At 42.3% G+C, this 132,976-nt stretch overlaps 1 protein-coding gene across 3 annotated transcripts; it reads left to right on the forward strand.

Annotated features, from left to right (window-relative positions):
- The first annotated feature begins 2,279 nt into the window (after nt 1–2,279).
- LOC139399914 (transmembrane protein 163a) lies at nt 2,280–98,701 on the forward strand. Of its 3 annotated transcripts, none has more exons than XM_071145043.1 (8): nt 2,280–2,540; nt 26,918–27,037; nt 77,131–77,174; nt 77,867–77,958; nt 78,860–78,956; nt 89,471–89,582; nt 90,572–90,713; nt 92,305–98,701. In XM_071145043.1, exons 1-8 carry the CDS (start codon nt 2,354–2,356, stop codon nt 92,363–92,365), a joined length of 855 nt encoding a protein of 284 aa, XP_071001144.1. In that variant the 5' UTR covers nt 2,280–2,353; the 3' UTR covers nt 92,366–98,701. The 3 variants fall into 3 exon arrangements, with proteins under 3 accessions (XP_071001144.1, XP_071001152.1, XP_071001159.1); XM_071145051.1 differs by having other exon boundaries at nt 2,280–2,537; XM_071145058.1 differs by lacking the exon at nt 92,305–98,701 and having other exon boundaries at nt 90,572–90,717.
- Nucleotides 98,702–132,976: the final 34,275 nt, after the last annotated feature.

Consider the following 132,976-nt stretch of genomic DNA (forward strand, 5'->3'; position numbering starts at 1 on the left):
CTAGGTTAGCTAATGTTAGCTTGGTATATTATAGCCACGTCAATGTTAGACAACAATACAAACCTAGTACACATACACCAAAGACACAGCTCACAGTGAATGGCAAAATCTTTTGCCTAACTTAAATTCCTTACCATCATCTCTGCTAACCAAGATCATGAAGAAGACTCACTGAAAGTTTGAAACACAGCATAACAAATCTGCCCAATTAGCTTATTCGCTTGAAATATGCCCACTTCGGTTGCTCAGCCCACTTCTGTTGACACATCACTTTCAGAGACACTCCACCCATAACTCAGAAAATGCGTCAATAAAATTCAGCCATAGACCAAGTAATGTGCCAAATTTACTGTTTACTGGATGTACACTGCAATGTATACTACAATAAATGAATGTACACTACAATACCAAAAGTATGTGGACACCTGCTCATCGAACATTTCATTCCAAAATCATGGGAATTAATTTGGAAATGTTAATTGCTGCTAAAACTGCCTCCACTCTTCTGGGAACTCTTTCCACTAGATGCTGGAACAATGCTGCAGGGACTTGCTTCCATTCACCCACAAGAGCATTAGTGAGGTTGGGCACTAATGTTGGGCGATTAGGCCTGGCTCGCAGTTGGCGTTCCAATTCATCCCAATGGTGTTTGTTGGGGTTGAGGTCAGGGCTCTGTGCAGGCCAGTCAAGTTCTTCCACAATGACCTCGACAAACCATTTCTGTATGGACCTCGCTTTATGCACGGGGGCATTGTCATGCTGAAACAGGAAAGGGCCTTCCCCAAACTGTTGCCAGAATTGTATAGAATGTCATGCTGTAGCGTTAAGATTTCACTTCACTGGAACTAAGGGGCCTAGCCCGAACCATGAAAAACAGCCCCAGACCATTATTCTTGCCAACTTTACAGTTGGCACTATGCATCTCCTGGCATCCGCCAAACCCAGATTTGTCCGTCAGACTGCCAGATGGTGAAGCGTGATTCATTACTCCAGAGAATGCGTTTCCACTGCTCCAGAGTCTAATGGTGCCGAGTTTTACACCACTCCAGCCGACGCTTGGCATCGTGCATGGTGATTTTAGGCTTGTGTGAGGCTGCTCGGCTATGGAATCCCATTTCATGAAGGTCCCGATGAACAGTTCTTGTGCTGAAGTTGTTTTCAGAGGCAGTTTGGAACTATATTGTGAGTGTTGCAACTGAGGATAGACAATTTTTACGTGCTACGCACTTTAGCACTCTGCAGTCCAGTTCTGTGATCTTCACTGCTTAGCCATTGCTGCTCTTAGTTGTTTCCACTTCAAAATAACAGCACTTACAGTTGACCGGGGCAGCTCTATCAGGGCAGTAATTTGACGAACTGACTTGTTGGAAAGGTGGCATCCTAAGACAGTGGCACATTGAAAGTCCCTGAGCTCTTCAGTAAGGCCATTCTACTGCCAATGTTTGTCTATAGAGATTGCCTAGTGTGGCTGAAAAAGTTGAATCCACTAATTTGAAGGGGAGTCCACATACTACTGTATATATTGTGTACATTGCAAAACTGAAAACTATGTTTTGGTTGGTAATGTGAACCATAGATTATCATATAATACACACATACTTTATGTTTATAACTGTTTATTATAATAAAACAACAGGTGCATCCGGCGTTCTGTTTTCTGCTATGTACAGTTTGCGCCACCTTGTGGACTCATGCTTTCAAATTGCTGAAAAACCCCACTATTGATTGAGTTGCATTCACTCATACCATTCAATCCATTACTGAAATTTAATCTATTACTTGTAAAACCAGATCAACTGTAGGCAACGTTGAAAAGTAACCTATTAAAATAATTAATATCAAACTAGAAAATATATTTACAAACCCCAGGTAGCCTATCGATAACACTAAAGGCTATTATTTTCCAGGAAGAAATGAGAGAAATAGTGTATGGAATCCAAACCCAGTGATACTGTATATTGACAGTTGTTTTTTGAGCGGGGTTCTTGCATTTTGCGCATGGTTGCGTGCATGGATTTAGAGGGAGGGGTGAAAAAGTTGCTGTCTCAATCGACAATTGAGCATCACATGACAGTCTTATGTCTAGCAAATGCATGTGCTGATAATCAGATCTCTCCTACACAAGTGAAACAAAACCTTAATTTAGGAATCTGCTCACGTCAGTTGAGAGGGAGGGGTTTTGGGTCTGTTGCTGCTGATGCTGTGGTGTGGATATTGCGTTTATCTTTCTTCTAGTCATCGCCGCCTTCACTTCGTGCTTGTCAACACCGGCGGCATTCGCGCCCTAGATGGCTGCACTTGGCAGTCCTTTGTGAGATTATTTTCCCGAGGATTTTTGACCTATAAGTAAACCATGACTGACCCAACGACACAAGATTCCTTCCCCGTCCCGGATCCCACAATCGTGGATCCTTCAGCTGTAAGAAACGGCGGATGCGCTCCGGAGGCGAACCTATCCAAAAGACCGAGTCAGGGCGATCCTTTCAGTATGGACCAGGACCAAGAGATGAAAATCACGGACAGTGTTGAGGGACAAGGTAGTAAGTAATGCAGGGATTACAAACTTTATTGTTGTAAAAGTAAATCCTCACTTCGATGTGATTGGCACTTCTGGACTTTACTTATAGGCCTACCATCTAGAAACTGTTTTTTAAAATATATAAATTATGAATTTGGTAAATTGTTAATGTGTTTTTCTAATAATTTACAACGTGCATAATAGACTATCAAATACATGGCAATATATCACACATTTCTTTGAGAGACAAATAATAGTCAATAATTTTTCTTGTCATTATATTTATCAAGGTGTTAATTGAGTGTGACATCTATTTTTTTCTGGATGAGTCACATAAACCCGTATGTGAATGTGTATAGGTTATCAAACAATACACAAATGAATGTACATTCTGAGCCCTAACTCAGTCTGTAACATATATATATATATATATATTAACAGAGATAATAAGATACAGTTTACAAAACAGTCCTGCAAGAGAGTAGAGAGTCTTTGGGGATGCAGTGGTTATGAAAATTCACTCAATATTCAGAAGTTTTGTCACTCACTCACTCACTCACTCACTCACTCACTCACTCACTCACTCACTCACTCACTCACACACACACAGGTTAGCACATACTCTTGTTTTAAGTCCCGTTTGAAATAATTGGTTAGCACATACTCTTGTTTTAAGTCCCTGTTTGAAAGAATTGTGTTCACAACCACAAAATGTGCTATTGTCCTCAGAAAGGTGGTGAGTACATCATTAATCTTTACTTTATGGTCACATGCAACATAGTCATACATGATTACTATAGCTTATTTGAACTCAATAACTGACAAAAATTCTATACATACCTATGTTATATACACTTATAAAACTGTTTGTTTTGATCCTGGATGCTGATTGGACAAGCAGAGTTCCAAGCCGTGCTGTATTGGCAGTCACAGACACAACTATGCCTGCTAACAGTTCCATCTGAAAATGATCACTACTGTGTTCATTGTTGCTGTCCGAATCATCCAGTGGTGTAGTGGTATACCCACTTATTTTCCCGTGGGCGTTCCGTATACTCACTTCTTAATCCCCATTGATATGTACCAAAGTAGTGTAGTGGAGGTATACGCTGTTTCAATTAAGAAGGCTGATGGAAAAGATCAGCATGTTTAGCTTAAAATGTTGATAAACTATTATTTCTTCACTTTTTAGTCGCGACAATGTACAGACGGCGGTAGGCCTTCGCTTAAATGTTCCAAAATGCAATTTGCTGGAAGAATAACGTTCAATAACGTGCACCGCACATGCGAGCGGATTCATTGACAGAGATAGACATATCCGTTAGAAATTTAGAGAGAGGGGGATTTAAACATGCAACAATTATCGTGGGGTGCTAATATGACTAGGATAATGCCTTTGGCTGCTAGACAATGAAAGACAGTTGAAAGAAAATCAATAGAACATTAGAAAGCATATGAGTAAGTCATACAAATAATTGCCTCCACGTTTCTATCGTGGGATTTTGGCTATGCGCTACTTTCAAGTATGGTAGGCCTAAAACATGCCTCATAATATGAAGTAAAACGTCCAAGTTTCAAACAAATAAGGAATAGCCTATATGTTTTCTAGCGATGCTAATGGTAGGCCTAACCATCTTCTGGTAGATGGAAAAGCTTTCCCAAAACCTTCTATATTAAATGTTAACTACAGTAGCTACAAAGTAGTATACCTGTCAGAATAATATCATGATTATTTACGTCAATCCAATAGCCATTTATTTTGCAAACCAACTGTACCAACTCATGTGGTACAGAAACACTGCTAATCAAACAACAGTGCTAGGTGCTTCTACACTTTTATTAAGGGTAACTACACTTAAAAATATACATTTCTTAGATTTTTCCAAGACCTCAAAAGTGGTCTCCTGATGTAGTTTAGGCATGGTTATGGACTTAGAACTGTGTTTCCCAACCCTGGCCTTCCTGTACCCCCAGCAGCACACATTTTTGTTGTAGCCCTGGACAACCACACCTCATACAACTCATTGAGGGCTTGATGATTAGTTGACAAGTTGGATCAGGTGTGCTTGTCCAGGGTCACAATAAAAAAAAAAGTGTACTGTTGGAGGTACCCCAGGGCCAGATTTGGGACACACTGACTTAGAACATTCCATTTTCTGTTTGTTTCTGTTTAAAAAACGTGTGACTTTGAGAGTGAAAACCTGAAAAAATGTGCAAAAATCTGAAACCTGTGATTTTGATTTTTACAAGTATCTGTTTCAATGGTAGGATTACTAGTAGCCTACTTGCACAGTACAGCTTGGGTTGGCCTGACTGTGAAAGACCAATATGGGATTTATCATTTTAGGGAATTTAGAGTGTATGTCACTGTTTCTCATAGAATTTTTCACACAGGGCGCCTTTCCTTCACGTGTTTGAATTAAAATATACCCACTTCTCCAGACACCACTATACCACTGGAATCATCTCTTCTATTTATCTTGTATTTATGCTAACTCACACACTATTTCCCCTTGCTTCCAGCCTAGTATTTAGTTTGGTACAGCGGTGATTAATATAACCCTGTCCAGCCTCGGAAACAATGTTTTACTTTTGAATTTCTATTTCTGTAGTACCATACGTAGAGTGAACGAGACAACCTCGTTGCTTCATGCATAAGAACAACCCTTAGCCGTGTTATATTGGCCATATACCACACCACCTCGGGCCTTATTGCTTAATTATTCATCATTCATTGTTTTCCATAGAACGCATAGCCCCTCGTTGATTATCCTTTACATGATCTCTTTCACAAGTTTGATCATAATCCCTTTGTTATCCACATGGAGACTTGAAAATTGTAAAAAAATATAACTGGATTGTCACGGATCCCTCTGGAACTTTCATTACGCACACCTGGCCCCTATTCTCACTGATTGTATTTGTGTATATGTGCCCTTTGTTCACCATGGTGGGGTTGATTATTGTTACTAGGTCCGTTGGTGCGTGCGAGTACCTGTGTGCTGCCCTTGTGGATTGCACAGATGATTACGGGTCTCGTCCCGTGTGTTAATCATTGTGAGAGTGTGTGATTTATTAGAGGTACTCCTCTCTCTTTTGTTTGGGTTTCAACTCTGTGTTTTTGTATGGTGTTTGTTTGGTCTTCGTCCCCGTGCCTTTACACGACATGCCGTAATTTGGGTGCAATAAATACCCCTATTACGCATTCCTGCGTCTGTCTCCCGAATCTCTTTATACCAACGTGACATGGATATGACCAAGGATATGACCAAGGCCCCAATTATGCTTATCATAACTCCCATCCCCACTTGGCATTCATCTTTGTAATAGTGTGAGACTACACATGGTGGCCCTTTCCATGCCAAATTATGAACACATTTTTTGTGTGCTTTATGCCGTAATATTTATAATTATGCTTAATGGAAATCTATTACCAATTGGGTCATATGATGACCAGAGCCGTTGTAATGAGATAGCAATATAAACGCCCCAAAAATTATAGTATTTATTTTTAGGGCAATCTCAGTAGAAATTTTACAAATAGAGAGGTTCAATACCCTCATAAAACATCACAGTAAAATAGAAGGATGTATTGCAAAAATAAACAATACAATGGTAATGAACTGGGAAAGATGGGTTAGTCTGTGGACATCTGAGGGTTGGAATTAAGATTGGAGTGATTGGTTTATTGGCAGATGTGCATGGATTCCAGTGCAATTAGGAAATAAACTTAAATTTCATTTTTATGTTTTCCATTAAGTCCTCCAACCAGAGGAGAGGGGTGCATCGGCATAATAAATAAAACAATACAGTATATATTTAAAAAAAGGGGATTAGAAATTATGCAAGTAATGTTACTTGATAGACTTCAATTCTATCTGCTTATTTCATAGCTGATTTATCCCCCTCCCCCCGCCAAGGACCTCCTACTCTAGTACTGTAAGTACCTATCAAAAGCGTCTGTTGAAGACAGACAGGTAAAGTGGTGAAGGAGGTGAAACCCTAACTTCCTTAAAAGGAGCCACTCACCTGTCCTCTGGTTACTCTCAAGCACGCTTCTCTTCCTCACACTCTTGCAAGCAGGGGAATGCGATGATAGATCTCACTCATATTATTAGAGAACAAGAGTTAAGCAAGTAACCTTAAGTTCTCTTTCAAATACTTGACAATTTTTTAAATATGTTTTATATATATAGTCACATAAACCAGATAGGTGTAGTAAAATGTGTTATTTTACAGGGTCAGCCATAGTAGTACGCCACCCCTGGAGCAAATTAATGTTAAATTCCTTGCTCAAGTGCACATCGACAGATTTTTCACCTTGTTTGCGCATGTATTCAAACCAACGACCTTTGTGTTTCTTGCCCAATGTTCTAAACGCTAGGCTACCTGCCACCCCAATTTCACTGCATCACTATGGGGATATGGCCAACATCTGAATTGCAAAACATACTCCCCGAAGCCAGGGAAGTCCAAACATCAGCAACCCTCAGAGGTCCCAAAACTAAGGGAGTACTGCCCCAAAAAGGTGCACAGACAACCCATTAAGGAAAAACCTCATAACAAAGTGAGGGGAAGCCCAATACAAGGCGCATACAGTCTCAACAAGAAAATAGCTTCAAGTGTTTTGTCCAAATACTCATGGATTCTAGTTCTAAAAGAATGGACGACCTGACCAGAGAGGTCCAGGACCTGAAGAACAGTTTGCGTTTTCTCAGGGTCAGCTCGATGAGTTGGAACAGGAGAACGGCAAGAAGACAGCAATCTGTAAGTCATTGATAAAGGACATCAGTTCTGTGTATGAATCCATGATAGCAATGATTGTCTCGAGGGACAATCAAGGCGGAACAACATGGTTGTGGACGGAATTGCAGAATCTCCACATGAGACCTGGATGGATTCTGAGGACAGAGTGAGGGAAATGATCTCTGAGAAATTGAAGATGGACCACAGGAAGATTGAGGTGGAGCACGCCCACAGGACTGGAAAACCCACCACCGTGATAGGCCCAGGCCGATAGTGGTCAAGTTCCTGAGGTTCAAGGACAAGGTAGCTGTTCTGGAAAGAGCAAAGAACTTGAGAGGAACGTATATCTTCCTCAACGAGGACTATCCTGAAGCTGTGCGCCAGAAGAGGAAAGAACTGATCCCAGCCATGAAAGCTGCCAGAGTGCATGGAGACATTGCTTGCATCTATTATGACAGGCTCATTATCCACCCTCCCTCCCAGAAGCCTGGAAGGGGTGAGAGAGCCAAGCCTATGGTTTCGTAGCTTCAGCCCGCAGCGCGCACACACACACACACACACACACACACACACACACACACACACACACACACACACACACACACACACACACACACACCAATTGATTAATGGACTGCTGAAGGTATATGTTTATCTCTTGCTTTGTTTGCTCTTTTCAGTTTTATGTCTATCTCTGATAAGCTACACAGGAAAGTGCTAAAAATAACCCATATTAATGTAGGTAGCCTTAGAAATAAGGTTCATGAAATCCATAACTTGTCAGATAACATTCATATATTAGCCATTTACGAGACTCACTTAGATAATTAATTTGATGATACATCAGTAGCAATTCAAGGATATAACATCTATAGAAGAGACAGAAATTATTTTTGGGGAGGTGTTGCTGTATATATTCAGAGCCATATCCCTGTAATGCTTAGAGAAGATCTTATGTCAAGTGTTATTGAAGTGTTGTGGTTGCAGGTTCACTTGGCACATCTAAAGCCTTTTCTTTTAGGTTATTGCTATAGGCCACCAAGTGCTAACAGTCAGTATCTAAATAATACGTGTGAAATGCTTAATAGTGTATGTGATGTAAACAGAGAGGTCTACTTTCTTGCGGACCTGAATATTGACTGGTTTTCATCAAGCTGTCCGCTCAACAGGAAGTTTCTTACTGTAACCAGTGCATTTAATCTGGTTCAGGTTATTAATCAACCTACCAGGGTGTTTACAAACACTACAGGAACAAGATCATCTACATGTATCGATCACATTTTTACTAATGCTGTAGAACTTTGTTCTACCCATTGGATGCAATGATCACAATATAGTGGCTATATCCAGGAAAGCCAAAGTTCCAACAGCTGGGCCTAAAATAGACTATAAGAGATCATACAAAATATTTTGTTGTGACTCTTAGGTGGATGATGTTAAAAATATGTGTTGGTCTGATGTGATTAAAGAGGAGCATCCAGATGCTGCACTTTACACAATTTATGCAATTGCTTCTTCCAACTATTGATAAACATGCACCTGTCAAGAAACTGACTGTTAGGACTGTTAAAGCACCATGGATTGATGAGGAATTGAAAAACTGTATGGTTGGAAGAGATGGGGCAAAAGAAGCGGCTAATAAGTCTGGCTGCCCATCTGACTGGCTGACTTACTGCAAATTGAGAAATTATGTGACTAAACTCAACAAAAAGAAGAATAAACTTTATTATGAAGCCAAGATCAATGATGTAAAGAATGTTTTTTATTTTTTGAGTACTTTAAATTAAATTATGGGCAGAAAGACAAATTCAATTCCATCTTTCATCGAATCAGATGGCTTATTCATCACAAAACCATTTGATGTTGCCAATTATTAAAAACATTTTTTTGGGCAATGTGGGCAAATTTAGGCAGGAAATGCCAACAACAAACAGTGAGCAATTGTATTCATGCATAAAAAAACAAATAATGAAAGAAAAGCATTGCAAGTTTGAATTTTGTAAAGTTAGTGTGGGAGAGGTGGTAAAATGATTGTTATCAATCAATAATGACAAACCTCCTGGCATTTACAACTGAGATGGAAAGCTATTGAGGATGGTAGCTGACTATATAGCCACTCCTATCTGTCATATCTTTAATCTGAGCCTAGAGGAAAGTCTTTGTCCTCAGTCCTGGAGGGAAGCCAAAGTAATTCCGCTACCCAAAAGTGGTAAAGCTTCCTTTAATGATTCTAACAGCAGACCTATAAAATTGCTGCCAGCTCTTAGCAAACTTTGACCAAATAGCATTGTATTTCCCTAAAAACAAATTAACAACAGACTTTCAGCATGCTTTATAGAGAAGGGCACTCAACATGTACTGCACTGACACAAATGACTGATGATTGGTTGAAAGAAATCGATAATAAGAAGATTGTGGGAGCTGTACTGTTAGATTTCAGTGCAGTCTTTGATATTATTGACCATAACCTGTTGTTGAAAAAGCTTATGTGCTATGGCTTTTCAACCTCTGCCATAATGTGGATTCAGAGATATCTATCTAATAGAACTCAAAGGGTTTTCTTTAATGGAAGCTTCTCTGATGTCAAATATGTAAAGTGTGGTGTACCGCAGGACAGCTGTCTGGGCCCTCTACTCTCTTCTATTTTTACCAATGACCTGCCACTGGCATTAAACAAAGCATGTGTGTCAATGTATGCTGATGATTCAACCATATACTCATCAGCAACCACAGCTAATGAAGACACTGAAACCCTTAACAAAGAGTTGCAGTTTGTTTTGGAATGGGCGGACAGTAATAAACTGGCCCTGAACATCTCTAAAACTAAGTGCTAGACCTCAGCTGTATTTTTTAATGAATGGTGTGGCTGTTTAACAAGTTAAGGAGACTAAATTACTTGCGTTACCTTAGATTGTAAACTGTCTAGGTCAAAACATATAGATTCAATGGTTGTAATATGGGGAGAGATGTAGCCGTAATAAAGAGATACTCTGCTTTTTTGACACCACACTTCAAAAAGCAAGTTCTGCAGGCTCTATTTTAGTCTAATCTTGATTATTGTTCAGTCGTGTGGTCCAGTGCTGCAAGGAAAGACCTAGTTAAACTGGCCCAGAACAGAGCGGTACATTTAGCTCTTAATTGTAATCAGAGAGCTGATATAAATACTATGGATGTCTATGGAGTCTTTCTTGGCTAAGAGTTGAGTAGAGACTGACTTAATCACTTCTTATTTTTATAAGAAACATTAATGTGTTGAAAATCCCTAATTGTTTGCATTGTCAACTTACACACAGCTCTGACACACACACTTTCCCCACCTGACATAAAATACCAAATACCAACTGAGATATGTTCCAAAAACAGTTCCAAATAGGTAAACTCATCAGAATATTGTCCCAAGAGAGAAGGGCCCACCCTCTTCTGAGGGTGGTTGCCCAATGAGAGAAGAGCATGACACCCTTGCCCAAGCTCTCTTACAATCCAAGTAGATGCGAACCGCACGTACTGGACAGCGACAGGTGAAAAGCCATAGTCTCCTAAGGTGCAACAATGGGAGAAGAAAACAATTGACCTGAGCCAAAGATGGGGTTAGGTACATTAACCTGAAAAACCTCTGGGCAGACTGCAGGCGCGAACAGTGGCTGGAGGAGCACAGCCCAGACATACGCTTAGGGCAGTAGTAAAGCAAAAGTTGGAGGAATATTATATATCCAAGCTTAAGCACAATAGACATGTCCCAGGACGAGCTAAAAGCTTAGCGACTGGGCGTAAGCAACATGCCCCCCTTAGAGACGACACAACAGTTATGGATGAACTATAACTGTCGAGGCCTTGGCAGGCAGAGAAAGATTAACCTTCTCTCCATCCAAAAGATCCCACAGGGAGTATAGGACCATGGAAAACAGAGTGTAGGAAGGAACAATCTGTATAGTCACACCACTTCTCCACAAAAAATGTAACAACTGTAAAACAGAGCGTGCATAAGGGGCTGGCACTCTTTTCCAAGAGTCTTGGGCCTGTCTCTTTTCCTACTCTCTTCCCCCCCTTTTTTCTCTCATCGGCTATCCCCGAAGGCTAAAGTGTCCTAGCCTGACGACTTATACTAAACTCTTCCACTGCTCTATTGCTTGCTAAATACTTTAATTTGAGACTGGCACTATTGAAGTAATTTATGGTGACGAGGGGCACGGGTGGTGTTGTACAAAACAAAGTCATCAGCGATTGGATTGTCTAACAAATCAGAATATCAAAGCCAATGACACATTTTCTAACTGCCGCTTTCAAATTAAATCAAACTTTATTAGTCACATGCACCAAATACAACAGGTGTAGACGTTACAGTGAAATGCTTACTTACGAGCCCCTAACCAACAATGCAGTTAAAAAAATAAAAATATGAATAAGAAATAAAAGTAACAAGTAATTAAAGAACAGCAGTGAAATAACAATAGCGACACTATATACAGGGGTGTACCGGTACAGAGTCAATGTGCGGGGGCACCGGTTAGTCGAGGTAATTGAGGTAATATGTACACGTAGGTAGAGTTATTAAAGTGACTATGCATAGATGATAACAACAGAGAGTAGCAGCAGTGTAAAAGAGGGCGGAGGGGGGGGGGGGGGGGGGGGGGGCAATGCAAATAGTCTGGGTAGCCATTTGATTAGATGTTCAGGAGTCTTATGGCTTGGGGGTAGAAGCTATTTAAAAGCCTCTTAGACCTAGACTTGGCGCTCTGGTACCACTTGTCGTGTGGTAGCAGCCTACCACTGTTGTGTCATCGGCAAACTTAATGATAGTGTTGTAGTCGTGCCTGGTTGTGCAGTCATGAGTGAACAGGGAGGACAGGAAGGGACTGAGCATACACCCCTGAGGGACCACTGTGTTGAGCATCAGCGTGGCGGATGTGTTGTTACCTACCCTTACCACCTGGGGACGGCTCGTCAGGATGTCTAGGATCCAGTTGCAGAGTGAGGTGTTTAGTCCCAGGGTCCTTAGATTATTGATGAGCTTTGAGGGCACTGTGGTGTTAAATGCTGCGCTGTATCCAATGAATAGCATTCTTACATAGGTGTTCCTTTTGTCCAGGTGGGAAAGGGCAGTGTGGAGTGCAATAGAGATTGCATCATCTGTGGATCTGTTAGGGCGGTATGCAAATTAGAGTGGGTCTAGGGTTTTCGGGATAATGGTGTTGATGTGAGCCATGACCAGCCTTTCAAAGCACTTCATGGCTACAGACATGAGGTTACCTTAGTGTTCTTAGGCAGGCCACCTTAGTGTTCTTGGGCACAGAGACTATGGCGGTCTGCTTAAAACATGTTGGTATTACAGACTCGGACAGGGAGAGGTTGAAAATGTCAGTGAAGACACTTGTCAGTTGGTCAGCACCTGGTAATCCGTCGGGCCCTGCGTCCTTGTGAATGTTAACCTGTTTGAAGGTCTTACTCACATTGATTGCGGAGTGCGTGATCACACAGTCTTCTGGAACAGCTGGTGCTCTCATGCATGTTTCAGTGTTATTTGCCTCGAAGTTATTCAGTTTGTCTGGTAGACTCGTGTCACTGGTCAGCTCTCGGCTGTGCTTCCCTTTGTAGTCTGTAATGGTTTGCAAGCCCTGCCACATCCAACGAGCGTCAGAGCCGGTGTAGTACGATTCGATCTTAGTCCTGTATTGACACTTTGCCTGTTTGATGGTTCGTCGGAGGGCATAGGGGGATTTCTTATAAGCTTCCGGGTTAGAGTCCCGCTCCTTGAAAGCGGCAGCTCTAGCCTTTAGCTCAGTGCGAATGTTGCCTGTAATCCATGGCTTCTGGTTGGGGTATGTACGTACAAAGAATATTCCAGTCTGTGTTAGTAAAACAGTCCAGTGGCTTTTTAATCTGCTTCATCTGACCACTTTTTTATTGATTGAGTAACTGGTGCTTCCTGCTTTATTTTTTGCTCGTAAGCAGGAATCAGGAGGATAGAATTATGGCCATCTTTGCCAAATGGAGGGTGAGGGAGAGCTTTGTATGCGTCTCTGTGTGTAAGTCCCCAGCCACTAGGTTCGCCGCCTCTGGGTGAGCGTTTTCCTGTTTGCTTATTTCGGAATACATCTCATTGAATGTGGTCTTATTGCCAGCATCAGTCTGTGGTGGTATGTAGACAGCTACGAAAAATACAGATGAAACTCTTGAGGTAGATAGTATGGTCTACAGCTTATCATACTCTACCTCAGGCGAGCAAAACCTTGAGACTTCCTTAGATGTCGTCCACTAGCTATTATTTATAAAAATAAATACGCTGCCCCTTGTCTTACCAGACGTCGCTGTTCTATCCTGCCGATACAGCGTATAACCAGCCAGCTGTATGTTGATAATGTCATCGTTCAGCCACTACTCCGTGAAGCACAAGATATTACATTTTTGAATGTCCTGTTGGTAGTTTAATCTTCCACGTAGGTCATCGATTTTATTTTCCAAAGATTGCACGTTTGCTAGCAGATTTGGAAGGCACCGGGGGTTTATTCGATCGCCTACAAATTCTCAGAAGGCAGCCCTCCATCCAGCCCCTTTTTCTCCGCCTTCTCTTCACACAAATGACGGTGATCTGGGCCTGTTCCCAGGGAAGCAGTATGTCATTCACGTTGGGCTCGTCGGACTCGTTAAAGGAAAAAAAGGATTCTGCCAGTTCGTGGTGAGTAATCGCAGTTCTGATGTCCAGATGTTATTTTCGGTCATAAGAGACAGTAGCTGTACAAAATAAGTAAAAAAATAAGTTACAAACAACACAAAGAAAGAAACAAAAAAACACAATTGGATAGGAACACGTAAAATGTCAGCCTTCTTCTCCGGTGCCATCTTTACCCACATGTGTTCTGGCTCTGGCCCAACCTATCAGTTTCTGGACCAATCAGACGGCCACGAATGTGTTCACATTCAGTGAAGGGTCGCGGAGGTACTCAGAGCCAGACTTTTCTGGTATTTGGTATTTTATTAGGATCCCCATTAGCTTTTGCAAAAGTAGCAGCTACTCTTCCTGGGGTCCACACAAAACATGAAACATGACATAATACAGAACATTAATAGACAACAACTCAAGGACAGAACTAAAAGGCACACGTAGCCTACATATCAATACATACACACAAACTATATAGATCAAATAGGGGAGAGGCGTTGCTTTATCTGTTTTTTTCAACCAGGTTTGCTGTTCACTTGAGCAATATGAGATGGAACGAAGTTCCATGCAATAATGGCTCAATATAATATTGTACGCTTTCTTGAATTTGTTCTGGATTTGGGGACTGTGAAAAGATCCCTGGTGGAATGTTTGATGGGGTAAGTGTGAATGTCAGAGCTGTATGTAAGTTGACTATGCAAACAATTTGGGATTTTCAACACATGAATGTTTCTTATAAAAAGAAAAAGGGATGCAGTCAGTCTCTCCCCAACTCTTGACCAAGAGAGACTGGCATGCATAGTATGCATAGTCCGTGGGTGTGGCGTAGCGTTTGGCCGGAGCAATGAGTCTGGTTAGCCAGGCAAAAAGTATTGAGAATTGAGGATTGTGAATTGCTTCGTTCACTAGGGTGTTCGCTGAAGTGTTTTAGAGAGTGTTTGACAGTGATGAGGGGTGGTCATTTTACAGCAGGACCATAATGGACGCAGGCAATGAGGCAGTGATCGCTGAGATCCTGGTTGAAGACAGCAGAGGTGTATTTAGAAAGCAGGTTGGTCAGGATGACATCTATGTGGGTGCCCGTGTTTACGGATTTAGGGTTGTACCTGGTAGGTTCCTTGATAATTTGTGTGAGATTGAGGGCATCTAGCTTTGATTGTAGGACGGCCGAGGTGTTAAGCATATCCCAGTTTAGGTCACCTAACAGTACAAACTCTGAAGATAATTGGGGGACAATTAATTAACATATGGTGTCCAGGGCACAGCTGGGAGACACTTATTTCCAGGGCAACAGTGAGACACTTATTTCTGGAAAGGTAGATTTTTAAAAGTAGAAGCTCAAACTGTTTGGGCACAGACTTAGATAGCATGACAGAACTCTGCAGGCTATCTCTGCAGTAGATTGCAACTCCACCCCCTTTGGCAGTACTATCTTGCCGGAAAATGTTGTAGTTAGGGATGGAAATGTCAGAATTTTTGGTGGATTTCCTAAGCCAGGATTCAGACACGCCTAAGACATCAGGGTTGGCGAAGTGTGCTAAAGCAGTGAATAAAACAAACTTTGGGAGGAGGCTTCTGATATTAACATGCATGAATCCAAGGCTTTTTCGATTACAGAAGTCAACAAATGATAGCACCTGGGGAATAGGAGTGGAGCTTGCGGCTACAGGGCCTGGGTTAACCTCTACATCACCAGAGGAACAGAGGAGGAGTAGGATAAGGTAATGGCTAAAGGCTATAAGAACTAGTCGTCTAGTCCGTTGGGGACAGAGAATAGAAGGAGTAGATTTATGGGCGTGGTAGAAAATATTTCAGGGCATAATGTACAGACAATGGTATGGTCGGCTGTGAGTACAGTGGAGGTAAACCTAGGCGTTGAGTGACGAGGCACCAATTAAGCCAGGTCAGGTCTCCGCATGGGTGTGGGGTGGGACATCTAAGGCATTTTGAGCGGGACTGAGGGCTCTACAGTAAAATAAAAACAATAAGAACTAGCAAAGACAGCAGTAGACAAGGCATATTAACATTAGAGAGAGGCATAAAGTAGAGGTCGACTGATTATGATTTTTCAACGCCGATACCAATACCGATTATTGGAGGACCAAAAAAAGCCAACACCGATTAATCGGCCGATTTTAATATATATATTTGTAATAATAACAATAACAACAATACTGAATGAACACTTATTTTAACTTAATATAATACATCAATAAACTAAATTTAGTCTCAAATAAATACTGAAACATGTTCAATTTGGTGAATAATGCAAAAACAAAGTGTTGGGGAAGAAAGTAAAAGTGCAATATGTGCCATAAAAAGGCTAACGTTTAAGAGTCTTCAATATTCCCAGCTAAGAAGTTTTAGGTTGTAGTTATTATAGGACAATTTCTCTCTATACCATTTGTATTTCATATACCTTTGACTGTTGGATGTTCTAATAGGTACTTTAGTATTGCCAGCCTAATCTCAGGAGTTGATAGGCTTGAAGTCATAAACAGCGCAATGCTTGAAGCACAGCGAAGAGCTGCTGGCAAATGCAGGAAAGTGCTGTTTGAATGAATGCTTACGAGTCTGCTGCTGCCTACCACCGCTCAGTCAGATTGCTCTATCAAATCATAGACTTAATTATAATATAATAACACACAGAAATACGAGCCTTAGGTCATTAATATGGTCAAATCCGGAAACTATCATTTCGAAAACAAAATGTTTATTCTTTCAGTGAAATACGAAACTGTTTCTTATTTTATCTAGCGGGTGGCATACCCAAGTCTAAATATTGCTGTTACATTGCACAGCCTTCAATGTTATGTCATAATTATGTACAATTCTGGCAAATTAATTACGGTCTTTGTTAGGAAGAAATGGTCTTCACACAGTTCGCAACGAGCCAGGCAGCCAAAACTGCTGCATATACCCTGACTCTGCCTGCACAGAACGCAAGAGAAGTGACACCATTTCCCTAGTTAAAATGAAATTCATGTTAGCAGGAAATATTAACTAAATATGCAAGTTTAAAAATATATACTTGTGTATTGATTTTAAGAAAGGCATTGATGTTTATGGTTAGGTACACATTGGTGCAACGACAGTGCTTTTTTCGCGAATGCGCTTGTTAAATCACCCGTTTGGCGAAGTAGGCTGTGATTTCAATGATAAATTAACAGGCACCGCATCGATTATATGCAATGCAGGACAAGCTAGATAAACTAGTAATATCATCAACCATGTGTAGTTAACTAGTGATTATGTTAAGATTGATTGTTTTTCATAAGATAAGTTTAATGCTAGCTAGCACCTTATCTTGGCTCCTTGCTGCACTTGCATAACAGATAGTGATCCTGCCACGCAGTCTCCTCGTGGAGTGCAATGTAATCGGCCATAATCAGTGTCCAAAAATGCCTGAAATCGGCCCTAATTAATCGGCCATCCCTATTAATCGGTCGACCTCTAGCATAAAGCAATCACAGGTGTTGATCAGGAGAGCTAAGACAACACTTAGTAAATGGCGATGAATGGGCACAGCGGGTCAGTTAGGTACATACAGGACCTGAGTTCGAGGTTGGGGCTGACAGGTAAACAAAATGAAGTACCGTCTTATTGAAACAGTCCAGGGGGCATCAGCTGTGTAGCCGAGTGATCATAGAGTCAAAAGAGCAGTGATAGGTGAGTCAGGGTGCCGTTCGGTAGTCACTAGTAGATGCTTTTTGGTGACATCGTAACAGAATAGCCTGTTGAGACCACATCGACCGATCAAGTCCAGCCAGGATGGATCGGTGGGGCTCCGTGTCGACAATAAAGGGTCCAGGTCAATTGGCAAAGGAGGTATTGTAGCCCTAGAATTAGCTGGTACATGGGCCTAGCTCGAGGCTAGCTCAAGGCTAGTTGGTACTTACTTCAGGACAGAGGCGTTAGCTAACCGTAGCCACTCGTTTGCAGCTAGCTAGCTGCAATGATCCGGTGTAATGATCCAGAGCGGCAGGAATCCGCTGATATGGTATAGAGAAGCAGTCTGATATGCTCTGGGTTGATATCCATACCACATTGGGTGAGGCGGGTTGCAAGAAAGTATATTTAGTTTGTAGATAGAAAGTGAGATTAAGATATATACGAAAAAGACTGGCTATTTACACGGGATAAGACACAGGATAAGACAACGACAAATACACACGTCCTACTGCTATGCCATCTTGGGCATTTGTATGTTAGCTCTTCCATCCCAAAAGACATGGTCACCATGTTTTGGGATGGGGTTTCCCTGGGCCCTCATAGGGTCGTCTCGTCTACCAGGCTGCAGCAAGTCAGTCTGGATAGATACAGCAAGCGGACTCTTTCCGGACAGAACAGCCAGCGCCATGACATTAGACGTCAAGCAATAAAGCCTAAGGAAGAAGCAAACAACTGTGGCGCAGTATTCGTAATCCTGGGCAGCAGAACAGCTTCGCAACTGGTATGTCTTGTCCCTGCTCCATGAAGAAGGGTTTTCAAGAACAAAGGCAGAGCAGGCTCTGACCCGGCTGTGTGAACCAATCGCAGTAAAAAGCGGCAAGATGAAAAGCCGAAGCTTTGTGGACTCCCAAGACGGCAGAACCATGAGGCTAGCCAGTCGGTCTAGTTAACACAAGCAAATGAACATGGGTTAAACTTGATGAGAGAGTGGCCCCGGTGATGTCCTGGACTGTACGCACTACCCTCTGTAGTGCCTTGCAGTTGCCATACCAGGCAGTGATGAAACATGTTGGCATTACAGACTCAGACAGGGAGAGGTTGAAAATGTCAGTGAAGACACTTGCCAGTTGGTCAGCGCATGCTTGGAGTACACGTCCTGGTAATCCTTCTGGCCCTGCGGCTTTGTGAATGTTGACCTGTTTAAAGGTGTTACTCACATCGGCTGCTTAGAGAATGATCACACAGTCGTCTGGAACAGCTGATGCTCTCATGCATTTTTCAGTGTTACTTGCCTCGAAGCGAGCATAGAAGTTATTCAGCTTGTCTGGTAGACTCGTGTCACTGGGCAGCTCTCGTCTGTGCTTCCCTTTGTAGTCTGTAATGGTTTGCAAGCCCTGCCACATCCGATGAGAATCGGAGCCAGTGTAGTATGATACGATCTTAGTCCTGTATTGACGCTTAGCCTGTTTGATGGTTTGTCGGAGGTCATAGCGGGATTTCTTATAAGCTTCCGGGCTAGAGTCCTGCTCCTTGAAAGCGACAGTGCGAATGTTGCCTGTAATCCATGGCTTCTGGTTGGGGTATGTACGTACAGTCACTGTCGGGACGAGGTCCTCAATGCACTTATTGATAAAGCAAGTGACTGATGTGGTGTACTCTTCAATGCCATCGGAGGAATCCCGGAACATATTCCAGTCTGTATTCCAATCTACTATCCCCCAAAGTTGATGTATTATATTGGTGAACTTGTCCTTCTGTGAAATAAATATATATTTCAAACTCTGCAATAGATCCCAAATGAATACAACCACTCGCATTGTTTTTTACCCCCTTTTTCGATCTTGTCTCGTTTCTGCAACTCCCCAACCGTCTTGGGAGGCAAAGGTCGAGTCATGCGTCCTCTGAAACATGACCCGGCATACCACGCTTCTTAACATCCGCCCGCTTAACCTGGAAGTCAGCCGCACCAATGTGTCGGAGGAAACACCGTTCACCTGACGACTGAGTTCAGCTCTACATCAGTTGTAAAGCAGATTAACGTGCTTAATTATAAGAAGTTATTTGGCAACGTCAGTTGTGATACAAACCTTATCAAAACATATAGGCCTATAGTCTAGGCTACATGAGTTGTGCGACTGAGATTTGAAAAAGCCCCCCCCAAAAAGTAATGCTCTATTTCTTGCCGTACTGCACACGCTGGGCATCATTCACAAGTGATAGGCTAATATTGTCTTCCATCAGACTATTCTTAATTTAATCTTGTCTTTACATACGCTAAATAGAGATTGCACAAAAATAGCGAATTGAGGACGCTTTCAATTTCATGCGAGCCAAGTATGCTATACTCTTGTTGTAAAACGAAGCCATGTGTTTAATATTGTGCAACATTTTGAAACTAGATTAAGGTTTTTGGCTCATATCGATGCTGCATAGTGTCACGAGCGTTGGTTCAATTAATGGACCAAGGCGCTCGCAGGCAACTATACATAGACAAGATCCCACAAAAACCCAGTGGGAAAAGGCTGCCTAAATATGATCCCCATTTAGAGACAACGATAGACAGCTGCCTCTGATTGGGAACCATACCAGGCCAACATAGAAATTAAAAACTAGACTACCCACCCTAGTCACACCTTGACCTAACCAAAATAGAGAATAAAAAGGATATCTAAGGTCAGGGCGTGACACATAGACCATTTTCAAAATGAGAAGTTGCTTTTTAGGGACAGGCACTCTTTAAGGATGTCGTGGTAATTTCCTGTATGAGAGAGCAAACCACACACAAGTCAGAGTTATATTTTAAAGTCCATCTTTAATTAAATATGAGCTTCACCATAGCCCTGTGACTCTCAGATCAATTCAGTGTCTATAAATGAATTCTTTGAGAGTGCTTACAAAACAATTCTTAGTATCATTTATAGCCAAGACACACCCCTCTCAACTCACATGAAGAATAACAGATCTTAGGAACATTACAAAGGAAGACTATTAATTGAGAGAGAGGAGTATCTCCTAGCCAGACAGCATTAGCTTTAAATTATTGTTCAGTTTGGTCTCTTTAGACAAGATTCTAATCTCCTTCTTGGTACCACTTAGGACCAAAACATTACCTCATCCAATGGCATATATCAATGGTCAATTCTAGATACTCCCATCTCAAATTCACCCCCTCCTGGACAAGATCAGAAAAGACAGTGAGCCTCTTAGGTCATATACTAGGTCAAGATAAGGGCAACCTCAGAGGGGACATACAATGGTTCCAGACACTGTCATACTCCTCCCCCCAATGGGAAAAGTAGGGAGTGACTGGTGTACAGACATTGTGGAGCCCTTCACATGGTTTAACAGATACCCTCACATATGAAGACAATCCTGACCTCTCCCCTCTCTGGGCCCCAAGTGACTTTTCCCTGGAGAAGAGAGAGGAAAATGCAACTGCCAACAGTATTATCCAAAAGAAGACATTCTAATGACAAAAATAAGATAAAACATCTTATTTATCTTTGTTACCTAACTAATTCTGATTCAGCCATGACAAGGAAGTGAGACATATACCGCTCTACCTGTCTGTCTCCAACAGATGATTTTGTTAGGTACTTCTAAGAGTAGGTGGTCCTTAGCGAACCCCATAGTGAACATCGAAACCAGTATTTGAAAAAGTCCTAAAGAGACTCCATGTAGAGATAGAAGTATTGTCGGTGCTGAAGCTCTGGCTGGCCAGGGCTGGGTTTCCCAAAAGCAATGGAGCTCTAAAATACTCTAAATTAAATTTAAACTAAATAGATGAAATATGATCTTAGTGCTACAGTACAAGGCCAGCATCCCGGAGTCACCTCTTCACTGTTGACATTGAGACTGGTGTTTTGCGGGTATTATTTAATGAAGCTGCCAGTTGAGGACTTGTGAGGCATCTGTTTCTCAAACTAGACACTCTAATGTACTTGTCCTCTTGCTCAGTTGTGCACCAGGGCCTCCCACTCTTTCTATTCTGGTTAGAGACAGTTCTCTGTTCTGTGAAGGGAGTAGGACAGCGTTGCATGAGATCTTTCTTGGCAATTTCTCTCATGGAATAGACTTAATTTCCCAGAACAAGAATAGACTGAAGAGTTTCAGAAGAAAGGTCTTTGTTTCTGACCATTTTGAGCCTGTAATCGAACCCACAAATGTTGATGCTCCAGATACTCAACTAGTCTAAAGAAGGCCAGTTTTATTGTTTCTTTAATCAGTACAACAGTTTTCAGCTGTGCTAACATAATTGCAAAAGGGTTTTCTAATGATCAGTTAGCCTTTTAAAATTATTTCTTGGATTAGCTAACATAACATGCCATTGGAACAAAGGAGTGATGGTTGCTGATAATGGGCCTCTGTACTCCTATATAGATATTCCATAAAAAATATGCTGTTTCCAGCTACAATAGTTATTTATAACATTAACAATGTCTACACTGTATTTCGGATCAATTTGATGTTATTTTAATGCACAAAAAATGTGCTTTTCTTTCAAAAACATGGACATTTCTAAGTGACCCCAAACTTTTGAATGGTAGTGTACATGTTAGATGTAACATGTGTCTGTGTGTCTTCAACTGTGCCTTTCTGCTCCTCATAGATTGAAGCTGAGGTTTCAGAGTCTTCAGACCCCCATCATATGTTACTTGGAATCACCCCAACCAATCAATTCAGTGCGTTGAATCATTTATGAGTGTTTTTAATTGACAGCTGGTAATATGGGAGACTGTGGGGAGGAGTGGAATGTCAGAGTGAATTGACATTCTGTTGGATCTACCTTTTGAAAGGGAAGGTTCCATGGGTTTTATTCATATAATTTATTAACATTCTATGAGAGATTATAATCATAGCCTAGAGTGTCATGGGAATCTAATGACCTATTCATTAGAGGGAAAACATTGGAATTACTGCCAATATGAGTATGTTGAACATTCTGAATCTATTTAATCCACAAAACCAACATGGATGGAAAATCTATGTATTTCTCTGGGATGAATTTAACACTAGCCACTACGTATACAGTGATCTTTACCCTCCGTAGTTCTGGGAAAGGGAAAGTGTGAATCATCCAATGTATGCTGTTTATCATCATGACGGCAAATGTAGTGTGTGTGTGTTTGTACGTGCTTGTGCGTGCATGTGTCTACAGAGGGGTTTGTTGGGCACATGCTTCCACTGCTGATCCTAGATGTGGATCATGTGAGTTGAACGAGGCTGCAACCTTCCCTGTTGCTCTCTCACTCACTAAACACACACACACACAGCTGATTGCAAGTCAGTGCTCGACAAGTGATAAGATCTGTTGGGTCCTGATGACATTCAAATCAAATCAAGTCAAATCATATTTGTCACATGCACCGAATACAACAGCTGTAGACATTACAGTGAAATGGTTACTTACAAGCCCTTAACAAACAATGCAGTTTGAAGAAAATAAGTGTTAACTAAACAATAGATACAAATTAAATAAATAAAAGTAACAAATAATTCAAGAGTAGCAGTAAAATAACAATAGCGAGGCTATATACAGGCAGTACCGGTACAGACTCAAGGTGCAGAGGCAATGTGTTAGTCGAGGTAATTGAGGTAATATGTACAGTTAGGTAGAGTTAAGGTGACTATGCGTGGATAATAAACAGAGTGTAGCAGCGGCGTAAAAGAGGGGGGGGGCAATGCAAATAGTCTGGATAGCCATTTGATTAGCTGTTCAGGAGTCTTATGGCTTGAGGGTAGAAGCTGTTAAGAAGCCTTTTGGACCTAGACTTGGCAATCCAGTACCGCTTGCCGTGCGGTAGCAGCGAAAACAGTCTAGGACTAGGGTGGCTGGAGTCTTTGACAATTTTTAGGGCCTTTCTCTGACATCACCTGGTATAGAGATCCTGGATGGCAGGAAGCTTGGCCCCAGTGGGACATATGCACTACCCTCTGTAGTGCCTTGCGGTTGGAGGCCGAGCAGTTGCCATACCAGACAGTGATGCAACCAGTCAGGATGCTCTTGATGGTGCAGCAGTAGAACTTTTTGAGGATCTGAGGACCCATGCCAAATCTTTTCAGTCTCCTGAGGGGGAATAGGCTTTGTCGTGCCGTCTTCACAACTGTCTTGGTGTGTTTGGACCATGATAGTTTGTTGGTGATGTAGACACTAAGGAACTTGAAGCCCTCAACCTGCTCCACTACAGCCCTGTCGATGAGAATGGGGGCGTGCTTGGTCCTCCTTTTCCTGTAGTCCACAATCATCTCCTTTGTCTTCATCACATTGAGGGAGAGGTTGTTTTCCTGGCACCACACTGCCAGGTCTCTGACCTCTTCCATATAGGCTGTCTCATCGTTGTCAGGGATCAGGCCTACCACTGTTGTGTCATCGGCAAACTTAATGATGGCGTTGGGAGTCGTGCCTGGCCATGTAGTCATGAGTGAACAGGGAGTACAGGAGGGGACTGATCACGCACCCATGAGGGGCCCACGTGTTGAGGATCAGCATGGTGGATGTGTTGTTAACTACCCTTACCACCTGAGGGCAGTCCCTCAGGAAGTCCAGGATCCAGTTGCAGAGGGAGGTGTTTAGTCCCAGGGTCCATAGCTTATTTATGAGCTTTGAGGGCAATGTGGTGTTGAGCTGTAGTCAATGAATAGCGTTCTCACATAGGTGTTTCTTTTGTTCAGGTGGGAAAAGGCACTGTGGAGTGCAATAGGGATTGCATCATCTGTGAATCTGTTGGGGCAGTATGCAATTTGGAGTGGGACTAGGGTTTCTGGGATGGTGTTGCTGTGAGCCATGACCAGCCTTTCAAAGCACAAAGCACTCACGGCTACAGACGTGAGTGCTACGGGTCGGTAGTCATTTAGGCAGGTTACCTTAGTGTTCTTGGGCAAAGGGACTATGGTGGTCTGCTTGAAACATGTTGGTATTACAGACTCGGTCAGGGAGAGGTTGAAAATGTCAGTGAAGACACTTGCCAGTTGGTCAGCGCAAGTACCTCCTGGTAATCTGGCCTTGTGAATGTTGACCTGTTTAAAGGTCTTACTCACATCGACTGCGGAGAGCGTGATCACACAGTCGTCCGGAACAGCTGAGGCTCTCATGTATGTTTCAGTGTTACTTTCCTCGAGGCGAGCATAGAAGTAATTTAGCTTGTCTGGTAGTCTTGTGTCACTGGGCAGCTCGCGGCTGTGTTTCCTTTGTAGTCTGTAATAGTGTGCAGGCCCTGTCACATCCGACAAGCGTCGGAGCCGGTGTAGTACGATTCAATAATAGTCCTGTATTGACGCTTTGCCTGTTTGATGGTTCGTCGGAGGTCATAGCGGGATTTCTTATAAGCTTCCGGTTTAGAGTCCCGCTCCTTGAACGTGTCAGCTCTATCCTTTAGCACAGTGCGGATGTTGCCTGTAATCCATGGCTTCTGTTTGGAGTATGTACGTACAGTCACTGTGGGGACGACGTAATTGATGCACTTATTGAAAAAGCCAGTGACTGATGTGGTGTACTCCTCAATGCCATCGGAAGAATCCTGGAACTTATTCCAGGCTGTGCTAGAAAAATAGTCCTATAGCTTAGCATCTGACCACTTTTTTATTGACCGAGTCACTGGTGCTTCCTGTTTTCGTTTTTGCTTGTAAGTAGGAATCAGGAGGATAGAATTATGGTCAGATTTGCCAAATGGAGGGTGAGGGAGAGCTTTGTACGCATCTCTGTGTGTGGTGTAAAGGTGGTCTTGAGGTTTCTTCCCTCTGGTTGCACATTTAACATGCTGGTAGAAATGAGGTAGAACTGTATTAATGTCCCTGGCCACTAGGAGTGCCACCTCTGGGTGAGCGTTTTCCTGTTTTCTTATGGCAGTATACAGCTCATTTAATGTGGTCCTAGTGCCATAATCAGTTTGTGGTGGTAAATAGACAGCTAGGAAGAATATAGATTGGTAAATAGTGTGGTCTACTGTACCTCAGGCTAGCAAAACCTCGAGACTCCCTTGGATTTCGTGCACCATCTGTTGTTTACAAATATATACAGACCGCCACCCCTTGTCTTACCCCCTTGTCTTACCAGAGGCAGCTGTTCTATCCTGCCGAAAAAGCTTGAAACCCGCCAGCTGTATGTTATTCATGTTGTCGTTCAGCCATGACTCGGTGAAACATAAGATATTACAGTTTTTAAATATTCAGTTGGTAGGATATACGTGTTCGTAGTTCATCTGTTTTATTATCCAATCATTGTACTTTGGCTAATAGGACCGATGGTAAAGGCAGATTACACACTCGCCGTCGGTTCCTTACAAGGCACCCAGACCTACATCCCCGATATCTCCATCTCTTACTCCTGCGAATGATGGGGATGAGGGTCTTGTCGGGTGTCTGAAGTAAATCCTTTACGTCCAACTCGTTAAAGAAAAAAAATCTTATTCCAGTACGGGGTGAGTAATCTCTGTCCTGACATCTAGAAGCGCTTTTCGGTCATAAGAGACGGAGGCAGAAACATTATGTACAAAATAAGTTACAAATTACGCTAAAAAACACACACAATAAATCCGTAAAACGGCAGCCATCTCCTCCGGCGCCATTATTCCTGCCACCCACTGAATACAAATCAATGAATGAAGGGACTGGGAGAAGAGCTGTGAATATTCTGTGAATATTCTATCACTATTGTCCTCCCAGGCAATTTCTCAGAGAGAGTGCCCTTGTTCTCTAGCATGGGACTGTTAGGATCAGAATAAAATGAGAGGAGGGGTTCCCATGTTGTTTTCCACCCTTTTAATGTCACTACATGACTTTGCAATCTCCTGTCAGTCAGTGTGTATAAAATGTTAAGTCTTTAGTGCTCATTCACACGAAGCCACATGACAATGGAGAAGGAAGCCATGCCAGATTCACAATCCCAATATCTAGTAATTCTCTCTCTCTGTGCCTTTTCTTCTCAGGAGTCTGTCTTCATGGGTCCATGATCACACCACAACTTGTCAGCACACTATATTTAACTTCGCAACAGCTAACTTAATTCATCCTTTATCAAAAAGAGCAACAAGTTATTGAGCCCTGCCGTGTCCTGAGAAACAATTTAGTCAAGCTAATTAAATGTAGCTGTGTTGTACCTTGCTCTCAGTGAGTCATGCATCCTTTACCTCCCTACAACACCCAGCAAATTACATATTCACTGGCCCAGTGCTTCTTTGCTAGCTGGGAAAGGAGGAGAGGGAGAACTACTCAATTGTGGTTTGAAGCAGTGTTAATTAGCTCTTGTTGTAGTGTATTCTTCTCCTGCCTTTGGTTTGACGTGCATGGGTGCTGCCATTAACCACCAGTTTCTCACCTCTCTACAGGCCTGCTGGAAAGCAGCATGCGACTAAAGCCCCATGAGGCTCAAAACTACAGGAAGAAGGCATTGTGGGTATCTTGGATCTCCATCGTGGTGACACTCATCCTGGCAGTAGCAGCCTTCAGTGAGTACATACCATTCAATGCTGTCCTTCAATGGTGCTGTATTGTTTAGTGTACCCTGGTGTCCTTCAGCTGTTTTATATTGTTAAGTGAATGTCCCTGAGTGACTGTGGTTCCAGATGTTTCTTGATGACCATTGCTATTAGGTTTTTAACTTGGTGCTCATGGTAAAGTGTGACAGAATATTTTTATTGCAAAACAGGCTATACTGTAATATTTTGTTGTCAGTATGTTTGTTACACTCAATTATAACTCAGTCCAACAATAAAAAGATCAGAAGGAAGAATGAGAGGGGGAAAAAAACGTGGATAGGTTTTTGAAGCATTTGTAAGCAAAACCAACCTGCCACTAAATCTCTGGCCCATTGGCACTACTGTACAAAACAACAGAAAGGTAACTTTGCAATCAGACAGAACAGAAGACCAAATCTAACTCTTGTTCATAAATATTGTAGAACATAATTATTTTGAAGCCTTTACAATGCACTGTGAAAAAAGAATGCAGGCCTATGAACAATTTGGGAAGATACTCTTGCAGTGCTGCCATTCATTGCTAGTTGCGTCATGTCAAAAAGTTAACTTCATGATGACTCATTCCGTTTGGTGTCTTTTGGTGTTTAGATTCAAGAGATAAATGAGAGAGAGATTGTCTCTTCAGGTTCAAAGCACACTAGGGAATTCCATTCCAACTTGCTGTTACAAGTCACTCTAGGTCCCTTGAACTTTCCTGTGACCTTTGACACCATGAAAAGGGGCCAGGATTGTCTTTATGGTGTGGTGCATTCACTTGGCAGGTTTGACTTTTAAATGTCTCTGTGAAAGGCAGCAGTGTCATCATGTAACCTTTTCAAGCTTTCATCCCAGGAGGATGTCTTTTGTCCTCTTTCAGGTGTAACTGTCTCTCACCTCAGTGTTTTATATTACAGTTGCAGTGCCTTAAACGGCCTTGCGTGACTCAAAGTACAGCTTACTGTTGCTAGCTGCGAACAGCTGTGGCTCAGAATCAACATTTTGTTTCCTTTCATAAACCAGCTTTTGATTGTACGAAGTAGTTGCACAAAGTGGAGCATCTTTAAACTGTCTCAGTCATAACTGTCTGTCAACTCAACAGAAAAATAGAATATAAAGCGTTGGAGGTTTGGAGAAGACAAAATCAAATCAAATCAAATTGTATTGGTCACATACACATATTTAGCAGATGTTGTGGGTGTTGCGAAATGCTTGTGTACCTAGCTCCAACAGTGCAGTAGTGTCTAAAAATTCCCAACAATACACACAAATCTAAAAGTAAAAGATTGGTATTAAGTGGGGCGGCAGGAAGGGTAGCCTGCCTTGCCTAGTTAAATAAAGATAAAATAAAAGTAATATATAAATATCAGGATGATCAATGTCGGAGTTGCATGGACTAAAATACTTCAGAATAGAATACAGTATATACATATGAAATTAGTAAAGCATTATGTAAACATTATTAAAGCAAATAGTGTGCCATTATTAAAGTGACCAGGGATTCCATGTCTATGTATATAGGTCAGCAGCACTTAATGATGACAGAAGTGAGTGCTACGGAGCGATGGTCATTTAGTTCAGTTACCTTTGCTTTCTTGTGTACAGGAACAATTGTGGACATCTTGAAGTAAGTGGGGACAGCAGACGATGTGCCCTTGAGCAAGGCCCTTCACTCTAATAGGAAATTCAGATCTATCCAAATAGCTTGATTGTCCACATGGTAATGAGTATCTACAGTGGAATAAACTTAATGTATATTCTAATGTTGCACCTTCCAGAATAGTGGCGTTTGTTTTATTTTATTTTTTATTTTTATTTCACCTTTATTTCATTTAACCAGGTAGGCCAGTTGAGAAAAAGTTCTCATTTATAACTGCGACCTGGTCAAGATAAAGCAAAGCAGTGCGACAAAAACAACAACACAGCGTTACACATTGGATAAACAAACAGTCAATAACACAATAGAAGAATCTGTATACAGTGTGTGCAAATGAAGTAAGGAGGTAAGGCAATAAATAGGCCAATAGTGGCGAAGTAATTACAATTTAGCAATTAACACTGTAGTGATAGATGTGCAGATGAGGATGTGCAAGTAGAAATACTGGTGTGCAAAAGAGCATAAAAACAAAAACAACTATGGGGATGAGGTAGGGAGGTGCGTGGGATATTTACAGATGAGCTGTGTACAGCTGAAGCGATCGGTAAGCTGCTCTGACAGCTGATGCCTAAAGTTAGTGAGGGAGATATAAGTCTCCAACTTCAGTGATTTTTGCAATTCGTTCCAGTCATTGGCAGCAGAAAACTGGAAGGAAAGGCGGCCAAAGGGGGTGTTGGCTTTGGGGATGACCAGTGAAATATACAGTGCCTTGCGAAAGTATTCGGCCCCCTTGAACTTTGCGACCTTTTGCCACATTTCAGGCTTCAAACATAAAGATATAAAACTGTATTTTTTTGTGAAGAATCAACAACAAGTGGGACACAATCATGAAGTGGAACGACATTTATTGGATATTTCAAACCTTTTTAACAAATCAAAAACTGAAAAATTGGGCGTGCAAAATTATTCAGCCCCTTTACTTTCAGTGCAGCAAACTCTCTCCAGAAGTTCAGTGAGGATCTCTGAATGATCCAATGTTGACCTAAATGACTAATGATGATAAATACAATCCACCTGTGTGTAATCAAGTCTCCGTATAAATGCACCTGCACTGTGATAGTCTCAGAGGTCCGTCAAAAGCGCAGAGAGCATCATGAAGAACAAGGAACACACCAGGCAGGTCCGAGATACTGTTGTGAAGAAGTTTAAAGCCGGATTTGGATACAAAAAGATTTCCCAAGCTTTAAACATCCCAAGGAGCACTGTGCAAGCGATAATATTGAAATGGAAGGAGTATCAGACCACTGCAAATCTACCAAGACCTGGCCGTCCCTCTAAACTTTCAGCTCATACAAGGAGAAGACTGATCAGAGATGCAGCCAAGAGGCCCATGATCACTCTGGATGAACTGCAGAGATCTACAGCTGAGGTGGGAGACTCTGTCCATAGGTTGTATATTGCACAAATCTGGCCTTTATGGAAGAGTGGCAAGAAGAAAGCCATTTCTTAAAGAGATCCATAAAAAGTGTTGTTTAAAGTTTGCCACAAGCCACCTGGGAGACACACCAAACATGTGGAAGAAGGTGCTCTGGTCAGATGAAACCAAAATGGAACTTTTTGGCAACAATGCAAAACGTTATGTTTGGCGTAAAAGCAGCACAGCTCATCACCCTGAACACACCATCCCCACTGTCAAACATGGTGGTGGCAGCATCATGGTTTGGGCCTGCTTTTCTTCAGCAGGGACAGGGAAGATGGTGAAAATTGATGGGAAGATGGATGGAGCCAAATACAGGACCATTCTGGAAGAAAACCTGATGGAGTCTGCAAAAGACCTGAGACTGGGACGGAGATTTGTCTTCCAACAAGACAATGTTCCAAAACATAAAGCAAAATCTACAATGGAATGGTTCAAAAATAAACATATCCAGGTGTTAGAATGGCCAAGTCAAAGTCCAGACCTGAATCCAATCGAGAATCTGTGGAAAGAACTGAAAACTGCTGTTCACAAATGCTCTCCATCCAACCTCACTGAGCTCGAGCTGTTTTGCAAGGAGGAATGGGAAAAAATGTCAGTCTCTCGATGTGCAAAACTGATAGAGACATACCCCAAGCGACTTACAGCTGTAATCGCAGCAAAAGGTGGCGCTACAAAGTATTAACTTAAGGGGGCTGAATAATTTTGCACACCCAATTTTTCAGTTTTTGATTTGTTAAAAAAGTTTGAAATATCCAATAAATGTTGTTCCACTTCATGATTGTGTCCCACTTGTTGTTGATTCTTCACAAAAAAATACAGTTTTATATCTTTATGTTTGAAGCCTGAAATGTGGCAAAAGGTCGCAAAGTTCAAGGGGGCCGAAAACTTTTGCAAGGCACTGTACCTGCTGGAGCGCATGCTATGTGTGGGTGTTGATATGGTGCCCAGTGAACTGAGATAAGGTGGCGTTTTACCTAGCAAAGACTTATAGATGACCTGGAGCCAGTGGGTTTTGCGACGAATATGTAGTGAGGACCAGCCAACAAGAGCATACAGGTCGCAGTGGTGGGTAGTATATGGGGCTTTGGTGACAAAACGGATGGCACTGTGATGGACTGCATCCAATTTGCTGAGTAGAGTGTTGGAGGCTATTTTGCAAATGATATCGCCGAAGTCAAGGATCGGTAGGATAGTCAGTTTTACGAGGGTATGTTTGGCAGCATGAGTGAAGGAGACTTTGTTACGAAATAGGAAGACGATTCTAGATTTCATTTTGGATTGGAGATGCTTAATGTGAGTCTGGAGGGAGAGTTTACAGTCTACCCAGACACCTAGGTATTTATAGTTGTCCACATATTCTAAGTCAGAACCGTCCAGAGTAGTGATGCTATTCGGGCGGGCAGGTGCGGGCAGTGAAGAGCATGCATTTAGTTTTACTAGAATTTAAGAGCAGTTGGAGGCCATGGAAGGAGTGTTATATGGCATTGAAGCTCGTTTGGAGGTTTGTTAACAGAATGACACTTGACAATTACGTGTAAATGAGGCAATGTCTCATCTGTTAGACGGTTAAACGGTAGGCAATTTGTGGTTGTTAGTAGTAGTGGTCCTCTGTAGCTCAGTTGGTAGAGCACGGCACTTGCAATGCCAGGATAGTGGCTTTCAGTTCCAGGGACCACCTGTATATGAACTGTATGCACGCATAACTGTAAGTCGCTTTGGAAAAAAGTGTCTGCTAAATGGCATGTTTTATACTGAACAAAAATATAAATGCAACAATTTCAAAGATTTTACTCTGTTACGGTTCATATAAGGAAATCAGTCAATTGAAATATTTTTTTAGGCCCTAATCTATGGATTTCACATGACTGGGAATACAGATATGCATCTGTTAGTCACAGATATCTTTACAAAAAAAAGGTAGGGGTGTGGATCACAAAACCAGTCAGTATCTGGTGTGACCATTTGCCTCATGCAGCACGACACATCTTCTTCACATAAAGCTTATGGGAATGTTGATCCACTCCTCTTCAATGGCTTTGCCAAGTTGTTGGATATTGGCAGGAACTGGAACACGCTGTTGTACACATCGATCCAGAGCATCCCAAACATGCTCAATGGCTAACATGTCTGCTGAGTATGCATGCCATGGAAGAACTGGGACATTTTCAGCTTCCAGGAATTGTATACAGATCCTTGTGACATGGGCTGTGCATTATCATGCTGAAACATGAGGTGATGGCGGCGGATGAATGGCACGACAAAGGGCCTCAGGATCTCGTCACGGTATCTCTGTGCATTCAAATTGCCATTGAAAAAACGCAATTGTGTTCTTTGTCCGTAGCTTATTCCTGCCCATACCATAACCCCACCGCCACCATTGGGCACTCTGTTCACAACATTGACATCAGCAAACTGCTTTCCCAGAACAAGGTGCATCTGTTTAATGATCATGCTGTTTAATCAGCTTCTTGATATGCCACACTTGTCAGGTGGATGGATTATCTTGGCAAAGGAGAAATGCTCACTAACTGGGATGTAACCAGATCTGTGCACAACATTTTGGAGAACTAAGGAATCTTTTATTTTAGTTCATGAAACATGGGACCAACACTTTACATGTTGCATTTATATTTTTGTTCAGTGTATATAATCATATCTCTGTGGGATTGTGTGATGCCTGATGCCTGAATGTGTTTTAATTATTGTGCCTGCTCTATCTACAGTAGTCAATGTCCTCGAAGGTTAAATACGGTGTATTACTGTTCTGCCTGCCTGCTGAGAGAGCACTGTATAATAGCAAAGCTGCTTCATATTCAAAGACGTGTTTCTTCACAACAAGCTGATTTCAGAAAGCCTACAGCCCTGTTAGGGATTGTCTGAGGATTCTGGATGGTGACAAATGGTGTGCTGCTCGATTAATCTGTCCCTCTGTCTGGTTCCATTTGATGCTATGTGAGGAGGGACGGAGAGAGATGGATAGAGAGAGAGAAAGCGGGAGAGATGGGGAGAGAGAGAGAGGAGGATGAATAAAGCACATCAGTGAAATCTCTGTTATGGGTGGTCCAAATTATTCCCATCTGAATGTGGAGCGAGCTAATTTGGCTGAGAAAACAGTCGCTCCCTCCTCTTAACCGTCTCTCACAGCAGTAATTGGCTTGGTTTTAACCCAGTTATAGTCTGAACACAAGTTAAAAATAAACACTCAATGATTCTGGCTATTGAGTCGGGCCAGCATCATACCACCCTGCATCCCACTGCTGACTTTCCTCTGAAGCTAAGCAAGGATGGTCCTGGTCGGCCCCTGGATGGGATACCAGATGCTGCTGGAAGTGGTGTTGGAGAGCCAGTAGGAAGTACACTTTCCTCTGGTCTAAAGAAATATCCCAATGCCCCTGGGCAGTGATTGGGGACAGAGGGTGTCCCACATTAGATGGTTGTTCTGACTCTCTGTGGTCACTAAAGATCCCATGACAATTGTCATAAGAGTAGGGGTGTTAACTCCGGTGTCCTGGCTAAATTCCCCATCTGTCCCTCATATCATCATGGCCACCTAATCATCCCCAGCTTCCAATTGGCTCATTCATCCCCCCTCCTCTCCCCTGGAACTATTCCCCAGGTCGTTGCTGTAAATATGAATGTTTTCTCAGTCAACTTAACTGGTAAAGTAAGGGTTAAATTAAATTAGCTATCCAGTTCACATTAAACAGATTCTACAGTACTTTTATATACTTTTTAGCCAGTAGTTCTGAAAGTAGCGCCCACAAGCCAAAAGTGGTCTCATAAAATTGCGTACTACATCACATATGTTCAGATAATGTGCACCAAGTCATTGCTCTCTCTCTCCCTCTGTCGTGTGTGATTCTTGGCTGGAACTTGAATTGCTAGGCGGCTGGCCCATGTAGGGGGAAATGTAGGGGAAATGGTGCAGCACCTGTTCCAGAAAACAGTTGCTTTCAAACTAGGGATGTGTTATGGTGAGTGAATGAGGACCCAAAAGCGAACTAACTTAAACAGAGCTTCTTTAATAACCAAACATAGGTAGGCTCAGATAGACCGGCAGATTCCGACAGGACAGGACAAGGTTACAGCAAACATGACGATAGTCTGGCTCAGGCATGAAACACAAACAAGAATCCGACAAGGACAGGAACAGAAACAGAGAGAGATATAGGGACCTAATCAGAGGGAAAAAGGGAACAGGTGGGAAACGGGGTGAATGGGTAGTTAGAGGAGACAAGGAACAGCTGGGAGAAAGCGGGGGAGAAAAGGTAACCTAACAACGACCAGCAGAGGGAGACAGGGTGAAGGGAAAGGACAGAGACAAGACACAACATGACAGTACCCCCCCACTCACCGAGCGCCTCCTGGCGCACTCGAGGAGGAAACCTGGCGGCAACGGAGGAAATCCTCGATCAGCGCACGGTCCAGCACGTCCCGAGAGGGAACCCAACTCCTCTCCTCAGGACCGTACCCCTCCCAATCGACAAGGTACTGGTGACCACGGCCCCGAGGACGCATGTCCAAAATCCTGCGGACCCTGTAGATGGGTGCGCCCTCGACAAGGATGGGGGGGGGGGGGGGGGGAAGACGAGCGGGGGCGCGAAGAACGGGCTTAATACAGGAGACATGGAAGACCGGGTGGACGCGACGAAGGTATCGCGGAAGAAGAAGTCGAACTGCGACAGGATTAATGACCCGAGAAATACGGAACGGACCAATGAACCGCGGGGTCAACTTGCGAGAAGCCGTCTTAAGGGGAAGGTTCTGAGTGGAGAGCCAAACTCTCTGACCGCGACAATATCTAGGACTCTTAGTTCTACGCTTATTAGCAGCCCTCACAGTCTGCGTCCTATAACGGCAAAGTGCAGACCTGACCCTCTTCCAGGTGCGCTCGCAACGTTGGACAAAAGCCTGAGCGGAGGGGACGCTGGACTCGGCGAACTGAGATGAGAACAGCGGAGGCTGGTACCCGAGGCTACTCTGAAAAGGAGATAGCCCGGTCGCAGACGAAGGAAGCGAGTTGTGGGCGTATTCTGCCCAGGGGAGCTGTTCTGACCAAGACGCAGGGTTGCGAAAAGAAAGACTGCGTAAGATGCGACCAATAGTCTGATTGGCCCGTTCTGCTTGACCGTTAGACTGGGGGTGAAAGCCGGAAGAGAGACTGACGGAAGCCCCAATCAAACGGCAAAACTCCCTCCAAAATTGAGACGTGAATTGCGGACCTCTGTCCGAAACGACGTCTGACGGAAGGCCATGAATTCTGAAAACATTCTCGATGATGATTTGTGCCGTCTCTTTAGCAGAAGGAAGCTTAGCAAGGGGAATGAAATGGGCCGCCTTAGAGAACCTATCGACAACCGTAAGAATAACAGTCTTCCCCGCTGACGAAGGCAGTCCGGTGACAAAATCTAAGGCGATGTGAGACCACGGTCGAGAGGGAATAGGAAGCGGCCTGAGATGGCCGGCAGGAGGAGAGTTACCGGACTTAGTCTGCGCGCAGACCGAACAAGCAGCCACGAAACGACGCGTGTCATGCTCCCGGGTGGGCCACCAAAAACGCTGGCGAATGGAAGCAAGCGTACCCCGAACGCCAGGGTGGCCGGCTAACTTGGCAGAGTGAGCCCACTGAAGAACGGCCAGACGAGTAGGAACGGGAACGAAAAGAAGGTTCCTAGGACAAGCGCGCGGCGACGGAGTGTGAGTGAGCGCTTGTTTTACCTGCCTCTCAATTCCCCAGACAGTCAACCCGACAACACGCCCCTCAGGGAGAATCCCCTCGGGGTCAGTGGAGGCTACTGAAGAACTGAAGAGACGAGACAAAGCATCAGGCTTGGTGTTCTTAGAGCCCGGACGATAAGAAATCACGAACTCGAAACGAGCGAAAAACAGCGCCCAACGCGCCTGACGCGCATTAAGTCGTTTGGCAGAACGGATGTACTCAAGGTTCCTATGGTCAGTCCAAACGACAAAAGGAACGGTCGCCCCCTCCAACCACTGTCGCCATTCGCCTAGGGCTAACCGGATGGCGAGCAGTTCGCGGTTACCCACATCATAGTTACGTTCCGACGGCGACAGGCGATGAGAAAAATACGCGCATGGGTGGACCTTGTCGTCAGAGAGGGAGCGCTGAGAAAGAATGGCTCCCACGCCCACCTCTGACGCGTCAACCTCGACAACGAACTGTCTAGAGACGTCAGGTGTAACAAGGATAGGAGCGGATGTAAAACGATTCTTGAGGAGATCAAAAGCTCCCTGGGCGGAAACGGACCACTTAAAGCACGTCTTGACAGAAGTAAGGGCTGTGAGAGGAGCGGCCACCTGACCGAAATTACGGATGAAACGACGATAGAAGTTCGCGAAGCCGAGAAAGCGCTGCAGCTCGACGCGTGACTTAGGGACGGGCCAATCAATGACAGCTTGGACTTTAGCGGGATCCATCTTAATGCCTTCAGCGGAAATAACAGAACCGAGAAATGTGACGGAGGAGGCATGAAAAGTGCACTTCTCAGCCTTCACAAAAAGACAATTCTCTAAAAGGCGCTGGAGGACACGTCGAACGTGCTGAACATGAATCTGGAGTGACGGTGAAAAAATCAGGATATCGTCAAGGTAAACGAAAACAAAGATGTTCAGCATGTCTCTCAGGACATCATTGACTAATGCCTGAAAGACAGCTGGAGCGTTAGCGAGGCCGAAAGGAAGAACCCGGTATTCAAAGTGCCCTAACGGAGTGTTAAACGCCGTCTTCCACTCGTCCCCCTCCCTGATGCGCACGAGATGGTAAGCGTTACGAAGGTCCAACTTAGTGAAAAACCTGGCTCCCTGCAGGATCTCGAAGGCTGAAGACATAAGAGGAAGCGGATAACGATTCTTAACTGTTATGTCATTCAGCCCTCGATAATCTATGCAGGGGCGCAGAGACCCGTCCTTCTTCTTGACAAAAAAAAACCCCGCTCCGGCGGGAGAGGAGGAGGGGACTATGGTACCGGCGTCAAGAGCTACAGACAAATAATCCTCGAGAGCCTTACGTTCGGGAGCCGACAGAGAGTATAGTCTACCCCGGGGGGGAGTGGTTCCCGGAAGGAGATCAATACTACAATCATACGACCGGTGTGGAGGAAGAGAGGTGGCCCTGGACCGACTGAACACCGTGCGCAGATCGTGATATTCCTCCGGCACCCCTGTCAAATCACCAGGCTCCTCCTGTGAAGAAGAGACAGAGGAAACAGGAGGGATAGCAGACATTAAACATTTCACATGACAAGAGACGTTCCAGGAGAGGATAGAATTACTAGACCAATTAATGGAAGGATTATGACAAACTAGCCAGGGATGGCCCAAAACAACAGGTGTAAAAGGTGAACGAAAAATCAAAAAAGAAATGGTTTCGCTATGATTACCAGAAACAGTGAGGGTTAAAGGTAGCGTCTCACGCTGAATCCTGGGGAGAGGACTACCATCCAGGGCGAACAAGGCCGTGGACTCCCTTAACTGTCTGAGAGGAATGTCATGTTCCCGAGCCCAGGTCTCGTCCATAAAACAGCCCTCCGCCCCAGAGTCTATTAAGGCACTGCAGGAAGCTGACGAACCGGTCCAGCGTAGATGGACCGACAAGGTAGTGCAGGATCTTGAAGGAGAGACAGGAGTAGTAGCGCTCACCAGTAGCCCTCCGCTTACTGATGAGCTCTGGCTTTTACTGGACATGAAGTGACAAAATGACCAGCAGAACCGCAATAGAGACAGAGGCGGTTGGTGATTCTCCGTTCCCTCTCCTTAGTCGAGATGCGGATACCTCCCAGCTGCATAGGCTCAGCTCCCGAGCCGGCAGAGGAAGATGGTAGTGATGCGGAGAGGGGGGCAACGGAGAACGCGAGCTCCTTTCCACGAGCTCGGTGACGCAGATCAACCCGTCGCTCAATGCGAATAGCGAGTTCAATCAGGGAATCCACGCTGGAAGGGACCTCCCGGGAGAGAATCTCATCCTTTACCTCTGCGCGGAGACCCTCCAGAAAACGAGCGAGCAAAGCCGGCTCGTTCCAGCCACTGGAGGCAGCAAGAGTGCGAAACTCAATAGAGTAGTCTGTTATGGATCGATTACCTTGACATAGGGAAGACAGGGCCCTGGAAGCCTCCTCCCCAAAAACAGATCGATCAAAAACCCGTATCATCTCCTCCTTAAAGTCCTGATACTGGTTAGTACACTCAGCCCTTGCCTCCCAGATTGCCGTGCCCCACTCACGAGCCCGTCCAATAAGGAGAGATATGACGTAGGCGACACGAGCAGTGCTCCTGGAGTAAGTGTTGGGCTGGAGAGAAAACACAATATCACACTGGGTGAGGAACGAGCGGCATTCAGTGGGCTCCCCAGAGTAACACGGCGGGTTATTGATTCTGGGCTCCGGAGATTCGAAAGCCCTGGAAGTGGCCGGTGGATCGAGGCGGAGATGGTGAACCTGTTCTGTGAGGTTGGAGACTTGGGTGGCCAGGGTCTCAACGGCATGTCGAGCAGCAGACACTTCCTGCTCGTGTCTGCCTAGCATCGCTCCCTGGATTCCGACGGCTGAGTGGAGAGGATCCGAAGTCGCTGGGTCCATTCTTGGTCGGATTCTTCTGTTATGGTGAGTGAATGAGGACCCAAAAGCGAACTAACTTAAACAGAGCTTCTTTAATAACCAAACATAGGTAGGCTCAGATAGACCGGCAGATTCCGACAGGACAGGACAAGGTTACAGCAAACATGACGATAGTCTGGCTCAGGCATGAAACACAAACAAGAATCCGACAAGGACAGGAACAGAAACAGAGAGAGATATAGGGACCTAATCAGAGGGAAAAAGGGAACAGGTGGGAAACGGGGTGAATGGGTAGTTAGAGGAGACAAGGAACAGCTGGGAGAAAGCGGGGGAGAAAAGGTAACCTAACAACGACCAGCAGAGGGAGACAGGGTGAAGGGAAAGGACAGAGACAAGACACAACATGACAGGATGTCTTGGCTAATTGAGGTAAGACATTAATTCTGCTCATAGATTATGCATGTATGAACTACACATTGAGACATTCACCCCAAAGTGGTTTAAAAAAGACTTAGTAGTCCTCAAATACCAGAGCATGTCTTTAAGATAACTTTGTGCATATAAGGGACATTCTCTTGCAGGTACTAAAACAGTTAAATGTGGTAGCTAGTGCAGGCAAATGTGTACTGGACATCAGATCTGAAGAATTAATGATCTTATTTGAGACCACTTATGTCGTAGAGGTAGCCCTTTAACTAGAATCATTGGCCTTCGACTTGGTGCTGTTTTCCTATGTTGCCCCTAGACCTCCAGCTTTCCCCTTGGTTTTAAATAAAACATTAGCTGGCTTTCACAAACCGCTGTGCCGCCAGGCTTAGTACACTTCGCTTCCTCCTTCTCCGTTCCCTCTGTTTTCTAATCAACTTCAAATCTAATAATTTCAGCCAAAGTGCAGCATCAAAATTGCTTTTAGAGCACAGGAGTATAAGGGAATGAATACATTCACATCTTTAGAAGATACTGTTCATATTCCATTCGTATAAAATGATATTGTCATATAATATTCTGTTCTTTGAAGTGGATGAGGCATACAGTACCTTCAGAAAGTATTCACACCCCTTGACTTTTTCCACATTTTGTTGTGTTACAAAGTGGAATTAAAATGGATTTAATTGTCATTTTTTGTAAACAATCTACACAAAGTACTCTGTCATGTCAAAGTGGAAGAAAAAATCTAACATTTGTATAAAAAAATATAATGTCAAATAAAACAGTCATATATCTTGATTATTTCAATAAAAGTCAATATTCATCATGAAGTGCTTTGAGAGACTAGTCAAGGACCATATCACCTCCACCCTACCTGACACCCTAGACCCACTCCAATTTGCTTACCGCCCAAATAGGTCCACAGACGATGCAATCTCAACCACACTGCACACTGCCCTAACCCATCTGGACAAGAGGAATACCTATGTGAGAATGCTGTTCATCGACTACAGCTCGGCATTCAACACCATAGTACCCTCCAAGCTCGTCATCAAGCTCGAGACCCTGGGTCTCGACCCCGCCCTGTGCAACTGGGTACTGGACTTCCTGACGGGCCGCCCCCAGGTGGTGAGGGTAGGCAACAACATCTCCTCCCCGCTGATCCTCAACACTGGGGCCCCACAAGGGTGCGTTCTGAGCCCTCTCCTGTACTCCCTGTTCACCCACGACTGCGTGGCCACGCACGCCTCCAACTCAATCATCAAGTTTGCGGACGACACAACAGTGGTAGGCTTGATTACCAACAACGACGAGACGGCCTACAGGGAGGAGGTGAGGGCCCTCGGAGTGTGGTGTCAGGAAAATAACCTCACACTCAACGTCAACAAAACTAAGGAGATGATTGTGGACTTCAGGAAACAGCAGAGGGAACACCCCCCTATCCACATCGATGGAACAGTAGTGGAGAGGGTAGCAAGTTTTAAGTTCCTCGGCATACACATCACAGACAAACTGAATTGGTCCACTCACACAGACAGCATCGTGAAGAAGGCGCAGCAGCGCCTCTTCAACCTCAGGAGGCTGAAGAAATTCGGCTTGTCACCAAAAGCACTCACAAACTTCTACAGATGCACAATCGAGAGCATCCTGGCGGGCTGTATCACCGCCTGGTATGGCAACTGCACCGCCCTCAACCGTAAGGCTCTCCAGAGGGTAGTGAGGTCTGCAAAACGCATCACCGGGGGCAAACTACCTGCCCTCCAGGACACCTACACCACCCGATGTCACAGGAAGGCCATAAAGATCATCAAGGACATCAACCACCCGAGCCACTGCCTGTTCACCCCGCTATCATCCAGAAGGCGAGGTCAGTACAGGTGCATCAAAGCTGGGACCGAGAGACTGAAAAACAGCTTCTATCTCAAGGCCATCAGACTGTTAAACAGCCACCACTAACACTGAGTGGCTGCTGCCAACACACTGACACTGACTCAACTCCAGCCACTTTAATAATGGGAATTGATGGGAAATGATGTAAATATATCACTAGCCACTTTAAACAATGCTACCTTATATAAATGTTACTTACCCTACATTATTCATCTCATATGCATACGTATATACTGTACTCTATATCATCGACGATATCCTTATGTAATACATGTATCACTAGCCACTTTATACTATGCCACTTTGTTTACATACTCATCTCATTTGTACATACTGTACTCGATACCATCTACTGTATCTTGCCTATGCTGCTCTGTACCATCACTCATTCATATATCCTTATGTACATATTCTTTATCCCCTTACACTGTGTACAAGACAGTAGTTTTGGAATTGTTAGTTAGATTACTTGTTATTACTGCATTGTCGGAACTAGAAGCACAAGCATTTCGCTACACTCGCATTAACATCTGCTAACCATGTGTATGTGACAAATAACATTTGATTTGATTTGATTTAAATGTTAGAATCACTTTGAGTCTTTCTGGGTAAGTCTTTAAGAGCTTTCCGCACCTTGATTGTTCAACATTTTCCCATTATTCTTTTCAAAATTCTTTAAGCTCTGTCAAATTGGTTGTTGATCATTGCCAGACAACCATTTTTAGGCCTTGCCAAGGATTTTCAAGCAGAATTTTAAGTCAAAACTGTAACTCTGCCACTCAGGAACATTCAATGTCTTCTTGGTAAGCAACTCCAGTGTAGATTTGGCCTTGTGTTTTAGGTTATTGTCGTGCGGAAAGGTGAATTAATCTCCCAGTGTCTGGTGGAAAGCAGACTGAACCAGGTTTTCCTCTAGGGTTTTTGCATGTGCTTAACTCCATTCTGTTTATTTTTTATCCTTGCTGATTACAATAACATGATGCAGCAACCACTATGCTTGAAAATATGGAGAGTGGTACTCAGTAATGTGTTGTATTGGTTTTGCCCCAAACATAACACTTGGTATTCAGGAGAAAAGGTTAATTGCTTTGCCATATTTTTTGCAGTATTACTTTAGTGCCTTGTTGCAAACAGGATACATGTTTTGGAATATTTTGTATTCTGTACAGGTGTCCTTCTTTTCACTCTGTTATTTATGTTAGTATTGTGGAGTATCAATGTTGTTGATCCATCATCAGGTTTCTCCTATCACAGCCATTAAACTCTGTAACTGTTTTAAGGTCACCTTTCACCTAATGGTGAAATCCCTGAGTGGTGTCCTTCCTCTCTGGAAACTGAGTTAGGGAGGACGCCTGTATTTTTGTAGTGACTGGGTATATTGATACACCACCCAAAGTGTAATTAATAACTTTACTATGTTCAAAGGGATATTTAATGTCTGCTTTAATTGTTTTACCCATATACCAATTGGTTCCCTTCTTTGCGAGGCATTGGAAGACCTCCCTGGTCTTTGTGATTGTATCTGTGTTTGAAATTCACTGCTCGACTGAGGGACCTTACATATGTCTGGAGTACAGAGATGAGGTAGTCATTCAAAAATCATGTTAAATTATTATTGCACACAGAGCTAGTCCATGCAACTTATTATGTGACTTGTTCTCAACATTTTTACTCCTGAACTTGTTTTCCATAACAAAGAGTTTGAATACTTATTGACTCAAGACACTTCAGCTTTTCATTTTTTATTAATATGTAAAACATTTTACATGATGGGGTATTGTGTGTAGGCCAGTGACACAAAAGTTCAATTGAATCAATTTGAAATTCAGGCTGTAACTCAACAAAATGTGAAAAAAGTTAAGGGGTGTGAATGCTTTCTGAAGGTCCTGTATATTTTAATCTAATGTTATTTAGGTTTGTTTCCAACAATAACACTGTACATTCCATGGTGAAATTACAATGTGGTGTTGTGAAAAGATTAAACCTTGTTCGAACATAAATGTACCTGAGGTCATTACTCACACAGTATTCATGAATTTGACAATGACTGGTCCCAGATTCCATGCCAAATACCATAGGAGTTGGTAAAACAGCACAGAGAGATCTGGGACAAGGCGTTGGAATGTGAGTGACACTTGGAAGGAAAGCTTCACTATAGTTGCTGGGCAGCTGAACATGACAGATGGGTGGAAAAGCCACATTACAATGGATGGCAGTCCACCCCCATTCCGTCTGAAAGCTCTGCTAAACTGTTGGTGAATATCTGTGTCCTAAATGGTACCCTTTTCCTATATGGCTCTGGTCAAAAATAGTGCACTATATACATGTAGGGAATAGGGTCCCTATTGGGACTCACTCAAAATATTTTTTTTAGAGAGACAGACAGATGTACAGGAGTCTGGAGGGAATACAATAAATAATTTGTAGCTTTGAAAACACCCAGCAAAGGAAAACATTCTCACCGGCTCAGACATTCATCTTGTCGCCTTTTGCTTGGTGGAAAACATTATTATTTATTCATTTGTTTTTCTTTCCTGTTGGTAAATGTCAAAACAACAAGGAGAGATGGACAACAAGGCATGGTGAATAAAAATGGAATCCATTTGTGTCTATAATTAGAGGGGCCAATCAATGTGTGACATCAGGGTTAAAATTTAAAAATGGTTTGATATACATTTAAATATGATTTTCTTGCAGCTTCACATGTGCAGTTACAAGAACATAATTCTAGGTAGGCACAATGAGACCATAAATCCACCTAGCAACAACAAAACATCTACTTGTCATTCAAAATGTCACAAGAAACATGTTCTTTGTCATGCCTAGTTGCCAGGTCATTTTGTGCTTTAGTAAACTTCTCTATAATTTATAGCCATGCTAAACATTCCTGAATAATGAAAAAGATAAATAACAGCATTTCTATATGTTTTAATAGACCATATAATAATGGAATATAATACAATTATATTATACAATGGGTTTTGTCAACAAAATCATTAACACTTATAACCAATAATGAAATCATTATAATAAGTTAACTCTTCAAGCATTGTGTGTGTGTGAGTCTGTCTGAAAACTAGCCATCAAATTATTTCTTCCTCTGTCCTTCCTCCACTCCTTGTCTCTCCTTGAAAATGCATTGTAGCCTGAGGAAAAGGACCTTCACTCCTCACCCCCAAAGTGCTTTGAGAGGGATGAGGGGAATGGTGAAAAAAAGGGGAGAATCTCAGTTGCATTTCCTTGCTGCCTTACATCCTCTCCATTGGATAAGAAGGTGAGAGGGGAAGGACCTCTAACATTCTCATCCAATCAGTTTTGAGGAAAGAGGATGTGACGAATCAGGGAAATACAATAAAACATTATACCAAGCACAGAGGAAGTAAGTATTTGACAGCTATTAAATCCCCCATGCAGTCTTTCTAATTGTATTTTGAAATCATCACTGTATGTCTAATAAATCCCTCCAAAATATTTGGCTCTTGAAATGCTCAGTCTGATAGTGTGGGTGTTATGAAACAAATTTGAAGATTTTTACATACACAGCCCTGATTTGCTGATAGGAGTGTGATAGTCTAGAGAGCCTACCCACTTACCCAGATGAACAGTCATTGGTGTTTTATAATCAGATCACATTGTGACGTCATGACGTTCCAGAAGGACAACCATCTCTGCAGCACTCCACCAATCAGGCCTTTATGGTAGAGTGGCCAGACAGAAGCATCTCCTCAGTAAAAGGCACATGACAGCCCGGTTGGAGTTTGAAAAAAGGCACTTAAACGACTCTCAGACCATGAGAAACAAGATTCTCTGGTCTGATGAAACCACGATTGATCTATTTGGCCTGAATGACAAGTGTCACGTCTGGAGGAAACCAGGCACCATCCCTACGGTGGAACATTTTGGTGGCAGCATCATGCTGTGGGGATGTTTTCAGCGGCAGGGACTGGGAGACTAGTCAGGATTGAGGGAAAGATGAACGGAGAAAAGTACAGAGAGATCCTTGATGATAACCTGCTCCAGAGCGATCAGGACCTCAGACTGGGGCAAAGATTCACCTTCCAACAGGACAATGACCCTACGCAGGAGTGGCTTCGGGACAGGTCTCTGAATGTCCTTGAGTGGCCCAGCCAGAGCCCGGACTTGAACCCGATGGAACATCTCTGAAGAGACCTGAAAATAGCTGTGCAGTGACGCTCCCCTTACAACCTGACAGAGCTTGAGAAGATATGTAGAGAAGAATGGGAGAAACTCCCTAAACGCAGGTGTGCCAAGCTTATAGCGTCATACCCAAGAGGACTCGAGGCTGTAATCGCTGCTAAAGGTGCTTCAACAAAGTACTGAGTAAATGTAAATGTGATATTTCAGAAGTTTTTAAAAATAAATTAGCAAGCTGAAACAGGACAGTTTTTTTCCGATACCAGACCAAGCAGCTGATGGACAAACAATTGTCAGCACAAAGGTCCAAGCAGCAACGGGACTTTGAAGTTCTATGACGCTGTCATTACATACATTGACAAGTGGTTTGATTCCTCACCAGAACATGTAATGGTGAAACTGATCTGCCTCTATGAGGAGCTCTCCTTCACTGACCTGGAGCAGGTGGTGGTTGCCCTCAAAATGACAGAGACAGTCAGTATGGACCAACTCTATGAGGAGCTCTCCTTCACTGACCTGGAGCAGGTGGTGGTGGCCCTCAAAATGACAGAGACCGTCAGTATGGACCAACTCTATGAGGAGCTCTCCTTCACTGACCTGGAGCAGGTGGTGGTTGCCCTCAAAATGACAGAGACAGTCAGTATGGACCAACTCTATGAAGAGTTTTGTGCTAGCCGAGGAAATACAGAAAGCCAGACAGGATACCACAAAATCCACCAATGAGAAGTAGGTGGCAGTTTTCCAAAACCTAGGGAAAGCCAACTTGGTCAACATGTTCAGGATTGTCTCATTTGTCCTCAGTGTGCCAGGCTCAATGCCTTTGTAGAGAGGATTCTGTCTGATGACCATTAAATGGTCAGACTCAAGAAACAGATGTAGCACAGAGCTGATCAAAAATGAACTTAAAATATCTGTGAACTGTGACTTGTCATGTAATGACTTCTCTCTGGCTATGCAAAAGGAGAAAGGACTGCTTGAACCAGTGAAGAGCAGCAAAAAACAAGTAGACTTGGTGTGGTACTCATGCTCCTATTTTCCTCTTTTGCATTTGAAAAGTAGGTTTTTTGCTGTAAAGGTCCAAATTGTGATTTCTTTGATCATTTATTTTGAGGTTTATTCACATACGTTTACATAATGATACAGTTTTAGTAAAGCTATAGACTAAATGGAATATACAAATGTTTTTCCTTTCCAATTGAATAAGAATATGAATATACACTGTATATTCATTCACACAACACCACACCGCCGTGGCACAATGCACTGGCACGCAACCTTTTGTCCCTTATTTGGTAGTGAGAACGTTGGTAACCCTAGCATGTACTGTATGACAGTGTCATAGACCATTTCAGAAAAATGAAAGAGAGGAGGATGGCATTGGCATTTCTTTACAAGTAGGGTGAGTGAGTCAACATGTTTGTTCTACTTAAAAGCACACACACGCACACGCACAGACACAGAAATCAGTTCCATGGACAGCCACATCATATCACACATATCACATCAGCTGACGTTGATTGGACTAAATTGTTTTTGGTATCTTTTATTTGTCACTGTGTCAGAGGTGATTTGATGATGTTGAAATGTTAAAGTTGAAATGGTGCTAGAATAGTGGAGGCAGATTCGTTTTTTTTGTGACTTACGGTAGGTAGCCTAACTCTCCGTGGTTTTAAATCAATAATGTTAGTTGTTTAGTAGCCCGGATATGTTTGAAACATTGACTTTCTTGACTGTGCTGTAGGTTTTGTAACTGTTTGTTAAGTGCACTATGCTTTGTGGACTTCACTAGATAGATGTTGCTCTCCGGTTTTGTGATGAAACAGGTGTGGTTGAATTTATTCTGCCACTGTGTCTTCTTATTGTCTCGGCCTTAGGCCTTGGTGGCAAGGCATATGAACTAACAGGTTATAGCGCAAACAATACAATTATCACAACACATACAGTGGGTTGTAATATGGCTTTTTTTCCTGGCTTGGCTTTCCCATATAAGGGCACAAGGCGAGACCCAGATGCAGACACGGGAGGCAGATGGTTTGAGTCTTTGATATTTATTAATCAATCCAAACGGGGCAGACAAGAGAATGGTTGTGGACAGGCAAAAGGTCAAAACCAGTTCAGAGTCCAGGAGGTACAGAGTGGCAGGCAGGCTCGAGGTCAGGGCAGGCAGAATGCTCAGGCAGGCGTGTACCTTAGTCCAGAAAACAGGCAAGGGTCAAAATCGTGAGGACTAGCAAAAAGAGAGTAGAAGCAGGAGTATGGGAAAACACACTGGTTGACTTGAAAGGCATACAATACGAACTGGCACAGAGAGACAGGAAACACAGGGATAAATACACCAGGGAAAATAAACGACACCTGGAGGGGGTGGAGATAATCACAAGGACAGGTGAAACAGATCAGGGTGTGACACCCCAGTGATTTTACCAAGGCACCGCTACTGGACAGCAATATCCACACATTTTACAGGATCAAGCTCATTGTGTAATTCAATTGTGAAATGCTTAGTATGAGATAAGGACAAACAGCAGCATCATAAATGTAAGAAAAGAAAGGTAGTGTTTTATGTCACATGATTTTTGCCAAATCTGTGAAAACTCCAAGCATGAGAAAAGGTTTAAACATTAGGTTTTGATTCAACTCATGAATTAAATTGAGTGTATTTATGTTCCTTTCCCCTTTATATCTTAATGTATTAACGTTAAAAAAGGCGAATTATTATGAATGACTTTGTAACAGCTCCAAACAGTTGTCCACTATAAGAAATAGACTATAGAATGACCCATTTACTGTGGGACATTTACAGATGTTCTTCAATGTAATTGTGTTTTCCTCCTCCACATAAAGGCAATATACTGTCAGGTACAGTACATTGATTAAAACACTTAGTAAAGCAGTGATCTATGGAATGCGTTGTTTGTATGAACTGCTATAGGAAAATAATGTGTTACTGGAAAGCAAGGACCAGTGAGTTCAAGGCTGCACAGCTTTTATATCCTCTAGTCTACGGGATCGTTGTCCCTATAACGGGATGGTTGATGCTAACTTGCACTAACGTGACTAGAATGACGTTGTAAGTAACAGCAAACTTTCCAGGACATAGACATGTCTTATATGGGCAGAACACTCAAATTATTGTTAATCTAACTGCACTGTCCAATTCACATTAGCTATCACAGTGAAAAAATACCATGCTATTGTTTGAGGAAAGTGCATAACAACAAACTTTTATAACAGCAACTGGTTTGATACATTCACCTCTGAAGGTAAATAATGTACTTACATTCAGTAATCTTGCTCTGATTTGTCATTCTGAGGGCCCCAGAGATAAATTGTAGCATAGTTTTGTTTGATAAAATCAATTTTTATATTCAAATGTAGGGAACTGGGTTTTACTGTTTGAACCCCTGCTGACTCTGGCTCCACACCCACCCCGCCCATCCATCTAGATGTGTGAAAGTTAGTGTATAAGCTAATGATCCATCATGTATGACATTCCTGGGAGTGTGTAAACTTAAATGTTGTATTACCATATCATTTTTGTGTTTTCTCTATAGTTATGTACTTGAAAATGTATCAATTGACCAATTCCGCACATTTGGGCAGACTTGATACAAAATACTGTTCCCTATTGTAATGCTTCTATCACGCTTTAAGGTAACAAAAGTTACTTTTTTAAACAGAGGCAGGCAAACAACAGGTCAAGGCAGGCAGGGGTCAATAATCCAGAGAGGGTGTAAGGCACCAGAACAGCAGGCGGGCTCAGGGTCAGGTCAGGCAGAGGTCAGTAATCCAGAGTATTGGGGCAAAGGTACAGGATGACAGGCAGGGTCAGGACAGGCAGAATGGTCAGAACAGGAGCAAGGAGTAGGCGGGCGCAGGGAAACAAAACACTAGTAGGTTCTATGAAACAAAACAAACTGGCCCCAGACAAACAAAGAACACAGGTATAAATACACAGGGGATATGGAGATGGGCAACACCTGGAGGGGGGTGGATACAAGCACAAAGACAGGTGAAACAGATCAGGGTGTGACAGCTTCACTGGATCAATCTGAAACGTTGCACACACACTGCAAAATCAGAATTGCACCTAAAAGGCAATATTATATTATGGCCTTTCTCTTACATTTAAAAACATTTGAAAACGCATGTTTTTTTTGTGTTATCTCTTACCAGAACTAATGTGCTATATTCTCCTACATTAATTGATCCTACATGAATCACCTTTCCACAAACTTCAAAGTGTTTCATTTCAAATGATAACAAGAATATGTATATCCTGCTTCAGGTCCTGAGCTACAGGAGGTTAGATTTGGGTATGTCATTTTAGGCGAAAATTGAAAAAAAAAGGGTATGATCCTTAAGAGGATATATTCTAGTGACTTGTGTTATAACATTGTATTTTTCCACCAAGGCTGCCCACATGACTACATGGTCACAACCACTCACTGGATGTGAGACATAAACGCTGCCTGATTTCGACCCATCTCTTGCATTGGAGTCATTGGAGTGGACTGCATCTCTCGGAGTCTCTCTTTACTGCGGCAGGTAGTCAGGTAGAGAGATAGAGACATTGGGGTGGTGGACTGAAAGATCTCACAGGGAAGTGTTTGTGTGTGATGATAGATACTTTATTATATGTTAGGACAATGCCTTTGTATCACAGGCACCATGGTGGCAGCAATAGTGTGTGTGTGTGTGTGTGTGTGTGTGTGTGTGTGTTGTGTGTTGTGTGTTGTGTTTTGTGTGGGACGTGTGTATGTAGGGATGTATCACTGACTATTTGTCTTGTTTATTATCAGGGCCACCACTTGCCACAGGGTAGAGAATAATTTTGTAATAAAAGTAGCAATGTGCCTCTCCGCTGTCTCCCGAGGTCTGCTGGTATGAATAAATCTTTGTTACGTGTGTCTAGATGACCGGGCTATGGGCAGATCAGCTGGAGCTGTTTAAATCATTGATGTAATGGTTATGGTGTGTTGAATGCCTTGGATTCTGGCTTCTGCATGACTTAGTACACAAGCACAGTATCTCATGTGAGGGGTGGTATGTACGTTGAGATTCACATTGAATTGGGAATCTATTGTGTGCCGTGAGGTTCATCCAACTATGCTGAATAAGGCTTTTTCAATCATCAGGGAATTAATGGCACAACATGCCCTGTCTCCTGATACATTCCTTGGCATGTATATTTGCTCCCATTAGGCCTGCATTGTAAACGTTTACAATGCCTGTTGTAAGTAAACTGACAGGGAGTCGATCTGTTAATCAAACAAGGTATGGTAACCCAATTATGTTGAATTAGTTGAAGTAAGTAACAGGAAGCACCCATTGATACCACAACATTTCTTAGTAAATATCAATGGAAACAGTACTGTAAAATAAAGTGATAAAGTAACCCTAATAGGTAAAATAGCTCAGCAATGGTTTGTAAGTAAGTAGTAAGTAAGTTTGGTATTAATTAAACCTATAGCTAAACTCTGTTAATCAAACGAGGTATGGTACAATAATCTTGTTAGAAGCTCAACAATCCAGGACTGATTCTTGGGGTATGCTATGTCATGAATGAGCAGTCTGGTTTAACCAGGCTATAGGAGAATGCTGTATCATTATTAGACAGACAGACTCCCTCTCAACTGGTCATCATTGCACAGCAGTGACTGAGCCCTCCAACAGGAAGTTCTTAAGTCACATGCCAGATGTAACATTTCACAGTTCCCCCTTTCCTCTCTTCACGCCTAATGACACAATGTTGTGGTCGACTTGTGACTTTCTCCTTCTGATTCTAGATAACACAAACACAGAGGTATTCTCCTCTTTTAAATGTTTTTCTTTGATAAATATTCCTTACCCTCAAAATATGTGTTTGTACCTATCATGTGATGTGTTTATGAAATGCGTTCTTTATGGATATTATGAGAGGTTATGATAATTTTGCTTCAGCTGTGGTTATTAAATATTTTATAAGGCCATGGAAATGTCACTGTCACGATTTCCGCCGAAGTCGGTCCCTCTCCTTCTAGACAGCGCCGATCCACCTTTCATTTTCCATTTGTTTTGACTTGTCTTCCCACACACCTGGTTCCAATTCCATAATTACATGTTGGTTATTTAACCCTCTGTTTCCCCCATGTCCTTGTCCGGAATTGTTTATTGTAAGTGTTTGTGCACGTTATGTCTGGCGTGCAAAGGTTTTTTGTCCCATTGTATATATTTATTGTTTTTGTTCACGGTGATTTTTATTATTAAACTGCGCCATAGTGACACAGTCCGTGCTCTCCTGTGCCTGACTTCTCTGCCGCCAGTACGCACTCACTACCGTCACAATGAATAATCGCTGATTATTCATTATCGGTTTTATAATTCAGTCATTACTATTTATTATAAAACATCCACATACAAACAACAACATACAAACGCACACCAACATCCTCAACATTACCCCTGCCCAGACCCACCTGCTCACACCCCCGTCTCCAGCGCCCGCATCACTCTCTGCTACATGGCCTCAAACTGCACCGTTTTTGTTTCTCTTCCTCGCCCTTGGCACTTTCAACATATAGTTAATGAAGCATTTGGCCTTTATAATTCACAGTCATTCTGCTGCAACAGTTCACAGTTAGACGTTGTTCAATGAGCTTCGATTTATGCCAAACCCAGACTAAAATATAGCGTTTTCAGCAGAAATGAGATTTATGTTGATACCTTATGCAGTTTCATTGAATAGAAAGCAGTGTTAGAAAATATTCCATGCAATTGATTAGAGCCAAATTCAGAGAGAAATACAGTAAATAAATACAAAACAACACTTCCAGTTATTGGTCCTTTCCCTAGGGCACAACCAAAATGTCCTCCATGGGATCACATCAGGACATAGACATTACTGGTGTCATATATACAACACAGAGCATCTGCTCACTGTAGTGCTACATGGAATTATTAGGGTACCAGCTCATAGAGACAGTGGCAGAGGATCTGTTTCTGCTTACCTTTTGACAATTCCGTCAGTAAATGTCTATTACTATTAATTGAAATGTGTAGTAAATGTTTGATTTCATTCTGATAGGACCTGCCAGCTCATAGAGACAGACAGTGGGCTAACTAATGGGAGTGTAAAATTCAGGTCAGGTGAATCTGTATGAATCCTATAGTTTCTGTAAGTCATATAACTCATAGTTTGACCCAATCTGCCTACTGAAGCATGTATGTCGCACTGCAGTCCAAGGTCACTCATGGCAACTGAGTGGACTGAGTGTGCCGGTTAGATACAGCAGTTTGTTTATGGGCTTGAGGGCATTAGCTGTTTATGGGATGCAGAGGGGATGTAAAGGGGATGTGTGCTTCAATATGTGCTTCACTGATCCCAGTCCAAAGGGTTATAAGAACGAAAGGGGGGTTTTCTGTTTACCAATCTGACCATGGAGTCTAAAATACCCTATTCACACTGTGCATGAATATGCAACATACTGTATATAAAATAACCAGTATACTATATGTCACATTCTTATTGTACTGTGGTTAGATACAAACGCTGATGTGTTGCACCATAGTGTGTATAGCTTGCGCAAATGTTTCCAAGTGCAAGGTAAACATCCCTCAAAGAGAGAGATTAGGGTCACATAGTGCTCACTGCCACACCCTGATCACAGACACTTCTCATGGGACTATGTGTAAAATCCCACCACAAATCCGACTAATCCAGCCAGACTGTTGTGCCAAGGGAAAACATCCATACAGGCCCAGTGACCGACCCAGCCAGCTAAAAGGCCTAAAATGTGCCTCTTTATGACCTCGTAGTCTGCCAACTAATGCTAATCTCCCCATGGCACTAAAAATAACACCTTGATATATGTTTTATTCAGAGTTTAAAGCAGATACAAATAGATGTATTCTCTCTCGGCTTGTCAAAACGACAAAGTCGTTATCAGTGCACAAATGTTCACTTGAATTTCCCTCAGATAGGCCTACAGCATGTAACTGTCTGTCCGTGCCCCATGTAGTCAGTAGTTCATACACAAGGTATATTCGCTGGTGTGCTAATGCCAGTTAATCTGTGTATGACCACTTGGAGCGTGTGCTCTGTACATTTAGTCAAAGGCACAGGTGTACATGTCGTTGACCAACCCCTCTTACATCACAGGTACAGGCAGCTGCTGTGAGGTGAGTTGGTCCAGGATTCTGGCCATCCTGATATACTGTCTCTTACTCGCTCTTACTCTCTCTTTCTCTCTCTCTCTCTCTCTCTCTCTCTCTCTCTCTCGCTCTCTCTCTCTCTCTCTCTCTCTCTCTCTCTCGATGAGTACTCTGGTCATCCTGTTCTGATAGCAGCTGCAGGGGCAGTCGGGGCTTAAAGGGAGTTGTCAAGGAGATGATAAGCTGTCTATCCCTCAGCATCAGGAATTGGCCTTGTCTCTCTCCTGTCTGAGTAGATGGAAGCTGTTTGAGCATTACACCAGATTTACCTCTGATCTGGCATGTTGTTTGTTCCGCCCAATTAGGTTTTATGAGTGGCGAGCTCTGCAACCCCACTAGGCCCTAGTAATGCTCCATCAACAGAAAAAGCAGTACTCTTACATCAGCAGCATCAGTCACTGTCACTTATAGAGTTCCCTGTTTAGTGGAGTTCCTTCTTCTGTAGCGGGTTTGGTAAACTAGGTTTGGCCTCGGGCAATTTTTTTATGAGCTAATAATCGGCGGGCCAGAAAATAAGATTTTAAAACAAATAAAAAATATTCATAATTAATTTTGGGGTGCCAAATAATATTGCCAGATTTGGCCCGCCGCAGTTGGTTGGGGAACCCTGTTCTATAGAGACCACCATAAGATAAGACCTATACCTTCTGAGACCAATTTAATGGGTGATGGAAAGTCTAGTTTTGCCATGTTTTTGGTAGTGCATCTAATGGAGGTAATAATAAATAGTGTTATAGTGTGTCTAACACATTATAGGATCAGCATAGCATATTTTCCTCCTATCTTCCACAGTCTATATATACGGTATACCACTCCTCTGCTGTCTGAAAGGAGAAAGTGAGACTTCATGGTGTGAGGAAAGAGATCTGGCATAGGGAATGGTAAGGGGGGCTAGTGAGGCCTTTAAGCGTGGTTGTGATGGCCCACGAACCCGAAGAGGAGGTGCAGAATTTCACACCCACTTTAGCTGTCCCGATTACTAGGGCTAGAGCTGTGACCCTCTCACCTCTCCCACTCCAAACCTGTCAAGTTCATCCGTGCTGCTGTCATTCAGTGAGCAGATGCTACGTATGTGTCACGCCCTGACCATAGAGAGCCTTTTTATTCTCTATTTTGGTTAGGTCGGGGTGTGACTAGGGTGGGTTATCTAGTGCATTTATTTCTATGTTGGCCTGGTATGGTTCCCAATCAGAGGCAGCTGTTTATCGTTGTCTCTGATTGGGGATCATATTTAGGCAGCCATTTCACCACTGTGTTATGTGGGATCTTGTTTTTGTGTAGTTGCTGTTGAGCACTGCATTTACTTCGCACTGCGGTTGTTCTGTATTGTTTTGGTTTCATTTATTAAACATGTGGAACTCTACGCACGCTGCGACTTGGTCCGTTAATTCTACAAACAATCGTGACAGTATGTTCCGTTTGACATGGCTCACCTTTCAACTCCGCAGCCACCTCGTGCATCATGCTATCAGTACGAGACAAGCCCGTGCTACTAAATCAAACCCAGAGGACAAATATAGCTCACTGAAACACCTTTACACAGACACACTTTTCAATAATAAATGTCCTCGTTTTCTTTACACACATATGAAATGTCCCTCATCCCCAGCTCTTAAAGCATCTCGTCATGTGGTAAATATGAAGCATATTTGAGCTCCCTATGGGAAGAAGCTGAGAGTACATAGAGCTATCTTTCTTTGCATCAGCATAAAACCTCCTGGAGAAATCAGCACTACATATTGATCAAAGGGAAGTGAGCATTATATGTTATCCATTACCAAAGGCCTGCTTCAGGCCTTGTATTAGAGGGTTATTTGTTACCTGCAATCACATTTAGCTGTGCTCCAATTTGGCATCCGGAGTAAACTGTTCCCTAGCTGTCTTTAATGTATGTATGTTATATACCCTCCTATATAATTGCTTTCCACAGTCCCACAGTTCTATAGCGGAGGTAATGGAAAACAGAAACCAGGCAGCCAGGGGTAAGGTATATCTTGACTTCATAATGATTCCAATACTCTGCCATCTTTTTCAGAACAAAAATATATTCTCACATGAGATGGCCTTAAGCATAGATGCATCTATTTTTTACCACGTTCTCAGTTCTGTTTGGTGCCAGTCTGTGAGAAAGCTTGTGAGGAAAGGTGTCTTGACAGGAGTCTTTCTTCAAAAGCTGAACAGTGCCTTAGTTTCCAGCCTGCCTCAAGAGCCATGGAGTTGCTTGTCTATTTCTCAAGCTCCGATGTGTGATATTGGGATGAAAAGACAACGGCTGATTTGAGACAAGTTTCTTGACACGATGGATTAATTCCTGTACAAATGGAAGGTGGTTTCGGGGGTATCGTTGGTCATCCAAGCAGGGTTACTGTCCTTTACTCAGTGTCCCCTAGCACTGTGTTTCCCAACCCAGGTCCTTGTGTACCCAGGTCCTCGTGTACCCCCTACAGTACACATTTTCATTGTAGCCCTGGACAACCACACCTCATTCAACTCATTGAGGGCCTGATGATTAGTTGACAAGTTGAAAAAGGGTGCTTGTCCAGGGTTACAATAGAAATGTGTACTGTTGGAGGTACTCGAGGACCAGGGTTGGGAAACATTGCGCTCAGAATATCAATTAAGCTGCTATATTCTTATAGTTGGTTATTTTGTGGCTTGGAAATGTCATTTTCAGAAAAGTGTCCTGCTATGGGTTGAGATAATTAAGAAGAGTTCAGTGCTATGTAGAAACTAGAACCAAGGTGAGAGAATGGAATCAAATGTTTTTCAGAACTAATATAAAATATGCCATTTAGCAAACGCTTCTATCCAAAGCAACTTACAGTCATGCTTAAATAAATGTTATATATAGGTGGTCCTGGGAATCAAACTCACCACCCTGGTGTTACAAGCGCCATGCTCTAACAACTCAGCTACAAAGGATCACTGTCTGAATCCTTGAGACGCTGGCCTTCTCTGACATACAGACAGACTGCTCTTGAGACAGCAGAGTAATTTACACTCAATTTGAAGGCAATCACTGGGCACCTCTCTCCCAGATAGAGTTAAGGGTCCTTCAGTCCTTCAACCAGGGCTGTGACAGATACCCTGTCTTGCCTTTTACACAAAGGAAGTGGATATATTCTGTGCATGTACACAAACAATAAGCATAGATACAATGCCAGATTCAGCCACAAAGACCAGGGGGGTTTTTCCAATCCCTCACAGAGAAGGGTACCTATTGAAATAGCAGACATTGAATATCCCTTTGAGCATGGTGAAGTTATTAATTAAACTTATCAATACACCCAGTCAATACAAGGATACAGGCGTCCTTCCTAACTCAGTTGCCGGAGAGGAAGGACACCGCTCAGAGATTAATGGCTGTGATAGGAGAAAACTGAGGATGGGTCATCAACATTGTAGTTACTCCACAATACTAACCTAAATGACACAGTGAAAAGAAGGAGGCCTATACAGAATAAAACATATTCCAAAACATGCATCCTGTTTGCAATAGGGCATTAAAGTAAAAAGAAACATAATAGAGCTAAGTACAGGCAAAATCCTAGAGGGAAACCCAGTTTATTCTGCTTTCCAACAGACACTGGGAGACACATTCACCTTTCAGCAGGACAATAAGAAAAAACACAAGGCTAAATATACACTGGAGTTGCTTACCAAGATTACATTGAATCTTAAATCGGCTTGAAAATCTATGGCAAGACTTGAAAATGGCTATCTAGCAATGGCGAACAACCAATTTGACAGAGCTTGACGAATTTAAAAAATAGTCATGAGCAAATATTGTACAATTCAGGTGTGCAAAGCTCTAAAGAAGTCAGCTTGCTTCAGTTCTGCTGCCACCTAGCCGAACTTGGCTAGCCGAACTGAATGTGTGCTCACATACTCCATTGAAAAATGAGAAAAAAGCGGCAATAGTACTATTGGTCCATTTTGAGACGCCATAGCCAGTATACACCTCAAAATAGTCCGAATTAATCTAACATATCTCAAGAAATCTGTCATTAATATTGATGTTTTGACTCACAATTTTACATCTAACTAAGATATTTGGTGCAGTATTTCTCCCCCCCCAAAATGTCATGAAAAGTAGTCGTCTCTTGTTGAATGATAACAAAGACTTTATTAAATAACCCCTATTGTTGACCAATCACAGACGAGGGGGTGTAGACTTTAGAACTTCGGCTTTCCTCCATAAGAAATGTTGTGTCCCCAAAACAGCCAAAATAAAACCCCTCACCAAAGTCCAAAATGAAAGAAAAAAAACATCAAAAAATGTCATCAAAATAATATGTACGAACTCTTCCGAACTGTTTCGGCTGGGAAGCATGTGGACACCTTTAGAGACTTACCCAGAAAGACAGCTGTAATCGCTGCCAAAGGTGATTCTAACCTATACTGACATAGGGGTGTGAATACTCATGCAAATTAGATATTTCTGTATTTAATTTTTAATACATTTGCAACAATTTCAGAAAACATGTTTTCACTTTATCATTATGGGGTATTGTGTGTAGATGGGTGAAAAAAAAACTATTTAATCCATTTTGAATTCAGGCTGTAACACAACAAAATGCTTAATAAGTCAAGGGGTGTGAATACTTTCTGAAGGCACAATATATGCTTTCTTGACTCTCATCGTGGGCAAATGGGGTCAACCACTGAATTTGAATGTTACATAGAGAGCCTTTCCAGAAAATGGCATTAGTTGAGCTCTATATTTTTAGTGACGCGTGTAGATCATGACAAGCCCATGATCAGATGGATTTCAGATCAACATTAGACCATGACTAGGCAGACGATCATGTGGCAGTCTGTTGTTATGAGGACATTGTTGTGGTGTGATTTATCTGCCCTGTGGTTTCAGTTCATTTTAAATGACCATACTTACTGATTACTTCATGGCTCACCACATGCTGTTGACTGAGATTCTTTGAAATGCAGGGCTTGTGTTGATGATATTTGACAATATTGATTTGTTATTTATTTTACTTCTCTGACCCTGTCTTCTCTTTCTCTCTGAATCTCGCTCTCATCCCTCCCTCCTCGTCTGGGCCTTGTTCAGATCTGAGATCAGACAGAGACTGCCAGTCAGCAGAGACAAGAAATGGCAAAGGCTACTTTCATTCACTCTGTCTCTCAGTTTTCAACCCACCCAAAATGAAGGGTAGAGTATTGAAAAGTGACAATAGAATTTATGATGAGTTAGACATCATGCATTGTTCAGTGATGAATGTGCAACTGAATGTTTATTCGTGAGACGTTTGTATTAAAGCCTTATGTGTGTGTATCACAAGGCTTTGTGATAAAAAAACAAACATTTCCTAAACTTGCCAAAGTAACTGAATGGCTGCTTTACACCTGTGATTTAGTTGAACAGCCAATCAGTGTTGCTTAGGGAGATAATGAAACTGCCCTGGACTGACAGGATAGGTGTGGCTCTGGTATTAAAATGGAAGTCCCATCCTCCATCCTCCACTGCAATAATCTTTCACTTTTACCACTTCAGTCCAGTTGTTTTTGGCGGCAGAAAAATGAATAGTTCAGACTCAGCCATTTAGGATATCAGACTCTTTTATGCTCTCTAACATGACTGGATCACATATGGTATATTGCAGATCTGATATTTAGACCACCTAATTACAGCTAGAACTATATGAGGAAGACATTTGGACTCAATGTAACTCTCTTGACAGGATATATGATATGTGCAATGCCAGGGAAACAACCAAACATCGCTTATCGCTTTGTCATGTGCATATGAGCATTTTCATAGCCTGTACTCAGCGTTGGATTTAAAGAGACTGAAAAGTATTTCATGACAGTATATTAACTTATCTACTACTCCCTGTGCGTGTTCTTTACTATGTGATAAATAGGTGTGTTATAGAATTACTGGTACTATCATCCAAAGGGATATTAAATTGTAATTTCCAACAGTAGGAGGACATTTAGACAGCGATGTTGTGATGTGTGTGCGTGTGATGTACTGTTACTGTATGAGTCACAGTTGCATTGACGTCACAACATTACCTCTGATTAATCACATCTCCTGCCTTATTTGTGCTGTGCTTCATAACATTGAGATATACTTGATCACTTACTGTTGTACAATACAAGTCATTAATAATATCACTGTAGAAATATGGTCTGCGTCCCGAATATTAGGAAGGTGTTCTTTATTTTTTGTACACTCAGTGTATAGGGAATAGGGTGCCATTTGGGACACAGCCATGTTGTCTGTGTCTGCTCAACCAATGAGCCTCTGTCTGCCTGGTACACTCTAAAGCAATAAATAGTGGTTTAGCCTTGAATTTAGCCCTGATTTGAGGCTGTTTTGGCACTATTTCATCTTGCGTTAATAACCTCTACTGGATCAGTGTCCCGAAATCAGGAAACTTGTTGCTCAATATGCAATATTTGACAAGAATGTCATTGTAAACAACAGCCAACTGTCTGGGACATAGACATGTCTTATATCGTCAGAAAGGTAAAATGATTGTTAATCTAAATGCAGTGTTTGAGGATAGTGCACAACAGCAAAACACTTTTATCAAGACAACTGGCTTGATACATTCACCTCTGATGGTAAGTAATGAACTTACAATCAGTAATCTTGTTCTGATTTGTCATTCTGAGGGTCCCGGAGATAAAATGTAGCGTAGTTTTGTTTGTTAAAATCAATTTTTATATCCTAACACGTTCCATGTTGTTTACAGCATTTTGTAGGAATTCCGACTCTTTCAACTTGCAACAAAACAATTTATGAAATCTAATTAGCAAATCTTTGTTTAACCCGGTCAAGTTCGGTTTCTGTGCAATCCTCAGATTCCCTAGAAGGCAACCAAACTTGTTTCGTCATTCTACATTATGTCTTGGCTACACAACACTACAATTAGCCGATGAAGGTCAGCCATCATTACGCACAATGAGACGAGCAGTGTTCACTTGATTGTCAGTGTCTTGGTCCAATGAAAACCTATAGTTTTGAAACATAGCTAGCTAGATAGCCAATGAGCTGGGCTTTACAGTAGTATGTGAATGCCCTTTGTACGACAAACAGCCATCATGCTAGAGCTGTGTGCAACAGTATTCATTCTCAAGGGGAAAGCAAACAGGACGCACAGTGGTTTACATTACGCAGCGTTTCGTTCTCTTATAAAAACTTTTCTCAAAACTGAAAAAGTAAAACATAGCTACTAAGAGTGTAAAAACTACATCTAAGTCCAAGTACACACATTTGGATGAGAGTATTGCAGAAATTGACCGGGACAGTGACATTGAACGAATGGATGAGGACTCTGAGTGAGCGCAGTTTTGATTCCAGCACGGAATACATTTTTTTGGAAGGAAAATATCCTAGATCCCTTTCCTTTCCCTTAAAATACGTTTTTGCTTCTCATGCTAATGTAGTTGTTTAAATGGTTGCATACTCATTTGAGATAATTTTTTTTATTTCAATATGTACAGTGGGGCAAAAAAGTATTTAGTCAGCCACCAATTGTGCAAGTTCTCCCGCTTAAAAATATGAGAGAGGCCTGTAATTGTAATCATAGGTACACTTCAACTATGACAGACAAAATGAGAAAAAAAAATCCAGAAAATCACATTGTAGGATTTTTAATGAATTTATTTGCAAATTATGGTGGAAAATAAGTATTTGGTAACCTACAAACAAGCAAGATCTCTGGCTCTCACAGACCTGTAACTTCTTCTTTAAGAGGCTCCTCTGTCCTCCACTCGTTACCTGTATTAATGGCACCTGTTTGAACTTGTTATCAGTATAAAAGACATCTGTCCACATCCTCAAACAGTCACACTCCAAACTCCACTATGGCCAAGACCAAAGAGCTGTCAAAGGACACCAGAAACAAAATTGTAGACCTGCGCCAGGCTGGGAAGACTGAATCTGCAATAGGTAAGCAGCTTGGTTTGAAGAAATCAACTGTGGAAGCAATTATTAGGAAATGGAAGACATACAAGACCACTGATAATCTCCCTCGATCTGGGGCTCCACGCAAGATCTCACCCCGTGGGGCCAAAATGATCACAAAAATCCCAGAACCACACGGGGGGACCTAGTGAATGACCTGCAGAGAGCTGGGACCAAAGTAACAAAGCCTACCATCAGTAACACACTACGCCGCCAGGGACTCAAATCCTGCAGGTCCAGACGTGTCCCCCTGCTTAAGCCAGTACATGTCCAGGCCCTTCTGAAGTTTGCTAGAGAGCATTTGGATGATCCAGAAGAAGATTGGGAGAATGTCATATGGTCAGATGAAACCAAAATTGAAGTTTGCTAGAGAGCATTTGGATGATCCAGAAGAAGATTGGGAGAATGTCATATGGTCAGATGAAACCAAAATGTTTTTTTGGTAAAAACTCAACTCGTCGTGTTTGGAGGACAAAGAATGCTGAGTTGCATCCAAACAACACCATACTTACTGTGAAGCATGGGGTTGGAAACATCATGCTATGGGGCTGTTTTTCTGCAAAGGGACCAGGACGACTGAGGGAGTTGAAAGTCTGTGTTTCCCAGCAACAGCCCCAAAACATCACTGCTCTAGAGGAGATCTGCATGGAGGAATGGGCCAAAATACCAGCAACAGTGTGTGAAAACCTTGTGAAGACTTACAGAAAACGTTTGACCTCTGTCATTGCCAACAAAGGGTATATAACAAAGTATTGAGATAAACTTTTGTTATTGACCAAATACTTATTTTCCACCATAATTTGCAAATAAATTAATTGAAAATCCTACAATGTGATTTTCTGGATTTTTTTTCTCATTTTGTCTGTCATAGTTGAAGTGTACCTATGATGAAAATTACAGGCCTCTCTCATCTTTTTAAGTGGGAGAACTTGCACAATTGGTGGCTGACTAAATACTTTTTTGCCCCACTGTATATACATAGACCTAAGGCATACAATGTATTAGCAAAGCCTATGTGTATGTTATGTTGGCCATGACATGCTGTGGCTGTGGATTTTGAGTGTCTTATTTTTTTTTTTACCCCCTTTAGACCGCTGCGCCACTCGAGAGGCCCAAGGTTTTTGAGTGTCTTATTGCCTAATTGTCCACATATTTCATTATAGTGATTGTGTTCCCCATACTCTATATAATATATTTGTTTATAGATATGTGTTGTGTATTGGATGTATTGATGCAGGGCTCACCCCCTGCTAAAATAAAGGTTGAATAAAAATAAGTAAAAGTAAATGTGAGATCTAACTGAATAAAAAAAAATCCTCAATAGTGGTATAGACTCAGAAGACCTCTGGGAGCCATCCCCAAAGAGACCACATTCAAGTCCTCCATCCCCCACTCATTCAAACTTAGGAACTGGTTCCTCCAGTCTGACCTCTGCTGCTGTCTCTGGCTCCACACCCACCCCCGCCTGGCCAAAATACGTAACTGCAGACCTGAATGTGCCTCAGGGCAAAAAGAGCACAGCAGGGAGGCGTCGTTGTACAGTTCTCTGTGCCACAAGAAATCTCCCATCACCTGCACTATCTGTGCTGTTACCCTCTGCTTCACAGCAGACTGCTATGGGACTTGGCATCAGCAGCACAATCTTGTGTTGAGGACTGTGGGTGTTCTAAATCCTGTAATTGCAATAGTGTGTAAATGTGTGGTTTCGTCACGTCTCCTCTTAGGACCTTTTATGTAGGGAAACTAATGATCCATCATGTATGACATTTCTGGGAGTATGTAAACGTATATGTTTTATTACCATAGCATTTTTGTATGTTTTCTGTAGTTATGTACTTGAAAATGTGTCAATTGACCAATTTGGTCATTTGGGTACATTTTGGCAAACTCGTCGAGGGACACTTGGGAGACTTCATACTAAATATTATGTATCTCCCTCATTCTCGAATGTATCAGTATGAAGCTGTGCACACACACTCTGGCCTTATTGTGGAAAACATCTACAGTGCCTTGCGAAAGTATTCGGCCCCCTTGAACTTTGCGACCTTTTGCCACATTTCAGGCTTCAAACATAAAGATATAAAACTGTATTTTTTTGTGAAGAATCAACAACAAGTGGGACACAATCATGAAGTGGAACGACATTTATTGGATATTTCAAACTTTTTTAACAAATCAAAAACTGAAAAATTGGGCGTGCAAAATTATTCAGCCCCCTTAAGTTAATACTTTGTAGCGCCACCTTTTGCTGCGATTACAGCTGTAAGTCGCTTGGGGTATGTCTCTATCAGTTTTGCACATCGAGAGACTGACATTTTTTCCCATTCCTCCTTGCAAAACAGCTCGAGCTCAGTGAGGTTGGATGGAGAGCATTTGTGAACAGCAGTTTTCAGTTCTTTCCACAGATTCTCGATTGGATTCAGGTCTGGACTTTGACTTGGCCATTCTAACACCTGGATATGTTTATTTTTGAACCATTCCATTGTAGATTTTGCTTTATGTTTTGGATCATTGTCTTGTTGGAAGACAAATCTCCGTCCCAGTCTCAGGTCTTTTGCAGACTCCATCAGGTTTTCTTCCAGAATGGTCCTGTATTTGGCTCCATCCATCTTCCCATCAATTTTCACCATCTTCCCTGTCCCTGCTGAAGAAAAGCAGGCCCAAACCATGATGCTGCCACCACCATGTTTGACAGTGGGGATGGTGTGTTCAGGGTGATGAGCTGTTTTTCTTGCATTGTTGCCAAAAAGTTCAATTTTGGTTTCATCTGACCAGAGCACCTTCTTCCACATGTTTGGTGTGTCTCCCAGGTGGCTTGTGGCAAACTTTAAACAACACTTTTTATGGATATCTTTAAGAAATGGCTTTCTTCTTGCCACTCTTCCATAAAGGCCAGATTTGTGCAATATACGACTGATTGTTGTCCTATGGACAGAGTCTCCCACCTCAGCTGTAGATCTCTGCAGTTCATCCAGAGTGATCATGGGCCTCTTGGCTGCATCTCTGATCAGTCTTCTCCTTGTATGAGCTGAAAGTTTAGAGGGACGGCCAGGTCTTGGTAGATTTGCAGTGGTCTGATACTCCTTCCATTTCAATATTATCGCTTGCACAGTGCTCCTTGGGATGTTTAAAGCTTGGGAAATCTTTTTGTATCCAAATCCGGCTTTAAACTTCTTCACAACAGTATCTCGGAACTGCCTGGTGTGTTCCTTGTTCTTCATGATGCTCTCTGCGCTTTTAACGGACCTCTGAGACTATCACAGTGCAGGTGCATTTATACGGAGACTTGATTACACACAGATGGATTGTATTTATCATCATTAGTCATTTAGGTCAACATTGGATCATTCAGAGATCCTCACTGATCTTCTGGAGAGAGTTTGCTGCACTGAAAGTAAAGGGGCTGAATAATTTTGCATGCCCAATTTTTCAGTTTTTGATTTGTTAAAAACGTTTGAAATATCCAATAAATGTCGTTCCACTTCATGATTGTGTCCCACTTCTTGTTGATTCTTCACAAAAAAATACAGTTTTATATCTTTATGTTTGAAGCCTGAAATGTGGCAAAAGGTCGCAAAGTTCAAGGGGGCCGAATACTTTCGCAAGGCACTGTAATGTGTGCTATGGATTCTGTCTCTGTGTAGAATTGTGACAACCAGTCAGTATTTTCACAATTGTGTGAGGCTTATAGGTCTGGTGGATGACTGTTTATGGCCCCAGCAGATTGGCCCTTGACCTTTTTCATGACCTATTTCCCCCATCAACAGACCAGCCTGCCCAGAGAGTAACCTGAGCAGGGCTGTCCAGTGCTGTCCACAGAGTTACGTGGCCTTCTGCCCCATTAGAGACAAGTCTAACCATGTTAAGCCACAGTGTTTAACTCATTACATATATTAACCCATCACTATGGCCAGACTCCCACCACCCAGCACTTCTTTGATTAGAGGGGAAAGTCTGGGAGTTCCAACGATGGCCGCCATTCTATTATCGATTAATCAATCAATCCTCATACAGTTTAGAATCATACCTCCTAATACAGTTTACTTTTCTCACCCTTAGACATGTGTCTCTCTTTTCAATAAATGACACACCTCAATATATCAAATACAGTTGATTTAGCTATGTATGTTACGTCAATATTCCCTCAAAACGCTGGTTGTGGGGTAACAGAGACATGTTGGCGGCCATTTTAGGCTACACCTTAGAACGAGGCCCTGATGCACGTCAGTAGAGAAACACTGCTGGGTTAGCTGCTATGGAAACACAATGACTGACCACTTTAATGTATTCCCAACGCTGCTTCTTGCCACTAAAAGCCAGAGCAGCAGCCCCTCAGTCTAAAAATAAAAGGATGATGTAGACCAGCGAGTTTGGACCAGTCCAGCTTTCCTCTGCTTCTCAACCAACCCAGACACAGCCCTTCTCAGGAGAGGCTCAGCACTGTCTGCTCCTGGGGCTGGAACAACACTGGCATGCTGAAAAAGGTCTATTGACCTGAAACATTGTTTCTACTGAGAGATCCATTACATTGTCTGGGGACTATTCAGGATTACCAATAGTTATCTTCTTTTTAAAATCGAAAATGTCTGCCAATATCTGCTAATCTTTGGAGTGAACTATCACTTTAGAACCTTGGTTTGATCAGTACACAGTCACTTTGGGAATTTGCTTCTGGGCTCCCGAGTGGCGCAGCGGTCTAAGGCACTGCATCTTAGTGCTAGAGATGTCACTACAGACCCTGGTTCAATTCCAGGCTGTATCACAACTGGCTGTGATTGGGAGTCCCATAGGGCGGCGCCCAATTGGCCCAGTGTCGTTAGGGTTTGGCCGGGGTAGGCCATCATTGTAAATAAGAATTGGTTTTTAACTGACTTGCCTAGAAGGTTAAATAAAGGTTAAATAAAACATTTTAAAACCATGGACCAGTCAATCTGACTGTATCCTGTCAAAAAGATTATGTTCTTCAGCAAATCAATGACACTCCTCTTCCCCCACCCTTCCTATCCCCAACGGGTTGGACTGACTGCTCATATCTCCCTAATCGCCCTAAGGAAAGAAATTGTAAGCAGCTTTCTGCTATTCAGCACTGTATGTATCTGACACAGCCGTTGATTCCTACTCACACACAGACCCAGTCAAATCAACCCAGATCAGGTGTGCACAGCCCTGGTCATCAGGCCATTGGAGGGAGAGAGAGAGAGAGAGAGAGAGAGAGAGAGAGAGAGAGAGAGAGAGAGAGAGAGAGAGAGAGAGAGAGAGAGAGAGAGAGAGAGAGAGAGAGAGAGAGAGAGAGAGAGAGAGAGAGAGAGAGAGAGAGAGAACAGCACACACTGGGCTCTCTGTGAGATGTTCCACAACCTACATGTGTTGTTATATAAATAATTAACTCACTAGAAAGTCTCTGTGTGAAGGGGAGTCCTACTGCAGAGAGCTGGCAGACAGTAACTGTCTAAACTTCTTCAAGGGCCGCTGCCCTCCATGTAACTGCCAGCGGCAGTCAGCCAGCCGGTAACCAGGCGCTGCTATTGACCCTCCAGTGGGTGAGGGAAAGAGAAGCGTCAAACCCAGCAGAAGGTGAAAGATGACTGAGACCAGAACCGTGGCACTGCTGACAGTCATCCATTTGAAACTGAAAAACCCTGTAAGAAAGAGGCTTAGAGTGATACTGGTTACAAACAGATCTTTCTCCATCAGATTCATTACCTAATTAAATAAACAGCCTATTGCCAGTTAGCTAGTAGCCCTAATGCATCTGAAGCTGAGCTGAGAGGGAAATTGGTGTTAGTTTCTGTTTGCATTTGTGTATGTGTGTGTGCGTTTGTGTGTGTGTGTGTGACTGTGTTTGTGTGTGTGTGTGTTTGTTTGTGTGGCTGCAAAGGGAGGGTTAGGATGGAGCAGGTGCAGTGTGGAGGACTACTGCTGGCCCTGGTGTGTAATCAGAGCCTAGATGAATCATGTTGTTCATGAAAAAGGAGTTCAGGTGAATCCACAGCCAGTTCCAGTTAGTTAGCCTGGTCTCAAGAGGCACTGTGGAACCATGGAACCTTCACGGAGCTGGGAGTAGACAACATTAGGCTGCTGTAGTGACCTCAATAGATCAACCCAGATTAGACATGCCAAGGTAGCACTGGATACAAAGTGTACCTTTTCATATCAGCCACAACAAGGCAGGCACCAGGCAGCTGCCAGACTCTGCACTCAATGGCCTCAACATAGGAACCAAACAGATATAGCCTGTTCTCACACTGTCTAGTCTTCAGAGGTGTACATCACTCATGCTTTTCTCTATTTATCTCCATAATGTTTAATTACTCTACAGTTATCCAGGATAATGAATCATAAGCTGTTTAAGATCAGGCTGTGGCAGTGTCAATTATTGCTACTGGCGAATAAGAGTCCTTAAGGATTTGAAAGCTGATAATGAATTGATTTATTAAACACTAATGTTTATTGTAAACATTAGTAAACACTAATGTTGTTTGGCCTCTAATGTGTTGGTGGGTAAGTTGAGTTAGCCCCAAGAGAAATGTGTTTTGTGTGTGTGTGTCTCTGTGTGTCTCTGTGTGTGTGTGTGTGTGTGTGTGTGTGTGTGTGTGTGTGTGTGTGTGTGTGTCCACGTGAAATTACTCTAAATTACACCATAGACTTTCTATGGCTCTGTAAGCCTCTACAAATCACTTTAACAAACCGTCCAGTTTTTCAAGATTTGTATAAAATAGGACCTAATTATTTACAGTGCGAGTAAAATAGTTTTCCTTGATCATATGGGCGTACCTCAACAACAGAATATTGTGGGTATACAAAATATGAATGAAAATATTCAGGAGAGTAGACTGCTGATTGGCCAGCTCCTCCTCTATGAGGAAATAACAAGAATGTTCTGTTGGAGATCAAAGTTTGAGGTGGGGTGTTTGAAGTGTTTTTTTCTCTCCAATTAATGCTTTGGGCCCAAATACACTAGACGACCAAAAGTATGTGGACACCTGCTCGACAAAGCACTCATTCCAAAATCATGGGCATTAATATAGAGTTGGTCCTCCCTTTGCTGCTATAACAGCCTCCACTCTTCTGGGAAGCCTTTCCATAAGATGTTGGAACATTACTGCGGAGACTTGCTTCCATTCAGCCACAATAGCATTAGTCAGGTTGGGCACTGATGTTAGGCGACTAGGCCTGGCTCGCAGTTGGTGTTCCAATTCATCCTAAAGGTGTACGATGGGGTTGAGGTCAGGGCTCTGTGCAAGCCAGTCAAGTTCTTCCACACCGATCTCGACAGACCATTTCTGTATGGACTTCACTTTGTGCACGGGGTATTGTCATGCTGAAAAAGAAAAAGGGCCTTCCCCATACTTTTTCCACAAAATTGGAAGCACAGAATTGTCTAGAATGTCATTGTATGCTGTAGCGTTAATATTTCCCTTCACTGGAACTAAGGGACCTAGCCCAAACCATTAAAAACAGCCCCAGACCATTATTCTTCCACCATTAAACTTTACAGTTGGCAGTATGCATTGGAGACAGGTAGCGTTCTCCTGGCATCTGCCAAACCCAGATGCTCGGACATGGAAAGCCATTGCATGAAGCTCCCGATGAACAGTTCTTGTGCTGACGTTGCTTCATTTTAATATGGTGAAAGTATTCCTTTAAATATGAATATACACTACCGGTCAAAAGTTTTAGAACACCTACTCATTCAAGGGTTTTTCTTTATTTTTACTATTTTCTATATTGTAGAATAATAGTGAAGACATCAACACTTTGAAATAACACATGGAATTATGTAGTAACCAAAAAACTGTTAAGCAAATCTAAATATATTTTATATTTGAGATTCTTCAAGTAGCCTCCCTATGCCACCTGGAATGCATTTCAATTAACAGGTGTGCCTTCTTAAAAGTTAATTCATGGAATTTCTTTCCTTCTTAATGTGTTTGAGCCAATCAGTTGTGTTGTGACAAAGTGTGTGTGTGTGTGTGTGTGTGTGGGGGGGGGGGGGGGGGGTATTTGGTAAAAGACCAAGTCCATATTATGGCAAGAGCAGCTCAAATGAGCAAAGAGAAATGACAGTCCATCATTACTTTAAGACATGAAGGTCAGTCAATCAGGAACATTTCAAGAACTTCAAGTGCAGTCAAGTGCAGTTTATTCAAGTGTAGTCGCAAAAACCATCAAGCACTATGATGAAACTGGCTCTCATGAGGACTGCCACAGGAATGGAAGACCCAGAGTTCCCTCTGCTACAGAGGATAAGTTCATTAGAGTTACCAGTCTCAGAACTTGCTGTCCAATAAATGCTTCATAGAGTTCAAGTAACAGACACATCTCAACATCAATTGTTCAGAGGAGACTATGTGAATCAGGCCTTCATGGTCAAATTTCTTGAAGGAATTCCCACATATGCTGAGCACTTGTTGATTGCTTTTCCTTCACTCTGTGGTCCAACTCATCCCAAACCATCTCAATTGGGTTGAGGTCTGGTGATTGTTGAGGCCAGGTCATCTGATGCAGCACTTCATCACTCTCCTTCTTGGTCAAATAGCCCTTACACACCCTGGAGGTGTGTTCTAGGTCATTGTCCTGTTGAAAAACAAATTATAGTCCCACGAAGCGCAAACCAGATGGGATGGTGTGGTAGCCATGCTGTGGTAGCCATGCTGGTTAAGTGTGCCTTGAATTCTAAATAAATCACTGGCAGTCTCACCAGCAAAGCACCCCCACACCATCACACCTCCTCCTCAGTGCTTCATGGTGGGAACCACACATGCAGAGATCATCCGTTCACCTACTCTGCGTCTCATAAACCAAAAATCTCAAATTTGGATTTATCATGTTCACTGCTCGCGTTTCTTGGCCCAAGCAAGTCTCTTCTTCTTATTGGTGTCCTTTAGTAGTGGTTTCTTTGCAGAACTTCGACCACAAAGGCCTGATTCATACAGTCTCCTCTGAACAGTTGATGTTGAGATATGTCTTTGCTATCTGAGGTGCAGTTAATTGCCGATTTCTGAGGCTGGTAACTCTAACAGATTTATCCTCTGTAGCAGAGGTAACTCTGGGTCTTACTTTCCAGTTTCTTCATAGCGCTTGATGGTTTTTGCAACTGCACTTGAAGAAACTTTGAAAGTTCTTGAACTTTTCCGCATTGACTGACCTTCATGTGTTAAAGTAATGATGGACTGTCATTTCTCTTTGCTTATTTGAGCTGTTCTTGCCATAATATGGACTTGGTCTTTTACCATCTAAGGCTATATTCTGTATACCACCCTTACCTAATCACAACACAACTGATTGGGTCAAACACATTAAGAAGGAAAGAAATTCCACAAATTGACTTTTAACAAGTCACACCTGTTAATTGAAATGCATTCCAGGTGACTACCTCCTGAAGCTGGTTGAGAGAAGGCCACAAGTATGCAAAGCTGTCATCAAGGCAAAGTGTGGTTACTTTGACACATTTTTTAAACACTTTTTTGGTTACTACATGATTCCATATGTGTTATTTCATAGTTTTGATGTCTTCTACAATGTAGCAAATAGTAAAAAATAAAGAAAAACCCTTGAATGAGTAGGTGTTTCCAAACTTTTGACTGGTATTGTATAGATATTGTTTAAGGAAACATTGCACATCTAATAGTCAAATCATAGCAGGCTATTTTGCGACATTTCTGGTGTTTTGTGGTGGACAATTGGTGGGTCGAGCACAACATGTTAAAACCAGTCTGAGAAAACACACATACATTATTTATCTCCATTATATTTGTCCTGAATTCTCCCAATTAAGCTGTTCCTCTGTTGGCTTCTCGCTGCGCCCTCCCACGGCTCAACGTAAATCAGATCAGTCGGATTCTGTAGAGTGGCCTCAGTTCTTCACCAGCAAATCATCAGTAGTGCAAATATGCTTTTCAAAGGTGTATAATTGTAATTTGCCAGCTTACTCCATGGATTTGCAATAAGATAAAACAAAGCAGTTATTTTCAGTTAGCCAAAACTAAATCTAATACTGTAAAATGTACGTAGTATATGCAGTAGACTACAGTTGGCAGATGCAGTCCCACAGGATTTAATATCAACGGCGAGTGTTTTTTAAATGTATTGTCATTTTGGTGCAGTAAGCCTTTGCAGACAGTTAGTGAACAAACATCCTGGTGGACCTTGAAAAGTGATGCCGTTGTTTGGTGCTACTATGCTGTGTTTTCACACTCAGCTGGTGTTTTGTGAGAGAATGTGCTGAGATGTCCTTCAGCAGCTCACAGCACGATGTGTCTCAGAGCTGTGAAGAACATGAATATACTGACACACTGGAGACCGTTTTTCCTCAAAATATAAAATTTGTAACACTTTCCATGTCTATTTTGTTGTTGTGGGTCAATGTTGATGCCACTGAGGACTTTCTCCTGTAATGTGTATTTGTGCCATGCTTTAGTCCAGGCGCCTGCACCCCACTTTTCTTGACACAAACTCTCATCATAACAACAGAAGCCTCAGTGGCAGGCAGGCAGCCGAATCCCAGGTGGCACTTCCCTTACTGAAGGAATCGATCGTTTGCATTGAAATCAATTTGGGAGAGGGCCTGAGAGGTGCTGCAGACAAAGGGGAGGCTGGGGGAGCCAGTGTGGACTGGAGCGAGAGGGAGGGGGAGGAAGGGGGAGAGAGGGATGTGGGTTCCTCCCCTGGCTCTGCAGGGGAGCTGTGGACTGTAGCCGTCCTCTCAGCCAGAGTGGAGCGGCCCAGTGCTGTAGGTCCTGAATTATTAAACACAACATATTGCAGCTGAGCAGCGGGGTAAAGCCATGTCGGATGTGTCTACTTTTCAACTGGGCCGCTGCTCTGAGGCTCTGTGAAGGACATAGGGGGGGTGTTTTGGGAGGAAGCGGAGGACAGAGGGGGGTGATTTGGGAGGAAAGGGAGAGGTCTGAGTGGTCTTGCAGTGGGAGGCTGAAGCCCCGCAGAGGTCTTATTGTATAAGCGCCTGTTAATTAAGAAGAAAAGATCCGGGAGCCAAGGGCTTTGTTTAAACCAGCTGCTGCTGCACCAAGGATTTAGTTATGTTTATCAACATGAGACAATTAGCTAACGGACCAAGATAAAGTACTAAACTATAGCTAACCTCTCTCAACAACACTGTTCTCAACTTCACTCTTACAGTATGTACAGTACATGCAGACACGCACTAGACACACACACACACACACACACACACACACACACACACACACACACACACACACACACACACACACACACACACACACACACACACACACACACACACACACACACACACACACACCCTGCAGTGATCTGCCAGTGATTTCTAGAGCATCCCATTTCCACGAAGGTTTGAAAGTCTGCCTCTGAAGAAGATGATAGTCTGTTTCCCCTTCTTATTATTTCAAAGGACAGGTAACGCACTGAGTTTTCCTGGAATCAGAATTGCACTCACGGTGGTGAAGCTTGTTACATTCTGAGTGGCATAACTCTAATATCCAGTCTCCTTTGAACGTTTTCTCTTAATCACTAAGAGGACTGGCTTCAAATTCCTTGAATTTCCATAGTTAATCAATAGCAACCTATGGACCATTTAAACTAGATTAAAGTGATGTACACTGTATCTCATCAGTGAGATACAGTGTAATAGGACTATACTATAGTAATCAGCCTCAGAGCATCATCATTAGTCTGAGTGATGGAACAACCATGCTAGCTAACAGTCTCTGCATGGCAAAGTGAAGGAATTCATGGAAGCAGTGCTCGTGTTCTCCCGTGTAGTATCACTGGCACAGAGGCTTTTGCCAAGCAGATACTTTTATTTTAATGGTTAACACTGCATCCATCTAATATAAGAGATGCTATATGATTGCAGATGACCCTCCCCAATTCATTTGGATTCTCCCAAGATCATTGACTACACCCATAATCTGGGTCTCGCCCCTAAGAAGAGGGAAGAGGGAACATAATTACATTTCTCGTTAGCCGCAAATGATTCCTGCGAGTCTGTCAGAGCTATTTGTCATAGCAGGGTGAATGATGGGTTTTTTAATGAAGAGGAGTGGAGTTGGGGTTTAAAGGGGCGTGAATCACAGTTCATGGCGAGGTGTGATGCTTGTCCCCTGGGACAAGGCTGACAGCAATGTATTTTGTTCTAGTAGATTATGTATTGATCCTCTGAAGGGATTTAGCCAGAATCTGGGGTTCATTTAAAGTACTAGGACTGGGTTCCAAACCAGAAACACTCTCTAGAAAGCAGAGCACTGTCAATTTTTATTTTATTTTATTTTGTATTTATTGAACCTTTATTTAAGTAGGCAAGTCAGTTAAGAACAAACTCTATTTACAATGAAGGCCTACACCGGCCAAACCCTTACCCGGATGACGCTGGGCCAATTGTGCGCTGCCATATGGGACTCCCAATCACGGCCTGTTGTGATACAGCCTGGAATCGAACCGAGGGTCTGTAGTGACGCCTCTAGCACTGAGATGTGCCTTAGATCCTGTGGATGGGCCACTTGGGAGCCCAACCAGCTCCTAATAGGAGGAGCATGGTTATCTTTCCTCCAAGAAAGAAAGAGGATAGCTACACACTATATTGCTCAGATACAATACATTTGACAGCAAGCTGCCTTTATGAGGGCATCTTTCTACCAAGCTACTTCCTTTCAGCTCTACAGCTCCTCTCCCTGCTTTAATGTCTTGAAGTAAGAGGTGGGGACTGATGTGAGATCAGTTGCTGTAGTGTAGTGTAGCATCTTGCGACCCTGGGCTCAGCAGTGTCACTCCTGCCAACTAAACGACCCCGCTTTGCTTTGGCGTCCACCCAGTCCTTATATAACAGGCTCAGCATTAGGACATTACTGCTGTAGTTAAAACCCTGCCAAGTTCATTAGTATCTCTACCTCAGATCATTTAGGATCTTTGCAGGTGTTTAGGGTCCCAAATCAATTTCTTAGCGAAGGTAGTCATTTCAGTACTAAAATGAGACTCAATATGCAGTAATGTATCTGAAAAAGCTGACTGATTCTTGAGTATGCGCTGTGTGTGTGTGTGTGTGTGTGTGTGCGGTATATCACCAGAGTTCTAGTTATGGCACATTACTGTATGTGTGTCTGACATGTTGAGAAATGAGGTAGAAAAACGAGATGTGTTTAGTTGCCAGTGAGAGCTCCGCTGCTATTTGTCTTACTTATGGAAATACCCTGTCTCACTTTTATGATCAGTGATGAAGATAGAGAGAGAGAGGAGAAGGCTGTCTGTGAGTTAGAGAGGGGACAGTTAATGCTGAGGAGACGGAGAAGAAAGGGACATTAAGGTGAGGAGTCACAGTCCAATTAAACTTAGCCCTGTGAAAATACTGTTGTTACAAGATTCATAGAACAGAACAAAAGAGCAAATGAGATGCAAAACCCTGTATACAGTACATCGTATTCTGTTTTCCACAGAAGATTATATACTGTATTGTGTGTAAGAGTAGTTCATCAGATGTGAATATGTCAATTGTCAAGCCAACAACGGAAGCATCCTATATCTTCAATAACAACATCTTCATCTGTGTCTGTATACTATCTATGTTCTCCCCAGCTAAAGTGCTGCTTGTCAGGCATGTTTGACTCCCTGATAAATGTGTGGTATCAGCCGAGTGCTGAGTGCTCCTCCATGCGCCTCCTTTCATAAATCACAAAGAGATCTTCTTCACCAAAGCTTTGTAGCACTGTAGCACTCTCTTTGTTTTGACACGGAACGGGTACATTTTCAGACACGCCAATCGCCTCTGAAAGCAAAGCTGGGTAAACTAATCACTAGCATTAATACCAACAACAGAGATCTATCTACCTTGTGTTTTCATGAGTCTGTCAAGTGAGACTTCTTTTGCCTTTTATCCAGCTCAAGTTTTTGCTTATACTTCGCAATAAATACTGAGGTATTTTTCTTTGTCTCCTTGGCTGGATAAAAGGCTACACTTATTAGCGTGATTCAATACTTTTTCGCCCCATCACCCAACACTCTAGCCCCATCCCTCCCTCTCCTCCCCTCCCTCACCCGTGGTCATTGCTCTGGAATCTAGACAGTCACATTTCCAGGCTTACCCTGGTCCCTGACCCATTTCACCAGCATGGAAGTGACTCTTGTCTCTGTATCCCTGTTGCCCCTCCTCATTACCCCACACAGTGTGTTCTCTGTGGAAATGAATGCATGGATTAATGATCCCACTTTGTGCTGAAACAAATATACCATTGCTTTTGTTATAGGCTAACTGCTGTGCTGGTCAGTGCCCAGGCTAATGATAAGCATCACTGTAGTGACCTGCTGTATTGCTTGTCTTGTTCTGGGTTCTGTATCTGCACTCACTCTGAATGAGTGCATTTATGTATGTGGCTGCATGGTTCAGTGCCAATAGGAGTGAGTCTGTCTGTTAGTGTGGGTGCTGTGCTTGCAGGGCAGACTAACATTCTGGGCACTATGTAGGGAATAGGGTGCCATTTGGGATGTATCCCTGGTCTGGGAGAAGAGCGTGCGGAGCTTTGGCAGCCCTTGGCAGGCTGTGTTGGCTGGCGTCCTGGTGCCTTGATCCAGCCTCCAGACGGCTTGGGAAGAGAACAACCTAAGGGCTCCCTGTACAGGACTGGATGCTGACAGTACGGCCAGCAGATCCACTCATCCTGCTTCACGCTGTACTGCTGCCGCAGCTAGCAGACCAGCTGTCACCAGGAGTGAGCCTGTTTGTTCCTCTCTCTCACTTGACTGTTGGACTGTCAGACTGTCCTGCAGATCCCTTTTTTGTTTGTGTTATTTGCATCGACCCGGCCTACGGTGTTGACTGAGGGGATAAGAGGAAGTTGGTAGTTCTAATATGGTGCCAGTCTGCCAGAGCATCTTAGCATCACGCGTCATGGGTCTGTCTGTCACCATGGTCCCCTACGCCACAGACCCTTTTTAAGCCTTTTAAGACCTAGACCAGAGAGGTCACACCATAGCCTCCATGGCAGCCATTGATTGGTGGATCAAAGATAGAGAGACTGAGATAAAAGCCCTGTTGAAACTCTCCTCCAGCTCAGCTCGCACTCAGATTGCCCGTCTCCATGGTGATCTGCCTAGCGACAGGGCGCCCCGTGGGACTGTTACCGCCCTGAAAACGAACGCATCACATAGGAAACTTAAAAGCCCCCAGTTTCATAAGGACGGAATGAACAGAAACGGATGGAGAGAATATGGAGAATTTGGGCCAGAATCCGATGAATCAAGCTTGTTATTATAACCATTAAGTGCCTGATGAGTCAAATGCTACAGATGTATAAGATGCTTTGATGGATAATCTTCTGTTCCATTCTCAACTCTAACAATCCAGTATTGAGGAGAAATCAAATGGAACGTGTTAACAGATCTTTATCCTCTATGCCTTTCAAACCTTCCCTGTGTAGGATTATAGCTGTTTAAATCCATACCATTTTTGCTCAGAGATTATTACAGTATAGTGCTAATCTCGGAATAATTCTCCTCAAATTCAAGCTACACTTTAAAAGGTGTGCTGATAAAATGAATGATGTACAAACAGAATAGGTTATCAGTGTTTTGATCTTTGAACCTGAAAAATCCTAAACTATTACATAACAAAAATGATTTATGTGTGTGTGTGTGTGTGTGTGTATGTGTGTGTGTGTGTGTGTGTGTGTGTGTGTGTGTGTGTGTGTGTCCGTGTGTACTTGTGTTTGTCTGTTTTTGAAATAGCAATATTAACTCAGATGTTGCTGTTATCATAACTTTTGCTGTTAGAATCCTTTGTATTTTGTTCCTCAGGCATTCATTTATTCTCTCTCTCTCTCCCTCTCTCTCTCTTCTCTCTAGCTGTTTCGTTCATGAGACACAGCGCATCAGCATTTGGATTTGCAGTGAGTTCCATTTATACTTATTAATTAGTCATAAAGTCATGGTGCTAATTTATTAACTCTGGTGGGGATCAGATGCAAGTTGTCTGCCATTGTTTCCTTGGTAACAGCACATCAGAACACTGTGTGATAACAGAAATATCCCCACAGATACTGTGGGAAGCTCTAGGATGCTATAAAAGAAGCTATCATGTCATGTCAGGTAAACGAGAACAGGTTACTAGAGAGAGTCTGCATATTAGACATGGATGATAATGGATGATAATGAGGAGCTGGATGATGGAGGATAATGAGGAGCTGTTAAGGCCATGTCTATAGAGGGGTCATAATAGTTTTGTAGGTCAAACTGTTCGGACACCCCGGACAATTTTGTGAGAAGACCGATTTTCTGCTTGTCTCATGGTCTGACATACACCGCTCTAGCTCTGTCACTTTTCACCACAGGTGTGGAAGTGCGACATCGGCGGATGGGTTTATTTCAGGCAGACATCTCTATTTTAAATTGACAGATTTTAATGGGGATTTGTATCCTACTGTCCAGTAACCAGCCTAGTCTATTAGTAGAGCATATGGAGTTTAAGTAGGGAGGAATGGGAGGTGGGACTAGAGTTGAGTGTTTTCCTGAATGTACTATATACTTTGTTATTTGATGTATCCTCACTGGAGGCCTAATCGCAGGTTGTCTGTCTTTGCAGTTTGACGCCACGTTGGACGTGCTATCTTCAATTATCGTGCTGTGGCGCTATAGCAATGCCGCAGCTGTCCACTCCGCCCATAGGGAGTACATGTGAGTGAAACGGGCGCAACATTCATATTCATCTCATTGAACATACAAGTTGCATGGTGTTCCCTATTAGAACATTCCATGTACACCACCGTAGCAACAGTTCTCCCTCCTCTAGTAGCCTACTGGGTTATTATCTTCAGAAACCTGCCTTGTACTTTGCCTTTGGCTCGACTCTATATCAGTGTGTCTCATACGTTACATTATTGAGATGTTGAGACATTAAATGTATTTCTAGTCCAGGCAGCCACATGCAGGCACAGTATATCTCTCCCAGTGTACAATGATACAGGACATCTTCCACAGTAATACAGGGGTTCGTCCCAGTTTACATCTTGTTCCTGGTTGACGGCCTTGTTCTGGCATGTCACAGCTACTTCCTCAGCACTGCAGGCGCTACAATGATAAAGGACAATGCCGCCCATCTACCATTCATCTTATGCCCGCCTGCTGTAAAGGGGGATGGAGGTGGAGGGAGGGAGGGATGGATGGAGACATTCTCATTCCTCCTTTGCGGAAGTGTCAAAATGAGAGATAAATGGGGAAGAAATGGCAGAGGAAGCAAACATCTTTCTCTGGCGCCAAAGTACTGAGCTGTGAAGCTGCTGCTGTAACCGTAGCCAGGAACCCAGAGAACAGACGCGTTTCACTTTTTATTTCATTGGAACAGATCTCCTCTGCCTCTCTATGCCTGATTACACCTGTGTTAAAGTAGCATTCACAATCAGTTATGGCTCCCTGGAGAACCAATAATCTACCGGATTTAAGTGTACCACGGTGAGGTGCAGCAAAAAATTTATAAAAATGACCTTAAAAATATGTTTTTGTGAATATTTTTGCTTCCAATTTTACTGGAGGATGACAATGGAAGAAGCCCTAAGACTTGATTTCTGTCTGTCCACAGAGCGTGCGTGGTCCTTGGGGTGGTCTTCATCTTGTCCTCCCTGTGTATTCTAGGAAAAGCAATCCATGACCTGGCCACCAAGCTGCTTCCAGAAGTGGTGAGAGACACCCCTCACATACACAGATGTGCACGCAAGCACACACACACACACACACACACACACACACACACACACACACACACACACACACACACACACACACACACACACACACACACACACACAATCATAGGGCGATACATAACCTGTATTTTCAGAAGCTTTTCTCAAAGTCTTCCCCGTGTTTTATACTGCATGTACTGGCAGGTGGCTTTTTATAGCCCCAGTTTGTGCCTGTGACGTCAACGAATGCCGCCGGTTCCTCTGTCTCTCTCTGTTTCACCTGCCCATGTGATGGAGTGCAAGAGCTGCTGAAGTTAAGGCGAGGAAAAGGAAGCAGTGAAAATAGTGACTAGTTTATGACACTAATCCCGGAATAGTCTCATTTCGCTGTTGCCAGGCAATGCAACCTTTCCTACACCTCTGTAGATTGATGCTGCAGTAAACATCAAAAACATCAACAGGACTAAAGTTACCGAATCAAAACAACTGTTCAGAGATTTCCATTCTAGGTAGACAACTAGATACACTATGCACTGGCAGCTATGAGAGCAGAATTAGCACTTTTTCAGATTTAGCTCTTACAATTTCTTTCTTTATATATTAAGTCCACAATTTGCACATATCCTATGTGTTACTGCAATGTTTGAATGAATGCAAATATACTTCCACTCTTTCTCTATCTCTATTTTCCTTATTTGCTGTATTGGTTTGTAAATTAGTGGTTTCTCTCTCTGATTTGGAGCCGACACCTGTAATCAGTGGAGCAGAAGGACTGATAAGTCTTTTAAGTCTGCTCCATGGCAACGAAGTGCCAACAGCTGCTGTGCGATGTGCCCACTGGTCTGAAAACGACCAATTAGCTGCACATTACCACGTCAGGAAGTACAGACCTACAGCCCAGCCTAGCCTTGATCTCTGTTGTAAGGACAGAGATGGAGAGAGGGAAATGGGTCGAGAGAGAGTGGGTGGATAGGAATAGAGGGAGGGAGAGTGAATTGGGGAATAGAGGAAATCGTGTGCGAAGGGGGGGGGGGGGGGGGGGGGGGGGGGGAAGCAGTGAGAAGGAGCGAGAAATTGAGAGGTAGAGAGAGACAGAATCAGAGCGAGGGGAGGAGTGATAGTTTGAGATGAGTGCCTGTGAGGGGATATCTGTTTGAACCAGCAGCTCTGCTATGTTAATCAAGCCAGTGAGTCTTGTGCTCAGGAGGATATGCAAGTCCGGGGAGGGCCCATCACTGGCTCTTCTTCTGGCGCATGCAAGCACAATCTAAAAATATCTGCAGTATTTCAGCTCTCTCTCTCTCTCTCTCTCTCTCTCTCTCTCTCTCTCTCTCTCTCTCTCTCTCTCTCTCTCTCTCTCTCTCTCTCTCTCTCTCTCTCTCTCTCTCTCTCTCTCTCTCTCTCTCTCTCTCTCTCTCTCTCTCTCTCTCTCTCTCTCTCTCTCTCTCTCTCTCCCCCTCCAATTAAATTCAATTGGCTTTATTGGCATGGGAAACACACACGTTTTGACATTGCCAAAGCAAGTGAAATATCAACTGTACACATATCCTGTTCATTCTGGCCCTTCTTTGGACAATGTGTTAACAAACCTCAAAACAAGCTTCAAAGCTTCAAACATTCCTTCCGTGGCCTCCAACTGCTCTTAAATAATATTAACACGAAATGCATGCTCTTCAACCGATCGCTGCCCGCACGACTAGCATCTCTACTCTGGACGGTTCTGACTTAAAATATGTTGACAAGTATAAATACTTATATCAAATCTAATCAAATTTATTTGTATAGCCCTTCGTACATCAGCTGATATCCAAAGTGCTGTACAGAAACCCAGCCTAAAACCCCAAACAGCAAGCAATGCAGTTGTAGAAGCATGGTGGCTAGGAAAAACTCCCTAGAAAGGCCAAAACCTAGGAAGAAACCTAGAGAGGAACCAGGCTATGAGGGGTGGCCAGTCCTCTTCTGACTGTGCCGGGTGGAGATTATAACAGAACATGGCCAAGATGTTCAAATGTTCATAAATGACCAGCATGGTCAAATAATAATAATCATAGTAGTTGTCGAGGGTGCAGCAAGTCAGCACCTCAGGAGTAAATTTCTGTTGGCTTTTCATAGCCGATCATTAAGAGTATCTCTACCACTCCTGCTGTCTCTAGAGATTTTAAAACAGCAGGTCTGGGACAGGTAGCATGTCCGGTGAACAGGTCAGGATTCCATAGCTGCAGGCAGAACAGTTGAAACTGGAGCAGCAGCACGGTCAGGTGGACTGGGGACAGCAAGGAGTCATCATGCCAGGTAGTCCTGAGGCATGGTCCTAGGGCTCAGGTCCTCCGAGAGAGAGAAAGAAAGAGAGAATGAGAGAATTAGAGAGAGCATACTTAAATTCACACAGGACACCGGATAAGACAGGAGAAGTACTCCAGATATAACAAACTGACCCTAGCCATCCGACACAAACTACTGCAGCATAAATACTGGAGGCTGAGACAGGAGGGGTCAGGAGACACTGTGGCCCCATCCGATGATATCCCCGGACAGGGCCAAACAGGAACCCACTCAAGTGACGCACCCCTCCTAGGGATGGCATGAAAGAGCACCAGTAAGCCAGTGACTCAGCCCCTGTAATAGGGTTAGAGGCAGAGAAACCCAGTGGAAAGAGGGGAACCGGCCAGGCAGAGACAGCAAGGGTGGTTCGTTGCTCCAGAGCCTTTCCGTTCACCTACACACTCCTGGGCCAGACTACACTCAATCATATGACCCAATGAAGAGAGGAGTCTTCAGTAAAGACTTAAAGGTTGAGACCGAGTCTGTGTCTCTCACATGGGTAGACAGACCATTCCATAAAAATGGAGCTCTATAGGAGAAAGCCCTGCCTCCAGCTGTTTGCTTAGAAATTCTAGGGACAATTAGGAGGCCTGCGTCTTGTGACCGTAGCGTACGTGTAGGTATGTACGGCAGGACCAAATCAGAGAGATAGGTAGGATCAAGCCCATGTAATGCTTTGTAGGTTAGCAGTAAAACCTTGAAATCAGCCCTTGCCTTAACAGGAAGCCAGTGTAGGGAGGCTAGCACTGGAGTAATAAGATAATTTTTTGGGGTTCTAGTCAGGATTCTACCAGTCGTATTTAGCACTAACTGAAGTTTATTTAGTGCTTTATCCGGGTAGCCGGAAAGTAGAGTATTGCAGTAGTCTAACCTAGAAGTAACAAAAGTATGGATTCATTTTTCTGCATCATTTTTGGACAGAAAGATTTTTGCAATGTTACGTAGATGGAAAAAAGCAGTCCTTAAAACAGTCTTGATATGTTCGTCAAAAGAGAGATCACGGTCCAGAGTAACGCCGAGGTCCTTCACAGTTTTATTTGAGACGACTGTACAACCATCAAAATTAATTGTCAGATTCAACAGAAGATCTCTTTGTTTCTTGGGACCTAGAACAAGCATCTCTGTTTTGTCCGAGTTTAAAAGTAGAACGTTTGCAGCTATCCACTTCCTTATGTCTGAAACACAGGCTTCTAGCGAGGGCAATTTTGGGGCTTCACCATGTTTCATTGAAATTTACAGCTGTGTGTCATCCGCATAGCAGTGAAAGTTAACATGATGTTTTCGAATGACATCCCCAAGAGGTAAAATATATAGTGAAAACAATAGTGGTCCTAAAACGGAACCTTGAGGAACACCGAAATTTACAGTTGATTTGTCAGAGGACAAACCATTCACAGAGACAAACTGATATCTTTCTGACAGATAAGATCTAATCCAGTCCAGAACTTGTCCGTGTAGACTAATTTGGGTTTCCAATCTCTCCAAAAGAACGTGGTGATCGATGGTATCAAAAGCAGCACTAAGGTATAGGAGCACGAGGACAGATGCAGAGCCTCGGTCTGATGCCATTAAAAGGTCATTTACCACCTTCACAAGTGCAGTCTCAGTGCTATGATGGGGTCTAACACCAGACGGAAGCATTTCGTAAACATTGTTTGTGTTCAAGGAGGCAGTGAGTTGCTGCGCAACAGCTTTTTAAAAAAAAATTGAGAGGAATGTAAGATTCAATATAGGCCGATAGTTTTTTATATTTTCTGGTTCAAGGTTTGTTTTTTTCAAGAGAGGTTTATTACTGCCACTTTTAGTGAGTTTGGTGCACATCCGGTAATAGAGAGCCGTTTATTATGTTCAACATAGGATGGCCAAGCACAGGAAGCAGCTCTTTCAGTAGTTTAGTTGGAATAGGATCCAGTATCCAGCTTGAAGGTTTAGAGGCCATGATTATTTTCATCTGTGTGTCAAGAGATATAGTACTAAAACACTTGAGTGTCTCTCTTGATCCTAGGTCCTGGCAGAGTTGTGCAGACTCAGGACAACTGAGCTTTGGAGGAATACGCAGATTTAAAGAGGAGTCCGCAATTTGATTTCTGATAATCATGATCTTTTCCTCAAAGAAGTTAATGAATTTATTACTGCTGAAGTGAAAGCCATCCTCACTTGGGGAATGCTGCTTTTTAGTTAGCTTTGCGACAGTATCAAAAAGAAATGTCAGATTGTTCTTATTTTTTTCCTCAATTAAGTTGGAAAAATAGGATGATCGAGCAGCAGTGAGGGCTCTTCAATACTGCACGTACTGTCTTTCCAAGCTAGTCGGAAGAATTCCAGTTTGGTGTGGCGCCATTTCCGTTCCAATTTTCTGGAAGCTTGCTTCAGAGCTCAGGTATTTTCTGTATACCAGGGAGCTAGTTTCTTATGAGAAATGTTTTTCGTTTTTAGGGGTGCAACTGCATCTAGGGTATTGCACAAGGTTAAATTGAGTTCCTCAGTTAGGTGGTTAACTGATTTTTGTCCTCTGACGTCCTTGGGTGGCAGAGGGAGTCTGGAAGGGCATCAAGGAATCTTTGTGTTGTCTGGGAATTTATAGCACGACTTTTGATGCTCCCTGGTTGGGGTCTGAGCAGATTATTTGTTGCAATTGCAAAAGTAATAAAATGGTGGTCCGACAGTCCAGGATTAGGAGGAAAAACATTAAGATCCACAACATTTATTCCATGGGACAAAACTAGGTCCAGAGTATGACTGTGACAGAACCCACTGAGTCGATGATGGCTCGGAAAGCCTTTTGGAGTGGGTCTGTGGACTTTTCCATGTGAATATTAAAGTCACCAAAAATGTGAATATTTTCTGCTATGACTACAAGGTCCGATAGGAATTCAGGGAACTCAATGAGGAACGCTGTATATGGCCCAGGAGGCCTGTAAACAGTAGCTATAAAAAGTGATTGAGTAGGCTGCATAGATTTCATGACTAGAAGCTCAAAATACTTTTTTTTTGTAAATGTAAATTTGCTATTGTAAATGTTAGCAACACCTCTGCCTTTGCAGGATGCACAGGGGATATGGTCACTAGTGTAACCAGGAGATGAGGCCTCATTTAACACAGTAAATTCATCAGGCTTAAGCCATGTTTCAGTCAGGCCAATTACATCAAGATTATGAGCAGTGATTAGTTCATTGACTATAACTACCTTTGAAATAAGGGATCTAGCCTCACATTTTGAGATGTGAGGTATCACGATCTCTTTCAATAATGGCAGGAATGGAGGAGGTCTTTATCCTAGTGAGATTGCTAAGGCGAACACCGATGTCTGGTTAGACTGTAAACTCTCCCCCCAGACTCACATTAAGCATCTCCAATCCAAAGTTAAATCTAGAATTGCCTTCCTATTTCGCAACAAAGCCTCCTTCACTCATGCTGCCAAACATACCCTCATAAAACTGACCATCCTACCGATCCTTGACTTTGGCAATGTCATTTACAAAATAGCCTCCAACATTCTACTCAGCAAATTGGATGCAGTCTATCACAGTGCCATCCGTTTTGTCACCAAAGCCCAATATACTACCCACCACTGCGACCTATATGCTCTCGTTGGATGGTCCTCGCTACATATTCGTCGCCAAACCCACTGGCTCCCGGTCATCCTTAAGGTTTGCTAAGTAAAGCTCCGCCTTATCACAGCTCACTGGTCACCATAGCAACACCCACCCGTAGCACACGCTCCAGCAGGTATATTTCACTGGTCATCGCCAAAGCCAACACCTACTTTGGCCGCCTTTCCTTCCAGTTCCCTGCTGTCAATGACTGGAATGAATTGCAAAAATCACTGAAGTTGGAGACTTATATCTCCCTCACTAACTTTAAGTGTCAGCTGTCAGAGCAGCTTACCGATCGCTGCAGCTGTTCACATCCCATCTGTAAAAAGCCCATCCAACCGACTACCTACCTCATCCCCATATTTGTTTTTGTTTTTTTGCACACCAGTATTTCTACTTGCACATCCTCATCTGCACATCTATCACTCCAGTGCCAATTGTTAAATTGTAATTACTTTGCCACTATTGGCCTATTTATTGCCTTACCTCCTTACTTAATTTGCACACACTGTATACAGATTTTTCTATTGTGTTATTGACTGTTTGTTTATCCCATGTGTAACGCTGTGTTGTTTTTGCCGCACTGCTTTGCTTTATCTTGGCCAGATCGCAGTTGTAAATGAAAACTTGTTCTCAACTGGCCTATCTGGTTAAATAAAGGTGAAATAAAATTAAATATATATATATTTTTAAATAGATAAACAAAATTGAAACAAACAATAAAGAATGAAGAGTAAACAATACACTCACAAAGTTCCAAAGGAATAGAGACATTTCAAATGTCATATTATGGCTATATACAGTGTTGTAACGATGTGCAAATAGTTAAAGTACAAAAAGGAAAATAATTGAACATAAATATGGGTTGTATTTACAATGGTGTTTCTTCTTCACTGGTTGCCGTTTTCTTGTGGCAACAGGTCACAACTCTTGCTGCTGTGATGGCACACTGTGGTATTTCACCCAAAAGACATGGGAATTTATACAAATTGTCAGGATGTTAGGAAGTGCAACTCAGTTTCCACCTAATTTTGTGGGCAGTGTGCAGATAGCCTGTCTTCTCTTGAGAGCCAGGTTTGCCTACGGCGTCCTCTCTCAATAGCAAGGCTATGCTCACTGTGTCACGATTTTTTGAAGTATACTCGGACCAAGGCGCAGCGTGAATGGAGTTCCACATCTTTATTATGTGAAACTCAAAACAAGAAACAAACAACGACCGTGCAGTACTGAGGTGCAACATGCACTGACTCAAAAACAAGATCCCACAAAAAAAACAGTGGAGAAATGGCTGCCTAAATATAATCCCCAATCAGAGACAACGATAAACAGCTGCCTCTGATTGGGAACTATACCAGGCCAACATAGACATAAAACAACCTAGATAACCCACCCTAGTCACACCCTGACCTAACCAACATAGAGAATAAAAGGCTTTCTATGGTCAGGGCGTGACACACTGAGTCTGTACATAGTCAAAGATTTCCTTAATTTTGTGTCCGTCACAGTGGTCAGGTGTTCTGCCACTGTGTACTCTATGTTTAGGGCCAAATCGCATTCTAGTGTGCTCTGTTTTTTTGTTAATGCTTTGCAATGTGTCAAGTAATTATTTATGTGTTTTCTCATGCTTTGGTTGGGTCTAATTGTGTTGCTGTCCTGGGGCTCTGCGGGGTCTTGTTGTGTTTGTGAACAGAGCCCCAGGACCAGCTTGCTTAGGGGATTCTTCTCCAGGTTAATCTCTCTGTAGGTGATTGCTTTGTTTTGGAAGGTTTGGGAATCGCTTCTTTTTAGGTGGTTGAAGAATTTAACGTCTCTTTTCTGGATTTGGATAATTAGCGGGTATCAGCCTAACTGCTCTGCATGCATTATTTTGTGTTTTGGGTTGTAAACTGAAGATATTTTTGCTGAATTCTGCGTGCAGTCTCAATGAGTGTTTTTCCCGTTTTGTGAAGTCTTGGTTTGGGAGTGGACCCCAGACCTCACAACCATAAAGGTCTCTATCTCTCTCTCTGTTCAGTCTCATGTTAATAAGCCCCCAGAATACTCTTGGTTCCTGTTTAGGTAGCTGCTGGTAGGCTGGTTGTTTCAGTAGAAGAGGGCCTGTGTGGTCTAAGCTTTGTAAGCCTCAGCTGTCTGGTTAGATGTGTTACTCAGGGCATAGCTTTCGGCAGAGTTTAAGAGAAGTAGAAGAAATAATGTGAGTTAATTTGGTGCTGTATAATACAATTTAGTGACTGAACTGATCCAAAAGATCAGTCTTTACACAGACATCCACCCTCACACCAACTCTTTTTAAAGATCTCTCTCCATCTTGCTCTCTCTCTCTCTCTCTCTCTCTCTCTCACTCTCTCTCTCTCTCTCTCTATCTCTCTGTCTATGTCTATGTGTTGATATCCCTCTCCATCCTCCTTCAATTGACTCTAAACATGGATGAGTGTGATGGGAGCGAGTTTAACAAGCTTCGATTCATTCAATGTCTTGGCCTTATTGGTCCAAAGACTCATTTAGCTGTCTCTCCTCAGTAGGCTCGTCAATACTGTACTATACTATACTATACTATACCAGGGCTTGTTGCCAAATCAAACCTACACCTGGGGTCTCCATCAAGCCACACACAGACATCTGCCTTGGCGCCTCATTTATCAAAGGGGCATGTGCACAAAAAAGACTCTAAACCTAAACTCTAAAGGTTGGTATTTATACATCTTGAACTTGAAGAGAAAGTGTGTGCATCTCCACGCAAATCTCAGACCATGCGTACATACAACTTCCAGTGGTTGATCAAGCAAATATAGTTATTTTGGGGGAAATGGAGATGTTTGATGCACAGGAATTATAATGATGGTAGGCTAATAAAAACATTAAAACATAGGCCTAATGACAAAACAGATGCATTTGCCTTTGGTAAGAAGATCACATAGCAGCATGTTGACTAATATATTTATTTTACTTTCATTATATGGGCCTAAATCATGATCATATTGCAGGGCATGTCTCTCCTCTGCTACACAATAAATATTAGGCTACCATTTATCCATTGCTCATTCAATAGCCAACCATGCCTGAAAGTAAATAGACCGGTAGCCTATGACAGTATGGGTAGTCTACAGTATTGCTGCGTGATAGGAGCGCGACATTATAGACTATTTAATCCCAGGCGGGGTTAAAATCCCAGGCGGGGTTGTAACATGGCTCTTGTTTATCAATGAAAACATGTGTATATGTTGCGGTTGACAGTTTAATAAATCCTAATAATTTGGCACATGCAAATCCTACAATCTCCACGTACGTCTGAATTTTGTATGACATGTACATGAGAGGTTATCCATCAACCGGACAGGATTAACTGACCTGGGTCCTAGTTAGACACCAAGTATGGTGGATAGGGGTCATTGCTCCCAATTCAGACTGGGTAGGACTGGGGGGTAGAGAGTGTTCAGGCAGATGGCCTCATTTGGTGTGTGTGTGTGTGTGTGTGTGTGTGTGTGTGTGTGTGTGTGTGTGTGTGTGTGTGTGTGTGTGTGTGTGTGTGTGTGTGTGTGTGTAGCAGTGTCTGGATGTGGTTCCTATCATGTCCACCCTACCGCTCCCTCAGAGTGCCCAGTGAGTTTGAAGCCTCATTAAAAATGGAGGAGGGATATTGGTTTCCCAGCTGCTGTGTGGGAGAGGACCTTTAATTTGAACCAGGGGAAAACAACAGAAAGAAAGAAAGAGAACGAAAGACACCTTCTGTATTTCCTCTCTCTCTCTATCCCTCTCTCTCTATCGCTCTCTTACTCTCTCTCTCTCTCTCGCTCTTTCTCCCTTTCTCTCTCACTGTCTCTCTCTCCATTTCTCTCTCCCTCTCTCTCTGTCCTGCCCTCTTTCTTTCTCTATCTCCCTCTCTCTCTCTTTCCTCCCTCTCTCTCTCCCACCCCTCTCTCTCTCACACACACACACACACACACACACACACACACACACACACACACACACACACACACACACACACACACACACACACACACACACACACACAACAGTCTCGCAGCCAGTAGGTGTTTAAGTCTGAACACGTCAAGGGAAGACAAGATATCTATACATTAGAGGGAGGAACAAAAATATGTGTTGTTCAGTTTTTATACTGTAAAGGCTTGTGATGTAAAGAATGACGCTTTAACAAAACAAGGATCTAAAAAACAAGATTGAGACTATTGAGTTTTACAGTGTTTATATCTAATATTTATATCTAATAAAAAATAAATCCTACTCCATGTACAAGGCACTGAAATTGACCATCCTAGATATGTGGCATATTGCATCAAGACAATGTCCACACTAAGCTGATTGTCATCTCTTTGTTTTACTAATACTCTAATACTGTATCATGTGTTTGTAAAGCAGTGTGTTATTACCAGGCTCCTCACAAATGTAATGACCTTGTGGAGAGGAGAGGCACCTGATCAGGCCTCTGATCCTGGCTGTGCAATATCAATGATACTGCTGAGGACAAGAGCACCCTGTAACCCTTTGACTCATCACTCTATATTTACTACTTTTCCCCCTTTTTATTATCTCCCTTCTCTCTCCCCTCTCTCACTTTCTCTCTCTCAGGATGACTTCCTCTTCAGTGTGTCTATTGTCAGTGGGATTGTATGTATCATCCTGGCTGTGTTCAAGTTCCTGCTGGGGAGAGTGCTGACCAGTAGAGCCCTCATCACTGACGGTAGGGTGGGAAAGACTGACTCACATGTCCAAATTCCAAACACACATGCGCGCGCGCGCGCGCACACACACACACACACACACACACACACACACACACACACACACACACACACACACACACACACACACACACACACACACACACACACACAGAGAGAGACACTGCACACACACTTGCACTCACAAATACTGAGGGCTTGCACAGCATGCCTTGTTGAACTGAAGCCAATTAAAGTAGAGATATAAGGCCTGGTGCCAGAGAGGTGAGAGAAATGGAAGAGAGGCGGAAAAACAAATGATGGTAATAAATAAGAGCTGGAGGCGACTGGTGTACGTGGTTCAGCTGTAGACGCTCCGCCCCTTCCCTCCATCCCCCTCCCCTTCTAGACTCCTTCCTCTCTTTATCTCTGTCTTTATTGTTTTTTTGTCTCTGTCTCTGTCTCATGCTCTCCACCCTGTCTCTCCCGCAGGCTTCACAACACACACAGCAACCATCCAATAAACCTGATGTTGCTGTTCTGCTTTCAGACCGTCCACTTATCTCCCACTGGACACATATGGAGGCAGGTGCTAGATCGAAGCACATGACTGACTGGTTAGGGAAGGGTCTCTGTCTTTCACTATGTTTCGGGGGTGCAGGGGAGCTCACCTGCACTGTTACCACAGGCATTGGAATAATCAAAGAGGTTTTGACTCTGACTGACTGGCTTTGGATGTCAGATATTCAGAATAGAGTAGCTTCGTATATTTTAGTTCTAAAAGAGTGAAAGAAAAGGGAACGTCATTGTACAGATTTGTATGATAGCCAGGTAAATGCACATGCACATAAACTCAGACTGCTGAATGAGAACACACCTGGTTTGTTTTATCAGATGTGAAAAGGTAGATGTTGTTATTTATTATAGCCCATCTCCTTTACTTTGCCTAATCAACATGTTCCATTTTCCCTCTTGTGGTTATTGATGTGGTTCTTCTCTGTGGCTGTAGCTTTTAACTCCATGGTGGGGGGCATCATGGGTTTCTCCATCCTCATCAGTGCTGAGGTGTTCAGACACCACCCTGACGTCTGGTACCTGGACGGATCCATCGGCGTCATCATCGGACTCATCATCCTCGCTTACGGTGTCAAGTAAGAGACATGTAGCCTACAAACACACACACATACAAATGCAAACAGACGCACAGACACGCTCACAAATGTAAACAGACAATCACATGTCAGACAGTCACATGACACACCTGTACACACACTCATATTATGCACAGACACCCACATACCCATTATATACTGTATTCTATTATATTATATTATATACCCATTATATACTGTATTCTATTATATTCTATTATATACCCATTATTTACTGTATTCTATTATATTCTATTATATACCCATTATATACTGTATTCTATTATATTATATTATATACCCATATTTACTGTATTCTATTATATACCCATTATATACTGTATTCTATTCTATTATATTATATACCCATTATATACTGTATTCTATTATATTCTATTATATACCCATTATAAACTGTATTCTATTATATTCTATTATATACCCATTATATACTGTATTCTATTATATTCTATTATATACCCATTATATACTGTATTCTATTATATTACATTATATACCCATTATATACTGTATTCTATTCTATTATATACCCATTATATACTGTATTCTATTATATTATATTATATACCCATTATAAACTGTATTCTATTATATTATATTATATACCCATTATATACTGTATTATATTCTATTATATTATATACCCATTATAAACTGTATTCTATTATATTATATTATATACCCGTTATATACTGTATTCTATTATATACCCATTAGATACTGTATTCTATTATATTACATTATATACCCATTATATACTGTATTCTATTCTATTCTATTATATACCCATTAAAAACTGTATTCTATTATATTCTATTATATACCCATTATATACTGTATTCTATTATATTATATTATATTATTTACCCATTATATACTGTATTGTATTATATTATATTATATACCCATTATATACTGTATTCTATTATATTATATACCCATTATATACTGTATCCTATTATATTATATACCCATTATAAACTGTATTCTATTATATTCTATTATATACCCATTATATACTGTATTCTATTATATTATATACCCATTATATACTGTATTTTATTATATTCTGTTATATACCCATTATAAACTGTATTCTATTCTATTCTGTTCTATTATATACCCGTTATATACGGTATTCTATTCTATTCATTTTAAACTGTATTCTATTCTATTCTATTCTACTGTATCTTAGTCTATGCCGCACTGACATTGCTCATCCATATTTATATATATTCTTAATTCCATTCCTTTACTTAAATGTGTGTGTATTGTGTGTATTGTTGTGAAATTGTTAGATATTACTGCACTGTCGGAGCTAGAAACACAAGCATTTTGCGACACCCGCAATAACATCTGCTAAACACGTGTACATGACCAATAAAATTTGACTTGATTAGCCATAAATAGGAACACATATTGACACGTGCACATATGCACACACATTCCCCCATGGGGAAAATAAAGTATTTATCTTATCTTACATTATACACAGTCAATCATCTAATGTCTTATGACACATCTTGTCTGCTCTTGTATCCCACAATGTATCTGTCTTCTCTCCCTTCAGACTGCTCCTGGACATGGTACCCCGGGTGAGACAAACCAGGAACTACGAACGCTTTGAGTGAACGCTCCTAGGACCAGGTTTACACCTGATGCACCCCCTTCCCCTTTCCGCCCCTCCTCTCTTTCTATCTCACACACACACACACACACACACACACACACACACACACACACACACACACACACACACACACACACACACACACACACACACACACACACACACACACACACACACACACACACACACACACACACACACACACACACACACACAGGCCCTAGCCTGGAGAGACTCTGAGGGCAAAATAGTTAAAGACATTATGATGTTGTTGGCGTGTTGGCCAACCTCTCAATCAAGGTTTTCCCACCTAGCCACCCCCTTCTAACTATTTGTCTTTACCTCCTGTCCATCATTATTACTATCCAGAAAGAGGGAATGAAGAGGTGAGAAAAAGGATTACGAAGAGGCTGGCATTAACGGCTGGTCCAGAGAGATCAGCATTTGTTTGCCATGTGTATCTGAACCCACTGCTGTTGCTAAGCGACCTAGAACCCCTGGCATTTTGAGAGGCACAAGATCCCTTTCATATTGCCCAAACCTTTTTTTATGTTCCAACCCTGATTAGTATGGGGGGGGGGGTTCACAGGAGAAAACCTGTTGTAGACCATCCACATAAACTTCTGTGACTTTCAAAATCCCTATGCATTGTTAGAATCTGAATCATTTATAATGGTGGAATCATGCCACTACTTTCTGCCCCTGTCTGTTTTCACAGATCTCTATGGTTCTGTGTGTGAGTCTCCATTGCTCTTTGAGATTAGAAGCTACAGTTGAAGTCCTAAATTTACATACACTTAGGTTGGAGTCATTAAAACTCGTTTTTCAACCACTCCACAAATTTCTTGTTAACAAACTATAGTTTTGGCAAATCGGTTAGGACATCTACTTTGTGCATGACACAAGTAATTTTTCCAACAATTGTTTACAGACAGATTATTTCACTTATAATTCACTGTATCACAATTCCAGTGGGTCAGAAGTGTACATACACTAAGTTGATTGTGCCTTTAAACAGCTTGGAAAATTCCAGAAAATGATGTCATGGCTTTAGATGCTTCTGATAGGCTAATTGACATCATTTGAGTCAATTGGAGGTGTACCTGTGGATGTATTTCAAGGCCTTCCTTCAAACCCAGTGCCTCTTTGCTTGACATCATGGGAAAATCAAAAATAAATCAGCCAAGACCTCAGAAAAAAAACTGTACACCTCCACAAGTCTGGTTCATCCTTGGGAGCAATTTCCAAACGCCTGAAGGTACCACATTCATCTGTACAAACAATAGTGTTCAAGTATAAACACCATGGGACCACGCAGCCGTCATACCGCTCAGGAAGGAGACATAGTCTGTCTTCTAGAGATGAACGTACTTTGGTGTGAAAAGTGCAAATCAATCCCAGAACTACAGCAAAGGACCTTGTGAAGATGCTGGAGGAAACAGGTACAAAAGTATCTATATCCACAGAAAAACGAGTCCTATATCGACATAACCTGAAAGGCCGCTCAGCAAGAAAGAAGCCACAGCTCCAAAACCTCCATAAAAAAGCCAGACTACGGTTTGCAACTGCACATGAGGACAAAGATCATACTTTTTGGAGAAATGTCCTCTGGTCTGATGAAACAAAAATAGAACCGTTTGGCCATAATGACCATCGTTATGTTTGGAAAAAGGGGGAAGCTTGCAAGCCGAAGAACACCATCCCGACCGTGAAGCAGGAGGGTGGCAGGATCATGTTGTGGGGACAATTATGTGGATATATTGAAGCAACATCTCAAGACATCAGTAAGGAAGTTCATGCTAGGTCGCAAATGGGTCTTCCAAATGGACAATGACAACAAGTATAATTCCAAATTTGTGGCAAATGGCTTAAGGACAACAAAGTCAAGGTATTGGAGTGGCCATCACAAAGCCCTGACCCTGAATCCCATAAAAAATGTGTGGGTAGAACTGAAAAAGCAGGTGCGAGCAAGGAGGCTTACAAACCTGACTCAGTTACACCAGCTCTGTCAGGTGGAATGGGCCAAAATTCACCCAACTTATTGTGGGAAGCTTCTGGAAGGTTACCCAAAATGTTTGAAGGCAATGCTACCAAATACTATTTGAGTGTATGTAAACTTCTGACCCACTGGGAATGTGATGAAAGAAATAAAAGCTGAAATAAATAATTCTCTGACATTTCACTTTCTTAAAATAAAGTGGTGATCCTATCTGACATAAAACAAGGAATTTTTACTATAATTAAATGTCAGGAATTGTGAAAAACTGAGTTTAAATGTATTTGGCTAAGGTGTATATAAGCTTCAGACTTCAACTATATGTAGCTATAGTACATAAGCAAGATATACAGAGTGGAAGTCTAGGTAGGTCTGTGAGCAGGTCACACTGCTGGAGTTATATATTGTAAATGAATGTGCCCTCTGCAGTGCTTCTCCTTGCTTCTCCACTGACACGACCCAAGTGGGAGTAGAGGGCACAGAGATAAATCACACATGTATCTATCCCTATGGTAGAGGACTATGTCTAGTCAGTCTGCTGCAGTCCTCCACTCTCTGGCTTGACAGAGAAACAAAAGAGAGAGAGGCCCAAACAGCAGGGCCAGGCCAGTATCTGGAGAAGTGTGGCTTCCCATAGAGCAGTGGTAAGATAGAGAGTACTGTATTGTACATGCACAAAGCAAAGCACACCAGAGCAGACCAGACCTTGACTGTCAAGCAAGGGAATGACTAGTTCACAATCAAGGCTAACTTCAGGGTTGAATGCAAAAAGCAAACTGTTGGTACAGTGTCAGTAAAAAAATATATGACATTACAGTGTCACACTGAAAAGCTGAAAACAAAGCGCACATGTTTTTCAATTACTATCCAGATGGGAGCACTAATTATTGTTCCACTGTGATCTAAACTAGAGAATGGTTAAGTAGCTACAGTGATAACGCTTGTCCCAGATAGGCTTACCACACTGTTTTGTTCTAACAGTGTTCAATCTTGTCATAATAATGACTATACCCCCCCCACTACCTTGTCTGGGATGACCATGACGATATAATTGAGTCATATGTTTCAGTGCCATACATGCTCAGATTCCTAAACTAAGACAACATTATTAGCCAGCTTATTTGCTTGGCATGCCATATTTGTGTTTACAATTATAGATATTTATCTGTCGGTAGAAGTTGAGGGAAAGACTGAGGGCAAGGTGTTTTCTCTTATTTGTGAGACAGAAGTAACTGGTTCAGGTAGTGTAGTGTACGTATGTAGTGAATACTGAATTGCAAAATTGTACTCATCATTTTTTAAGCAAAATTAGAATTATTAATATGTCATGTGGTAGCCAATAGATGTGATTATGTGCCATGTTTTACAATTACACTTAATTCTATGGGGATACATTCGAGTTATTTTGCAAAAATGTAAACATCCCCACTTCATCTGCCTGTCCTGACAGTATTGACAATTACCAACACAGAGATTCAATATTATGTGACGCCATAGATCTTTATACACATCAGTGATCTGCTTCACAGCATATTGGATCATCATTAAAGGCAATGTCTTTTCTCTTACTGTTTACCTTCGCTTAAACCTCATAGCAGTAATGCCAGCACGTTTCGTGTATACTGTACGTAAATGATTGTAAATACAAAACATGAAATGTGTACAAATGTTTAATACACTGTTTAGATAGAGGCTTCTAGCTGTAGCAAACCAATAGGAATAGCCAGACTTGACAGATTAATTGTTCTAGTGCTATTTGTTCTTTTCTAAATGGTATATTATTATTAGATTATATTTACACTGTAAGTTCTGCTCCGCTTGGAGTTGATACACTGTAAACTTGTAAAGTGATCATTTTCTTTATGTCTACAGTACCATTCAAAAATGTGGACACCTGCTAATTCCAATTTAAATTTAAATTTTATTTTTTACTATTTTCTACATTGTGGAATAATAGTGAAGACACCAAAACTATGAAATAACACATGGAATCATGTTGTAACCAAAAAAGTTCCCACATATGCTGAGCACTTGTTGGCTGCTTTTCCTTCACTCTGTGGTCCAACACATCCCAAACCATCTCAATTGGTTTGAGGTCGGGTGATTGTGGAGGCCAGGTCATCTGATGCAGCACTCTATCACTCTCCTTCTTGGTAAAATAGCTCTTACACAGCCTGGAGGTGTGTAGGGTCATTGTCTTGTTGAAAAACAAATGGTAGTCCCACGAAGCGCAAACCAGATGGGATGGCGTATCGCAGCAGAATGCTGTTGTAGCCATGCTGGTTAAGTGTGCCTTGAATTCTAAATAAATCACTGACAGTCACCAGCAAAGCACCCCCACACCATCACACCTCCTCCTCCATGCTTCTCGGTGGGAAACACAAATGCGGGGATCATCCATTCACCTACTCTGCGTCTCACAAAGACTCATCTGGCCGTGATTGGGAGTCCCATAGGGCGGCGCACAATTGACCCAGCATCGCCAGGGTTTGGCCGGGGTAGGCCTTCATTGTAAATTTGGTCTTAACTGACTTGCCTAATTATTATTATTTTTTTTTTTACCTCTGGGTCTTCCTTTCCTGTGGTGGTCCTCTTTAGAGCCAGTTTCACCATAGCGCTTGATGGTTTTTGCGACTGCACTTGAAGAAATGTTCAAAGTTCTTCAAATTTTGCGGCTTGACTGACCTTCGTGTCTTAAAGAAATGGACAATTTTTTTCTCTTTGCTTATTTGAGCTGTTCTTGCTATAATGTGGTATTTTACCAAGTAGGGCCATCTTCTGAATACCACCCCTAACCTGTCACAACATAACTGATTGGGTCAAACCCATTAAGATGGAAAGAAATTCCACAAATTAACTTTGAACAAGGCGCACCTGTTAATTGAAATGACTACCTCGTGAAGCTGTTTGAGAGAATGCCAAAGCTGTCATCAACGCAAAGGGTGGCTAGTTTAAAGAATCTCAAATATAAAATATATTTTTGATTTGTTTAACACTTTTTTGGTTACTACATGATTCCATATGTGTTATTTCATAGTTTTGATGTCTTCACAATTATTCTACAATGTAGAAAATAGTCAAAATCAAGAAAAACCCTTGATTGAGAAGGTGTCCAAACTTTTGACTGGTACTGTATATCAAGGATTGAGAGTGATCTGTTCACAGCTCATCTTTTCAACTCACCAACAGCACAGGCATTTGTATGGTCCCTTCCCTCACAAGATGACAGTCTCATAAGTCTTTAATGACTCAAAATGACAAAAGCACAGACTTTAGACCATCCAAATAAGCACATACATAGGTGTTTCGTATTATTTGTAATAGACAAAGAAATTGTATACTTACTAGATTGTGCTCTGATAATGTATAATAATACTACTAGTATCATTCCTGGTCTTACATTGTTACATTTTGTCCGTGTTTACTGCTTAGAAGTGTAGTATAACACTCACAATAACACTGACAAACTGTCTCAGCAGCTGAATTTATAGATGGTGAAAAGGATTGGAAAATCAAAACGGTACGTATACTCTCATGCCAGTCAGTGTATTAATTCCAGTGTATGATGTCATACAACTGAGTTGTGCTGTGTATATTGTAAGGTGAACATACTGTAGATGTGATAGATTGACTGATGCTATAGGAGCAATATTGATTTTGTATTTACTTCACTGTATGGATGTGTTTTCTCCTAAATGTTGCCAGATGATGTCTCGTAAAGCTGAATTCTTGCTAATCATCTCTGTTACAGTAAGTCCCGATTCAAAGCTGTGAAATCATTTCTAGATATGTGTTTAAGGATGTAAATGGCAGCAATTCTCTTTGAATGAATTGTCCCATGCGTTTGACTTCATAATAAGACAGACACAGGTATACAAATAAACACACTGGTAAGGTAGGGAAGCAGACACAAACACAAAAGCACAGTCTCACAGACAGTGTGCAATCATAGTGATGCCTTCTACTAATAATTTAATGAAGTTATATTATACTATAGCAATACAAGCCACTGCTTAGCTTTGCTTGGACTGACACAAACCTAATCTTTAAAAGTAACATGCTTTTCAGCTTTTCTAAGACACACACACACACACCCACACCCCCCCACACACACACACTCTCTCTCTCTCTCTCTCTCTCTCTCTCTCTCTCTCTCTTGACACATCTTAATGCAAAATACGCCTGTGAAGAGTTTGAGAGTAGAATTATGTGTCTGATTGTAAATATTTCAATGGTATTACATATGATGTAAACACTATGTATATTTATGTAGGACACATACATTATATATATGACAATGTGGACCTCTGTCACAGAGGAAACGTTTTATTGAAAAATAAAGTTTTATCCTGCTCATTCATTAAAAATGTTGAGTCACTCCTTTCTTCCTACTTTTGCATACTTTAAATGTTAATTAAATAATACAATAAAACAAATGAAATGATAAATACATATACAAATAATTAAATAATACAAAACAAATATGGAAATTCTCTCCGGTGTTAGAAAAAGCTAAAGCATTACCTGGGGTATAATAATAATAATAATAATACAAATTCTTCTCCCCATGGACAAGTGAGAAGACTCCGGGCAATGAGGTCATGCAGATGAGTTTGTGCTGCCTGTACTTCCATTGTAAACCACACAGGGGGCAGCAGAGACAAGCTGATACAATTATTGGGCTGCAAGTCTTCCAAAAGCAGCTTTTGTAGATTAGCTTTTTTTCTTGAAGTTAGGGTTGGGGTTATGGATAAAATTAGAGTTATGGCTAGAGTTAGAGTTTAGCCTGGGTGTGGACATGAAGCTAGGGTTAGGGTTGAGGCTTGGGTTACGGTTGAACCAAGGTGTGGACAGGAAGCTAGGGTTATGGTCAGAGTTGTGATTGAGTCTAGAGTTAGGGTTGAACCAGGGTGTGGACATGAAGTTAGGTCTAGGGCTGTGGTTGAGGGTTAGGGTTGAACCGGGTTGTGGACATGTAGCAGAGGAGGCTGGTGGGAGGAGGTATATCAGGAAAGGCTTATTGTAATGGCTGGAATGGAATAAATGGAACCGAGTCAAACTTTTGGTTTCCATATGTCTGATGTGTTTGATACCATTATATTTATTCCATTCCAGTCTTTACAATGAGCCCCTGCTACAGCTCCTCCCACCAGCCTCCTCTGACACAAAGCTATTTTCATGTTAGGGTTATGGCTAGGCTTAGGGTAGATTATATACAAAATAGATATAGTGAACATAGAGCAGTAAGAGAATGAGCAAATTTACAGCTCAGGCCACTCAAGTATACTGAGCTCTCTCTCTGCCATGTTCCAGGCAATGTTTTTCCACTCCTCAATTGTCCATTGGTGGTGACTGCGTGCCCACTAATCACGTCTTCTTGCCTGATCTATTGCAATAGCCCATCCGTGACAAGGATCGACAAGTTGTCCGTTCCGAGATGCCATTCTGCCCACTACTGTTGTACTGTGGTGTTATTTGTCTGCTTGTGGCCCGCCTGTTCACAGTTGTGCTAAGTCTGCTGGATGTCCTTTGGTTGGCGGACCATTCTTGATACACACAGGAAAATGTTGATCGTGAAAAACCCAGCAGCGTTGCAGTTCTTGACACAAACCGGTGCGACTGGCTCCTACAAGCATACCCCGTTCAAAGGCATTTCAATATGTTGTCTTGTCCATTCACCCTCTGAAAGGCACACATACTGTACACAATGTATGTCTCAATTGTCTCAAGGCTTAAAAATCCTTCATTAACCTCTCCTCCCCTTTATCTACTCTATTTGAAGTGGATTTAACCAGTGACATCAATAAGGGATCGTAGTTTTGACCTGGATCCACCTGGTCAGTCTACGTCATGGAAAGAGCAGGTGCTCTTAATGTTGTGTATATCAGTGTGTGTACAGTTCAAAGATGGCTTCAATCAATGTGCAGCATAGACTGCATAGTCTCTTAATGTCTCTGGTCCAGATGGCTGGTTGGTGATGCTCACAGCACGGGGGAAAGAAACTGTTCTAGTGGCAAGTGATTTTGGTCTTCATTGACCTGAACCGTTTGCCAGAGGAGAGTTTTAGGGAGAGGGGATATTTTCCCTGCACACTTCCTTGCCCTGGAATCATACAGGTCCTTGATGGAGGGCAGGTGACAGCCGATGACCCTCTCCGCACACCAGACAATGCGTTGCAAATTTCCCTTGGAGCCGGCAGACGCATTTCGAACCAGACGGTAATGGAAGAGGTGAGGATGGACTCTATGATTGAGGATGGACTCTATGATTGATGTGTAACTGGATCATGATTGACTGGGAGAAGGTTGTGTAGTGCTAGGGCAAAAGCTAAAGGAGGACCGAGTTAGGGTGGTTAATGCAAATATGTTTTGTGTCTCCAACTTCTAACCACTAGGTGGGAGCATAGGCCAGCACACGTTAGCTTGAAGCAGTTTGGCCACTGCCTAAGACACACAGTTCATTGGAAAGGGAAAGGGAAAATCTAATCAGCTGTCCAACTGAATGTATTCAACTGAAATGTGTCTTCCGCATTTAACCCAACCCCGCTGAATCAGAGATTGTATTTATGTAATCGAGTTGTATGCAAAAAAAAGCTGGACAGTCAGAAGTCACAGAATAAATACCTTGAATCCTAATTTCTTTGGAATATCAGAAAGAATAGTATAACTACTACAGTGAGGTTTTAGCTGTTAGCTTTGGATATACTGATGAGAACTGCACCCATGAAGGCACAAAATCTTCACCAAATTTCGCTCGGCATATAGTTCCCATATCGGCCTTCTTTATTTGATTATAAAACCATTAATATGACGTGTAATAAAGTGATAATATTGAAATGTTAAAATATTGTGGTATTAACTTACTTAGCATTACAAAGATAGCTGTCTCATTACCCGAAATGTTTGCTGTTAGGACAACCTTTAATGCACACAGAGTTAATCCATGCAATTTATTATGTGATTTGTTAATAAGTAAACATTTACTCCTGAACTTGCCATAACAAAGGGGTGAATACTTATATGATGGGCAGTGTATCTCCCCAGACCCAATTATTCACACAAAGCCAGAATACATTCATATTGTGAACAGCCTCATTGCTCTACCTTAATTGCTGTTCTGCATTACATTCAAATCCAAACCCGCAGATACGATGGTGTGACTCGGCTTCACAACCAACACATCATCACACAATGTTGATACAGTGTTCTCATGGAAACCAATGATTCTTGCCATACAGTTCAAAACCAGTAAAGCAAACACCCATTAAAACTTTGTTCAAAGTTTAGCATATACCACTTAATGATTAAAGTTGGATACAGTGCACAGTACTTTAAGAGTGAGTGTGTCACTTTTGACGACGCAAATCTGGCCATTCCATATCCTTTTTTTTATGTCGAAGTCTATGGTCTTACTTACCTTCCTAAACGCTTGAATAAATCACCTGGAATCTCTGACTCATTCAAGTTATTACCCAAAGGAAAACATTTTGATATTGAACAACAATCATTTAAAACATACTGTGTGCAAATCACTTAATTACCGAAACTGGTTGTCTGCCGTACCTACTGTATACTTGACAAAGCCACAAAATGTCAATTGGTTAAAAAAATGTCCTCAAAGGTCGATGATTCACATTCAGATTCACTTAAATGAAACATTTACTGCCGGATATGTACAGTGGCTCCTTTGTTTTCTCACACAATCACCTTGTTGTCCCTGTGATTTTTGTATCGGCTCACCCCCCTTTTATCCCCAACACCATCCTTTCAGCCCTAATTGATGGTAGAGTATGTTAGTGTAATCACTGGTATGCTATGTGATTAGGCCATGAGTTGCTCCCTGGATCTGAACAGCCCAACAAGAGTTGGAACCAAGAGAGATGTACAGTGCCTTCATAAAGTACTCACACCCCTTGAGTTTTTTTCACATTTTGATGTTACAATATGGAATTTTAAATGATTTAATGCGAGGCACTGGAAAATCTCCCTGGTCTTTGTGATTGAATCTGTGTTTGAAATGCACTTCTCGACTGAGCAACCTTACAGATCATTGTGTGGGGTACAGAGATGAGGTAGTCATTCAAAAATCATGTGAAACACGATTGTTGCACACATAGTGAGTCCATGCAATTTATGTCACTGTGTTATGCAATTTAAGCTTTTTATGAATTTGTGAACTTCCCTTTTGACATCATGGAGTATTGTGTGTAGCTTGTGACCATTTATTAAATCAATTTTAAATTCAAGCTGTAACACAACTAAATGTGGAAAAAGTCAAGGGGTGTGAATACTTTTTGAAGGCACTGTGAGAGAGAGAGAGAGAGAGAGAGAACACTATGGAACACAAAGCTTTTACTATCTAATCCTGGAATATACAAGATCTGAGGTCATCTGACTTTGGCCTATAGAGCAGGAACCCAGATTTCATCAAAGAAATTGGAAATACAGACATTGTCATTCTACAAGAACATGATATAAAGGAGACGGACCCACTGGTTGCCCTCTAGGTTACAGAGGGCTGGTAGTCCCATCCACCAAACTACCAGGTGTGAAACATGGAAGAGACTCAGGGGGGTATGCCAAAACAGGAACATTTTACATCTGGCTAGAAATTAATAAGGAAATTATCTCAACAGAGAAAAATGTCCTCATGTGTGCTACCTATATCCCCCCAATAGAATTCCCATACTTTAATGATGACAGCTTCTCCATCCTAGAAGGGGAGATCAACAATTTCCAGGCTCAGGGACATGTACTAGTTTGTGGCGACCTAAATGCCAGAACTGGACAAGAACCCTACCTCGAGGTGACAGCATACCCTCCCACATACGCCCCACCAGACACAATTACGTCAACATAACCAACAAAAACGGGTCACAACTCCAGCAGCTCTGTTGGACACTGGGTATGCACATAGTCAATGGTAGGCTTCGAGGGGACTCCTATGGTAGGCACACCTATAGCTCACTGACCTCAACCCAGAGTATCTTAAAAGCATTCACAGTCAGCCCACTGACACACCTATCAGATCACAGCAAAATCACACTCTACTTGAACAGAGCTATGCTCAATTATGAGGCATCAAAGCCAAAGGAACTGAATAATATTAACAAATGCTATAGCTCAAAGAAAAGTAGGGTGGAAATCTACCAAAAAAACAATTCGGCAACAACAAATTCAGTTCCTTCTAGACAATTTCCTGTACAAAAGGTTTCACTGTAATAGTGAAGGTGGAAACGTGGCAGTAGAAAACCTAAACAGTATATCTAAAAATGTCAAGCAGACAACCTAAGAAAATTAACAACAATGACAAATGGTTTGATGAAGAATGCAAAAACCTAAGAAATAAATTGAGAAACATGTCCAACCAAACATATAGAACCAGAAAACCTGAGCCTACACTTTCACTATAGTGAATCACTAAAACAATACAGAAACACACTCCGGAAAAAGAAGAAATCAGCTCAATGTAATTGAAGAATCCATAGAATCTAACCCCTTCCGGGAAAATTGGAAAACAAACAACAACAACAAAGAGTTATCGATCCAAAACGGAGATGTATGGATAAACAACTTCTCCAATATTTTTGGCTCTATAACAAAGAACAAAAAATGAACAGCAAAAACATATACATGATCAAATACAAATCTTAGAATAAACTGTTAAAGACTACCAGAACCCACTGGGTTCTCCAATTACATTGTCATGTCCTGACCATAGAAAGCCTGTATTTTCTATGGTAGAGTAGGTTAGGGTGTGACTAGGGGTTTTAGTCTAGTTTATTATTTATATGTGGGGTTCTAGGTTTATTTTCTATGTTGGGGTTTGTGTATGATTCCCAATTAGAGGCAGCTGGTAATCGTTGTCTCTAATTGAGGATCATACTTAAGTTGCATTTTTCCACCTGTGGGTTATGGGATATTATTTATGTTTATTTGCCTGTTAGCACTGCATTGTTAGTCACGTTTTGTTTATTCTTTATTGTTTTGTTTTTTTCTAAGTTTCAGTGTCTAATAAATATGTAGAACTGTACGTACTTGGTCCGTTTATGCAAACGATCGTGACAGAATATCCCATCAACAAAGGACCAAGCAGCGTGCCCAGGAGGAGGAAGTATCCTGGACTTGGGAAGAGATCCTGGATGGGAAGGGATCCTGGACTTGGGAGGAAGTCCTGGCAGGACAGGATCGCCTTCCTTGGCGGGAGTCGCCTAGGAGCATGAGAGGACAGCGACGACATCGGGGAGGAAGGCCACAGAAACCCCAAAACAATTTTGGGGGGAGCAGTCGGCGGAGCCGAGGAGTGAACCTGAGCCAGTCTGGGAGAAGAGGGAGAATTTGGAGGAGAGAGAAATGGGAGAGTTGTTGAGTTGGCGGAGGATGCACGGCATTTGCTCTAAGGAACGTGTTGTCAGTTTGGTGCCACCTGAGTCAGCTCCCCGTACTCGTCCTGAGAAGTGTGTTAAAGTTCCGGTACAATTGATGCCGGCTATATGCACCAGGTCTCCAGTGCGTCTTCTCAGCCCAGTACGTCCTGTGCCAGCTCCTCGCACTTGCCGTGCGAAGTGTGTTAACGTTCCGGTACAATGTGTGCCGGTTCTACGCACTGTGTCTCCAGAACCGCCTGAGACGGTCCACGGTCCGGAACCTCCAGCTCCATGGCCGGAGCCTTCCCCTGCGCCGATGTCCAGTCTAAGCATGGCGTCCAGTCCAGCTCCAAGGCTAGAGTCTTCTTCGCCGTTGGTGCCAAGTCCAGGCACAGCGTCCAGTCCCGCTCTATGGTGGGAGCTTTCCCCTTTCGCCGATGTCCAGTCCAGACACGGCGTCCAGTCCCGCTCCAAGGCAGGAGCCTTCCTCGACATGTTCAGCCTGGGTCCATGGCTGGATCCGCAGGTTGAGCGGATACTTCGTCCTGCACCAGAGCCGCCCCCGATGCTGGCGGATGAGCAGGTACTTCGCCTCGCACCAGACCCGCCGCCGACACTAGACACCCACCCCTGACCCTCCCTTTTTGTTTCAGCTTTTGCGGTCGGAGTCCGCAGCTTTTGGGCGGGATACTGTCACGTCCTGACCATAGAAAGCCTGTATTTTCTATGGTAGAGTAGGTCAGGGCGTGACTAGGGGTTTTAGTCTAGTTTATTATTTATATTTTCTATGTTGGGGTTTGTGTATGATTCCCAATTAGAGGCAGCTGGTAATCGTTGTCTCTAATTGGGGATCATACTTAAGTTGCATTTTTCCACCTGTGGGTTATGGGATATTATTTATGTTTAGTTGCCTGTTAGCACTGCATTGTTAGTCACATTTGTTTATTCTTTGTTTAGTTTTTTTCGAAGTTTTACTGTCTAACAAATATGTAGAACTGTAAGTACGCTGCACCTTGGTCATTGAATAAACTACAAGACAAAATACAAACCCTCCAACCCAAAAAGGCCAGTGGGGTTGATGGTATCCTAAATGAAATGATAAAATATACAGACCACAAACTCCAATTGGCTATACTTAAACTCTTTAACATCATCTTCAGTTCTGGCATCTTCCCCAATATTTGGAACCAAGGACTGAAAAGTGGAGACAAATTTGACATCAATAACTACCGGGGGATATAGAAACCTTGGGAAAATCTTCTGCATTATCATTAACAGCAGACTTAACAGCCAAAACAATGTACTGAGCAAATATCAAATTGGATTTTTACCAAACTACAGTACGACTTACACTTCACCCTGCACACCCTAATTTAAAAACAAACAAACCAAAACAAGGGCAAAGATTACCACAGGTAGCCTAGTGGTTAGAGTGTTGGTTGCAAGATTGAAAAAAAGGTTGCAAGATTGAATCCCCGAGCTGACAAGGTAAAAATAAATCTGTTGTTCTGCCCCTGAACAAGGCAGTTAATCCACTGTTCCTAGGCCGTCATTGAAAATAAGAACATAACTCTTAACTGACTTGCCTAGTTAAATAAAGGTAAAATAAGATAAAAAGAAAATAAACATACCAATAGGTGCCCTTCTTTGCGAGGCACTGAAAAACCTCCCTGGTCTTTGTGGTTGAATCTGTGTATAGAATTCACTGCTAGACTGAGGGACCTTACAAATAATTATGTGGTGTACAGGGATGGGGTAGTCATTCAAAAATCATGTTTAAAACAATTATTGTACACAGAGTGAGTCCATGCAACTTATGTGACTTGTTAGGGTTTCTTTTTTTTTACTCCTGATCATATTTAGGCTTGCCATAATAAAGGGGTTGAATGCTTATTGACTCAAGACATTTAAGCTTTTCATTTTTTATACATTTGCGCAAAACAACTTTCAATAAACATAATTCCCTTTTGACATCATGGAGTAATATGTGTAAGCCAATGGCTAAAAAAATGTCAAGCTGTAGCACAACAAAATGTGGATAAAGTCAAGGGGTGTGAATAATTTTTGAAGACACTAAGAGAGAGAGAGAGAGAGAGGGAGAGAGAGCACATACTATAAAACAATAGAAGATAATAAAACACCTGATAGAATGTGCAAGCAAATACTCACAAAAGTTATGATTACAGCTGTTCCGTGCACAGGACGTACCAGACTATTAAATCTGGTCTCAGAGTATTTCGTATTATTTGGTAAGTAAATCTGTTATGTTTCCTATGGTACAGCATGTATTAATTTGTGGATGTCCAACAACCATTCTGTATAATATTTTACAAATAAAAATTAGTATGATATGTTACAAATTTGCTAAATGTATGATATGTTACAAATTCCAATGCTAATGTTAGCTAGGTGGCTAATGCTAGGAGTTTTGGTTAGGGGTTAAGGTTAGGTTTAAGGTTAGGAGTTAGGTTAAAGGTTTAGGGTTAGGGGAAGGGTTCGCTTCCATGCTTTGTAGTTGCAGCAAAGTAGCTAAAAGGTAGTAAGTAGTTGCAAAGTTGCAAATGAGATAAAATGCAAAAGTTGTCCGTGATGAGATTCAAACACACAACCTCTGGGTTGCTAGACGTTCACGTTATAGACCTCCCCAGCCACCCCGATCAACCACCCATATTTCGTTTTAGCCTTAATTAAGTAACCTTCTGTCTTATGTAAGCATACCAAACATAACACAACAGAGCTGATTTGTGAGTCCTGGACTTACATTTACTATGTTATGTCTAGTCTATGAGACCAGGCTGGACTATTGTAAACTGTAGGCTGTTTCATATGAAAACAAACAAATGAAAGTGTGATATAATATCTTATTACATTGGGTAAAATGGATGCCCGATACTTCATTCAGATGCAAAACCACAAAAAAACATGACTCTACTGCTGTGTTCAATAGAGTACATTTACAGGCTACACATCTACGGTAATCATTATACAGAATTCTATAAAGAGGGCGTATGCAGCGTCATAACAAGGATCACTTTGCTATTTCATTTTGAATTTGAAGACCCCCTGATGTATCAAAAACAAACATTACATTTTTTTAAATGAATTAAACATTTTATTTGGCCTTACTGCTATTAGCCTATACAAACGTAGAATAACATTCCCCAACATTTTGTAATGGAAGTTTGTTCTGAAGTGTCTGCAATATATTTGCGAGATATAAGACAGATCGGGAAACATTGTTTTTCTTATTTTTTTTAACCCCTTATTTTTGGTACTAAATTGTCTAAGCCCTGTCTAAGCCTGGATAGGAAATTGTTTTACTAAGGATCATTTAGCTATTTCATTTTGAATTTTAAGACACCTTAAAGTGTAAAATACTAATATAAAAATGATTGAATGAAACATTTAATTTGGCCTTACTGCTATCAGCTCTTACAAACACATTGAATAACAGATTCATTACACGGAACAAAGACCAGCCACCAATAATGAATCCGTGGTATTATCTTTAAAATGTTATCACTTGAGAAAATGAGTGATATATTTAGGAACAAGGAAGGAGATTACATTATGTGACCCCTTTTTGTTATCTCATCCCCCAAATCTTGCACATACCCTAAGAAGTGTCAATATATAAATGTAATTAATTTATGGGTCAACTTGAACCCGGTCGCTTGCTTGTAGAAAATACATATATTGTTGTGTAGGCCTCGATACTCTGTTATGGGTATTTAACACACTACAGCCATGCATTTTGTGACAGTCAAATGATTAAAGGTATGTAAGGAAAATAAATAATAACAATGTTAGTGAAATTCATGAAGAAAAAAAAAATTAAGTAATGAAAAATGAAGAGCAGAACGCTGAAAGGGAATGTATAACTTCTACAGTGCCTTGCAAAAGTATTCATCCCCCTTGGCATTTTTCCTATTTTGTTGCATTGCAACTTGTAATTTAAATGTATTTTTATTTGGATTTCATGTAATGGACATACACAAAATAGTCCAAATTGGTGAAGTGAAATGAAAAAAATTCTAAAAAATGAAAATGGAAAAGTGGTGTGTGCATATGTATTCACTCCCTTTGCTATTAAGCCCCCAAATAAGATCCGGTGCAATCATTTACCTTCAGAAGTCACATAATTAGTTAAATAAAGTCCACCTGTGTGCAATCTAAGTGTCTAATTGTCTCAGTATATATACACCTGTTCCGAAAGAGTCCCAGAGTCTGCAACACCACTAAGCAAGGGGCACCACCAAGCAAGCAGCACCATGAAGACCAAGGAGCTCTCCAAACAGGTCAGGGACAAATTTGTGGAGAAGTACAGATCAGGGTTGGGTTATAAAAATATCCAAAACTTTGAACATCCCACGGAGTAGAGGTCGACCGATTAATCGGAATGGCCGATTAATTAGGGCCGATTTCAAGTTTTCATAACAATCGGAAATCGATATTTTTGGACGCAAATTTTGCCAATTTTGTTATTTATTTAAGTTAGTTAAGAACACATTCTTATTTTCAATGACGGCCTAGGAACAGTGGGTTAACTGCCTTGTTCATCAGGGGCAGAACGACAGATCTTTACCTTGTCAGCACTGGGATTCAATCTTGCAACCTTACGGTTAACTAGTCCAACGCTCTAACCACTTGCCTCTCATTGCACTCCACGATGAGCCTGCCTGTTACGCGAATGCAGTTGAAGCCAAGGTAAGTTGCTAGCTAGCATTAAACGTATCTTATAAAAAACTATCAATCATAATCACTAGTCAACTACACATGGTTGATATTACTAGTTTATCTAGAATGTCCTGCGTTGCATATAATCGATGCAACGCTGGGGGATGATTTAACAAAAGCGCATTTGCAAAAAATGCACAATTGTTGCACGACTGTACCTAACCATAAACCCCAATGCCTAAACCCCAATTAACCAGTAATTATGACATAACATTGAAGGTTGCACAATGTAACAAGAATATTTAGACTTAGGGATGACACCCGTTAGATAAAATTCAGAGCGGTTCCGTATTTCACTGAAAGAATAAACGTTTTGTTTTCGAAATGATAGTTTCTGGATTCGACCATATTAATGACCAAAGGCTCGTATTTCTGTGTTATTATTTTATAATTAAGTCTATGATTTGATATTTGATAGAGCAGTCTGACTGAGAGATGGTAGGCAGCAGCAGGCTCGTAAGCATTCATTCAAACAGCACTTTCGTGCGTTTTGCCAGCAGCTCTTTGCAAGCACAGCGCTGTTTATGACTTCAAGCCTATCAGCCTAATGGCTGGTGTAACCGATGTGAAATGGCTAGCTAGTTAGCGGGGTGCACGCTAAGTGTTTCAAACATCACTCGCTCTGAGATTTGGAGTAGTTATTCCCCTTGCTCTGCAAGGGCCGTGGCTTTTGTGGAGCAATGGGTAACGCTGCTTTGAGTGTGGCTGTTGTCAATGTGTTCCTGGTTCGAACCCAGGGAGGAGCGAGGCAATACTAAAGTGCCTATAAGAACATCCAATAGTCAAAGGTTCATGAAATACAAATGGCATAGAGAGAAATAGTCCTACAAATACTATATTAACTACAACCTAAAACCTCTTACCTGGGAATATTGAAGTCTCATGTTAAAAGGAACCACCAACTTTCATATGTTCTCATGTTCTGAGCAAGGAACTTAAACGTTAGCTTTTTTGCATGTCACATATTACACTTTTACTTCAACACTTTTTGCATTATTTAAACCAAATTGAACATGTTTCATTATTTATTTGAGGCTAAATAGATTTTTATTGATGTATTGTATTAAGTTAAAATAAGTGTTCATTCAGTATTGTTGTAATTGTCATTATTACAAATACATTTTAAAACATTGTCTTATTAATAGGTATCGGCTTTTTTTGGTCCTCCAATAATCAGTATCGGCGTTGAAAAAAATCATAATCGGTCGACCTCTACCACGGAGCACCATTAAATCCATTATTAAAACATTTAAAGAATATGACCACAGCAAACCTGCCAAGAGAGAACCTGCCCACCAAAACTCACGGACCAGGCAAGGAGGACATTCATCAGAGATGCAACAAAGAGACCAAAGATAATCTTGAAGGAGCTGCAAAACTCCACAGCGGAGATCTGTCCATAGAATCACTTTAAGCTGTACACTCCACAGAGCTGGGCTTTACGGAAGAGTGGCCAGACTGTTACGGTTTTCTTCAGTTGAAGGAGAGTCGGACCAAAATGCAGCGTGGTTAATTCGATACATCTTTAATGATGACGAAACACGATCAATACAAAAACAATAAACGTAACGTGAAAACCGAAACAGCCTATCTGGTGACAACAAACACAGCGACATGAACATCAGGACACTAAGGACAATCACCCACGAAACACTCAAAGAATATGGCTGCCTAAATATGGTTCCCAATCAGAGACAACGATAAACACCTGCCTCTGATTGAGAACCACTTCCGACAGCCATAGACTTAACTAGAAGCTACAATCCCAATACCAACACACCACATACAAAAACCCATGCCACACCCTGGCCTGACCAAATAAATGAAGATAAACACAAAATACTTCGACCAGGGCGTGACACAGACAAAAATGCCATTGCTTAAAGAAAAACATTTTGGTGTTTGGAGTTCTCCAAAAGCATGTGGGAGACTACCCAAACATATGGAAGAATGTACAGTAGTTCCTCCTTTAAAAGTTACGTCATACTGCAGCACACCCTGCGTGCTGCTGCAGCATTCTGTGGCAAGTCATTTAATTCTCAGCCATTTCTTCTGTTACTGCAAGTTATTGCTAGTTTGACCACCAGATGGCATCTTTGAGAAGCATTTTATAGACCATTTCACTCTTGGGGCGCACACTGGATGTTCGGGCCGAGGAGTAGGTTTGATTTGAGCATCCTGGCCTTACAATGGCAGTCAAGCTTACAATGGCAGTCGACCACTCTGACCATTTTACTCGTCCTAGCAGAACTGGTAAGGCAGTTTTCGTGTTAACCAGAGCGTTGGTGACTGCAAATGTGCTCCTGGAAACAATTTAATTACGCTTTTTTTTTCTGACATTGACTGACACCGGCCATATTCAACCGGTGTTAACTATTTAGTACTCTGGTTCACTCAGACGAGAGTGCTCTAAAATCCATGTAGATCATAGGCTGGAGACAAATTTTTTAACAACGTTCTTTTCTGATTAAAAACTAGTTCATTGCATCCGCCGTGGAGCCCAGTTTCATAATATTACCATATTTCCCAGCTTGTTGCTGTCGTTTTGAAGTAATCATGTAAAAACAGGCCTTATTTTAGTGCATTTTTCACCCTGCAAGCTCCTATTGCGCACCGTGGCACCAACTCGCCTTCCGACCGTTCTATTCCCAGCTTATTGTTCAATGTCACAATGCCTGCTTTGCTATTGTTGGCAATGAGACCTGCTCACGTAGTTATTATAGTTAAAATGTAAAAAACAAAATGTAAAAAACAAAAATACTATTGGTCTTCCCATTGTGTCCTGTGGGGGAAATATAGGCATGTCAGTCTATTTCGCCAAATATCTCGCAATGTGCATATTTAGATTTTTTTTTTTTTTAATCGGGTGTAATCGGTGTGAAATGGCTATCTAGTTAGTAGGGTGCACAGTAATAGCGTTTTAGTTGGGGGCGTCACTCGCTCTTAGATCTTGAAGTAGTTGTTCCCCTTGCTTTGCAATGGCCGTGGCTTTTGTGGAGTGATGGGTAATAATGCTTCGAGGGAGGCTGTTGTCTGTGTGCAGAGGGTCCCTGGTTCAAGCCCAGGAAGGGGTGAGGAGAGGGCTGGAAGAAACACTGTTACAAGGGCACCATTTTAATCAGGAGAATCTCCTCTTTGTAATTATGTAAGTTTGGGCAGCGAGCTAGTTTGTCATCAATTGCTAGACCAGAAATAGTCCGTTTTTATTTTTTCCCCACTTTTTCATTACGCAGACATAAGCACAGTTGACAGCATTGAGTTGTGGATGTTTACTTCCTACACAAGTTTTGTCCGACAAACAGATTGTAGTGGTAAAATAAAGGGATACATTTTTAATGGAATTCTAAGCATCACTCCAGTCAAAATAGGCTCTGCGAGCATTCGATTCCATACATTTTCTATGGGCTCGCGCTAGTATTCCAGTTTAGCCAACGTTCTTAAGCCGTTTTTCAGCCTAATTTCAACTAGTTCTATTGTCCAGCCTATAGATGGCCAGAGGTAATTTACGAAAGCACCCAAATGTCCATTGAGAAAGCACAGCAACTATACCATTTAGCTAAGCTAAGAATGATGAGAATAATCAAGTCAATAAACGTTGGGTAGTTAGATAGGCTATAGTTAACATACTGGCAAGTTTGATGTATAACTACTAACGTTAGGTTGCTAGCTAACATACCGGTACATACTGCTCTAATGATATGCTATGTGGTTTGTAAGGACAGCGTAGTTAACAAATTGTCAGCCAACATAACATATAAGGTAACTTATTAGAAAAGTTATTACATTGAGTTGCAAGCTACCCCTTGGTCGTTAGGGCAAATCTGGTCTGTGATAGGAGGGGGTGGGGGGGTTCACACCTAGCTCAGCTATTAGACTATTCTTTAGTAAAGGTTGAATAGTCTATTCAGCTATTAGCCCTCCTCCCCAACGTGCAATAAATTGCTTTTCCCATCTCATTGATTTCCCCCTTCCATGCGTCATTCTGCTCTTGAGTGGCTCGCTTGTGGGCGTGCTGGCAGGATATGGCAGCATCTTCGGTTGTGCGTCAACAATTCTGCATACAGTAGCACGTTTGTATGAAGGTGTGGTTATTCACAGGCAAATTGTTATATGCTATAGAGGTACATTTGTGTCTTTGTCGAGTTGTCGAGAGCAACTATGCAAATCTAACTCCCTTCATCTGCATTAATCTGAGGACACATGATAGTGTTTCAATTAAATACTTAATTTCAACCAGTGAAGAATGTGAAACGCTTTGAAAGAGGTTCATTATTCAGGTGTTCTAAATACATAAATGCATTATAATTATGAGAATTGTAATATTATAAATACAAGTTAAATCTGTACTTCAATGCACATATGGTGTGCATTATAAAATGAGGAAGAAAGACGAGGTGGGGAGAGAGGTGTAGAAGACAGAAAGGGAAAGAGGTAAGAACAGCGGCAGATAGCATATGATTTATGAATTACAGTGCTTCCCTAATATTCTCTCAGTTCATCACAATTGCGATGTATCCTAACCAGCCTTGGGCCCCCAGTTGGCCCGAAGGTTCTTAATAAATCCTCTTAAGGCTAGGGGGCTGTGTTCGGAAGTTCGGATAAATGACGTGCCCTTAGTTAACTGCCTGTTACTCAGGCCCAGAAGCTAGGATATGCATATAATTGGTAACATTGAACAGAAAACACTTTATTATAGAAACTCAGTTTCTAAAACTGTTAAAATAATGTCTGTGAGTATAAAGGAACTGACATGGCAGGCGAAAACCCGAGGAAAATCCATCAAGAATGTTCTCTTTTGAGGTCACTGTCCAGTTCAGCTTGTCTATGGGTGTTACGAATCCCTTTTTGGTCCGACAGTCTAGGGGGGATGGTAATGAGACGCGTAACATAACTCATGTAAATTATAATTGTGACAAAGTAAAAGTGTGAACGTAATAACCAGGACAACTGAAATAATACCGTCAAACTCAGGGTTTATTGTAAAACACACGGTAATGGGGGGGGGGGGGGGAGCAGGAAAAGGGGCTGAGCTGGACCCAAGGAAAGAAACAAATATGCAAAAACACCCCTAAGCTAGACTAGCCTATTTCAACAACAGCTAACTAACTAACCAAAAATACAGTGGGTGGTCCACCCAGTTCTAACTAGTGTTTTTAACAAAGTTTACCTACGGGTAGTGTATGCCCATGGGCGACTTGTCTTGGTTTCCCCTTTTCCCACCAGCAAACACCATAAGCAAAAACAATACTCACAGGAGATGACAAAGTGATATGGAGGTGCTCAAACAAAAGAGAGGTTAATACGCAAAGAGAGAGATCTACATACATGGCATTTACAAAGAGATTGAGCTACTGAAATCTATCAAGAGCAGAGATCTACCAACATGGCATTACAAAGATTGAGCTCTTGAACAAACAAATTATGGGGTTTTTAAACCATGGGGAAGGAACTGTGATAGGGTAGGAAACAGGAGGAGGTGTGTCTTCTGATTGATGGGTTGATTGTTGACTGATTGGGGAGTAATGATTTTCACCTGTGAGGGGAGAAGGAGAGAAAAGAAACACACACAGGATACACACAGACACAGGATACCTGTATCCGTAACAATGGGATATAGAAATAAATAGATCCCAGATTGCAGTTCCTTTGGCTTCCACTAGATGTCAGTCTTTAGAAAGGGTTTCAGGCTTGTTTTTTGAAAAATGAATTAGTAGTTGTTGTTTTTCAAGGTGACTCTCATATTGACTGTAGTCTTGTGTCGCGCGTGGATGAGGGCGCACACCTCATTTTTTATCTCCGGTATTGAACATACTACATAGTCTTAAATTGTATTTATTTACATATTAAGGTACCTGAGGATTGATTAGAAATGTTGTTTGACTTGTTTGGACAAAGTTTATTGGTACCTTTTCGGATTCCTTTTTACTGCATGTTGAACGAGTGGAAAGGGTGGATTACTGAATCAAACGTACCAACTAAACTGACTTTTTGGGATATAAAAGGACTTTATCGAACAAAACAACCATTTTTTGTGTAGCTGGGACCCTTGGGATTGCAAACAGAGGAAGATCTTCAAAGGTAAGTGATTATTTTATTGCTATTTCTGACTTGTGATGCCTCTGCAGGTTTGGAAAATGTTTTAAATGCTGGTGTATGCAGGGCGCTGTCCTCAGATAATCGCATGGTATGCTTTTGCGGTAAAGCCTTTTGAAATCTGACAACATGGTTGGATTACCAAGAAGTTAAGCTTTTAAATGATGTCGGAAACTTGTATGTTCATGAATGTTTAATATTACAATTTTGTAATTTGAATTTGGTGCGCTCCAGCTTCACCGGATGATATCGATTTTGATCCCTTCAACGGGATCTGTGCGCTAAGATTAAGAGCGGGTGAGGTGGCGATGACGGGACTAGCTTCCTCTCTCACATCAAAACATACCTGTAGACGAGTGACAGATGGATAGAGAGGGAGCATGATTGTTGTTTTTTTATTATCATTTATTCTTATTTCAATGGAAAACATCTCTTTAATAATACTTCCTGTTGACCCGACCAAGTGACATCTCAGCTGTGATCATGCTGTACCCTCTGTGTCAGCTAGTTCAGATGTGGGAGGGGTATGCGGGAGGGGTATAACCAGCATAACCTGATAAAACCTTTTAAGGATTTAAGGAGAAGGATGAAGTGAAGAAGAGAGACTGTTATTGTGTGTGGTCTCACCTGGCGTCCACTCTAAGTGGATACAGAGTACTTTATGCTCTAAAACAGACACATGAGGACAAACAATCGAAGATAGTGTATGTGACGCAGACACCTGACAGAGTGCACCTGACACATTTACAGTTGAAGTCGGAAGTATAATTACACCTTAGCCAAATACATTTAAACTTAGATTTTCACAATTCCTGACATTTAATCCTAGTAAAAATTCCATGTCTTAGGCCAGTTAGGATCACCACTTTATTTTAAGAATGTGAAAAGTCAGAATAATAGTAGAGAAATATTTATTTCAGCTTTTATTTCTTTCATCACATTTCCAGTGGGTCAGAAGTTTACATACACTCAATTAGTATTTGGTAGCTTTGCCTTTAAATTGTTTAACTTGGGTCAAATGTTTTGGGTAGCCTTCCACAAGCTTCCCACAATAATTTGGGTGAATTTTGGCCCATTCCTCCTGACAGAGCTGGTGTAACTGAGTCAGGTTTGTAAGGCCTCCTTGCTCGCACACGCTTTTTCAGTTCTGCCCACAAATTTTCTATAGGATTGAGGTCAGGGCTTTGTGATGGCACCTCAAATACCTTGACTTTGTTGTCCTTTTTTTGCCACAAATTTGGAAGAATGCTTGGGGTCATTGTCCATTTGGAAGACCCATTTGCGACCAAGCTTTAACTTCCTGACTGATGTCTTGAGATGTTGCTTCAATATATCCACATTGTCCCTCATGATGCCATCTATTTTGTGAAGTGCACCAGTCCATCCTGCAGCAAAGCACCTCCACAACATGATGCTGCCACCCCTGTGCTTCACGGTTGGGATGTGTTCTTCGGCTTGCTTGCAAGCCTCCCCCTTTTTCCCCCTAAACATGCAGTGGTCATTATGGCCAAACAGTTATATTTGTTTTATCAGACCAGAGGACATTTCTCCAAAAAGTATAATCTTTGTCCCCATGTGCAGTTGCAAACTATAGTCTGGCTTTTTGGTGGCGGTTTTGGAGCAGTGGCTTCTTACTTGCTGAGCGGCCTTTCAGGTTATGTGGATATAGGACTTGTTTTACTGTGGATATAGATACTTTTGTACCGGTTTCCTCCAGCATCTTCAAAAGGTCCTTTGCTGTTGTTCTGGGATTGATTTGCACTTTTCACAGCAAAGTACGTTCATCGCTAGGAGACAGAAGGCGTCTCCTTCCTGAGCGGTATGACGGCTGTGTGGTCCCATGGTTTTTATGCTTGGGCACTATTGTTTGTACAGATGAATGTGGTATCTTCAGGGGTTTGGAAATTGCTCCCAAGGATGAACCAGACTTGTGGAGGTCTACAATTTTTTTCTGAGGTCTTGGCTGATTTCTTTTGATTTTCCCATGATGTCAAGCACTAAGTTTGAAGGAAGGCCTTGAAATACATCCACAGGTACACCACACCGCCAATTAACTCAAATTATGTCAATTAGCCTATCAGAAGCTTCTAAAGCCATGACATAATTTTCTGGATTTTTTCAAGCTTTTAAAGGCACAGTCAACTTAGTGTATGTAAACTTCTGACCCACTGGAATTGTGATACATAGAATTATAAGTTTAAGTAATCTGTCTGTTAACAATTGTTGGAAAAATTATCTGTGTCATGCACAAAGTAGATGTCCTAACCGACTTGCCAAAACTATAGTTTGTTAACAAGACATTTGTGGAGTGGTTGAACTAGTTTTAATGACTCCAACCTAAGTGCATGTAAACTTCCGACTTCAACTGTATCTCTAACTTTAACTGACAAATTTTTAAGGGGATTTTTTTATTATGCTAATTGGATTTCCGTGGGGTCCTGGACATCGACTTTAGTGGGTTAAGAGTCACTCGACAGGGGCTGGGTCTCCTTAGGTGGCAAAACCATGTGATGAGAGACTCTGAATTGAATGGACTCTGTTGACTTTGAGGGCTGTGCCTTACGTCAGTGTAATCCCATTAACGTTATGGTTGGTGAGAGCTTTTACGCCACAGACCCAGAAAGACTCCAAAATAAGGATAGCTCTGTTGTTGAGGGATGCATTCCACTTACGTCAATGCAATTCCATCAAAGTGGGAGAGAGCACCTGGAGATTGCACCTGGAGAGAAAAGATTAGATCTAAGACATGCTTTGGTGAAGGCTTTTACCTTAGCACGAATTCAAGGACTCCAGAATGATGTTTCACAAATTGGAGGTTTTGAGCGGGTTCGGCAAGATGGGTGTGTGCGCATATACGTGTGAGTATGTGTGCTGGTGCATGTATGCATGTGTGTGTGATCTTTCAAAACAATCATATATAAAAATATATATATTTGAAGAAAGCAGTGTTTTTGGGAACGTGTAAACAAATCGTGTGAAAAATCTTCACATTCAGACGTGTGAAGTTTCACATGCAAATGTATTTTCCCACAGGTTTTTTTTTTCACCACTTCCAGTTACATCCGGTCTCCCTTCCAGGAACTGACAAGTACCGACCATGCTTAGCTTTATAGGCAAACCAGCAGTGGGATGCAGGGTCCTATATCGCTGGAATTTATTTGTACCGGTCACATTCTGACCTTAGTTCCTTTGTGATGTCTTTGTTTTAGTATGGTCAGGGCGTGAGTTGGGTGGGCAGTCTATGTTCTTTTTTCTATGATTTGGTATTTCTGTGTTTGGCCTGGTATGGTTCTCAATCAGAGGCAGCTGTTAATCGTTGTCCCTGATTGAGAACCATACTTAGGCAGCCTGTTTTCACCCTTGAGTGGTGGGTGATTATATTTCCTGATTAGTGCTTTTGTCATTCACCTTAAGGGACTGTTCGTTTGTCATTTATTGTTTTGTTCAGTGTTCGATTACTTTATTAAAAGATTTGAACACTTACCACGCTGCGCATTGGTCCTCTTATTCTTCCACCACAGACGAGCGTTACAGTACCACAACTTGCAACTGGAAAAAAAGCTGCGGAAAATTGCAGGAAAGAGGAAGGAATTGTATTTAACCATGCATGCTATGATAAAATAAAATACGGAAAAAAAATGTTTTGCATCCATTTACAATTCATTTGTTCTCACCTTTTTTTGTTTTGCTTCAATTATCATTATTTTTGTTTGCAATACTAAGAATTTTGTCCTCGACTTCAGAGGTTTTGCTCGATATTAATGGCTTAAAATTGACTGGTGGGGTAGATCATCTTTAATAGTGCAACTAGATTGTAGCTTCCATCAATGTAATTGTCTGCATCACTTCCAATCCCCCATATGTTTTTTGCAAATGTTTATATATACAGTGGGGCAAAAAAGTATTTAGTCAGCCACCAATTGTGCAAGTTCTCCCACTTAAAAAGATGACAGGCCTGTAATTTTCATCGTAGGTACACTTCAACTATGACAGACAAAATGAGAAAAAAAAATCCAGAAAATCACATTGTAGGATATTTTTATGAATTTATTTGCAAAAATGGGAGAACTTGCACAATTGGTGGCTGACTAAATACTTTTTTGCCCCATTGTACATACATACATATATACATATCATTTTTCCTTTATTACTTTCTAATCCTACCACCCCTCCCCTAAATGGATTAAATTAGTGAACAAAAACACTTAGGATTCTACTTCCAGTTTATACATACTATATACATTTTATGGACACAGTCTATTTCACAATAGTTCTATGTTTGTTTTTACTCCTGTCCTTCCCCTACCCTCAACCTCTCCCGTTTTTCTGATGTCCATCCGGTTTGATTTACATTTGCTTTCAAACTGTGCTCTTTCACAAGTTCTTAACCCATATACGTTTTACGGACACTGTGTATTTTCATGTTTGTGTGTGGGAAAACCTTATTTATCTTGAGGCAGAGTGTTAAACCCTGTTGTCTTGTTCAGCTTCCGCTTTTCCTGACAGGTCTGTTTCACACAAAGCAGCTCAACTTTCCTCCACACAAACTTCCTTTGAAGACTCCCATCCCTTTTTTTTTGTCAGCAATTTTTTTCTGCATCTTCTTGACTTGCTTCAGTATGAACTTTGGGAACAAAGAAAAAATATGCACTGTATATATGGCAGACAAATTGCAGCACGGCTGATCGCTAGTTCCCTCAGCATTGAAGTCAGTGCTCAAGAAAATAACAAACTGACAATCACTTATTCTTTATGTTTATTGAAGGCGAGACAAACAGGGTATTGAAACATTGGCGTTACAGTTTGTCCTTTAAGGCAGTGCTTCCCAACTAGGTGTTGAACTAGGACCCCTGGGGGTATTTGGCCTATTAACAGGCTTTACTTGAGATGACTCATGAGACAATAGACCTACTGTTAAAATGCAGGGGTACTTTAGGGGTACTCCGAGCAGAGCAAAATTCAGTTGGTGGTACAGTAACAGAACAAGGTTGGGAACCACTTCTTTAATTAAGGGACAAGACGATTATGCAGCACATAAAGGGATTCCAAGATGACACAGTGTAGAATCATTTTTTAGAAGTGTGAAGATTTTGTTTCCCATTATCCAGGTGTGAGCTGTCCTCCAGATGGGACTTATAGATCTCTATTGTGTCTTTCCGTCAGCTCTTGCTGATAAGAAGCTTAGCTGTACAATATGTGTTTGGTTGACAGTGGCAGAAGCTGATAGCTGAAGACTGCTGTGCATCCCAAATGGCACCCTATTCCCTATATAGTGCACTACGAGAGCTCTGTTCAAAAGTAGTGTACTATATAGGAAATATGGGGGCATTTTGGACGCACCACTTCTGTGGTGCACTGAGCTGGATCACTATGTTCAGACCTGTGTATTTAGTTATCATGGCCTGAATCATTGCTCTCTAAAGATAGATCCAGGGGTTTATATATGAAGTATCTTAATTTGATCACCCAATTTAACATTTGTAGTGTTTTGAGGTTTAAAAAAGGCTTCTGAAGTTTGTAATTTCCACTTTGAATTTCAGACCCCTACAAAAATGGTCATTAGTTATAATCCACATAATAATTCACATTTCCTGTGGCTGCAGGATTATTTTCCTGCTGTAGCAAACTGGCTCAAACTAAGATCCTACATCTGTAGACAGGGGTGGGAGGCTGAGGGATGTGAACGTAGAGCCAGTACCTCTCTGACTGACATGTAGGAGATCCATATCTGAGCTAGAGATAGGAAGATTAACAAACAAATCTTTGCAGCTTGCAGTTTATCAAGACTGAGTTCCTATCACATTTTATAATGACATAGAAATATAAACTGACACTACGGACAGCTGCAATTCAGTAATTCAGTCAAAGCTGCACTTATCATGCATGTCAAAGTATTGACACTGTAAAAAATGTTTTTTGTTGCGCAAATCCTGATTTGACTGTATGCATATGGGGCGGCAGGGTAGCCTAGTGGTTAGACCGTTGGACTACCGGAAGGTAGACCAGCTCACATTGGACGTCCTCTCGTAGGCTGCATCTATAGTGGTCGATGAGGGCTCTGTCATTCCAGCCTGCTCCAGGGGCCAAGGTTCGGAATTCAAGGGCGAAGTCCTAGGCGCTCCTCGTCCCCTGCCTCAAATGGAAAGCCTCTCCCCCGCCGCTCTGCCCTCAGGTGGATGGTCGAAGACGGCCCTGAAACGATAGGTTAAATCCTCGAAGTGGTCTGAAGCCATGTCTCCTTCTCTCCAACTGGCGTTTGCCCACTCCAGCGCTCTTCCTGTGAGGCAGGAGACGAGAGCGGCCACTCTCTCCCCTCCCGTCGGTGCTGGGTGCACAGTGGCCAGGTAAAGGTCCAGTTGTAGCAATAATCCCTGGCACTGTGCTGCCGTTCCATCATTCTTCCTGGGAAGGGAGAGACACATTCCTCCGGAATTCTCTCCGGATGGAACGGGTGGAGACAACCCCGCTTGTGGAGCGGCGATGGCTAGAAAGCCGGTGACGTCGATCGCCACCCGAACAAGGAGAAGAGCCGACTTCGGCGGAACTCGTGACATCTACAGTATACTTCAGTTTATTATAGAATTATATAGTAAGTACTGTAGTATTCTATAGTAAACTGTTGTATTTTTTCACGTGGTTACATCACCCAGAGATAAGGCTGGAGGTTTAGTAACCTATACATGCATTTTGCCAAATGTACTGTGCTTCAATTGTCCATTGGACCAAGTACACTACAATCGCCTCCCGCTTATCTAATTGCCCATGTGATTATCATAATGTTTCCCCACGGCATGTGCATTTTAATAGGAGCCTGTCAAATCCACTGATCACACCTCAGTTATGGGTTAAAGATAGTACCAACCAATATATCATTGGAAAGCAGCGCTCTCCACACAGTGAACAAATTGGTGAGGAATGTGGTGAAGTTGTTTGAGCTGTTTGAACTGTGATGAAATTACTTGTCTAGGAGTCTTTGGTTTGTTATTACTCAGTGTCGACTTTCTGAACACAGATTCGTATATATTATATATTACTTCAAATAAAATACAATCAAACTTTATTTGTCACATGCGCCGCAAACAACAAATGTAGAGCTTACCGTGAAATGCTTACCGACAAGCCCTTAACCAACAGTGCAGTTCAAGAAGAGTTAAGATTTTTTTAACCAAATACACTAAAGTAAAAAATAATAATGAAAAGTACCACAATAAGAATAACAATAACGAGGCTATATATAGGGTGTACCGGTACTGAGTCAGTGTGCGGGGGTACAGGTTAGTTGAGGTAATTTGTCATTTGTAGGTAGGGGTGAAGTGACTGTGCATAGAAAATAAACAGCGAGTAGCAGCAGTGTACAAAAGAGAGGGGGGCGAGAGGGGGGCGGGAGGGTCAATGTAAATAGTCTGGTGGCAATTTTATTAATTGTTCAGCAGTCTTATGGCTTGGGGGTAGAAGCTGTTAAGGTGCCTTTTGGTCCTAGAATTCACGCTCCGGTACCGCTTGCAGTGCCGTAGCAGAGGAAACAGCCTATGACTTGGGTAACTGGAGTCTCTGACAATTTTATGGACTTTCCTCTGACATCCATGACCTAATATAGGTCCTGGATGGTAGGAAGCTTGGCCCCAGTGATGTACTGGGCCGTACGCACTACCCTCTGTAATGCCTTACGGTCAGATGCCGAGCAGTTGCCATACCAAGCGGTGATGCAACCGGTCATGATGCTCTCGATGGTGCAGCTGTAGAACCTTTTGAGGATCTGCGGACTCATCGTTTCAGTCTCCTGAGGTTTTGTCGTGCCCTCTTCATGACTGTCTTGGTATGTTTGGACCATGATAGTTCGTTGGTGATGTGGACACCAAGGTACTTAACTCTCGACCCGCTCCACCACAGCCCAGTCGATGAGAATGGGGGCCTGTTCAGCCTGCCTTTTCCTGTAGTCCGCAATCAGCTCCTTTGTCTTGCTCACTTTGAGGGAGAGGTTGTTGTCCTGGCACCACACTGCCAGTTCTCTGTCCTCCTCCCTATATGCCATCTCATCGTTGTCGGTGATCAGGCCAACCACTGTTGTGTCATCAGCAAACTTAATGATGGGGTTGGAGTCATGTTTTGCCACGCAGTCGTGGGTGAACAGGGAGTACAGGAGGGGACTAAGTACACACCCTTGAGGGGCCCCAGTGTTAAGGATTAGCATGGCAGACATGTTGTTGCCAACTCTTGCCAGCTGGGGAAGGCCTGTCAGGAAGTCCAGGATCCAATTGCAGAGGGATGTGTTTCGTCCCAGAGTCCTTAGATTAGTGATGAGCTTCGTGGGCACTATGGTGTTGAACGCTGAGCTGTAGTCAAGGAATAGCATTCTCACATAGGTGTTCCCTTTGTCCAGGTGGTAAAGGGCAGTATGAGTGTGACTGAGATGGCGTCATCTGTGGATCTGTTGGGGCGGTATGTGAAACATGTAGGTATTACAGACTCGGTCAGGGAGAGGTTGAAAATGTCAGTGAAGTCACTTGACAGTTGGTCCGTGCATGCTTTGAGTACACGTCCTGGTAATCCGTCTGGCCCAGCGGCTTTGTGAATGTTGACCTGTTTAAAAGTTTTGTTCACATCGGCTACCGAGAGCTTTATCACACAGTCATCCAGAACAGCTGTTGCTCTCGTGCATGCTTCATTGTTGATTGCCTCGAAGCGAGCATAAAAGGCATTTAGCTGGTCTGGTAGGCTCACGTCACTGGGCAGTTCGCGTCTGGGTTTCCCTTTGTAGTCCGTAATAGTTTTCAAGCCCTGCCACATCCGACGATTCAATCTTAATCCTGCATTGACACCTTGCTTGTTTGATGGTCGTCTGAGGGCATAGCGGGATTTCCTATAAGTGTCCAGATTAGTCTAACGCTCCTTGAAAGCGGCAGCTCTAGCCTTTAGCTCGATGCGGATTTTGCCTATAATCCATGGCTTCTGGTTGGGATATGTATGTACGGTCACTGTGGGGATGACGTTGTCGATGCACTTATTGGTGAAGCCAATGATCAAGGTGGTGTACTCCTCAATGCCATTGGATGAATCCCTAACATATCCCAGTCTGTGCTAGCAAAACAGTTCTGTAGTGTGGCATCTGCGTCGTCTGACCACTTCCGTATTGAGCGAGTCACTGGTACTTCCTGCTTTAGTTTTTGCTTGTAAGCAGGAATCAGGAGGATAGAATTATGGTCAGATTTGCCAAATGGAGGGCGGGGGAGAGCTTTGTCTGCATCTCTGTGTGTGGAGTAAAGGTGGTCTAGGATTATTTTTCCTCTGGTTGCAGATGTGACATGCTGGTAAAAAATGTGTAAAACTGATTTAAGTGTTTCTGCATTAAAGTCCCCAGACACTAGGAGTGCCGCTTCTGGGTGAGTATTTTCTTCTTTGCTTATGTCCTATAGAGTTGGTTTAGAGCGGTCTTAGTGTCAGATTCGTTATGTGTTGGTAAATAGATGGCTATCAATAATATAGATGAGAACTCTCTTGGTAGATAGTGTGGTTTACAGCTTATCATAAGGTACTCTACCTCAGGCGAGCAATACCTTGAGACCTCTTTAATATTAGACATTGCGCACCAGATATTATTGACAAATAGACACACACCCCCACCGTTTGTGTTACCAGACGTAGCTTCTCTGTTCTGTCGGTGCATGGAAAATCCCACCAGCTCTATATTATCTGAATCGTCGTTCAGCCACGTCTCAGTGAAACATAAGATAATACAGTTTCTAATATCCCGTTGGTATTATAATCTTAATCGTAGGTCAACAATTTTATTTTCCAATGTTTGCACGTTAGCAAGAACGGATGGCAGTGGTAGTTTATTCGCTCTCCTATGGATTCTCAGAAGGCAGCCCGATCTGCGGCCCCTTTTCCTGTGTATTTTCTTCAAGCAAATTACGGGGATCTGGGCCTGTTCCAGTGAAGCAGCATATCCTTCTCGTCGGAATGGTTATTAAAGGAAAAGGTCTCTTCCAGAGTATTCACTGTTCTGATGTCCATGTTACGGATACAGGTATCCTGTGTGTGTGTGTATGTATCCTGTGTTCTTAACTCTCCTTCTCCCCTCACAGGTGAAAATCATCACTCCCCAATCAGTCACCCATCAATCAAAAGACACACCTCCTCCTGTTTCCTACCCAATCACAGTTCCTTTCCCTTGGTTTAAAAACCCTGTCAGTTGTTTGCTCTGGAGCTCAATCTCTCTGTAAATGCCATATGTCTGTAAATCTCTCTTTTTCACCCTCTCCTACTATGTCTCTCTATCGCTCTTTATGTATTGAGCTATCTTTTGTTTGAGCACCTCCATATCACTTTGTCCTCACCTGTGAGTATTGTTTCTGGTTAGTTAGTTAGCTGTTGTTGAAATAGGCTAGTCTAGCTTAGGGGTGTTTTGGATGCTTATTGTTTTTTTCCTTGGGTCCAGCTCAGCCCCTTTTCCTACCCCCCCCCCCCCCCCCCCCATTACCGTGTGCTTCTTTGATGGAAAGCGTGATAGTGACAGTGTTCCCTTCCCATTGGGAAAATCAGGATCAGAAAGTCAATGTTCAACGACTCGTATGCTTGAACCAGCTCATATACATAATGTAGGGAAGGCTAAATCTGTAGCAGGGTGCAGGGAACGCAAATTGCTAGTCTAGGGGTTTTAAAATAGCATGATTGGGAAATTAGCTCCTACCAAACAACCTTTGACATAACTGTCATTCACAAATAATATAATTCAAAGCCATTCAATGAAGCCCCTATGGTTATTTTCCTTTAATGGCATTTGTTGCTCTTTCTTACTCTTCATTGATCTCTGGTGCACAAAGCCACATGATAAAACAGCACACACGTGTCCCTCAAGGTTTCAAAATGTTGGTTATTTTTAAGACACCTGTTGAAAAAAACATGTATTTCTTCCCCTGAGAGGTTGGTGAAATCCTATTGCATTATAAGTATATTATTGGACAAAGATGAAACCATTCCCCTAAGACAAAGATATAATTATCTTTGGATGAAGATATGATCATCCTGCAACGGCTTTCTTGACATACAGATGTAGGATCTTAATTGTAAAACTTGCAGTGTATTTGAGGTTTAAAAATGCTTCTGAAGTTTGTAATTTCCACTGTCATTTCCATTTTCCCTTTTCGAAAAGTGTATCAAACCTTACAAAAATGTTCATGAATTATAATCCACATAATAATTATAATTTCCTGTTGCTGCAGGATTATTTTCCAACTGTAGCAAACGGTCTCAAATTAAGATCCGACATTAGTAGAATGTCAGCAGTGTCACTCCCTGGCCAAAGAGAGGGTTTTATTCTCTATTTTGGTTAGGCCAGGGTGTGACTAGGGTGGCCATTCTAGTTTCTTTATTTCTATGTTTTCTATTTCTTTGTCTTTAGCCGGGTGTGGTTCTCAATCCGAGGCAGCTGTCTATCGTTGTCTCTGATTGAGAATCATATTTAGGCAGCTTTTTCCCACCTGTGTTTTGAAGGTAGTTGTTTTCTGGTTTGTATTTGCACCAGACAGAACTGTTTTGTTTTGTTCCACTTTGTTATTTATTTTTTTCAGTGTTCAGTTTGAATAAATAATCATGAACACGTACCACGCTGCGCTTTGGTCCTCTTCAGACGAGCGTTACAGAACTACCCATCACCAAAGGACCAAGCAGCGTGGTAAGGAGGACTGGACATGGGAGGACATCCTGGACGGCAAAGGATCCTACACGTGGAGGAGATCCTGGCCGGAAAAGATTGCCTGTCATGGGAGCAGGTCGAAGCAGCAAGGCAGGCGGAGGCAGCTAGGAAAAGGGCCAAGGATTACACGGGGACAAGGCTGGCACTAAAGACCGGGAGGCCACTCGCAAACATTTTTTGGGGTGGGGCACACCGGGAGATTGGCTGAGCCAGGTTGGAGACCTGAGCCAATTCCCCGTGTTTACCGTGGTGGGCGTCGTACTGGTCAGGCACCGTGTTAGCTAGGGTGAGCATCCAGCCAGGACAGATTGTGCCAGCCCTGCTCTCCAGACCTCCAGTATGTCTCTACGGCCCAGGATATCCTGCGCTGGCTCTGCGCACTGTCTCCAGTGCGTCTGCAAAGCCCAGTGCGTCCTGTGTCTGCGCCCCGCACGTGCCGGGCCAAAGGCCCCATCCAGCCAGGACGGGTTGTGCAGACTCTTAGCTCGAGACCTCCCAGTGCGCCTCCACGTCCCAGTGTATCCGGTGCCTCTGCCAAGGACGGGGCCTCCTGTATGTCTCTCCAGCTTTGTGAGTCCTGTGACTGCGCCAAGAACTAATCCTCTTGTATGTCTCCCCAGCCTGGTGAGCCCTGTGGCAGCTCCACGTACCAGACTGCCCATACATCTCCTCCCTCCAGTGATGATCCATGGCACAAAGCCTCCAGTGATGATCCATGGCACAAAGCCTCCAGTGATGATCCATGGCACGAAGCCTCCAGTGATGATCCATGGCACGAAGCCTCCAGTGATGATCCATGGCACGAAGCCTCCAGTGATGATCCATGGCACGAAGCCTCCAGTGATGATCCATGGCACGAAGCCTCCAGTGAGTAGTCATGGCACGAAGCCTCCAGTGAGTAGTCATGGCACGAAGCCTCCAGTGAGTAGTCATGGCACGAAGCCTCCAGCAGAGACGGTCTCCAGTCCGAAGCCTCCAGCAGAGACGGTCTCCAGTCCGGAGCCTCCAGCAGAGACGGTCTCCAGTCCGGAGCCTCCAGCAGAGACGGTCTCCTGTCCGGAGCCTCCAGCAGAGACGGTCTCCTGTCCGGAGCCTCCAGCAGAGACGGTCTCCTGTCCGGAGCCTCCAGCAGAGACGGTCTCCTGTCCGGAGCCTCCAGCAGAGACGGTCTCCTGTCCGGAGCCTCCAGCAGAGACGGTCTCCTGTCCGGCGCCTCCAGCAACGACGGGGGGAGGGGGGGTCGTGTGTGTGTGTGTGACTAGGGTGGGCATTCTAGTTTCTTTATTTCTATGTTTTCTATTTCTTTGTGTTTGGCCTGGTGTGGTTTTCAATCAGAGGCAGCTGTTTATCATTGTCTCTGATTGAGAATCATACTTAGACAGCTTTTTCCCAGCTGTGTTTTGTGGGTAGTTTTCTGTTTTGTGTTTGCACTAGGCAGAACTGTTTCGTTTTGTTCCACTTTGTTATTTTGTTTCAGTGTTCAGTTTGAATAAATAATCATGAACACATACCACGCTTTGGTCCATCTTCTTCAGACGAGCGTTACAAGCAGTTGTATTAGTTTTCTAGTGGCCGTATCTATGATCCGTCACTGTCTTTAATATCATGGTGGGATCATGGCTCCTGACCCACTAGCTACAGGTGAAAGGAATCAACTATGTTTTCATGACCCCTTCAAAGAAAGGCCACATGGAGTTAACTTTTGAGCACCATAGCATACTCTTTCTTTGCTCTCCCTCAAGCTCTCTCTCTCTCACACAATTGCTTTCATTCTCTATCCCTCTCTCGCTTTCTCTCTCACTTGTTTTCATTCTCTATCCCTCTCTTTCTGTCTTTTTCTCTCTTTATCTCTTACCACGATTACAGTATGTCACAGATGCAGTTTGAAAAGTAATAATGAGGTCATTTTTGCCAGGTGTACTGAACAAATTAATGAACGCGAGGATTAATTAGTCTTTGAAAGTGGAACATCAATCAAATGATTAAAGAAGCATGTCTTGCTGACTGACTGTTACAATACAAGTATTGCCAACCTAAGGTGTAAAGGTTCTGTTTTTTCACTGTTGTGGTGTGAAACTTCACAGTACATTTGCTTTTCTCAAGTGATTGAGGAAAATATATTTGTGTATACTGGGAATAAGGCTGTGACAGCATCACAAGGCTGTACTGGCAGCTGACTAGACTACTGGACACAAATAAACATAAGAAATAAACATTTGTACACGCTGTGAAATGAACATCCATTTAGAAAGCTAATAAGCTTGAGCATAGATTTGGTGGATAGTTTAAGTTAAGCAAAATTATACTAGTGAAAGCAAAGCAGCCCCAACTTGATGAAGAACAACATATTCTATGTGGGAGCCCTTATTACAGAACTCTGGCAGAGCAGTTTGCCCAGGCGGGTGTAGGCGGGACTGGCTGATCTGTTCTTAAGGGCTGGATTCAAGCCGAATTGATGAAGTATGGAGGAAGATGCGCATTAAAATGAAAAGGTAATTTTTGATTGGTCCGACATATGTAGCGTTTACTGTGAAGGCAGTCTCCGTGACACGGGAACGTTGCCTTTACTGGTCAATCGCGCTATAAAGCAGATCTACAGATTGAATAGAGCCCTTAGATGGCAATTATCCTGTGGATTTGGGCTGCAGAGGATATGGAGGCTGTGGAGGCAGGGACAGCACGGTGCACTACGTCACCTACTGGGAGGGAAGACGAAAGTAGTAACACTGACTAGACTAGAGGGTCATACCCAGGTTCACACCATCTCATCATGCAGCATACCACAGGGAAACCAGAAAGCAAACACCAAATACCAAGGCTTATCTTGGTCCAATAAGAATTGAGTTGGCCTTTTCTCAACGTGCGTGCATCCGTGTGTGTGCATGCGTGCATGCATTCTGTGCGGTTGAGCGAGAGAGTGCTTCAGGGAGTGTGTGTGTACTTCAGTTTGTGTTTAAAATCTGTTTACGTCTACTTTTGACAAAAGAACCAACAAGAACATGTCAGTGTTGGAAGCAGCCCAAATGGTTTCTGCACTCTACCTCCACAGCATATTTGAAATCAAATCAAATCAAATTTTATTTGTTAGCAGATTAGGTTAGCAGATGTTAATGCGAGTGTAGCGAAATGCTTGTGCTTCTAGTTCCGACAATGCAGTAATAACCAACAAGTAATCTAGCTAACAATTCCAAAACTACTACCTTATAGACACAAGTGTAAGGGGATAAAGAATATGTACATAAAGATATATGAATGAGTGATGGTACAGAGCGGCATAGGCAAGATACAGTAGATGGTATTGAGTGCAGTATATACATATGAGATGAGTATGTAAACAAAGTGGCATAGTTAAAGTGGCTAGTGATACATGTATTACATAAAGATGCAGTAGATGATATAGAGAGTACAGCATACTTGATGATTGAGTTGGAGGCGTGCGTGGCCACGCAGTCGTGGGTGAACAGGGAGTACAGGAGAGGGCTCAGAACGCACACTTGTGGGGCCCCAGTGTTGAGGATCAGCGGGGTGGAAATGTTGTTGCCTACCCTCACCACCTGGGGGCGGCCCGTCAGGAAGTCCAGTACCCAGTTGCACAGGGCGGGGTCGAGACCCAGGGTCTCGAGCTTGATGACGAGCTTGGAGGGCACGATGGTGTTAAATGCCGAGCTGTAGTCGATGAACAGCATTCTCACATAGGTATTCCTCTTGTCCAGATGGGCAGTGTGCAGTGTGGTTGAGATAGCATCGTCTGTGGACCTATTTGGGCGGTAAGCAAATTGGAGTGGGTCTAGGGTGTCAGGTAGGGTGGAGGTGATATGGTCCTTGACTAGTCTCTCAAAGCACTTCATGATGACGGAAGTGAGTGCCACGGGGCGGTAGTCGTTTAGCTCAGTTACCTTAGCTTTCTTGGGAACAGGAACAATGGTGGCCCTCTTGAAGCATGTGGGAACAACAGACTGGGATAGGGATTGATTGAATATGTCCGTAAACACACCAGCCAGCTGGTCTGCGCATGCTCTGAGGGCGCGGCTGGGGATGCCGTCTGGGCCTGCAGCCTTGTGAGGGTTGACACGTTTAAATGTTTTCCTCACGTCGGCTGCAGTGAAGGAGAGTCCGCATGTTTTAGTTGCGGGCGTGTCAGTGGCACTGTATTGTCCTCAAAGCGGGCAAAAAAGTTATTTAGTCTGCCTGGGAGCAAGACATCCTGGTCCGTGACGGGGCTGGTTTTCTTTTTGCAATCCGTGATTGACTGTAGACCCTGCCACATACCTCTTGTGTCTGAGCCGTTGAATTGAGATTCTACTTTTTCTCTATACTGACGCTTAGCTTGTTTGATTGCCTTGCGGAGGGAATAGTTACACTGTTTGTATTCGGTCATGTTTCCGGTCACCTTGCCCTGATTAAAAGCAGTGGTTCGGGCTTTCAGTTTCACACGAATGCTGCCATCAATCCACGGTTTCTCTTTTGGGAATGTTTTAATCGTTGCTATGGGAACGACGTCTTCAACGCACGTTCTAATGAACTCGCTCACCGAATCAGCGTATTCTCAATGTTGTTGTCTGACGCAATACGAAACATATCTCAGTCCACGTGATGGAAGCAGTCTTGGAGTGTGGAATCAGATTGGTCGGACCAGCGTTGAACAGACCTCAGCGCGGGAGCTTCTTGTTTTAGTTTCTGTCTGTAGGCAGGGATCAACAAAATGGAGTCGTGGTCAGCTTTTCCGAAAGGAGGGCAGGGCAGGGCCTTATATGCATTGCGGTTTTATATTTGCATTTAGCTCAGGGGTTGGGATAAGGGCATTGGTAGGATATGTTTACAATGAGCCTAAATACAGAGTAGAAACTACTAGAGACTATTTCACAAATGAACATGCTGTGTAATGATTTGCAAGCCACAGAAACACTGCTGTGTAAAAAAATAAAAATACAAATTTCATTGAAATCTAAAGAATTAAAAGTGGGTCATTTATTCATAGACTTGTCACTTGTTGTGTCTAGACAAAAAATATATATAATTGGATGTAAGGAGCTTACCTTTCAATTTGGCAAATTGTCACATATTTCAGTTTCTCAGCTCCATATGCTAGAGCTATAAGGCGAGACCCATATGCAGACACAGGAGGCAGATGGTTGAGCTCCAATATTTATTATAACACAAGGGGTAGGCAAAAGGCAGGTCGGGTACAGGCGAGAGTTCATAAACCAGGTCCAAACAGTACAGGGCATTAGAAAGTCTAGAGGTCAGGACAGTTCAGTAACCAGGTCCAAGTCCAAACAGTACAAGGTGTTAGGCAGGCTCAAGAAGAGTCAAAGCTGTTACTAACTGGTGAGCAGCAAGCTCTTAAAAAAGATTAAAGTCTGTTTTTTTAATGTTATTTGAGTACTGGTATTGTTGGAACACAATGAGTAGTAAACCAATCAGAAGAGATTCTTAGGATTATAGGGCTCTCTGTTATGAAACAATGAATTATAATTACCATACTAGTAATAACCAATGTTGAAGGCTGTTGTCAGTCATTCACCTACATTTCAAGGATACTACTATGCGTACTCACACAAAGCCACAGTATGTGGATTGTGGACTTGAGTGCACAACTGTTTACCCAAGAATGCAAACAGAAGTGAGGAAATTGTGCCCAGCTGGCAAAACAGGTTGCCATTACGTCATCACCCGTTTGTGTACTGGTTGTTTGAGGAAGATGATAATGCTTCATGTTGTTACA

The sequence above is a fragment of the Oncorhynchus clarkii genome, chromosome 3 (genome assembly GCF_045791955.1).
Source record: "Oncorhynchus clarkii lewisi isolate Uvic-CL-2024 chromosome 3, UVic_Ocla_1.0, whole genome shotgun sequence".
Classification (NCBI taxonomy): Eukaryota; Metazoa; Chordata; class Actinopteri; order Salmoniformes; family Salmonidae; genus Oncorhynchus; species Oncorhynchus clarkii.

Bases quoted from the DNA above. Each gene is read 5' to 3' on its own strand.
- LOC139399914 (XM_071145043.1), top strand. From the start codon at position 2,354: ATGACTGACCCAACGACACAAGATTCCTTCCCCGTCCCGGATCCCACA. The intron at 77,959-78,859 runs GTGAGTGAAACG...GTCTGTCCACAG, and splicing joins TCCGCCCATAGGGAGTACAT to AGCGTGCGTGGTCCTTGGGG. The intron at 90,714-92,304 runs GTAAGAGACATG...CTCTCCCTTCAG, and splicing joins ATCCTCGCTTACGGTGTCAA to ACTGCTCCTGGACATGGTAC.